The sequence below is a fragment of the Ctenocephalides felis genome, unplaced genomic scaffold (assembly GCF_003426905.1).
Source record: "Ctenocephalides felis isolate EL2017-DRISC unplaced genomic scaffold, ASM342690v1 CF-g0.4_SCAFFOLD_01886, whole genome shotgun sequence".
NCBI lineage: Eukaryota > Metazoa > Arthropoda > Insecta > Siphonaptera > Pulicidae > Ctenocephalides > Ctenocephalides felis.
Genome location: NW_020538040.1, coordinates 136599553 through 136743731, shown reverse-complemented (window position 1 = coordinate 136743731; position 144179 = coordinate 136599553). Strand labels below are relative to the sequence as shown.

At 29.3% G+C, this 144179-nt stretch overlaps 1 protein-coding gene and 3 non-coding genes across 8 annotated transcripts; 2 read left to right on the top strand and 2 right to left on the bottom strand.

The window, feature by feature from the left end:
* Window positions 1-25649: 25649 nt before the first annotated feature.
* Window positions 25650-25721, top strand: Trnaa-cgc. Its single transcript has one exon. It is a non-coding gene; the product is annotated as a tRNA-Ala (tRNA).
* A 6323-nt stretch (window positions 25722-32044) lies between these two features.
* Window positions 32045-142514, top strand: LOC113378752 (hepatocyte nuclear factor 4-gamma-like). 5 transcript variants are annotated; one of them, XM_026619336.1, is made up of 9 exons: window positions 32045-32440; window positions 120121-120421; window positions 122280-122374; window positions 127546-127661; window positions 132705-132857; window positions 134709-134829; window positions 136442-136579; window positions 140444-140680; window positions 141995-142514. In XM_026619336.1, the coding sequence occupies exons 1-9, from the start codon at window positions 32275-32277 to the stop codon at window positions 142303-142305; spliced, it is 1638 nt and encodes a 545-aa protein (XP_026475121.1). In that variant the 5' UTR covers window positions 32045-32274; the 3' UTR covers window positions 142306-142514. The 5 variants fall into 5 exon arrangements, with proteins under 5 accessions (XP_026475121.1, XP_026475120.1, XP_026475119.1 ...); XM_026619335.1 differs by having other exon boundaries at window positions 127546-127679; window positions 136460-136579; XM_026619334.1 differs by having other exon boundaries at window positions 127546-127679; window positions 141998-142514.
* On the bottom strand, window positions 62904-62975 carry Trnaa-cgc. The gene has a single exon. It is a non-coding gene; the product is annotated as a tRNA-Ala (tRNA).
* Window positions 114575-114646, bottom strand: Trnaa-cgc. The gene has a single exon. It is a non-coding gene; the product is annotated as a tRNA-Ala (tRNA).
* Window positions 142515-144179: the final 1665 nt, after the last annotated feature.

The following is a 144179-nucleotide window of genomic DNA, read 5'->3' as shown; positions in this document are numbered from 1 at the left end:
CTTGGTTTATAAGAAAAATATAATAATAATTAAAATGGTACTTTTGTAGCATTTAATACTCTTCAGTTACTGTTATTATAACAATTACTGCGCACCTAGTACTTAAAAATAAAAGGATATTTTAGAAAGTTACAAAAATCACCCCTGAAACGCCCTAAACCACGCCCCAAACATGCGATTGGCTTAGCACGTCATTTCAACCCCTGCTTTTGCAGGAAATATATAATATACACACACATATATATATATATATATATATATATATGCCTGGTTTCGAAAGCATCCTATGAGTCTGCTTCTGGTTGTCTAAAAAGTGTGTTGTGTTTGACAAGATTACAATAATATTCTTTATTAAAAATGTTACTTAAAAATTATCATTAAATATTAAAGTTATCATTATACAAATAGTTTATAGTTAAAACGGTGACGTTCTGAAATTTTTGGAATAATTAGTTTTGCAGTTTTATGTGAGTGTATTTACATATTTACATGCTTTATTTATTTTTATTAGTGTGATTAGATTATTTTTTTATTATCGATATGGAAGTATATCAAGTTCCAGTAGGAAGTTACGGAGTGCAAAATATAGTTTGTTTAAATTTGCACACCCAATATTCCGCTTTTTTCAGACATAATTTCTTATATATCAGATTATAAGTCTATTTACTTTATAACAAATAATGTGGAATGTGATTTTACATGCCATTTATATATTTACCAACTTTCCGAAGGTAAAGTTTATTTTTTCCAAAAAGTCCGATTTGCTAATTTTATGTTTTTTGACGTTTTAAGTTATTTTGTATCGTTTAGTACCTAATTGCAAACATTCAAATTTGACATTGACTATTACTAAAAAACGGCTGCACATAAATCGCGATTCTATTTACACATAATGTGAACTTTACACAATTTGCCTTTGGGAAAATTTATTTACTTTTTTCTCATGGTTCAACAAATATAAATAGCAAAATTAGTAAATTTATTTGAAATTGTTTAAATTGATTTGAAAACCAAAACATTATTTTATCATTATTAAAACAACTTGTTTCATTATTATAATTTTTTGCATTGCTTCTTAAACTTTTGTCATTTGCGACCCCATTTATGATTGCGAGTCTCTTGACGACCCCACACAAATATAAAAGAAAAATAAATGAATATTTTTAGATGTTTAACCAAGTAGGTAATAGTATACACATGCCAAATTAGTTGTAAATCATACAAAAATCTAGACGAGAAATTATAGATAGATTTGACGTTAAAATATCTCGCGACCCCAGAATTTTTCTACCTGACCCCATTTGTCGTCGCGACCCATAGTTTAAGAAGCCCTGCTTTAAACTATTGCCAAGTGTTAATATTATGAACCTACCGTAAAATCTAAAATGAAATTCTTGTATATCTTTACGTTTTAAAGGTTTCTGAACATTTTGGCATGCCTTATAATTATCAAAATAGATGTGTGTGTATGTCCATGTATGTTTGGATACAATTATTTGTCCACGATTTCGGGCGCATGTACCAACCGATTTGAACCGATTTCTGTTGTTGGGAAGACATGCTGATTTGTTTTGGCAAAGGCAGGTCGAGCCGTTTCGAAGATACGGGGCAAAAATGTCAATTTTTTTGTTTTTAAGATTTTGCAGCAGATAATTCGAATGATTCGAAGAACATTTTACTTGTATTGACGGAATCAAAAATTGATTACAAATTAGGTAAGGTAGGCCCAGCGGTTTCGCAGATACAGCGGCAAAAGTTAAAAAAAAGATATTTGATGCGTTGCAGCCTCACGGATAAACATTAGTACGGAACCTATAGAAATAAACCTATGTAAACAAAATTTGTACTTAATAATAAAATCTCTATAAAATATCTAATTACTTGATGGGCATATGTCTAATGATCATTTTTTGTTCACCAAATTTTTTTTTTTTATTTATTTTATTGAATTTCCAAAACCATTAAACCTGCCTACCCAAAAATTTAATCAGTTCTTCATTTTGTTAATACAAATAAAATGTTTTTTGAATCATTCAAATAAGACGCCGTGTTATGTCAAAAGCTGAGTTACCGTTTTTTCGAAACAGCTGGACCTGCCTTTGCCAAAAACTAATTAGCACGTTTTCCCATTAATACGAATCGAATGTTTTTTTGAATTATTCAAATCGGTAAATCCGCGTTTACGAGAACACACACACACACGCGCTTGTTAAAAATATTTCCTTTTTATTATTCACGAGATAATGAAATTTTTAACGTTATTAAAAACTGTTTCCTTTTTATTAATCACGGTTTATATTAACTATGAATAAAATTTATTAAACTACTACTAAATCTGGCGCTCATACGAAATGATAGCTATTCTAGATATAAATTGTTTTTAAAATAATTTGTGCAAAACTGTTTGCTTGCACACAAATTTTCTTAGAGCCTCAGATATATTAATCTTTTTGCAATATTTTTTATTATGTTGTGTATCCCCTGTATTCGCAAGTTTCAATAGACATTATTATTTTTCTAAAAATGTATTTTTACAATTTTCGTGAAAGTAATAAATTGCTTATCGGGTCTGTTGAATTTTTTTCGTTTACCAATAGTACATGTGTTTTTACTGTTTTGCATTCAATAGAGATAAGAACTGACAACATGTCTAAGCAGACTCATCTTTAAATAAATATTCCTGTTTATCTGAAAAGATAAAAATTTGCCACATGTCGTAGTCAAAACTAAATTATGACTTCCTAAAAATCGGCAAATATTTACTAAATTCTATTGGTATTCACTAATTATACGGGTTATAATGTACATGAATTATAAATATCAGTATAAGTAGAAAACAATATAATAAATAAAACTTTAATAAAAACTAGTGGGGTGCATGGCATCGTGTCTTAAGGCAAATTGCTGGAACTTTTCGTACCGTTACAAAATGTTCGAGGAATATTAAATGTTTTCAAATAGATTTTTATAAATATTGTAACCTTATCTAATATTTATAAGAATTATATTAACTGAATTGCAAAGTTGAAATTATTTGTTTGAAGTATATTAGAACTTTAGTTTGAATTAAAATTAAAATCTGAATTATTTTCAATCTACAAAAACAGAATTTTTTTTTGAAAAAAAAAAAATTTGGAAAAAAAATTTTGAAACAAAATTTTGAAACAAAATTTTTTTTAAAAGCAATTATTTTGTTGAAACAAGCAGAAAGTTCTTTGAATAACTCAAATCGGACGCTTAGTTTTCTCAAAAACTGCCATTTCTTGTACATTTAGCTCTGTATCTTGGAAATGGCTGAACCTGCCTTTGCCAAAAACTAATCACCTCTTCTCCCAATCATTACAAGTTGAATATTTTTTAAATCATTCAAATAAGATACTGCCTTCGAACCGAACCGAATTTGATAGAAACCTTCAAATCTTCGAGAAATGTAAAAATGTTTATTTTCGATTTTCGGTCCATTACTATAACTACCCTACGGGAAGTTAATAAACAACTAGGTATAAGTTTTATTTTACCTTAAAACAAGTTGCTAAAACTATCCGATATATTTAAATAATCAGAATAATCAGAATTGAAGACTCAATCAGAATTGAAATTGCAACTCCTTGTCTCTAGAAAAATTAAAATTTTTAAGGCCGTCTGTTTTTCCATACTTTTATGAAGTTTTGTAATTTAACCACTATTTGTAGGCCTATAATATTTTAGGACAATCGTTAAAACTATGAACTCTATGCCTACGTTTTCTCAAAAATGGCTGAGACGATTTCAAAAATTTAACAGCCATTCGATGTAACTCAATAAGGACTTGCTCTGGTTAGTTTTATAAGACGATCGGCTCAGCTGTTTCTTTATAAATAGCAGAAAATTCTTTGCTCTTGCAAAAAATTCTGAACTGATGTTGAAAATATAAAATAAAAATTGATCGAGAGGTATCATTTGGGAATAGTGCACATTAGTTTTTAGACATTCTAAAAGTGGCTTAATCATAAAAAAAATAATTAAAAATGAGCCGCTCTTTTGGTACATGTAAGCGGCTTTTCGTATTATTATTAACTTCCCGCAATAATCACAAAGAAATCGAAAATGACAATTTTTATATATCTATACGTTTTAGAGGTTTCTGAACATTTTGGCATACCTTAGCAAAAATGGATGTATGTGTGTGTGCGGATACAAATTTTTGTCGACGATTTTGGGAACACGGATCAACCGATTTGAATAATTTAAAATGACATTCGATTCGTATTCATAAGGAGACGTGTTGGTTAGTTTTTGGCCTATGCAGGTTTAGCCGTTTCGAAGATAGGCGCAAAAAGAGCCAAAAAAGTTTATTGAGTTTTCGAGAGAACGAAGCCTACGATTTAAAAAACATTTTGCTTGTATTGACGAAATAAACAAATGGTAATTTTTGTGAAGGCAGGTTCAGCGTCTCTGAAGATCCAATAAAAAAGGAAAAAATAATGCCATTAGGCGGTGAACATTAGACATATGTACATTGATATTTTATAAAGACTCTAATAATAAGTACAAATTTTGTGTACATTTATATGTTCCGTACCAATGTTTACACGCTAGACGCCTACGCGGCGCTTACGCGCTTTGATATTTTGACTCCAAATCAACTATGCAGCGCAATTACAGACAAAAATGTCAAAAACTTACAAAAAAATCAAAATATAAAAAAAAGACAAAAAAGTGAATTTTTTTCAAAAATTTCAAAGTTTCTCAAAAATCTCTTTTTTTCAAAGTTTTGCAAAGTTTTTTTTAATAATTTTTTAGCAATTTGCTTTAAGGTACGATGCCATATACATATACCACTAGTTAAATAATAATTGGAAATCGTACTGATTAGTTTCTAGTGAAAGCGAATATTTTGTGTGTATTCATTTTTGCAAACTTTTATGAAGTTCGGATCCTTGTAGTTGCAAGGCTGAGACTCTATCACTGTGCCACATCTCCCACATTTCATTTTTAGAAAAAGTTCACGAAAATGCGAGAAAAACCTTTTATATATTCTTTGTTGCCCGAAATAAACAATTGTTACCAAGTATTCCATTGTTTTTCTTCGACAGAAAATTTAGTTATTGATGTTATCGATTACTAGAAATCATATTAATGACTAACGACAAGTAAATAAACAATCCAGCTGCCTCGATTTTATTGATCGTAAATATTTTCATCTAGTACGTTCAATAATTAATGTTTATTCGATTATTGCTGTTGAATCATATTGTAATTTAGCAATTGCAACGTCTCAGAATTTGTTTAGATTTTGTGTTTGGCTCCATTATTTTCTAAAGATCGATACAATGGATTTAAGATTTGTTTCTAAGTAACCAGACATTGTGTTTTTCTTGTTTTTAATAAAGGCAAAACAATAAATATTTCTTTAAAATTTCCGTAAACAGAATTATTAAGACTGTAAAAACTTACACGTAAATTGGAATATGTACTCCTAATTCTTTCATGATAATGATAGTTTACAATAGCACTACTAAACTATTTCTTGTCAGTTTAACTTGAACTTAGTGTAAAGAGCAACATGCTGCAAAGTCGATATCCAATGCGACAGTTGTTGCGACAACATTGTTTATAAAATTGACAGTAAGAATTGTGAGGCTACATATGTCGGCGAAACATTTAAAAAAACGCCTTAAACAACGTTTTATAAACATTTGGTTAGGTTTTCACAATATAATTGCTCAAAGCCAAATTACACTTTTGTGCCCCTATACATGTATATACTCGTATATAGAACTCCCAGCTAATTCATCATTGTAGAAATATGTTTTTCTACACCATAGGCGGGGTAAAATGGGACAACCATGTATTCAATATTCAATAAATGAAAAATATAAATTTCATTGGCATATATTTGACAAAGATAACACTGTATATAACCTTTATCTGGTATTTAATCATAAATGCTCATCTCTAGAGTTGGAATAGCTATTATTTTAATTTGTTTCTTATAAAATGGCTTTTTTAACTGAATTTTCGTTCTTGTTCACTATCCTTTCTTGTTTACGCATTTGCCAGGGTCTACGGTTCAATTGGCCTTTTTTACCCCACCCACATGTAAGCTATTATAGAGATTATATAAAATCATCTGTTGAATCTAACTTAAAATTAATACTACATCTTAAAGAACATTTAATTAACGTACACTTAAAAATTACTCTAAGGGCTCGTAAACTAAACAACAGTGCAAACAAATGAAAAAGCTAATTACGAAAGAAAATACTTTTGATACAGATTTTCAAACATGGTTGTTTATTTCCTAAATATTCAACGCGATTGCTGATCACACATCTTTTCTTCTTTTATTTTTTTCCAAGATTGTTAAAAAATTTTTGTTGAGATATTGTTGGTGGATCTTTTTATACGCGGACCTTTAATCCCCGCTCTACCTTGTTTGATTTTTTTTTATTTATTATTACATGTCTCCTAAATTTATCCGGTCTTCAGTATATTTTGTACTGTAGCAAACTGACTTAGGACTCCTCTGTGGATTAATTGTTAGAGTTATGGTATTTTAGTCAGAGATCCCAGGTTCGATACTCGCTACTTGATGCCAAGCAGTAGCAACATCGGAATTTACTTGGGTGTATAGAAAAAATATGTTTCCAATTGACAATAGGTCTTAGTGACGTAATTAGTCAAGTCACATCATCCAAAGAGCTTATAAGACTCTTAAGTTCTGATCGCCATTCAAATAAAACACGAAGAAAGCTGTCTCTTCTGTATTTCTTTCAAATCAAAATGATTTTACGTTGTTTAATGAGCATATCTGTGTATCTATATTATTGGAATTGAGATTAAACAAAATCGTCATCACATAATATATGGCAAGTGGGTGTCTACAGCTTCCTGTCTAAATGATCCGATGTTTAGATTTGAAGCGCCACACAGACACACATTTATACAAATATTATAATCAACAGCAATAAAAATATTTGCAATAATAAAACCTTTGAATTAATTTTAACAGGAGCTAAATAATTTTGCTCCTGAAAACAAGTAAGTGATGTGCAACAAGTTTATAATGCACGAAACTTTGTAGACATATTTTATTTGTATCAGTGTGTGTGTGGAAATAATTTTAGTGTTAAGTGACTGCAATGATTTCAATGACAAAAATAAATAGCGTCGGATTTGAAAAATATTTTAGAGCTATTCTATATTCTTTCTCACATAGGTGATATTATTCAAATAATTAATATTAATTATTATTAATTTGAAAAATAATCAATTATATTTTAACCTAAATCAGTGGCGTAGCTAGACCATCAGGGGCTGTGGAAAACTTTTTGATCGGGCCGTATCAATAACAATCGTCAAGTGATACTCAAATTTTATTTAATTTAAATTATTGTAATAAACGCGAGATTTTTCACTTTGGTGAAATTATGAGCATTTTTTTGATGTTCTGGTTGTTAATTTTTATTAATATTGTTCATTTAAAGCTTGGAAGCGTAACCCTGAGATACATTTCTAGGACCACAGTAAAAAATAATACCATATTTGCCCCAAACTTTTTGAAGAATATAGACTTTTTGTTGAAGCATAAATTTAAAATTTTTAGGGGCCCTCCTGTAAAAAAATGTACTAAAGTGTGTTGGCAAGTTTCATCAAAAGTTGGCGCATTTAATCATGATTTCAAAATGGTAAAATACTTTATAATTTTATTATTGAAAAATTTTGAGTGAAAAAAGAAAAACCAAAAAACGAAAATTGGTGCCATAATCGCTGACGCACTCAAATCATTTTGTTCCACATAAACTCTTGGTAAATTGCTAATATTACTTTAATATGATGAGAAATGGATAATGGTAAGGTGAACAAACGTGCCGGTTCGGGTTTTTCTAAAAGCAATCTTTTGTTCCGGGTTTTTCTAAAAGCAATAGTTGTCCCGGATTTAGATCTTTTGTCCTGAATGACTCGGTTTTTCAAAAATTAAAGCTAATGTTTTCAAATTAATTATAAAGAAAATTGAATAAACAGAGATAAATAGATATAAAAGTATTATATATAATGGAATAATAAAGTTCTTACTAAAAGTTTGCAATTCCGATTAAAAAAATATGATTCATATAAAAGAATGATTTTTGCAAAACTAAAAATCGCTGTTCCGGTTTTCGCTTAAAAAAAAATTGTTACCTTAATAATGGACATATTTTTTATGACTAAGCGAAGCAGATACTGACACCACTTTTACCAAACTTAGTACAAATAGGTAAAATTAATGAATAAATGTATAATCTTGACCTAGTGTAGTTTTGATTTATCGCAATAAAAGTCATATAGAAAAATACTAATTTTATAATAATAAATGTTCAAATTATTTTCCATCTGCATCAATACATCCCTATATATAGGGATGTATTGATGCAGATGGAAAATAATTAGATTAAATATTTCCTTAATAAGGATCTGTTTATTAGCGAGTCTTATACTAGAGAATTGATCCTTTCAGCTCTTCGTATAAATATTTATATAATATTTTATATAGTTTATATATTATATAGTTTATATATTATATAATGCTTCCATATAATCGTTTACAGTAAATTATTACTTTTACAACAATGAATGAATGAATGTCTACTTCTGTCATCATGCTAAAAAGTAACACGTAAAGCCATTCAATTAGGCTAAATCGCAATTTGTATGAATTCACTCAAATTTGGCCATTTTATCATATTATTTACAAATTAATAAAAGCAAATTAAGACTTAATTAGCAAATCAGTTTAAAAGTAGATAGTAAGAGTAGGGTGGGGAACAAAGATCTAATTTGACTTTGAGCAATTATATTGTAAAAACCAAGCCAATTACATCACATAAAATAACACATATCAAACAAACAACTATCTGACTATGCGCAGTAAAACTCGCAGTTAATGTAAAAATGTGTTTTTAAAAAAAAAACTTTTTTTGCTGTTTCAAGAATTTGTTACCTGGTTCTATTTACCCCATACGCGGAGTAAACTGCGATGGCCAGGGGGCACTAAGTCCAATGTCTTATTTTTACTTTTATAAGTATTTTACGAAATAATAGTTACAATATTCAACCAATACAAAATATAAATTTTATGGGTACTTTGTAGTGAGATAACTCTCTATATAACTTTTATCTGGTATTTTGTCATAAATATTCATCAGCAGAGTTGGAATAACTACTAATTTTGTTTTTCTCTTTTAAAACTTGTCTTTTTTAATTTAATTTACTTTTAATTTAATATTTTTTATTGTTTACGCCTTTGCCAGGGTAACTGTTTAGTTGGACGTTTTTACCCCATCAACGTGTAAGCTTTTATAAAGGTTATATAACAAAATCTGTTGAATGTAACTTGAAAATAACAATACATCTACGAAAACAAATAAATACGGTAAACTAGAATATTAGTTGAAAAATTCTTACTCGATTTTGAGATATTAATAGTGGACATTTTACCCGCGAACCTTTAAACCATACTTACAAATATTGTTGTTGAAAAATTCTCACTCGATTTTGAGATATTGGAATAATAGTGGACCTTTTTACCCGTGAACCTTTAAACCATACTTTTGTGGTCGTTTGCGCATTTTATTTGTATTTCTAATAAGCAAAAAATACGTACCACAAGACATTCTTTACAATTATAAGAGCATTCCAATATTCTTTTCAGATATAACTACATCATGTACCCCCTTGGTGACTGGACCGTTTCCTCCAGTCGGGAACGAAATTGCTTCAGCAATGGGAGCAGCACCAGCAGCAGGGGAAGCAATTGTGAAGGAGAAATGCGCGATTCTAATATCACCAGTGACACGACTGAGAATCATCAACAGTATTTGAGAGATTCGCTTTCTGAAGATGATGAAATCATGTCGGATGATTCGGGACAGGTGGACAGTGATGAAGATGATAGTGGGAATCGATACCGCAAATCCAATTTGCACGAGAAAACAGTAAGTCTGTTAAGATTGGTAACATTTTATATTGGCTGTAACTGGAGTTGTTGGGCAACTATTTATTTATATTATTATATCCAAGTTCGGTCCTTTATCATGTTCAATTGTAACAACGACTAGGTTTAACGACTAAGTTTATTTCTGTCCTATTCTCTGTGATATTTTTTGCAAATCCTATTAACACCAGGCAGTAGGTCTGGATATCATTTATGGAAGAGTGAGTTTTAATAAATGTCGCAGCGGTTATAAAGAGTTGAGCGACGATTGATATATTTTATACCAAAGTTATAAACAACAGTATTATTAAGTGTTAATTGTTTAAATGTTTTTATTCGAATAAAATTTTACAACATTTTTACAACATTTTACAAAATTGAAAATGTTCTAATTGTAAGTTTAAACAAAATCGTAATGAATTCAATTAATCATTATACATTTATAATTAAAAGTTCAAATACTTGCTGAAAAGAGATACGAACATTACAAAATATTTAAGTCCACGAAAAGTATTCATTATAATAATTCATTAAAGTGTGAAATTGGTACCTTAGTATGCACCGGAGAACACGAAGTTGAATAGAAAATGTGTTAAATTAATTAAATTAAATTATTACAATTACATGTACTATTTAAATTCATTTAGAAGATATCAAGTAGTTAGTTTGAGATATCAATTGAAAATTGCATTTATTAGCTTTAGGTAGAAAGCACATATTTTATTTTCAAAATTAGTAGTTAAAACCTTACCTAAGTATCTAAATCTCAATTTTTATTGATTCGGATATTATTTCCACATTTCGGGAGGTTCATACAACTTGCCTTAAGGTAAAATGTCACAAAATATTCCAAACATCTCAAAATTTGATAATATATTAACTTCCCAAAGGAGAAGTTTATGTTTAAATAAAAAATCCGATTCGTTAATTTTATGCTTTCTCGACGTTTCAAGCCATTCTGAATCGAATGAGACTAAATTTGGAAAAGGTATGTGTGCGTATGTAAACAGATTTTTTGCCGTAAATCGACTTTTTCTCAAAAACATTCGATGTATCTCGATGAGGACTAGTGTTTATCAATTTTGCGCGACGATCAGCCAAACCGTTTCTTTGTAGTTTGGAAAAAAGTGTTAAACTTTTTGTCCATATTTAAGCTCATACTACCGAATCTACTTTAAAAAATCAAAAACTGTTCGAAAGATATTGGCTAAGAATGATACTGATTAGTTTTAGGTGAAAATCTATCGAGCCGTTTTTCTGTAATTAACTGTTGAAAAAAAAAATTAAGTCAATTTTTATGGAACTTTTTTTGGCGATATATATCATGGTCTTATAGAACTTACTGAAATATTACGGCCTTACGACAAATAGTTTGATTTGAAAAATTCATCGAAGTTTGAGAAAATGAGTAGTTTAATTGACGTTTGTTAAAATGAAAATTAGACGATTTACTTGGTATAACGATAGAGTACTTGGTCTTAATGAACATACTAAACCATTAAAGTCCTACGAAAACTGGTTCAATTATAAAAATCATTGATTTTTAAAAAAATGCTTTTACAAAATACTCCGAGTTAACGTGTTTGTTCGTTTTCAATTATATATAATAAATCCACTCGGAATACTTTTAATCACTCATAAATCGATTATTTACACATATCGGGAAGTTCATGTAACTTGCCTCAAAGCAAAATACCAATATCAACTAGTTTAATTTATCTCAAAAATTGCAATTTAAGTAGCCAATAATCATTTATATGCATGATGAATATACTTTTTCATGACGAGTATACTCGTCCATCACAATCATTTAATTAAAATATCAGCATAAGAATCTGATGGATGATGGATAGTTGGTATTGGTACTGATTCCGATACTCTTGAGCAATATTTGTCAACATAGACACTTTTTGGTACTACATGCTTTAGATTAAATCAAGTTTGAATATAAGGAGAATGATATATGTTCCATATTCATATATTTTTTTTAGTTATAGTTTTTGCAGATTTTTCACAAATTGGTGCTACACGTTGAAACGTTTGGAAAAATTTTGCCTCTTCTCATTCCTTCAAAACGAATAACTTTAACGAGAAAAAAGCACAAGTTTTTTGACTTACAAAAATGTTTACCGCAAATAACTATTATTATTCTTGACCAGATTCTATATTCCTATTTAGATTTCTACAAATGAAAGAGATATGATGCCTGCTCGAATTGTGGTCAACAAAATGTTCACGAATAGCAGAGAACGATGGCGGCAGCATAACGTGTCTGGTGCTTTTGCAGAATTGAGGAAACTTGTGCCAACGCATCCACCTAATAAGAAACTGTCCAAAAATGAAATTCTACGTATGGCCATAAGGTGAGGAAAATAGTTGAGTTTTTATCATTCGATATAAGAAACAGTTACGTTACAAGTAATGTCGTTAATTAACAGGTACATTAAACTTCTGAGCAATATCTTAGAGTGGCAAAAGCAGAACGAACATCTAATATTGAACAGCAAAAAAGAAGTATACTCCAACAAAGACAACAACTGCAATTCCGCGCAAACACCATGTGAGATCTCAATTTCATCCTCGCAAAATAATACGAACGATAGAATCAAATCTCATCCTAAATTCAGACGCCATCATCATCAAACCAGTTTACCAATTATAAGCGATGGAAATGGAAATTTGTTAATGGTGGCCCCCAGAGCGAGATATCAAGATGCAAAGATTACAAACTTCAGTTGTAGATCTGGAAGTAAAAACAAATCCCCAGTAAAAGGCGAACGAGATGCACCAGAATCTATCAGTAAAGATAATGAAGTGAGTTCTTCCCTGGTGCTTGCGGCGCATCTGCATAGAAGTCTACATGGATTGCCTGTGAAACTGAAAATTGAGAATCCAAGTCCAAAGTCGCCATAAGTAAGAAGGTAAATTTTTGGAAATATTTAGATAATAATCTTGACCTTACTGATAAATGCGCATTACTTCAAAACTATAAATATTTGGAGTTGCTTTCCCGATCTTCAGTTGGGATAATGGGATAAGTTATAGTAACGTTATTTAAAAAAAAAAAGGATTTTTGTTTTAAAGTTCTTTTCAAATATGTATTTGATACCTAACATGTATCAAGTAAATTATACCAATTTTTATAAAATTGTGCACCGTGTTAGGATTTATTTTAACTAGAAGTCTAGCCAATAGACAAACATTAAAATTTAGAATGTATGTAACAAACGAGTTTGGTTTATTTTTTGTTCAGCACTTGATTATTGGGCAAAATACCAATTGGGTTTTCTACCAATAATATGTTTAATATTATTATAATTAATTAGTTAATATTTTCTAACAATAAGTATAAGTAACAAGTTTCTTCGTTTTGCCCTTGAAATAGTCATTTTATTGCACATTGCTTTCATGTATCTATTACTAATCAAATCCTTCGATATGATAATTAACTTCCCGTAGGATAAGTTATTGTAATGGGCCGAAAATCGAAATTGAAAATTTTTACATTTCTCGACGTTTTGAAGGTTTCTGAACGCTTTGGCATACTTCAGAAAAAATGGATGTGTGTATGTATGTGTGTGTGTGTATGTATGTATGGATACAAATTTCCAGTCACGTTTTCGGGCGCACGGATCAACCGATTTGAATGGTTCAAAACACATTCGATTTCTATTGATAAGGAGAAGAGCTGATTAGTTTTTGGCAAAGGCAGGTCCAGCCGTTACGGAGATACGGAGCAAAGAGTGCAGGAAATAGAAATCGAGTTTTTGAGTGAACGGAGAACGGGAACATCCGATTTGAATGATCTAAAAAACATTCAATTAGTCATGATTGGGAGAAGTGATTATTAGTTTTTGGCAATGGCAGACCCAGCCATTTCGAAGATACAGAGCTAAATATGCAACAAATGGCAGTTTTTGAGAGAACTAAGCGTCCAGTTTAAATGATTCAAAGAACTTTCAGCTTTTTTTAACAAAATAATAGATTTCGGAAAAAAAAATGTATCACTTTTTTTTATATCGAAAATAATTCAGATTTTATTTTTAATTCTGACTATAGTTCTAATAAATATTAGACAATGTTACAATATTAATAATAATCTATTTGAAAATATTCAGTATTCATCGAATATTTTGTTACAGTACGGGAAGTTCCAGCAATTTGCCTTATGGCACGATGCCATACACCCCACTAGTTTTGTTTTTGTTTTTGAACAGCAATCAAAATTTAAGAGTACTATGAGATATTTATATACTACTTCTGAACTAGGTGGCCTTTTTCTATTTGATATATTTTTATTATTAGCATTTTTCCAATTCTCTTGAAGGTAGGTTATTTTTGCTTGTAAACATATTTTAGATATTTTGATGTGAAAGCGGATATTACTACTCCTTCATTTCGAATAGTCTGATGTTTGAGAAAAATATCCAATATGGAACTTTAAGTTCCAAAACCTTACCACGGAGGGCCACAACCACAAAGGAGCCCTCATAATTCTGATGCGCATATGAACATTTAGATATTCTATCGAAAGATAACCCCAAACTTCCTAGTATAACCAAGCCTTATCGAAAATTACTCACTAACACTGCTATTTGCCTTATGCGGTTTACTCTACAAACCCAGACGCCTAGGATATTAGGAAGAATTCTCCTTAAAATTTGGTATTTTGATTTATATATTATCTAGTAAAATTTTATAGAATTGGCGCCCATATAACACGCAACAATTAAAACAAGTTTTTTTATTATAAACACTTCAAGGCAAACTGGTGAAGTAACAACCTGATCCGGTAACCTCCTCGAACTGGAACGTCTTCTTGTTGGATATATCAGGGGATTGAAACTGGATAATACGCATTAATAGCAATAATAACCTATTTGTTTGTCATATATTATTTTTTGATTGTGATAAAATCTTTTAAATGTCTAAAAACTTGTAATAAATTGATGAATTAAATCCATTATTCATTCATCATCATTGCTTTATAAGATGATAACTTCAGTTTATTTATTTTTTTATTAATTTTTAACTTCCCTTGGGATAATTAACTTTCCGTAGTTATTGTAATAGTTCGAAAATTGAAATGGTAATTTTTTGCATTTTTTCATGTTTTTAAAGTTTTGGAACATTTTGGCATACCTCAGAAAAAAATGGATGCGTGTGTGTTTATGTATGCATGGATACAATTTTCGTCCACGTTTTCTTGGGCACGGATCAACCGATTTGAATGGTTCAAAAAATATTCGATTCCTATTGATAGGGAGATTGCTGATTAGTTTTTGGCAAAAGCAGGTCCAGCCGTTTCGGAGATACGGAATAAAGAATGCAGAAAATAGAAATCGAGTTTTTGAGAGATCGGAGCATCGGATTTGAATCATCTAAAAAAACATTAAATTTGTAATGATTGGGAGAAGTGATGATTAGTTTTTGGCAAAGGCAGGTTCAGCCGTTTGGGAGATACAAAGCTGAATGTACAAAAAATGGCAGTTTTGGAGAGAAATAAGCACCCGATTCGAATGATTCAAAATGATGACGAAACGATTGCTTTTGGGAATATTTTTTTTAATTTTTTTTTTAGTTTTCAAAAAATATATTTTTTTGAATATCGTAAATAATTCGAATTGTAATTTTAATTCTAGCTCTAAAGTTCTAAAACTCGCTTATATACTTCAAATAAATAATTTTAACTTTGCACTACAGTTTATATAATTCTTATAAATATTATACAATGTCCTTCATCTTAAATTCGATTGATTCGGTTAATTTTAGTTTATTTACTTTTCTGTCAACATATATAAGTTACAGTATTTATGATAATCTATTTGAATACATTTAATAATCCTCGAATATTTCGGGAAAGTTCCAGCAATTTGCCTTTAGGCACGATGCCATACACCACAAGATTGGTAATGAAAGAGCCTACCTAGCAAAGAGCATATTCTGGGATATATTTCATCGTTAAACGATAAGTTTATATTTTTAAATCATTTAACTCTATTTTATTTATTTTATCAATAAGAAATACAGATTTTTTTGAGCTAAATTGTCAATGTTTATATTTGTATAATATTGTGAAATAAGTATTTCTAATATTAGAGCATTTTAAATCAATAATTTTTCTAAATACGTCGCAGTTGCATAAAGATTGCAAGCTGCTTGACCTGTTTTTGTTTACTTGATAAATACATTTTTTATTTTTTACTAATATCAGACTTTTGTTTCAGATGGTGCAACGAAGCCAATTGTAAATATTGAAATCTTTTGTCACACTGGAAACTTTTAAAATAAAGGGACAGGAAAAGATCCCGAAGGTGATTAAATATACTTGTAAATGGATACATTTATATATATATATATATATATATATATATATATATATATAGGGTAAGGCCGTGCGCAAACGTGCAATTTGACTTTGAACAATTATATTGTGAAAACCAAACCAATAATATCACAACAAATAACACATATCAAACATAAACTATCTGACTATGTTCAGTAGAACTAAATAATTTATTATTGTAGAAATTTGTCTTTTTTTGCTGCTTTTCAAACATTTGTTACCTGGTTCTTTTTACCCCATAGGCGGCTTAAAATGGGACAAGGAGGGTGAAACATAATTTATCATTTTTTTTATTTTAGAGAGATTTTACTAAATAATGGCTATATTATTCAGCCAATGCAAAATATAAATATCATGAGAACATTATTTACAGAGATTACACCGTATATCGTATATCCTTGATCTGGTATTCCGTCAAAAATATTCATCAGCATTGTTGGAATAACTATTTATTTAATTTGTTTATTGTAAAATTGTTTTTTAACTTAATTTACTTCTATATTTGCGATTTTTTATCATTTATACCTTTTCCAGGGTAAAGGTGCAGTTGGTCCTTTTGACCCCATCTATGTGAAAGTTTTTATAGAAGTTGTATTAAAAACTGTTGAATCTAACTTAAAATTGATAATAAATCTTATAAAACAATTAGATACAAATTATATTAAGGTATCTTGAACTGAATAACAGTGCTCACAACCAAGAAAACTAATAACGAAAAAAAAACTTTTTATCTCTCGATACCAATGTCGAAAGAATCAAGGTGATAACTGGTTATATATATTTTTTCCTCTACTTTCAAATATTGTTGTTAAAAATCCGTAGCATTAGTTGTTTTTGAGATATCGGAGGTGTATCTTCTTACCCGCGAATCTTGAAGTCCCGCTTTATATATATATATATATATATATATGTGTGTGTGTGCGTGTGCGTGTGTGCGTGTGTGTGTGGAATGCTCTTTAACATATTTTTACAAAACATAACTTTCACATTGGAGCGCTCAATAAATTAATTTGTTTTCATTATAAAAATTTTTTTTTCACAAACTTATTTTTAATGTAAAATTTTGCATCGATCACGAGAATTCTACTTAAAATTTTATTGCGAAATAAAAAAAATGTATTTTAATATTTTAATTTTAATTGTTAATAATAATTAATTGTTATTATTAAAAGTTTGATATGAATGTACTATGAATGTTTGTTAAATTTATTATTTGAACAACATAATGGAAATAAATGAGATCCAAATAGTTCTTTTATGAATGTTTTAAAATGGGTAAATGAAACTTTTACCCAAAATGAATGAATATGTTCATTCGAATCATAAAACAAAAAAAAATGATCTAAGAGTTAATGTTTATATCAGAAAGGTATTGGGTTTGTACAAGAACATTCCAAATCCTATATTATGTGATTATTTATCGTAATACGTGATTGTGCATAACATTATCAACTATGTGAAGTATAATTATATATATATAATGCGACATTAAATTAATTGTACATAAATATAAAAATATATATGATTAGTACCATAAATCTAATATACCTATATGTGATGATAAAATTGGAAGTGGTTTTTATTTTATGTGATTTAAAATTTATTGCTTATTTAATGAATTATTGCAGTTTGTCAGGTTTTATTGAATTTTGTTCAGATAATATAATTTTTGGATGATTTTTTACTAAACATATATTTTTTTTGAATAAGCACATTTGAAAATAACTTAGCTTTCCAAAGCATGTCCAAATAGGAGTACGTTGGTATTTGGTATTTTTTGCACCTATTTTACTTTGATGAACTGTGTGTTTTCAGTTTCGAAACTGGAAACAAGCTATAGAGGAGCTAGAGGATTGTTATAACAGTTTTTGAAGTAAAACTTCTTTAGGCGCGACTAGGGTGTAAATCCGTACAAATACAACGGAAGTGCGTTACAGCAGAGTCGAGTGCCAATGATTCGTCATTCGCTCTCGATGAAATCATTTCTATACGGGTCGATTATGAGTAGACGTCGTGTATGTGAATAGAGATCTGTCGTTGTATGCGTACCGATATCAACAAGGAAATCGGCATAGATAAATAAACATTTTAAAGTTACATCGTAGTACAAATCTTGATTTAATGAAAAATGCCTGAATCAGAAGGATAATTTTAATATTTGATCTTTGAAAATAATAAAACAAATTAAACATTTGTTCTGTGAATTAAATGTAAGTTTATTGATTAGAAATTATTTCTATATTATTTGTAGTTTCTATAAATCTTTGAAGTTATTAAAATGGAAAATATTTTTTAGGCAAGACAGATATTACAGCTGTCCAAAGAATGAGATTATATCGCCAGTGAAAAAGTAAAAATAATACAAACAGTCAATGAATGTAAGATAATTTTAATTACATGAAGTTCTTCAAACACAATTACATGATGAGTAAAGTTGCAAAAACAATATTTGTTTAGGCATTGTTTAACATAATCCACTGTGTGACCGAATATTATAGAATTACTTAAATGCCATCTTGTACAGTAGCTTCTTTTTCCTAATTAATATATCTTGAGATCCACTGAATATATCTTTACGAAATAAAGATGAATAGTTGCTGTAATTATTCCTCTACCGAATCAAGTAAAAAATAAATCTACCATTGTTGTTTATTATTTCACATCTAATCATTTTCAAGAAAAAGTGTGATTATACAACTTCACAGCTAATGAATTTTTAGAAAAAGTGTGGTGTTACAACTTACCCCTTGTTTGGAGCTAATTGTAACATATACCGTAGCAAGTTGTAACAACAAAAAAAACGAAAACCTTTGATAATTAATTATTTACTCATTTTTTGAGAAAACTGACTTGTTCCTAAGTAATTCTTTCCACAAATAGAAGCAAACTATAATTTTTGCAAATAAAATATTAGGTTGTCAAATATCTCCCTTCCGCTTTTTTGCTCTTGGTTTATAATACAAAAAGGCGGAAGGGAGATATTTGACAACCTTATATATGATGTCTCGTAGTAATATAAATTTTTATCACAATAAAACCTAATCTACAATTAATATCATAATACAAATAACGGATATAGTGTCTTCTGTAACACAATTTACATGTGTCCACAAATTCCATACTAATCATTGTATTCAATTTTTTCCCTTGAATTTCTACATAATTTTTGTATGTTACAACTAGCCCCAAGGGTTTATTTCAACCAACCCTCGGGTGCGATTTTTTATATTAATCAAGATAACTAATTTATACAATTTACAAGATATATAAAATCGATTATTATTAACATCTCGTAGGGTAAGTTATTGTAATCGTTCAAAAATCGAAATTGAAAATTTTTACATTTCTTCACGTTTTGGCATACCTCAGAAAACATCGATGTGTGTGTATGTATGTATGGATACAATTTTTCGTCCACGTTTTAGGGCGAACGGATCAACCGATTTGAATGGTTTAAAAACATTCGATTCCTATTGATAGGGAGATGTGCTGATTAGTTTTTGGCAAAGGCAAGGCCAGTCGTATCGAAAATACGGAGCAAAGAATGCAGAAAATAGAAATCGAGTTTTTGAGCGATCGATGCATCCGGTTTGAATGATCCAAAAAACATTCAATTCGTAACGACGAGGAGAAGTGGCAATTAGTTTTTGGCAAAAGCAGGTCCAGCGGTTTTGGAGATACAGAGCTAAATGTGCAAAAAATGGCAGTTTTTGAGAGAGAACTAAGCGTCCGATTTAAACGATTCAAAGAATTTTCTGTTTGTTTTAACAAAATAATTGATTTTAGACAAAAAAATTATACATCGAAAATAATTCAGATTTTAATTATAATTCTGACTTAGTTCTAATATAATTTAATATTTTCAACTTTGTAATTCAGTTCATATAATTCTTATAAATATTAGACAATGTTACAATATTTATAATAATCTATTTGAAAACATTTAATATTTTTCGAACATTTCGTTACGGTACGGAAACTTCCAGCAATTTGCCTTAAGGCACGATGCCATTCTAGTTATCGATTTAATCGATAATAATAATGCAAACCGAAATTTTATGATAGATCAATTTTATGTTACCTGTCCAAAATGACGGGCCTGCACAGTTATGTTTACTGAGATGGCTTGCTATGACAATATTATGCAGGACGTTTACTGTTTTTAACATTGTTAAAAATCTGGTTGAAAAACGCCTATCACTAGTTACACCTGTTACAAATAGCCTCGAACTCCTCTACCTATGGCGTTAAACAATCATTTATTTAAATTTTTGATACTCTCATCTGTCAAACCTAACCTCTAAATGGCACAAATGTCAAAATGGCATTAATTCGACTTAAGGCTTTTGTATTAATAAGTACAAAACATCAACTTATTCAGCAAAGTAAGATTAAACATTTTTATACCAACTTTTTCTTGAACAGCTAAAAGCTATTTTTAATGATACTTATTTTTGTTTCTTATTTAAAACGATCTATTAGAACTCCATTTTGATGTTTTATTCTTACTTGGAAACTTATTGTTAATCTATATTTATAAGTGAAAACGTATTTGATTCTACAATAAACATATTGGGGTAGGTAATTAGTAGATGTTTTGTTTACATAAAAATTGATTATGAACCTTCTTAATACGTTGACTGCAGGTGTCGACATCCCCTCCTTCTTTATAGTAGCAGTACCACATTTGTTTTGATTTTATACCCACAAAATTGGCTTAGTCGAAGCAACTAGTTCGTGATTTCTACCCATAGAAGAAGGATCCAAAGAACCGCTACAGATTTTACTCAAAAGGTAATTTGCACATTCTTATTAATACTTTTATGCATTGTAACTCATATATTATACACATATTTGCAATATAAGTGAAATTATTTTTGCCTAGTTTGTTTTATTGGTCGCCTAAATAAAATAAAGGCAGATTGACCACCAGGCATAAGACGATCCTTCTTGTCAAACACCAATATTACCAAGAATTAATCATATAAATTTTTTGCTAGTATAAATGGCAATTGTTTCTTTCAACCTCACAAATTATTGCAATATTTTACACTCTTATAATAAATAAAAATAGGGATTGGCAACTCTCACCACGAAGGGATCACCTCTTCTGATACGGCTGTCGACAATGTGTCGACAGCTTCTATTTTTCCAGAGAATATTACAAAGTCGGTAAAATACTTCATAATACAATCGAATTAAGGGATTGCTTTAAATAAAAAGTTTCAGCATATAAAATCAATGTAGGTCCAAAAAAACTGCAGTCAGCGCGTTAAAGGCCTTACAGACAAATTGAACAAAACCATTTTTTTATATACATATAAATTACAGTCTGTGCATAGATAAACATTGAGTTATTAAATTGATAATTACCGATTTTAAAAGGAAAACCCAATGGTTATCCTTTTATTTGTGTACCATACATCTGATGTATGATGTTGATGTTTTGTTATTACAAAGACAGCTAAAACTAGTGGTGAACAGCATAGTGCCTTAAGGCAAATCGCTGGAACTCCCGCACCGAAAACTAAATTATTTAAAAAAAAACTTTGCAAAACTTTGAAAAATTAGATTTTTGAAAAATTTTGAAATTTTTGAAAAGAAAATGACTTTTGAAAAATTTTATTTTCTTATATTTTGATTTTTTTTTGAAAATTTTGAATATTTTTTTAAAGCAATCGCGCTGCATGGCTGGTTTGGAGTCGAAATATCAGAGCCCGTGAGCTCCGCGTAGTCGTCTAACGTGTAAACATTAGTACGGAACCCATATAAATGTACACAAAATTTGTACCTATTATTATAATCTTTATAAAATATCTGATATATGATGTACATATATCGAATGTTTATTTTTGACTGCCAAATCGCATTATTTTTTACTTTTTTTTATTGAATCTCCGGAGACACTGGACCTGCCCTTAAAAAAATTCACCACTTGTTCATTTTGACTCGCCCGTAGGTAAGCGGTTAAGAGCGACGGGACTTGTTTCAGAGGTCCCGGGTTCGATACCCCCTTCGAGCAGCCTGTTGTCAGGCAGCAGTGACAACGATTTTCACTTGGAAATATAGATAGCAATATGTTTCCAAGTGAAAATAGCCCTTACCCGGCATTGCTGCACCAATAAAAAAAAGTCAGCCCTATTAGATTAATTCTAATAACAAAAATCATCAAATATGGATGGATTAACCATTGGGTTACCATCTAAAAATAGGAAGTAAGGAGAAGTTTTAGCCCAACAGCTCATAGGATGTAAGGTTCTGATTGCTGTTAAAAAATATAAAAAAAAACTTGTTCATTTTGTGAATACAAGTAAAATGTTGTTTGAACTATTGACTAAATCGGACGCTCCGTTATCTCAAAAACTAAAATACCATTTTTGGCACCTTTTGCCCTGTATCCCCGAAAGCGCTAGATCTGACCTGTAGGCAAAAACTAATCAGCACGTCTCCTTATCAGTAAGAATCGAATGTTTTTTGAATTATTCAAATCGGTTAATCCGTGTTCGCAAATTCGTCGATGAAACCTCTGAAACGTAGAGATATATTAAAATTTTTATTTTCGATTTGCGAACACAAGTAACTACACATGCGTTACATACATATACACATGCCATTTGTAGTATGGTAAAAAATAAACAATAATAATATATTATATAATCGACTAATGCAGTGATTCTATTAAACGACTTCTCTTCGGTGTTATATTATTAGTATTTTATAGATTTGCTATAAGTACATTTTAATGTTGGTTAACTTTGTCTTTGCAGCTAAGGGCACCATTTATTTTCTGCTCTGATTGTGAGAGTATTCGTCTCCTGATCAATTAATCATGCCTGGACATACCTTTGCACAAGAACCAAGAATCCTTAATTTTTTACTTATGTCTAAATTTTAGAGCACTATACATTTTATTTTTGGAGAAGGACCGCACTGACAGTGGTCAGACATTGCATCGTAAGAAATTCTTAAAAAGTATACAAAGGTTCTACCATAATAAGAAATGAGCAAAATACATAAAAATTACATGTTTAAAACGCATGTTTTTAAATAATTTAGTTAAATAGATATTTGTCACAAAGAATGAACTTCCATCGCTCTTTGGCATTCTTGACAGATATTTTTGGAAATTTTGTTTTAATCATTTAAATTTTGTAAAATTTTCCAAAGTCTGTGTAAACAAGACTAATTAGAACAACTTGGAGGAAGTACGCAAACAAATCTCATTGCAGTTCTCAAACTGTTTATGTAACCCTATACATGCATATATACGCATGCATGTTCATATATATTAACTAGTGGTGCAAGTCATCGTGCCTTAAGGCAAATTGCTGGAACTTCCCGTACCAAAAAATACATTTTTTCAAAAGTATTCAATTTTCTTTGAAAACTTAAAATTTTCGGTAAAAATTGACCTTCTTAGAAAATTAGATTCTTTTATATTTTGAATTATTTTGCAAACTTTTTTCGAAGCAATCGCGATACGTTAGCTGCGTCGAAACGAAATATCAAAGCGCGTGGGCGCCGCGTTGCAGTATAACGGTTTAACATTGGTACGGAACCCATAGAAATGTGAAAATTTGTTCTTATTATTAAAATATCTATAAAAATTAGTGATAATTTGATGTGCCTATATCTGATGATCAATGTCCCCCAAATGACTTTTTTTATTGGATCTTCGAAATCGTTAGATCCACCTTTCCAAAAATTTCATCAGTTCTTCATTTCGTCAATACAAATAAAATGTTTTTTGAATCATACAAATTGTACCCTTCGTTCTCTTAAAAAATCAATTACCATTTTTTATCTTCGAAAAGGGGGCGCGACTTGCCTTTATCAACAACTAATCAGCACGTCTCCTTAACGATCGTCTTCTTAACTAATCTAATGTTTTTTGAATTAAGCAAATCGGTTGACCCTTGTTTGCGAAATCGTCGACGAAAATTTGTATCCGCGCGCGCGCACACACACATAAAGAATGCCAAAATATTCAGAAGACCTTAAAACGTGAACATATGCAAAAAAAATGTTTTCGGTTTTTTTGCAATTACTATAACTTACCCTACGGGGACATTCAAAATACTGCCTTTTAAGAACAAATTGAAAAAAGTATTTAAAAAACAAAAGCAACAATAAATCTCATTTTATAGTTACATACAAAAATTAAGGCAGAACTAATACAGATAAAACAAATAATTCAAACTATTCAGATAATTAAAAAAAAAAATTAAATAACTGTTGTCGTAAGTCGTCTTTCTCTACTTTGACCTAACGTTTTTAAACAATCAACGCAAAATGAATTTTTTGAAGCGATTGATATTTGTAGCTACCGCATGAGGCACGTTAAAACTCCTTCTTCAGTCAGGACGTTTTTTTTTATTTTACAATTTCTTGCAAAATTTCAAAATTCTCAAAAATTTATTTTTTTCAACGTTTTCAATAATTTTTAAATTACGATACGGAAAGTCCCAGTAATTTGCCTTAAGGCACGATACCATGCAGCACTAGTTACAATTTTTGTTTGCCTGTCAGTTTGTTCCAGCAAATCTTTCAAATGGCTAAATTTTTTTTTTCTAAATGAATATTTTAAAGTTTACAATAAAAAATGTATTTATTGTAATTTTAGGCAGTGTTATTACAGTTAATTTATTTAGGTTATAAGTTAAAAATATTTGATGTCACCGGTTATGGGATTTCTGCTTATTCTCGTGAATCCTTCTATTCTCTTTCGAACCGGTGAGGCCTCTTTTTGTTCAGTTTCGCCATCCTCGATTTCAGCTTTCTTCTGGCATTCTGTTTTTCTGGCGCTTTTGTCCGTTTCGGCGCTCTTTGGTGCCTGCGTGAGGCCTAAAAGTGCGGCCATCTGATTCGAATTGTATTGACTGCATGCTGAATCCTGCATTGCTTTCGGTTTAGGTTGAACAGGTTCGGTTTCGGGTTCGCAAAAAATGTCCGATAATTGAGATATTACATACGGCAGTGCTGATTCTACGTTAGAAGGGCGTCCATTAGTGCCTGACATATTTTTTTCTTTTTTTCTTTATTTTCTACTTTAAAGGTAATGACAAGAGCCTGAAATAATATCTATTATTATTGATTACGGCTTGCTTATGAATAAATAAATAAATAAATAAATAAATATTAACTTATTGGTAGCAAAATTAAAAGTAGCTTTTTTTAACTAAAAATTTTTTAGACCAGGATTTTTTTTTAATTTTTATGTTTTCATGTCGGATGACTTTTAAAACAAAATCATGTACATGCTAAAATATTAATATCGATATAGCATTGCATTCATTTTTTTGACACATTTTTGAAAATTTAAATGCGAAAATTGTATTTTGTTTCGGAGGGGGTGTAACTCAGGGGTAGAGTGTCCGCTTCGCATGCGGGAAGTCCTGGGTTCAAATCCCAGTACCTCCAATTATTTTATACGCACTTAAATATTTTGAAAATTACAGATATATAAATAAACTATATATTTTACAATTTGAACGTTCATATATTAACATATAGCAACAAACATCGAAATTGATTGTAATCTTTTAATATCATAAATAATTTTAGGATTTTTTAGAATTTTAATGCAAAAAAAATATAAGTGGTGCATGGCCTGTGTGCCCTTTTAAAACAAATTGCTGGAACTTCCCATACCGTAATTAACTATTCAAGAAATAAATATAATCTTATATTATCAATAATCAATAAAACATATTTAATAATTATTAAATATTTCCACGTTATTACAAATACTGTAAATTCCACAAACGATATGTACGTATACATTGACTTACAAGAAATGTAATCCTAATCGAGCCGAGAGAAATGAAACAATCCGGGACCTTATCTCATAAAATAAATCACGATAAAAACTTATTTTGAGAGTACATACCTGTTTTTTTTAATTTTCTGAATATTTTAAAAAAATGATCTTTAAATATTTTGATTTTAAAAATTTTAATTTCTTTAAATAATTTGATTTTTTTAAAAAAAGTAAAAATTAGGACTAAATCAACGACTCACCTTCAAAAAAAAACAACGTAAAACGAAAAGATGCAAAGCGGAGGATATATTTATTATGTAAAGTTAACTTCGTCAAGACTAATAAGTTCTAGGAGTTAGGGGTAGTTGGAATTTTTGAAAAATCGCTTTTTATTTTTTTGCATTTTTATTAAGTATATTATCTTGAAAATGTTCTTTGAAAATTTCAAGTTGATCCGATGATTAGTTTTTGAGTTATTAGACTATTACCAGCGCGCTGACGCAAGTGAGAGCTCGCTATTGATACTCAAGATTATTCTCCCTCACCTCCTGATGTTTTAAAAGCTTTTAAACCGATTTACGACGATCTCAGCAATGATAATTTACTTTCAAGATGTGTAGTTCAAGATTGAATCCATAATCAGAAAAAATTAAAAGCTTCAACCAACTAGTGTAAAAAATATGCCTAAAAACCGTGAATACTAGTTCTACTATCGTACAAATTGCTGAATACAATATACATGATCATTATTATTGATTATGGATACCCTAGGACTAGTGATGTGCCAAGTCGAATCAAGTGATTCGAATCATTCGAATCAAGCCTTTAACGACTTGATTCGAATCAGATTTTACTTGATTCGAATCAACTCGCATCAAGCCGCGAAATATTTACTGTGATAAAATATGTATTAACACAAATTTTTCATAAATATAAAATTTTTCATAAATATAAAATTTTTCATAAATATAAATATAAAAAAAATGTTTTAATTTAATTCAATATTATAATAATATAAACAATAAATATCACAAATATAAAAAATAAATAATGAATTAAATCATGCGAACCACCCGACTTTAATATGCTTAAATGTATCCAATCGTCTTTATATGACTTTAACCGCATTCATCGACTAACTATATCATCCGACTTCATATGAGTCAAACCGAATCAAGCGGCAATATGAGTTATCCGACTTCATATGAGTCAAACCGAATCAAGCGGCGATATGAGTTGTTCCGACTTCATGAGCCAAACCGAATCAAGCGGCGTTCTGAGTTGTTCCGACTTCATATGAGTCAAACCGAATCAAGCGGCGTTATGAGTTGTTCCGACTTCAATTCTGATTCGAATCATCCCGACTTCAAGCCGTTCGAGCGATATGAGTTCAAGCGATATGAGTTAACCGTATGGACGATATCAAGCGACTTTGAAACAAATACAATGCGTCGTCGTTCTTGCGTGTTTATTTTTTTTACGGAGCGCTGAGAGCGATTTTGTTCGTGAAATATCAATACACAATTTTGATAATAATTAAGTCTTTTAGATTTTAAATGTTATCAGAATAAACCACTCGAAATTATGAAACGAGTTTCGGGAATCTTTCAATATAATTCTCTTTTGAAACAATTACTTAACACCAGAAAGTCAGTAAATAATATCTTAACTTCTGATTATGTAAGTAATGACAAATTCACATTAATGAAATTAACTTTCAGCTCTCAGTTTAGATGCGATCCTTTACTGATTACATAGTAAAATAAACAATCGACCCATGATTCCAAATATTATTTTATATGCTTTAGTGATACACAATTGTTTGGTAATCTATTATTGTAAATTAATTTGAAGATATGTTTCAGCCGTCCTCAAAATTATATCATTTTTAATAATTTTCAGAATATACTTTTTGATAGTAATTTATGTTTACAATTTCTACTTTGTCGGTTATATTGGTTAAACTGACAATTTTGATTATAAATTTGGATCACTTTTACTAAATTAATACATCCATGATTTTTTTCGTCCATATATATATATACATGATTCGAGTTGATTCGAATCATGATTCGAATCAGGTTTTTTTCTGATTCGAATCATTCGAATCGGGAATTTTTCGAGTCGGCACATCACTACCTAGGACCTAATTGTGGGTATAATTCCCATTGGTATGCTGAAAAATTGGATGCTGCACGTGTGAAAGTGGCATATCAGCGCGTCAACGAGAACACTCGGGAGGCCAAAATGCTTCGTAGGCAACAGCAAATGGAAATTTTGGAAACTCGCACAATGACTGATAATCTATTATATGGCCCAGATATAGATGACTCGGTTTAAGTAATTCAATAATTCGAATTTCTGTACGTAAATGTAATGTGAAACTTTAAACGCGTTTTTCTCAAAACTATGTTTTTTGAACCGGTGACCACTGTAACTCAAAAACCGCTTAGTAAATTTTAATGAAGTTATACAGCTTTTAGAATACATAATAAATTCGGGCCTGATCGAAGGATTTTTATTTTTTCAAAAATTTCAATTTTTTAAGACCAATTAACTGTTGATTTTTTACCCAAAAATCTAGAAATTTTTTTTCTGATGCTGCCATTTTGTTAATTTTTGCAAAAAAAAAGAAAACCTTCGATCCGGCCCAGGATTATCTATTTATAAAACTATTTTTTTATTTGATTGATTTTAGATGAATCTCTAAGGAGTTATGATGGTCACCGCCAGGACCGTTTTTTGAAACAGGGTCAACAAAAACAGCTATAACTTTGAGAATATTTAATTTTTTTTTCTGAAATTTTTGTTACTTCAAGTCAAAACAATGTATAATAATACCTAATAATAATAAATGTAAACAAAATTTATACGTACTATTAAAATCTCCATAAAAAATCTGATAATTTGATGTGTCTATGTCTAATGATCATTTTTGACCGCCAAATGCCATTTTTTTACTTTTTTTACTAGATCTCCAAAACCGCTACATCTGTCTTCCCAAAACATTAATCAGTTCTTTTACTTGCCGATAAAAGTAAAATATTTTTTTAATTATTCAAACCTCAAAAACTGAATTAATACTTTTTGTACCTTTTGCCCCGTATCTTCGAAACGGCTAGACCTGCCTATGCCAAAAACTAATCAGCACGTCTCCTTATCAATATAAATCGAATGTTTTTTAAATTATTCAAATCGTTTGATCCGTGTTTCCAAAATCGTCGACGAAAATGTGTACACATTACACATACACATTAATCTATTTTTTCTAAGGTAGGCCAAAATGTTCAGAAAACTCAGAAACGTAAAAATATATAAAAAATTTCATTTTCGTTTTTTTGTGATTACTGTAACTTACCCAACGGGAAGTTAAAAATGTGTGTATGAATTTACTATATGTGTATATGTGTATGTATGTATGTTTTTATACAGGCATATATCCAATTATTGAAAATCGAGGAACCTATTATATATATTACCTAGTATAAGTCATATTGTATTTATAAAATTGAATTTAATAATTTTTTTTTTTTGAAAAAATAAACTTAAATTCAATACAAAAAACAACATTGCAGTAATAAAATGTAATAAATAAAAACGATTATTTAAAAATTTTATTTATTGATTTTTGTTATATATTATATATTTAATCATAAGAAATACTTTTATATATGTATATAATATTATATATATGTTAAAATCTATCATATATGTATGTTGAAGATTTTTTTGTTCGACGTTAAAACATATTATTTGATTAAGTTAAATAATTATTAAAATTTAATCTTTTAAAAGCAAATAAACTGATAAATAACTACACACACGTACAAACACACACACATACTAATATATATATATATATATATATATATATATATATATATATATATATATATATATATATAAACATTAAAGTTTTTTGTATAACAATTGTTATTTATAATTTTATTTTCCAGAACTACGTCTTATTTTTTTTCTTAAAAATGTAATTTTTTCTTATTTATTTGATGTCTGTTATAAATAATTTTTATTCTTCGGTGATATTGTTTTTAGTTTTCCTATAGACTCATACCAGTAACCATATATAGTTCGAAGTATTTTCAATTATATTTGTTACTAAAGGTACAATTTCATTTTAGCAAGAGTTTATTAAAAACAATGTTTAAACATTTCTGAAGAATAATTTGTTTCAAAATTTTTGAAGGAAGGGCGAGGCACAAAGGTCCAATTTGATTTTGAGTAATTATATTGTCAAAACTAAACCAATTGTGTGTGTGTATGTGTGTGTGTATGTGCGTGTATGTGTGTGTGTGCGGATACACATTTTAGTCGCCGATTTCGGGAACACGGATGAAGCGATTTGAATAATTCAAAAAACATTCGATTTGTATTAATAAGGAGACGTGCTGATTAGCTTTTGGTAAAGGCAGGTCTAGCCGTTTCCAAGATACGGGGAAAAAAATGCCAAAAACGGTAACTCAGATTTTAAAAGAACGGAGCATCCGATTTTAATCATTCAGAAAACATTTTACTTGTATTGACAAGATGAAGAACTGATTAAATTGTTGGCAAAGCAGATCTAGCGGTTTTGGAGATATAGTGAAAAAAGTAAAAAAAAGAAAAGCCAATTGGCAGTCAAAAATGATCATTAGACATATGCACATCAAATAATTAGATATTTTATAGAGATTTTAACAATAAGTATAAATTTTGTTTACATTCCTATGAGCTCCGTACCAATGTTTATCCGTTAGACGGCGACGCGGCGCTTACGCGCTTCTATATTTCATCTCTATGCAGTTAAAGCAGTACGATTGCTTTAAAAAAAAGTTCAAAATTTCCAACATATTTCAAAATATTTTTTTTTTCAAAAATTTCTCAAAAATATAATTCTTTCAGAGTGAATTTTTTAAAAAATGTTAATCTTTTAAAAAAAATAATTTTTGGTACGGGAAGTTCCAGCAATTTGCCTTAAGGCAGGATGCCATGCGCCCCACTAGTTTTAATTATAAAAATCACGTATATGGTGCAAACAAATGTCCTCGACATTTTCGATTGGAATAAACGATTTGAATAATTTAAAAAACATTCAATTCGTATTGATAAGGATTCGTGATGATTAGTTTTTGGCAAAGGCAGGTCTAGCCGTTTCGAAGATACGGGGCAAAAAGTGCCAAAAACGGTAATCCATTGTTTGAGAGAGCGCCTGATTTTAATAATTTGAGACTATTTCGAGAATTTCAAAAAAAAATCGAATATTTTCAAAAACTTTCAAGTTCTCAAAATATTTAGAAAAAACGGTTTTTTAAATTCCAAAAAATTTCAAACTTCTAAAAAAATTTCAAAATTTTGAAGAAATTTCTAAATTATCAAAAAATTTCTAAATTATTAAAAAAATAATTAATAAAAAAATAAAAAAAAGACTCTTGTAAACGTACACATAAGTTTATAAAAAAATTATAAATAATTTATAAAAATATATAAATTTATAAATTTATAAAAAGCACTTATAAGTTTACAGTATGTATTATAAATAATGTATTTGGAAATTATTCAAAACAATTATTGATTATTTGCATTCCTCGAATATTTAATTACTGGGTACGGAAAGTTCCAGCAATTTACCTTAAGGCACGATGCCATGCACCAAAAGTAATTTCTTTACATGTATATATATATATAGTCGTTGGTGTGTACGTATTAGTATGTGTGTTTATATAACACTAACCGTCGATTGCTTGAAATGCAAGAGACAAAAATAATAAAGAAAAGACAAGTGCACGTACGCTTATCTACATTATCTGTTACATTACATTAGCAGCGTGTTTATAAATTTAAAGAGCGTGCACATCGTCGACCCCCACCAGCGAACCAGGACGGCCGGCGGAGAACGCCGACAGTAGCAATAGAATAGACCAAGTATTAAGTATTGCACCGTCGCCGGCATCGTTGATCGTTATTCTAGCCATTTGTTGTCTGACACGATGGCGGTTTAACATTTCAGGAAACCAATAATCAGTTATAAATCGACACCCTTACAGTAACAACCAACAGGGTTAAATTTTAATTTTCACCCAAATTTCTTTGTTTGTGAAGAATCTTAAACTCTATGTGTTGTTTATCATGACGATTGTTTTTCTATTGTCCGTCGTTAACTAAAACTGGTACTTTACAAAAGTGTTGGATATTTAATTTATGTGTATCAATTAAGTGATGTTATTATTGCAATCGGCAAAGATGCGAAGTGATTTGTTAGTGACCACTGCCGGGCAACATGTAAACACATCCATCGGAAACAATGAAATCGCCGAAGTCGAAGGAACCGATTATCTACTTTCCTCGACGATGCGGATGGATGAAACTTTTCTGCAAATACTCGGTGAGTAAATTAATATGGTAGGACTAAGTCAAATAAAGCAAATTTTCAAATTTAAAAAAAAGGATAGGACTACAGTAGAACTCCAATTATCCGAATTAATGGGGACCGGGACCCATTCGGATAATCAAATATTCGGATAACCGGAGTTTTTTTTAAAAAAATTGCCATTGGGGAGAAAAAAAGTTACGTTTTGATATTGCACTATTTTTTTATTGAATTAAATGAAAGAACATGATATTTTCACATATTTCAAATATTAGGTTGTCAAATATCTCCCTTCCGCTTTTTTGCTCTTGGTTTATAATACAAAAAGGCGGAAGGGAGATATTTGACAACCTATTATAAATAAAATGCACTTTTGTACAAGTTTAGAAATAAAAATCATTGTTTTTTAAACATCTCCGTCAATGTAAGCTGTTTTAACTGTAACTTAGACTTTTTTTGGACAATTTTTTTTCTGAAAGTGATTCGGATAGTCGGAGTTCGGATAATTGGAGTTCTACTGTATTTTCGATACAACTTGTTTTTTTTATTAACTTAACTCCATAGGGTAAGTTATAGTAATCCAAAAATCGGAAATAAAACTTTTTCTATATTTTTACGTTTCAGAGGATTCTAAATATTTTGGTATATCTTGCCAAAAAATGGATGAGTGTGTGTGTGTATGTATACAATTTTTGACCACAATTTCGGATCAACCGATTTAAATAATTCAAAAAACATTCGATTTGTATTAATTTGGAGACGTGCTGATTAGTTTTTGGCAAAGCCAGGTCTAGCCATTTCGGAGTTACCCGGCAAAAAATGCAAATAAATGCAGTTTTTGAGAGAACGAAGCATTCAATAGGGTAGGGCGGGGCTAGTTGAGCAAATTTTTACTTAAACGGATGTAGCTCCTCAATGAAAAGTCTCAATAAATTGTTATACGGCTTAATGGATTTGTTGTTTATCGCTTAACAAAAGTATTAATACTAGTTTTTTGTAATAAGTAAAATTTAAAAGCTACAGCTGTTTAAATGCAAAAAGTCAAGTATGCTCAATGTACCCCATAGGTGGGGCAAGTTAAGCACTAAGAATGTAAAATGAAATTATAGGTTCAATGTCGATTAGTGATGAAATAAAATAAGTTTTTAATAACCAGTTTTATATTTATAGTCTTTATGGACAGAAAAAACAAAACTTATAGTAATTTGCTTTGAATAATTAACGATTAATTAACCTAGGAATTATTTTACCATTATAATCAGTATTTTTATTTAAAATCATTATTTCTTTATATCATTACTCATAGACTTAGCTTAAATCCTAAAAATAATAATTAATTTCTGGAAGTTGACGGTAATTGTCTTAGTGACAGAACAAGTATAGCAACTATGCTCAACTAGCCCCAACTCGAAATCTCAAAATAAAAATGAGTTTATAAAAAAACCGTGAGATTTATACTCAGAATCTCTGTGCATATTAAAAGTACTATAATTATATGAAAGAATAAAATTTACCTGGTTAAAAATAAATAACATTTGACTAAACTAGACGAAAACTCGTGATGAATGACTTTTTTACTTTTTGGTCTCAAAATAAACAAAACGCCCGGGAGCCTCACTCATTTGTCCAGCGGCCACTAGCGATCGCGGGATGTTTATTTCTTCCAAATCTCTATCTTTCCGCCATATAATGCCTAAACGGACGGTGAATAGTTTTCGAGATATTTCGATTGCTCAACTTGCCCCTATGCTCAACTAGCCCCGCCCTACCCTACGAATGATTCAAAAAACCTTTTGCTTGTGTTGACAGTTGACAGGATGGCCAAAATTTTTTTTAAATATATCGATAATGATTCGGATTTTATTAACTTCCCGTAGGGTAGTTATAGTAGTTATAGTAATGGGCCGAAAATCTTAAATGAATTTTTTTGCATTTCTCGACGTTTTGTAGGTTTCTGAACATTTTGGCATACCTAAAAATACCTAAAAAATGTATATGTGTGCGTGTTCTGTATGTCCGCATTTTTTCGTCCACGTTTTCGGGCGCACGGATCAACCGATTTGAAGCATTCGATTACTATTGATAGGGTGATGTGCTGATTAGCATTTGGCAAAGGCAGTCCTAGCGAAGACTTTTGAAGATACAGAGCTAAATGTGCAAAAAATGGCAGTTTTTGAGAGAACTGAGCGTCCGATTTGACTGATTCAAAAAAACTTTCTACTTGTTTTAGCAAAATAATTGCTTTTGGAAAAAAATTTTTGTTTAAAATTTCTTTTTTCAAAATTTTTTTTTCAAAAAAAATTTTTTTTTTTGTATACCGAAAATAATTCAGATTTTATTTTTAATTCTGACTAAAGTTTTAATATACTTTAAACAAATAATTTCAACTTTGCAATTCAGTTTACATAATTCTTATAAATATTAGACAATGTTACAATATTTATAATAATCTATTAGAAAACATTTATTATTCCTCGAACATTTCGTTACGGTACCGGAAGTTCCAGAAATTTGCCTTAAGGCACGATGCCATATACCCCACGAGTTTTATTTTTAGCTTACTTATATACTTGAAATAAATAAATTTCACTCCGCAATTTAATTTATATAATTTTTAGAAGTATGAAATAAGGTCCTTGATCAAGTTTCATTTATTTAAGTTTCGTGTAAACATACATAAACATTATCGTCCAATTTATAATATTTTGTCTATAAAATATGAATACTAAAAGTTACAGTATCTATAATTCCTCTCGTCGTCTCCTTGTCAATAGGAATTGAATGGTTTTTGAACTATTCAAACCGGTTGATCCATGTTTTCGAAATCGTCGACCAAAAATTGTTTTCGCACATACATACACGCACGCGTACATCCATTTTTTCTGGGGTATGAAGGTTCAGAAACCTTCAAAACGTGAATATCTGAAAAAATTTCCAATTTCGATTTTTGGATGATTACAATAACTTACGCTACGACAAATTAAATGGTGGAAAATAAAATTGTTAATGAGAGTTGTGTAACAATTTAGTATTTTTCATGATTATGAATGAAACAGTCGTTATTTTCAAATCATACAACATGATAATTAGAGAGATAACATTCATGAATATCGTTTTTAAATATTTTGTTTTTTATATTTATATCATTGCAGGAAATGGTAATTATTTATATATCATTAGTAATGGTAATTGAAGGGAGATTTAAATGGTAAATGTGGTTTTCTAAATCGTTTAGCGGGTTTGCTTGACTTTAAATAAAAAAATGCTTTTTAAAATTATTTCAAATTTAAATACAGTTGTAAAAATATACTCAAGTAACTCAATCGCTATTCTTAACTATTTTTTAAACCAGTAAATAAAAAACTATATTACTATGGAGAACACATCTTAATTATATTACATTGTGCTTAAAGGTAATTAATGGGATATAATTTTTATAATAATTAAAATATTAATTTGTCCATTTACATTCAAATAGTACAGTTTAATTGAGATATATTTGCAAGTGGTTCAAATAATTTCATCCTTCTGTAGTTATTACTTTGAAATATAAATTATCGATAAATACTAAAATTTAATATTAATAAGAAGATTAAAAATTTATTGACATTGATTATAAATAATATTTGCAAATAATTTACATGTTTAATAACTTGTGGAAAACCAGGCTATCAAATGGAAACCAATGCATAAATACTATTTATACATTGTATTTATACGTATCCACTTATTAAATAGATAACTAAAATTAATTTTAATAGCTATCTAATATTTATTCTTTAGAATTTTATTCTGTCCACAAACCTAAGAATAGTTCATAGAAGTTTTAAAAAACTTTCAGATCTTACTATTCCAGACTAATTTTTATTAATAAAATACTTTCACTAGGAACCCAATTCTCCGATAAAATAAAAATGTTATGGTATGGGTCTATTTTCAAATTGCTATGTATTTGCTGTGCAATCAGTGATTTTACACATAAAACCTAACTTCACGTATGTGTTATCAACGAGATATCAGAAAGATGCACTTATGATAGAATTGTTATTTAACTTTTGTGCGGTTTGTAGGTAAGGTTCTATGTGTGAAACGCTTGATAGCACTAATACATAGCTTTTTGACACTTCTTTACTACCAATTCATACGAAGATATACCCGTAACAACGCGTTATAACATTTATATGTTATCGAAAAATTGGCTCTGGTATTTAATAGCATTGGATTTTAAATCTTTCTCTAAATATGTATTTGGTCGTTTTCTCTAGCAAATCTTTCAATATTTTATTATTAGTTTATGAAAAATGATTGAGTTTAAATTTTTTTTAACCGCAATCAAGCCTCTTGGGGGGCTTTTTTTTAATGATTTTTGGACCCCCTTTTAATGATTTTTTGGTGATACGTCGTGATATTTAAAATTATACCCCCTCGCCCACCAAACATTACGTGTATTTTTAGTTACATCAAATTTTTTGAACGAATTTTTGGAATTTACGAAAAAATCGTATTTTTTTTTTTAAATTTTATTTTTGAGGATTTTGTACATTAATAAAAGGTTAAAATTCTATGTTATTTGTCAAACTAATCACTCAATGTCTTTCTATTTAGACAGATTGTAATTTATAAGAAAAAAAATGAAGATTCAGGTAAAAAATAATTGTTGAGAAAAATGTTTTAATATGGGGCCATGTCAGCCATATGTGCGACATAAAAAATAGTATTTTTTTCAGGAATAATGCTAAAAAAATTGTTTTTTATTGTACATTAAGTTTTCTTGATACATTTTTAACTAAATTATCTAATAAAGTTACCATGGCCCATGTGATAATTCTTCTGATATTATCGTGTTAAATAAATAATAAATTTATCAATCATAAATCTGATTCTGATCTTTATTATCGAATATCTTAAAATTATTTATTACCAGATGCCAAGATAATACATTAATAATAAAAAAAAATATTTATACGTTTCAAAACTTTGGCTGATTGAACAAAATCAATGTTTTGACACTCTTCAATGAGTTAACGGAAAAATTCATATTTTTACGGGACCTTAAGAGTTATTATAGCAATAAAATTAACATCATGAATCTTGTATATATTGTGATAAACATATTGTTATGTCGTTTGAGATATTTAAACGTAAATATGCAAATCAATGCAGTTTATTATTACGTGCTCTTTATTTATTTTATGTCAAACGTTTTTGCGCCTAAAAAACCATGGTCAACCACTATTTTTTACTTTACACTCGAAGCATGCTGCTTTTATTAGAATATTTGAATTAGTAAATATAGTAAATGGGAAAGATTTAGTATAAAGATTTAATTAAATTAAATGCACAGGCAAGTGGTCCGATTCTATTTTTTTATAATGGCGTAAAATATTTACAAATTTTCTTTTTAACTTTTATAACTTATTTGTTTTTTTTTGTGATGTTTAAGTGGTTTTGAAGTGAGTTTACCGTAAGACATCAACAATGAAGGAAGAAAATCGTCAACTTGAATTATTTTGTAATAATAAATAAGAGGTAAATCGGTCTATACTTATTGTAAAAATGTCTTTCAATAAAAGTCTATTAGAAATGAGTCTTATTATGTAATGTCTTATATAGGAGATCAAACAAATACAAAACAAAAAAACTTTGGGTGAAAGCACTATAAGCATTAAAAACTTTGTTGATAAAGCACCTAAAAGCGACCTAATATGTATATTTTTTTTGCCTTATCTTATATATAAAAATCGAGCTCAGTATTATGTTAGATATTAAAAAGCTCTAAAACAGCTGAACGGATTTGGCCAGTCTTAGTCTTGAAAAATTCGTGCTAATCCAGAGATTGTGCAAAGGGTGAGCAATTATTTCAAAACCGCATAGAAAGTTTTTAATTTAAAATTCTTTGTAGGAGCTCAAATCGATTGCGCCTCATACGTCAAATGTCAAATGGTTTTGACAAAGTATGTTCAATTAAATTTAATAGGGCGTTTGAGATGAATATTATTTATTCGTTGTAAGTAATTTCATTTGCAGTTTTATTTATACACGCAAACATTATTAAACGAGGCGGAAGTGTTATTAGAAATTCAAAATATCAACTTTTTTGAAATGTTAATATGAAAATACACTTTGGCACTCTTTTTTTGCAAATCATATTTCTTTCACCATCTGTGCTCTTAGAGAAGTCCTTTGTATTTATAAAACATTTTCTAGATTATATTATTTCTTTATCCATGGTATCTAAATTTGGAATCGATCAAAGGAGACATTTTGTCGAATAACTTATTCCAAGTTATAACAGATAGCAATTTAAATAAGAAGATTCGGTTGACAATAAATAACTTTGGAACACCTGTAAAAAATGTCAATGCACAAATTTACAAGGCTGGCACTTGCAATGCTTATTAATTAGCCCAAGTTGCATTTATATGTGGCTTGGGTTGCAGTGGGTAAACCATTCATATAATTTGTGTAAAAGAGACAACTTTCATCACACACTTCTGCATTCATAATCAATTAGTTATTTCTCATACTAAAGATTTTTTATATTTTTTTATGGCTAAACAACATTTGCCGGGCCAGCTAGTAATTTATAATTGTCCTAAGTAGTCCAGTCGGAATTCGAGATACCCAGCTGTAAGTCTGTAAATACTGTATATTGACACCCTAAAAGTTGTCTCAAAACCTACATATAGTAAGGTGTAGGCAACATATGTAGGTTTTGAGACAACTTTAGGGAGTCATCATACAAGTGTTTACAGACTTACAGCTGGGTATCTCGAATTCCGAGGTGAACTTACTATAATAACTGGACTAAAGTGTGCAAATAGCAAATATTGTAAAAAAGTTGCAATCAGCAAAAGTTACCATTATTATATATAAAATAAAAAACACAACTGCGAAGGAGTAAAAATAAGTCTCTACGTAAAAATTATAAATATGAATTTAAAGTGTGAAGAAATTAAATTTCTTCTACGTAGCAGAATTTTAAAGGGTGTTTTTTCATTTTTTTTAAATTTTAGTTACATATGGAAGATTAACATATTATTTATAGTATACAAGGTTTCAGTACAACGATGCGACATAAAAAATGTAAAAAAAATTATCTGTTGTAATTTTCAATAACGCATGCAAGTGCCAGATTTTTATTTTTTTCGTCAACAGAACAGACAGATAAAATATCTGGATAATATTTTATTGTAATTTAAATATTATGTGATAAGAGTTGATTTGACTGTGAGAGTATGAAGTATTTTATTTATTAAATATTAATATTTTTTATTCACAGTATAATATTCACAACTATCCAGAAAGAATTCAGTTTGACAATTATGACAATTAATTAAAATATCTACAAAAATATATAGTGCAAAAAACGCACGGTAGAGTTTTTTTTTATAGGGAATTATGTTAGACCACATAAAGAATTATATCACTAAATGTTTTTAGTTTTCGGACTGTGTTCTGACTGGTTGAAAATATTATTAATTGTGACGCAGGTCAAACCATTTGAAAATTTAGTGTGATAATATAGTTTTTGCTTGAAAATTTGCCCCCGGTGGGCGATAAGAGGCCTATAACTATTTTTTTTACATGTTTTATTTGCTCTCACTGGTAAAATTTTCTAATTTAGAATGTAAGGTTACATCAACTTATATATCACATTATAACTATATTATTAAAATTGAAGATTAGAGTTTTTTTTAGAGATTATATAAGTATAAAAAATTTGGTAGGGGGCCGCTACAAAAATTTTTATCTTCAAAGGGGGCGTTGCAAGAAATAAGTTTAAGAAACGCTGGTTTAAACCATTGATTCCGAAAGTGACCCCCCAGGGGTCAACGAAAAAGAACTATGGAGATCCACGACAGTGGATCACAACACACCTCGTTAATATCTATTTTATTATTATTATGAAGCCAATTAATTAATATTTAAACTTGGATTAGAATCTTTACTTCGAATGTTCAATACTGTGGCGATATCAAGCAGGCTGGTTTTGATTTGTAAAAAACAATCGGACATGTCATGTATATTTTTGATATCGTAATATTTTTATAGTCAATAAAATTTGATATATTTTTTTATGTTGGGAGTTTCTAATTTAATATATTATCATAATCATTACTACTCCCACATTGGTGACTCACGACGATGGAGATGAAGATAAAGGAGTTTTATTTTTCGAAGATTTAAGAAAAATTGATTTTGACGCAGCACCATAATCACTGGTCTTCAGTGACGACCTATAAGGTATGTCCAGTCCAATCCATCATAGTTAACGCACTTACTATCTGGATCAGACTTCCGAGGTTACTCATTTGGTATACCCAGACCTCAGTGTTTATTGCTGACAGAAAAAATAATTTGGAGCCTGAACTTTTCATTGGAATGCAATTCAACCTCTCTTTCTCTGTTAACTCAACAAATCGTCTTATAATGCTACCTCCCATTATCGGTGACAACGACGAATCAAAACAAAATTTGACATAATTTATTGGATTCCACAATTCTGGACTCTTATGTCAAAGAAACCAATGATCCTGATTTGGATAAAGAGCCAACTTCTTTCTCTGATCGGAACTCATCAGATACGAATGCAACGCTTGCAGAAATGGAAACTGTACCCATAAATTATGCATTCTAAACATTGAGTTATTCTGATATAACTAATACCTATTAGATCGAGAACATTATGCAGAATATGGAGTTGATGGCAGGTCAAATCACCACATACGGTGGATCTGCTGACGAAACATGGAAATTTGTAATTGACCAGTATTACAACACTGGTCTGCTATAATCTGCTTTCCCACCACATTTTTATAACGTGTTTCCCTGTTTTTTTTTTTAAACTGTGAGATCAACACTGGGCAGGGAGTGTGTGGCGATATCAAGCAGGCTGGTTTTGATTTGTAAAAAAACAATCGGACATGTCATGTATATTTTTGATATCGTAATATTTTTATAGTCAATAAAATTTGATATATTTTTTTATGTTGGGAGTTTCTAATTTAATATATTATCATAATCATTACTACTCCCACAATACTAAACAAATTTATAAAAAAAAAAACGATATCGCCATGGTAAAGTCTATGTGGTCCAAGACCCAAACAAGTTTGGGAACTTATGGTTTAAACATTAATCTATTTGAAGTGTTAACATTTTTTTCAAAATGTATAGATGTATTTATTGTTAATTATGGAATGCAAACAGTAAATCAACATTGAATATAAATATTGCATAATTTGTTTTTTTATTATTAGTTACAATGTTTTATTAATACTGTTTGCTTTAGCCTTTATTGATGTTTGGAAATTCAGAATAAACTAATGAATACTTGCAATGTTATATAATGAATACTTGCATATATATATATATATATATATATATATATATATATATATAAATATTTAAAAATAAAACATAGTCTTCTAGAAAATTATTATAATAGATGTTATAATAGCAAATGAAATCAATCGTAGAAATATTTTGCTAATTATTATAAATTTTATTGCAGATGAACACGAATTACTAGAAAGTTGGAATTTAGGTAACTGTCGATTTTGTATTTTGATTAAAAATTAGAATAGAAATTTGAATAGAATTTGAATTTGAATTTTGAGATAATATTTGCTTATGGGATGTACCACGCATTTATTAATTTTTTGTAATAAAAATACATTTCTTTTGGGGGGTTATACTGGTCTATAAATTGAAAAAAAATCCATTTTTTGTAGTTTCTAAGTTAACTATTCAAGAAAATTTGTACAATAGCATTTTTAAAAATTTAAATTATTCTCGGAGCTCGGACTAAGATAATCCTTCTGTTTCCTTTCTCAACAAAATTTTGAAAGCATTTTTCTCGAAATTGTTTTTTTTCGATACGATACTCACGATTTCTCAACTTCTAGTGCACCGATTTACTTCAATTTGTAAAGTCCTTTTTTATAGACTTCTCTTCAGTATGAACTACGTCCAACCCCAAACTTTGATTTCAACTATTTTTAAAAAAAATTTAGAATATCAAAAAAAGTTTTGATTTTTTTTTTCAAATAGTCGCTATTTTGTGGAAAACCATTTTTTAACTTGTCGGAATTTTATACCACTGCAACATCATTTTTTATTAATAATATATATTATATTATACATATTTATGCAGATTATTTGGAGGCCTGAAATTATGAATATGGCCATGGCCAATTTTTTGAGACCCTCACTTCATTACATAGATTCTATTAAGATTTATATTTTAATTCTATTAAAATTATATTACAACCAAAAAACTAGCAACCAAAGAAAATACTTTTGTATTTAAAACTTTTTGACTACTTTTAAATTTTATTTTTATTTTGAATTCTCAAAACATTAATTAATACCTTATTTACAGTTTTTCAAAAATCGCATAAAATCCATGCTTTTAGACCAGAGTATTCCCTTGAATTAAAAATGTGATTTAAAAAAATTATATTTAGTGATTTTAAAAAAAAGTAATATTTTAAATATAATTTTTTAGATCATATAAATGTAGTTTTATCAGGGCAGAACAAGTAGTTTTTTTGAAAAAAAAAAGATTATTGCATTTAAAAATTAAAACAAAGTTTGGCGGAGCAAAAAAATGTTTGTTTCAGAGTAGAAAAATGTTTTGTGTTTGTTTTTAGAGTATCAAGATTTAGATTTTGTAGATTGAAATTTATTTTGTTTTAATGTTGTTTGTGAGAAATTAGAACTAAAATGATTAGTTTGTCTGTATCATATTTCATGTTTTCTGTTTTGCTTATATGTGGTAGGGTAGGGCGGGGCACAAAGGTCCAATTTGACTTTGAGAAATTATATTGTGAAAACCCAACCAATTATATCTCAACAAATGACACAAATCAAACAACCAACTATCTGACCATGTTCAGTAAAAATCCCAGCTAATTGTAAAAATGTGCTTTTTTACTGTTTTAATCCCCATAGGTGGGGTAAATTGGGACGACCATTGGGCAAACAGGTCTAATGACTTATTTTAATTTTGAAAGGATTTTACAAAATAAAAGCTTCATTATTTAACCAACGCAAAAAATAAATTTTATGGGTGTATTTTCACAGAGATAACAGTGTAAATAACCTTGATCTGGTTTTCCGTCAAAAATATTTATCAGCAGATTGGAATAACTATTTATTAAATTTAACTTTTGTAAATTGTGTTTTTTTAACTTAATTTAATTTTTTATCTACTTCTTTTTATTTTTTATACCTTTGCCAGCGTGAAGGTTCAGTTGATCCTTTTTACCCCACCCCGGTGTTACAGAGCTTTTATAGAGATTATATAAATTTAACTTAATGAATCTAACTTAAAATTAACAATACATCTTATAAAACAATTAAATAAAGTACTCTTGAAAATTGTATTAAGATCTCGTGAACTAAATAAGAGTGCTCATAACCAAAAAACCTAACAACCAAAGAAAATACTTTTGGTATGAATTCTCAAACGTCATAAGAATCTCAGAAGTAGTCTCTGGTTATACATATTTTTCCCTCTACTTTCAAATATTGTTGTTAGAAAATTCTTAACATTACTGGTTCTTGAGATATCGGTGTAGGAGCTTTTTTACCTGTGGACCTTTTAGCCCCGCTCTACCCTATAGTCTTTTGACTCATCGAATTTCCGATATGTTTCGAATTTATTAATAACTTTAAACGCGATTGTTTATAATAAAAATATATTTCCATCGATTTTAAATATTCTTCCTTGCATACACTGAATGACACATTTGCGGCGCAGGTGGCTCTTTCGACAATTGTGAACTTCGCCTTTGTATTTTAATTTGTGAATTAATAAATGGTTTAATTTTAATTCAGCAACTCGGATTTACATTATAAATGGTAGTAAGGGCTACTCACATAAAAATATCGAATAAACTCGAATGCATTGTTATTGGAAATAATCGAGTGTTGGTATAATACAACCTTGATTTTATTCCTATTGCTGAAAGTAAACAAATTCGAAACATCATATTTCTAGCTATAAATTAATGACTAATGCTGTACTATGTGAATTAACAATAAATAAAAACAAGTATATTATAAGTATTTATTATAAGCAGATTGTTGTTTGATAGTGTTGAAACTTTTGTTTGTTATGCTTCTGATACCCAATACCCAATTTATTATTGGCTGTTGTCTTGTTCTGGATTTTTGTTTTATGGCATTTTTTTTAACGTTTATTGATTTAGTTTTGGTATACTTTTCTATTTAAGCTTTTACTAGCGCAACTTGCTTTTGTCTAAAAAAATATAATTTACATTTAATATTTGTATTATAATCAGCATTTGTTTTTGCATATTTTCCAAAGTTACATTAACTTACTTAAGAAGATGTTTATATTATTGCCAAAAATCTGATTTGCTATGCTTGTTTTCTTGACGTGTCAAGTCATTCTGAATCGTTTGACACCAAAATCGAAAAAAGTGTGTATGTGTGTGAACCAAAAATTATCTTTTCTTGAATGTTTTCTCAAAAAGTAGCTGCACCGATTTTCAAAATTTAAAAGCCATTTGATAAAACTCGATAAAAACACTTGACTTGAGTAGTTTTTTGCGACGATCAGCCAAGCCGTTTCTATGTAGTTAAAAGATGAGTACAAAATCTTCAACTTTCCGCCAATAATCCTGAACCGATTTTGTAAATTCAAATATGAGCCGGGTTAATTGTTTCTTCGTCTGTTTAAAAACTTTCTTTCAGTGTAAGTTATAGTAAGTTATAGTAAAATAAAAAAAAAAAATTTTGCATCATTTCAAGTTTCAGGGGTTTCTGAACATTTTGGCATATCTTAGTACGTATGTATATGCGGACAAAATTTTTTGTCTACGATTTCGTGAGCGCGGATCTGATTTGAATAATTTAAAAAACATTCGATTCCTATTGTTGGGGGCACATGCTGATTAGTTTTTGGCAACGGTAGGTCAAAGGTTGGCCGTTTTAAATATGCGGTATAAAAAGTTCCAAAAATGGCAATTCAGTTTAACAGAGGATCAGATTCAAATGATTCAAAAAACATTTTACTTGTATTACAGAATGAAAAGTAATTTAAATATTTGGGAAGGCAGGTCTAGCGGTTTCGGAGATCCAGTAAAAAAAAATTAAAAAAGCCATGATCATCTGACACTTTAAATTATCAGATATTCTAAAGAGATTTTATTAATAAATACATATTTTGTTTACATTTCTATAGGTTTCGTGCCAAGATTTATGTTCAACCCTTAAAAACTGTGACGCGGCGATTACGCGCTTCTATATTTTGTTTCTGAAACAGCTATGCAACGTGATTGCTTTGAAAAAAATTCAAAATTTCATAATTTTCCAAAAATTCTCAAAACAAGAAATGGTTTCATCAAAATTTTCAAAAAAATTTAAATTGCGGTACAGAAAGTTCTAGCAATTTATTTAGTTATTTAGTTTATTTTTTAATTTTAAATTTAAGTAATGGGCCATGCTCTTAGGGTGTACACCGTTTATATTTTGTTCTGTGTTTTGTACTGATCACCGTTGACGTGTACACTTAAATAAAATACATTTTTGAACATTGAGCAAAATTAAATGTTTTAAAGAAATTGAACGTTATTTATGTAATGGATATTATGAGTTTGTATAATAGATATCAATTGCAAATCGCTTTTGTAGAAAATTTTCGCAGTAAACTGAAATAAAATCAAAATTTTATCCTTACAATTTAAAACTTGCTAAATTTCAATTCTTATTTATTAAGTCAATTATTTACAAGTAACAGAAAGTTCATGACACTTTCCTTAAGGCAAAATTCCACTTACATCTAGTTAATTTTGTTCTATATTGCGATTTTATTTTAAAAATTATAACTTTTTGTAATTTACTACTTGTTCCAAAATAAGTTATTTCCTAAAAATGTATATTTCCTATTCCCTGGTGGTTAGAATTATGTCCTTCCAACTAAAAATTGCAGGTTCTATACTCTCCTTGAACAGCCTGATGTCAAGCAGTAGTTACAATGGTTTTCAATTGAACTTTTTCAACTAAATGTTGTAAGTAAAAATAACTGCATCAAAAAAGTCATCACATAAAGTTTCATTAAATGGAGATATAGACTATCTTTGAGTTGGCTTTTGAGAAAGCCACGTGGTCAGAAAAATCGTCACAACAGATTATGGAACAAAAAAACGAAAAAAGTCATCATTTTATCTATATTATTATTTTCATGATAATATATCTGTTTTTCTAATCCAGTTTATTTTCGACAATACTTACAGATTGTATCGAAAGCTGATAAAAGTTATTACGTATTGCGTATTTTTTAATCAAATAACAATAATTAATAGATAAGATTATACAATATTTCTAACACTTACTATGATTTATTGAATACACAAAATCAGATATATTGAGTATTATAATATGTTCAACTTTTTTGTTTGGAGTTGAAAAATTCTTAATAAATATGTGAAGAATGTCGATACTTTTCGACAGTTATTTTTAGATATTTTTAACTTCCCGTAGGACAAGTTATAGTAATCGCAAAAAAATTGAAAATGAAATTTTTTATAAATCTTTACGTTTCAAAGGGTTCTGAACATTTTGGCATAACTTAGAAAAAATGGATGTATGTGTGTTTGTGTGTGTGTTGGATACAAATTTTCGTCGACGATTTTGGGAACACGGTTTAACCGATTTCAATTATTCAACTAGTGGCATGGCATCGTGCCTTAAGGCAAATAGCTGGAACTTCCCGTACAAAAATGATTATTTTTTAAAAAACGATTGACATTTTTGAAAAAAATGTACTTCGAAAAAATTAGATTTTTGAGAAACTATAAATTTTACAAAAAATTACCTTTTTTTGAAAAAAAATTCTTTATTTTGCCATATTTTGGAAATTCTGAACTTTTTTCAAGCAATCAAAGCAGTACTGCTTTAACTGCAGAGACGAAATGTCATAGCGCGTAAGCGCCGCGTCGCCGTCTAACGGATAAACATTGGTACGGAACCCATAGGAATGTAAACAAAATTTATACCTATTGTTAAAATCTCTATAAAATATCTGATAAATTGATGTGCATATGTCTAATGATAATTTTTGACCACAAATGGCTTTTTTTACATTTTTTCGTTAGATCTCCGAAACCGCTAGACCTGCCTTCATGAAAATTTGATCAATTCTTCATCTTGTCAATACAAGTAAAATGTCGTGCTGATTGGTTTTTGGCATAGCCAGGTCTAGCCGTTTCGAAGATACGGGCCAAAAAGTGCCAAAAACGTAACTCAGTTTTTAAGAGAACGGAGTTTCGATTTTAATAATTCAAAAAACATTTTACTTGTAATTGACAAGATGAACAACTGATTAAATTTTTGGCGGTTGTGGCCATTTCAATAAAAATAAAGTAAAAAGGCCATTTGTAGGTTCAAAATGAATCATTAGAAAGATATGCACGAGTTTTAAAAAATTTTGGTACGAGTAGTTTCCAGCAATTGCCTCAAATCATTATGCCTTTGCACCCCACTAGCTTTATTTGTACCCATATGTATAAAACATTACAAATATTAATATGTTGCCAGGTAACTTCAAAATACATTCAAAATCATTGACAATTAAATGTAATCTTTATCAAATACACGTGCTTGATTTTATATTATTATTGCACTCATATACTTTTTTATAATCTTAAGTATATTAATGATACACACCTCCTGCATTTCTAGTTATTTATTAAAACTTAATTGTTTTAGACCATAATCACCTAGTAGTTCAAATAAAAGTAAAAATGTGACGATACTTTGTGCAAATTAGATGGTGAGAGATATCTTATAAAAAATATTAAACACAGTGTTTGTTGTAAAATTGGTTTATTGATTAAACCCATATTTATCTGTCGTATTTTAATTTCATTATCTTTGTCATCTACAATAAAGTAAAATCGAAAGTGCGAATCGATTTTTTTGCTATTGATTTTGTACAAACATGTTTGTTTAAAAAATTATAATATCATTTTATCTACTTTGCACTTTCAATTGTTAACACATTTATTTCAGTATTTGTTCTTGTAATCGAAAAAATATTGCAAATTGAAAGTCGGAACGTGAACTAAGATTTCGATTTCTGAAATGCTTTTTGAGATTGAAATTTTGTTTGCGAATAGATATTTTTCAATTGTTTTTACTGCTAAAATATCTTCTCCTATTAATTATTAATAAATTTATTTTAATAATTCGAACGTTTCTATCACAAAAGTATCATACAATTTAAATGTTCGAGGAATATTAAATATTTTCAAATAGATTATTATAAATACTGTAGCATTGTCTAATATTATTAAGAATTATATAAACTGAATTGCAAAGTTAAAATTATTTATTTAAAGTATAAAAGTGAGCTTTAGATTTTCAACCAGAATTAAATTTGAATTCTGAATTATTTTCGATATATGAAAAAAATATTTTTTATTTTCGGCCCATTACTATAACTCACCCTACGGGAGTAGGGTGGTAAAAAATAATTAATCAAATGTACTCATTACAAGTTTACTGTAGGTATGTACCTATTAATTTTTTTTTTGAGTCAGTTTCGCGTAATCCATCAACACAATTTAAATTACTTTGTGATAAAAAGTTTTACGATCAAGATCTTTCTCCACAGAGTCCTCACAATTAAAATAATCCTATTTCGAGACTTAATGTGAGCTAGATTTAGAAGACAAATAGAACATTACAAAAAAGTACCTTGGAATAGAGTTCTTGTGTCTAAATAGGGGAAAGTGAGTACTTGGTTCCAGTGGTAGAGCCACCATCGTTGTTTTCATCGAATGTTAATAAATTATTTGTTTAGCTTACCTTCATAAAAAAATTGCACACGTTGGCACTTTCGATCACCAAGAGTTTTGTTCTTTTTGTGGGGAGAGGTCAGTCGTCGGAAAGATGGAGATAAAGTTGAAGCTTCATGCCTGAAGCTGGAAGTTATTACAACGAAACAGACAATTAGCGAGGGTAGCTCAACCTGCTATCATGCAGTAGTGATATCCATTTTATTTAAGTTAGATCATAAATATGTATCCAAGTGAAAATAGCTCCAGCATTGCTGCTAATAGTTAAAATATCTACACAAATAGAAAAAGACAACTGTGCCTTTTAATTGCCCTTTCTAAAAATAATCATCACAATGGTTTATATATTTTTAGAAAAAATGGATGTATGTGTATGTGTATGTGTGTGCGGACACAAATTTTTCATACCGATCAGCCGATTTGAATAATTCCGAGACGTTTGGAGACGTTCTGATTAGTTTTTGTCAAAGGCAGGTCTAACCGTTTACGAAGGTACGGGGCAAAAAGTACCAAAAACGGTAATTCAGTTTTTGAAATTTTTGCTTTGGAAAAAAAACATCAAAATTTTCAAAATTCTTCAAAATAAAAAAAAACATTTCTTTTCAAGTTTTGTTTTTTCAAAAATGACATTTTTTTCATAAATGTAAAATTTCTCAAAAATCTAATTTTTTTCAAATATTTGAAAATTTGAATCGTAAGTTCCAGCAATTTGTCTTATCATTATTATTATTGAACAGCGATCAGATAAAAAGTTTTCTGTGAATTGTTGTGATGAAATACTAAACAAACTAAGTCGGTAGAGTGCAACCCAAACAGTTGTCCCATCTCTATGTGATGAATTTTGTCATTACAACTTCTGTAATACTGTTGAAAATTTATTGATGTAGCAATGACGTTAAGTGCAATTTTCAGTTGGAACCATATTGCTATCATGTTGCTATTTCCAAATGAAAACTGATGTCATTACTGCTTAACACGAGGCAGCATGTATCGAACCTGGGACTTCTGATTCCAATCCTATCGTACTAACCACTTACCTACGGTTGAGCCCACAAACTGGATGGTATAAGATACCAAAATTGTAATTGCCATTCTAAAAGGGAGAAAAAATGAATGCAAGTAGTCAGTGGCATACAAAGTAGCAGACTCAATTTTCTCTTCCAAGGAACTTTTCAAGTTGCAGCAATGATATACATTCTATCAAAAATGATTATTACAATGTGAGAAGCAATGGAGAACTTCTCTTTTAGTGAACTTCCATACTTCCTTAGGAGCCTTTCGAGTTGATGGCGTTCCATTTAAGGAAGCCACTATCGATTTCTGATTTTTTTCTCGATATGATGTTAATTGCCGTGTTTTTATTTGCCAAATGAGAATCCCCCAAGGTCAATTACATGTGATAACACACAATGCGTATTATGACTTGCGATTTCGTACGCTGCTCATTAAGTTGAAAATATATTGAAGGTTGAATTTATTCATAAATTTCATGTATTACTTATACGTACTTTTATCTTTGGCTTATAGTACTTTCATAGCATTTCTACTGACTTTTAGCTACAACAACATACTTTACTTTATATAATTATTTATTATTATTGCACTAATATATGTTTTATTTATTTATTTTATTAACATACCGTAGGGTAAGTTAATGTAATACTCCAATAATCGAAATTGAAAAGTTTTGCATATCTTCACGTTTTGAAGGTTTCTGAGCATTTTGGCATACCTTGGAAAAAATGGATGTGTGTGTTTTGTGTGTCCGCAATTTTTCGTCCACGTTTTCGGGAGCACGGATCAACCGTGAGAAGTTTGAGTTTTTGAGAGAACCAAGCATCCGATTTGAATGATTTAAATAACTTTCTGCTTGTGTTGACGAAGCGATTGCTTTTGGGGAAAGATTTTTTGCTCATGAATAATGAAAGTTACAGTATTTATAATAATCTATTTGAAAACATTTAATATTCCTCGAATATTTGCGGTATGAGAAGTTCCAGCAATTTGCTTTAAGACATACATTACTAGTTAGCTGTTGATGATATTTTTAGCTGCTTGTTTTTCTTTGTAATAGATTTTTATCTATTTTTATAGAATATATATATATATATATATATATATATATATATATATATTTAATTTGATGCAGTAATGCCTGGGAGGGATTATTTTCAATTGAAACATTTTTCCATCTGCATTATCAAATAAGAATCTTGTATATTTCGTTTATCAGTTATGTTTGTATCACTTATAATTGTGTAAAACATTTAAAAACTGATGAAACTAAATTCTAACTAGACTGATTAAAATAATCATAGAAAACTGTTATCACAATATTGATAATAGAATTATTTCGTTTTTATATTTTCAAGTTACTCTCTTGCTGATATGATGACACATATCAAGTGTCGAAAACCACAAATAATTTTTTTTTTATTTTCTTATAAATTACAATCTGTCTAAATAGAAAGGCATTGAGTAATTAATTTGACAAATAACATAGAATTTTAAAAGAAAAACCCAGTGGTCAACCTTTTATTAATGTACTAAATTATATCTTAATTAAATTTTGGTATTAACAAATAAATATTTGTCTATTTTTTTTTTCAATTCAATATAAATATATTCAACCTATTTAACGAAATGTATTTATCTAATTTTTAAATTCCGTTGACTGTATTTTTCATACCAGCATTAATAATTTTCTTTATACTATGCAATCTCTTTTTATAAGAGTTTTTTGGATTATCGAAGACAATGTATTAAAAATATGACAATATCTTTCATTTAAGGCACATTATTGAATTTTGTAAAAAAAACTCTAGTTAGATTCAATTTTTTTACTATACTCAAAACTAAAGAGTAGTCAAATGAGCTGTTCTGATGAAACTTATTCTTACGTGGCTTTTTAGAAGGCAACTCGATGACCAATGTTTATTTGACCAATGACTATTTTGCAATTGACCTATCTCTATTTGAAATATATTATTTATTGTTGATATATTTAAATTTTTATTTGATGCAGAAACTGCTATTTTTGCTAGTAAGGGGGCGTTCATTAATCACGTGAGGTTTTTAGGGGGAGGGAGAGGGTTGACAAAAAATCACGAATTATCACTTAGGGTAGGGGTATAGTAAGATATCACGTGTATTCATTTTTGACTAATTTTTTTAAAAAAAGATCAAACTTTTTTTTACGTAACTAAAAATACACGTGATATTTGGTAGAGGAGGGGGGGGGTAATTTTGAATATTATGAAATATCACCAAGGGGGAGGGGGGTCCAAAAATCTTTAAAAACTCGCTCACGTGATTAATGGATGCCCTCTAAACATATTTTAAATTTATTTTATAACATGGGATCACTACTGCTTGATATTCGACAGGGTGTCGAATTTGGAACATTGAGTTACAAGTTCAAAGCTTTTACCTTGTGCCACGGAGTAGCTCACCAATTTTGAGGCAACACTTTACTTTTGAATTTTTAGCAAACTTTCATTGGTAGTCATACATCATATTTATTTATTATTGCTGTATTTAGTTCTCCATTTATTTTATACTGTGTTTATATATTATGATGATAGGTAATAAAGTTTCTTATTTTATTATTGTTTGGTTAGTTGAGTTTGAGTTTTCCGTTTAAATTAACTTCTAAGAAATGGAGAATTTTGTGTTATTTAAGTGCAAAATTCAGTTTTTAGAAATGCGTATAGATCTGGTATCTGTTTTATTTAATTAATTATGTGGTCACATAACAAGTGTCCAACCTAGTTTGGCTATAGTTGAAATAATAGTACTGGTTGGGTGTTGATTTTGATAAAGATCCTGATGTGAAATTGCGCCTAGTTTAATGACTCGAGAACAATAGAATAGAAAGATATGTTGACTTTGCTTTTGAGCAGTTCGTAATATCACAGATAATGATATGTATTCTCGTATGTTCATTGTAGTTGACAACATATTAATCAGGGATCTTTACAATCGAACACTAATCGAAGCCTAAATTAATTGAAAAGCGTGTGTGTATGTATATCTATGCATGTTTTTGACTATTTTGAAACAGAAATCTCAATTTGATTTCTTATAAACTGTTGTGATGATTATTTTTACAAATGATCATTAGAAGGCAACCCAATGGTTGCTCTATTATTAATATAATTTTATTGAAAAGTTATCTAATGGTTATCTGCTCTCAAAATTTCTGTTGTTATTACCACATATTTACTTTTAAACATATTTAGCAACTGTACCTTTAAGTGAGAATGGAATTCATTACTGCTCGATAGCAGGTTCTACGCCAGACGGGATTTGAACACGAAAACTTGTTGTTTCAAGACCGAAGTCTTGCGATCGCGCCACGTGCTTTCCAAACCTATTCAGAACAATAATATTAAGTGGTATTTTTCGAAAGTCTGTGATCTTCTTTGCTCAAATTCTACTTTTGAAACTTTTCTTTTATGCTACGTTTAGGAGACGTTTATTTATCACGTGAGGTTTTTAGGGGGATAGGGGGATTGACAAAAAATCACGAAATATCACGTGGGGAGTGAGGGGTGTAGTAAGATCTCACGTGTATTTATATTTTAACTGAATAAAAAAAAAACTATCAAAAAGTTCAAAATTTTACCAATTTTTCTCGTAACCAGAAATAAATGTGATGTTTGTAGGGGGGAGGGGTTAATTTTAAATATTACCACGTATCACCAAAGGAGAGAGAGGGTCTAAAAATCCTTAAAAGATTGATCACGTGATTAATGGACGTCTTTTTAATAGGTATTTATTTTTCTCTATTTTGCCTTCTGCGCTGAGTCGTCAATCATCTGCATTCTTCTTCATCGTAACTTGTTCTGTTCCAAACTTTTTCCTAATGAAGTTATTACTTTTACAACATTTTGGTGGGTCTCCTTTTTAACTTCCCGTAGGGTAAGTTATAGTAATCGCAAAAAAATCGAAAATGAAAATTTTTATATATCTTTACGTTTCAGAGGTTTCTGAACATTTTGGCATACCTTAGAAAAAATGGATGTATGTGTGTGTGGGTGTGTGTGTGTGTGTGTGTATGTATGTGCGGATACAAATTTTCGTCGACGATTTCGGGAACACGGGTCAACCGATTTGAATAATTCAAAAAATATTCGATTCGTATTGATAAGGAGACGTGCTGATTAGTTTTTGGCGAAGGCAGGTCTAGCCGTTCCGAAGATACGGGGCAAAAAGTGCCGAAAACGGTAACTCAGTTTTTGAGAGAACGGAGCGTCCGATTTGAATTATTCAAAAAACATTTCACTTGTATTGACAAGGTTAATAATCGATAAAATTTTCATGAAGGTAGCTCTAGCGGTTTCGGAGATATGGAGGAAAAAGTAAAAAAATAAGCCATTTGGCGGTCAAAAATGATCATTAGACATATGCTCATCAAATTATCAGATATTTTATAGAGATTTTAACAATAAGTATACATTTTATTAACATTCCTATGGGTTCCGTACCAATGCTTATGCGTTAGACAGCGACGCGGCGCTTACGCGCTTTATATTTTTGCCCCTATGCAGTTAAAGCAGTACGATTGCTTTGAAAAGAAAGTTCAGATCTTCCACAATATGTCAAAATAAAAAAAAAATTTTTTTCAAAAAAAAAAAAACAAAAAAAAAATTAAAAAAAAATTTTTTTTAAAAAAAAATTTTTTTCAAAAAAAAGAAATTTTTGTGCAATTTATAGTTTCTTAAAAATCGTATTTTTTCGAAGTAACTTTTTTTAAAAAATGTCAATCGTTTTTAAAAAAAAATAATAATTTTGGTACGGGAAGTTCCAGCAATTTGCCTTAAGGCACGATGCCTTAATTGCCTTAAGACAGAATTCCACTTACAGCTAGTTTGGGATTTTATTTGATCAGCGCTTAGTAGTACATGACTATTATAAACTTGTGACGAATTGACTTAAATACGTACAAGGCAACCCAATGGTTGGCGGCCTATTCTTATTTGATGATTTTATTATTACAATTTGTGTAATACGGTTTGACCAGGACAGTCCAATTTTTTTTAAAAGCAATATTTGTTCCTATTCGTCGACAATTAATAGATAATCTAACAAAATTTATGAATAACGAAGCTGTGCTAAATTTTTGAAATTAATTATGAAGAAAACTGATCAGAATTTTATACAAGGCTTAAAATATATGATATAAATATAATATAAATATATATATAAATATAATATACTGCTATAGATAAAAAATAGAGGCATATAATCGAATAATAAAGTTCTTACTAAAAATACATAATTCTGATTTAAAAAAACTTGTTCATAGAAAAAAAAACTGTTTTATTGTATCTTTAAAAAGCATTTGTTTTATCAAAACATCCCATGACGTTATTTTGTGTATGACAGAAAACCTTATGATGGAACATAGCAGTTTTGAAACATCGGAAATGAATACTTCGTTTAAATAAATTTTTATTTATATTTGGATTTTACAACTTATAAAACTTTGGACTTTAACTTATAAAAAAATCATATATATTTATACAACTACATCAATTACAGTTACAGCAATAGAAATTATGTATACAAATTGAGCGCTAGACACTTTCTGTTTTTATTTCATCAAAATGCATTTAGTCGTGTGTAAAGATAGCGTATTTTGCAAACTAATACAAAATTAAATATAATTTACGTTTCAAATGTAGCGTTAAAAAATAAAAACTATTCTCAAAAATTAGTAACATGTAATCAAAATATCGTCTAAAGCAAGTCTGGATGTTTCAGACAAAAAATAAACTTATTAAAAAAAATTGTCCTAATTAGAGCATTTCTATTAGTTAAATATACAATGTCTACACCATTTCGACTCCGTGATATTTATGGAAAAGATCTAATTAATATTTACTCATCTAGTGCATGGAGAAATGATTCACAATTTTCGACCTTGACTAATGCAGCCGATTATCTAAAATTTTATCATAATATAAATATTTTGGATGATTAATATTGCTGTGCAAACATTAGGTTAAGGGTAGACGTATAATACAGGGCCGAATTAGGGTCAGATTAGAACAGATTAAGCTCAGGTAGAAATGCACGTCATGATGTTTAGGATTGATGCCAAGATTTACAGAAATAAAATTTTTAAAATAAGATACTTTAGTCTGACTTTTATATAATTTATGTGACTATTTCTAAAATATTGTAGACACCAAGAATTTAATTTAATACAACAAACGAACATACACACACACTTATATATATTTTATTTTGTATATATATATATATATATATATATACAAAATTTATTTTTTATTGTCAACGTTTTGGAACTATGTACGTTCCATCTCTAGCAAGAACATGACCTTGTCTAGAAGTTAAACAAACTAAATTAATGTTATATATAGTAAAGATTATATGGAAATTAGTGGATTGTAATATAATAAAATTATAAAAGAGTGAAATATATAATATAATAAAAATCATTATTTATATTCCACTCTTATATAATTTGAATGTATGTGATGCAGACGAGCAGCTTTCATTTTCAAAATAAAGTCACATCTCTACAAAATAGTCACAACTTTTCTTTGAGCTTATTAGAAAATAAACTATTTTTTGTTAAATTTTTTGTAAAAAAATTAGGAATTTTGAAAAAAAAACATGATTTCAATTTTTAAAATAATGAAAAACTTTGAAAATTTGATTTTTTTAAAAACTACGAAATTGTTTGAAAAAGTTTTATTTCATACCGTCCACACAAGCAAAATGTTTTTCGAATTATTCTAATGGGATGATCCGTTCTCTCAAAAACTGCATCACCATTTTTACACCCTTTACACTCCATACCTCCGAAGCAGCTAGACGTGCCTTTTGCAGAAACACCTCGCGGTCGAGTTCGAACCGAATGTTTTTTCAATCATTCAAATCGGTTATTCGTACTGTAGAAAATATCGAGAAATCTTGGTACGGAACCCAAATAAAATTTTACAAAATGTATACGAAATTGAAATTGGCACTTTTTTAAATTATTTTTATTGAGAGTCCATAACCGCTGGATCTGCCTTCGCAAAAATTTTATTAGTTCATTTTGTCAATACAAGTAAAATGTTTTTTGAATTATAAAAATCGGACGCTCCGTTCTCTTAAAAACTGAGTTACTGTTTTGGCACTTTTTGTCCCAAATTTTTGGAACGGCTAGACCTATCTTTGCCAAAGACTAATCAGAACGTCTCCTTATTAATAAGAATCGAATGTTTCTTGAATTATTCAAATCGGTTGATCGGTGTTCCCAAAAACGTCGACAAAAATTTGTATCCGCACACATACACACATATACATGAATTTTTTCTAAGGTATGCCAAAATATTCAGAAACTTCTGAAACGTAAAGATATACAAAAATTTTCATTTTCGATTTTTTTGCGATTACTATACCTTGCCCTACGGGAAGTTAATAATAAATGTAATAATTATAAAATATTTTTAGAAGTTCAAAGTCATGCTTGCTTCAGTTTCAAGGAGTAGAGAAAAAATACCTTTTTTTAAAAAGGTTGCAAAGCTCTGCTTCAATCTGGCGTTTGCTAACATTACTCACCGTATGACTAGTACAACACTTGGTCAACACTAATTCTAATTTATCATAAACATAAACGTCATACAAACCAAACAGGCTTAATATTTATTATTGCAATATGTAAATAAAAACATGTGCAGGTTACACATCTCTCAGCCTTTTTATCTTATTGATAGATACCCTTTGAGAGTTTGTTTATTTAGGACTAACACATTCGACAAGATTCAATTTGCTGATTCTAAATTTTGCACATTTCAAATTCCAACAAATAAAACTTTTTTTAAGAAACATGGTAATAATGATGCATATCTTTACACCATGAGTGTTGAAAATATTATTAATTTTCAAGATAAAAAATTTCGATCTGTAGATAAATAGATAGACGGATTTATAAGTGATGTAATATTTTGAGCTTTGGAATATAAAAATCTGATATGCATAAATATAGAGACAAATATAGAAGTCAGAGACAAACTTTAGTAATCAAAAATTCTAGTATTTAGGTTGAAAAAATATTGCCACTTGATCGGTTGATAAGTCAACATTGTTTCTTAATGAGAACAAAATTTACATCTTATTTTTATTAATTAAGTGATTTCATTCACTGTAATCATTAAAATATCATTATAAAGTATCTATCGAATGGATAATCAGCCATTGATTTGTTTTTCCAACATGTCATTATTTTATTGCAATGTATTTTCTACAACTATTGAATAAACTACTATATTGAATAATTTGCATCATTGTCGCGAAAGGCTATTTGTTAACAAAATCATACTTAGATCATTATTTTTAAGTAAAAGTAATATTACTACTGCTTGATGTTAGGTTGTCTAAGACGGGAATTGAACCTGACATGTTGAGGTTGCAAGGCATAAGCTTTTTTCATACATTGTTACAATTATATGCGCTAGTACTCAATATATTTATTAGCTTTCATCATTCTTACCGATAGAATCACATTTTTAAATAAAAATGTTTTTTTTTTTTTAAAGGACTTACAATCTGCCTGTTTCTTGAAGAAATTCAGCAATTGCGTTTTATAAGTTTTACAGATAAATATTCGAACCAATGGTTTTCATTTCTATTTGGTATTTTATTTTTTACTTTTCGTAGGGTAAGCTATAGTAGGTTTCTGAACATTTGGGCGTACCTTATTGTTAGAAAAAATGTGGTTACAATGTTTGGTCCACGATTTTGGGCGCACGGATCAACCGATTTGAAATATTCGATTCCTACTAACGGGGAGACGATCAGTTTTTTTTTTTTGCAAAGATAGGTCGAGCCGTTTTGGAGATACCCAGCTATAAAAATGTAAAAATGGCAGTTTTTGAAAGAATGAGTTACCGATTTGTATGATTAGAAAACATTCGGCTTGTGTTGACGGTGTGAAAAAACAATTAGTTTTTGGCAAAGACAAAAAAAGTTTTGGTTTGAAAAGAAAAAATCTTAATTTCCTAATTTTCTTTAAACATCGAAAATGATTCGGATTTTAATTTTAAATCTAGCTAAAAGTCTAAAGCTTACTTATATACTTGAAATAAATAATTCTAACTTTGCTATTCAGTTTAATTCTAGGCTATCTTACACAAATTATATGGGTGGTTAAGTACATTGTTAACCCACTGCAACACATGCCACATATAAATGTTTCTGGGGCATATTGATAGCCATTGCAAGTACCAGCTTAATCTGAAAAAGTTTTTAAGTTGAATCAGCAAATTTGCGTATTAAAATTTTTATGTATTATTAACGAGCTTTTTATCATTTTGTCAATTTTTTAATTACGAAGCAAGATGAAAAATTATTCGATTACTAAAATGACTATTACGAAATAGAGGTTTGTGGTAGGAGCCTGAGAATTTAGTTCTTCTTTAGATACGAACTATAAAAAGTTAAACCTAATAAAAAAAATTGGTCCAAAAATAAAAAATCTTAAGGGCGGCCAACTCTTTCCCACTTTGTGGTACAAAAAATAGATGTTGATCGATTTTGAGTCATAGTGAACGTGGTCAAGAAATTTCATAAAAAATTATATGTATATACTAGATAGCCCGACAGGCGTTGTCCTGTACCCACGCCTACAATTCAAAAGTTCCATTTTTTTAATATCCTATCCTATACTTTTTGATATCCTATTTGATGTCTTGCCTTTGCGATTCATTTATGGTCTTAACATAAGCATTATAAGAAATTCAGAAAAATAATATAGTATCTGCGGTAAGAGAACAATATCAGACTTGATTTTACCACACAACATAATTCCTTCAATAATTTAGTCTATAATTTTTAATATTCTCGTATGATATATTAGTTGCTTTTTTGCATTTATAATTTTTAAAGTACATGTTTCTTACTAATAATTTAATGAACATTATTGTTTATGTTTAAATCTTAGGTGAATTAATTTGTAAAATCTAGTTTATATGAGTACTCTTCAATCAACTTGCAACTTGCTAAATATTCCATATCCAATGCCAAATTTTTGACACATGACACAAAATTCTAAATCATTATTTTAATAAGTGAAAATATTTCTTTGTATTGTTTAATAATTTAGTAAAGTAAACCAAAATGCGACATGCATAAGTTTAACAAATAACGTATATGCAATTTTGAACTTATTGCGTTATTTATTAAAATAAATTATTTAATTTCATCTGCCAAATATATACTGTTGACTGTATCTTATATTGTTTCAATTTCTGGCATATCTCATCTGCTTTTCGGCAATAATAGTGTAGACATTACATTTTTCTTGAATATTATATTCTAATATTATCTAAGCTCATAATTTTACCTAAATTCAAATTTCAAGTGAATTTTTCAAATTGTTCAAATGTTTTCAATATCAAACAATGATAAGTGGTTTTTTGTAATTTTTGTCATTTATTTCTACAATATTACTATAGTTTTATCGCTCATTAAATCTTAAAAATTCTCTTCGACAAACTCTAAAAAGAATTATCAAAATGCAAATAACCGTTTAGGAGAAGTATCAAATCGTACACCCGTTCAGAAGAATTTATATATATATATATATATATATATATATATATATATATATATGTTTAATTTATGTGTCTGTATATATATTTGTATAAGATTTGACCATATTTTCGAATTCTAAACACGAAAGTCGAATTTAGAGGCTATTATTTCCGTTGTTATCGCAGACAAACAATTTGGATTCGGTGATAATTGCTTCGGCAAACTGTGAAAGTTAAAATACTTGGTTACCAATTTCTAGCTGACAAATAACGAAATAACATTAAAACGCCATTGTATTTTTATTTTTAACCAGCAGCCGTTGGGTAATTGGATAAATATTATTCTTCGTTGCGTATTTTATTCGAGAAAATATAGAAATTTTTGACATTGTGATTTGTTCTCGTGGGTATGCATTTCTTTCACCTGTGAAACCTGATCATGAACAGCTTTTCACTTGTATTGTAAATTTAATGAAATGTGAAATAATAAATTCAAATTTTATGTTCCTTTGATGTAAAAAGTTTTGTTATATTTGATTAATTATAATGCCCTACAATAAATTGTAGGGGTCTGCAGGTTACTTTTTGGTTCATTTTGTAGAATTCATACGCTAAATCGTAAGATCTAGTAATGTAGGTTATGTTCATTGTACTTATTTTACACAAATATTTAGAAACAATTTAATTAAAAATAATTTCAATGTTTTAGCAACAATATTCATTTATTTGTCTAATAGTAAGAGATTTTAGAAATTATTTTATATTCAATATCTTTTGTGCCTTATAACTTACATGGTATGGGGTAGGCTACAAGTACTATGCATTTAGAGCAGCATTTAGTTAAACTCTTACCTTGATTTTAGACTTAGCTTTTAATTGTGCGAAGTCTCATTTGCCCTTTCTCTTTTCATAGAACGCAGATCAATTAGCACATTTCTCGCAAATGTGTCTGTGGTGTTTTGAAGTAATTGTTCGTCTCAATATCTATTTAACATTGTCCTGTAGAGCACTAAATCGCGGGCATACGAAGAACATGTGCTCAGCATCTTCGATTTCGCCCAAACAATATGGGAAATCCAGCGAGATATCGTGCTTGAAGCGATGTAGTTAGGCTCGAAAACAGCCGTGCCCAAACAGCATTTGCGTAGTGTAATATTTCACTTCTCCATACTTTCGATTTAGCCAGACTCTGATGTTTGGAATGAAACGTTGCGTCCATCTGCCCTTCATGAAGAATTGACTAAATTTTTGGAAAGGTAGTTCCAGCGGTTTCGGAGATACAAAGAAAAAAAGTGAAAGCATTATATTTGGCGCTCAAAAATGATCATTAGTCATATGTTAATAAAATTATCAGATATTTTATAGTTGTAAAAAATGAGTACTAATTTTGTTACAATTTTCTTCGTTTCATACCAAGATTTTTAATTTTCAAAGTTTACTTGTGTGGTTCAAACAAATATTTTTAAAAAAATTTAAAATTTTTAAATATTTCATTTTTAAAGAACGATTTTTTTAAATATTCAGAAAATTTAGGTAGTCTCAAAATGGTCGACTTTTTTATAAAAACATATCGATAAAATAAGTTTTTATCGTGATATTTTATGAGATAAGGTCCCGGATGGCTTCATTTCTCTCGGCTCGATTAGGATTACATCTACTAAGTATACGTATACAAATAACTTATAGTTAGTTACAAGAAAACATTCTTACACGCTATAAGTATATACATAGGTTGTTCGTAGAATAAATTCTACTAATTCTACTAATTATAAATTTACAGTATTTATAATAATCCATGTGAAACTATTTGAAACAATTATTAATATTTTTTATTGATTGTTGATAATATTTATTTCTTAAATGGTTAATTACGGTACGGGAAGTTCCAGCAATTAGCTTTAAGAAGGCACACAGGCATTCTGAATTGTTTTTGTACATTCTGAAAAATCCCACAATTATTTATGATATTAAAATTACAATCAATTTCAATGTTTGTTGCTATATGTTATTATATAAACGTTCAAATTGTAAAATATATATTTTATTTATATATCTATAATTTTTAAAATATTCAATTGCGTATAAAATAATTGGAGGTACTGGGATTTGAACCCAGGACTTCCCGCATGCGAAGCGGACACTCTACCCCTGAGTTACACCCCCTTTAGAATAAAATACTATTTTCGCATTTAAATTTCCAAAATGTGTCAAAAAAATGAATGCAATGCTGTATCGATATCAATATTTAAGCATATGCATGATTTTGTTTTTGAAATAAGTCATCCGACATAAAAACACAACAAAAAAAATCATAAAAAATTTGCTATCAACAAACTAAAATTTACCGGTATCAGTTCTCGAACGCACAGTCTTATCGAAAAGTTTCCTACTTCTGATTGTTAAAATTAAGAAGAAAGAAAAAAAAATGACAGGCAAAAACGGGCGCCCTTCAAGCGAAGAATCGGCACCTCCATCTGCAATATCTAATATACGAGTATTTGGCGAACCTCAGACGGAATCGGCACGCAGTTCACATGACGGCCAGTGCGAGATTGGCCGTCGATATAATTCAAGTCAAGTGGCCGCACTTTTAGGCGGTTTCGGCAGTTTCAGTCTCACGCAGGCACCAAAGAGCGCCGAAACGGACAAAAGCGCCAGAAAAACAGAATGCCAGAAGAAAGCTGAAATCGAGGATGGCGAAACTGAACAAAAAGAGGCCTCACCGGTTCGAAAGAGAATAGAAGGACTTTCGAGAATAAGTAGAAATCCCATAACCGGTGACATTAAATATTTTTAACTTATAACCTAAATAAATTAACTGCAATAAAGACTGCTTGAAATTACAAAAAATGCATTTATTATTGTAAACTTTAAAATATTCATTTAAAATAATTCATCAAAACTCAAGTTCCTTCAAAATCGGTTCAGCCATTTGAAAGATTTGTCGGAACAAACAGACAGGCAAACAAAAATTGTAACAAAAGTGATGCATGGTATTGTGCCTTAAGACTAATTGCTCGGACTTCCCGTACCGCAATTTAAATTTTTTTGAAAACGTTGAAAAAAAATGGATTTTTCAAAATTTTGAAATTTTTGGAAGATATTGACCTTTTATTAATTTGTTTTTTAACTTTCCGTAGGGCAAGTTATAGTAATCGCAAAAAAATCGAAAATAATTTTTTTTATATTTCTTTACGTTTTAGATGTTTCTGAACATTTTGGCATACCTTAGAAAAAATTGATGTATGTATGTGTGTATGTGCGGATACAAATTCTCGTCGACGATTTCGGGAACACGGGTTAACCGATTTGAATAATTCAAAAAACATTCGATTCGTTATCGAGATCGTTAAGGAGACGTGCTAATTAGTTTTTGACGAAGGCAGGTCGAGTCGTTTTGAAGATACGGGGCAAAAAGTGACAAAAATGGTAATTGATTTTTTGAGAGAACGAAGCCTCCGGTTTGTATGATTCAAAAAACATTTTATTTGTATTGACGAATTGAAGAACTGATGAAATTTTTGGGAGTGAGATGTAGTGGTTTCGAAGATCAAATAAAAAAGTGAAAAAATCATTTGGCAAACAAAAATGATCATTAGACATAAGCACAGAGAATTATCACATATTTTATTGATATTTTAATAATAAATTTTGTTTACATATTTATGGGTTCTATACCAAGTTTATCCGTTATACTGCAATGTGGCGCCCACGCGCTTCGATATTTTGTTTCTACGCAGCTAACGTATCGCGATTGCTTTGAAAAATAATTTCCAAAATAATTAAAATAGTAAATTTTTTGAAAAAAATTTAAAAATCTCAAAAATATTTTTTTTCAGAGTTTTGAACGAAAATTGAATCTTTTTTTAAAAAAATAATTTTTGGTACGGCAAGTTCCTGCAAATCACTAGTTTTTATTAAAATATGAAACTTCTAAAATAAAGTGTTGTCAATCCGCATGTTGCATTCTGTAGACTTCAACTTCTGTAGACTTCATAAATTACAACTGTCTGCATCAAGTTAGTTTTTTATTTTATTTCTGAGAGCGATATGTTAAAACTTAATTCTGTTCTAGTATTGTTTTTTATTTGATATATTAGTGCTTGAAATTTGGGGCACAAATATCTCTTAATTAATTTGGTTGGATCTGAATTGATCTTTTGGAAAACCGCCACATAGTTGCAACATGCAATTTGGCTGCCACTTGTCTGCACATTGTGTCGATGAAATATTCTAATCACAATCTGCATTATTTACAATGGTTATAAAAAAACTTGTCTATTAAAGGTTACATTAATTAGCTAGATATAAACTTACATAGATTTAGGTCTATGTAAACCATTTTATGAATGGCTACATGAAAATTTATGGAATGAAGTTTATACAAAATTAGTACTTAAAATATTGCTGTCAAATAAAAATTGTTTTAGTGTTAATATTATAAAAACTTTTGGAGCTCTAAATTAGATGAAGGCTTTAGAAATTTGTGATACTTGTGAGAATTTATGGTGCTATTTTATTCGCAAATAAATAATAATCAATCGCAAATAAAATTCAAACTGGTGGTGTATGGCATCGTGCCTTGCAAATTGCGGAAATTCCCGTACAGTAATTCGGCAAATACTAAAGATTTTCAAATAGATTATTATAAATATTGCAACTTATATATGTTTACAGAAAAGTAAATAAACAATAAAACTTAATCAATCGAATTTAAAATGAAGGACATTGTCTAATGTTTATAAGAATTATTTAAACTGAATAGCAAAGTTAAAATTATTCATTTGAAGTATATTAGTGGGCTTTAGAACTTTAGCTGAAATTAAAATTAAAATCCGAATTATTTTGATATCTAAAAAAAATATTTTTTGGAAATTAAAAAAAATAGTTCCAAAAGCAATTGTTTTACCAACACAAGCAGAAAGTTTTTTGAATCATTCAAATCGGATGCTTAGTTCTCTTAAAAACTGCCATTTTTGCATATTTTTAACTTCCCGTAGGGTAAGTTATAGTAATCGCAAAAAAATCGAAAATGAAAATTTTTATATATCTTTACGTTTCAGAGGTTTCTGAACATTTTGGCATACCTTAAAAAAATGGATGTATGTGTGTGTGTATGTGTGTGTGTATGTGTGTGTGTATGTGTGTGTGTATGTATGTACGTGTGTGTATGTATGTGCGGATACAAATTTTCGTCGACGATTTCGGGAACACGGATCAACCGATTTGAATAATTCAAAAAACATTTGATTCGTATTGATAAGGAGACGTGCTGATTAGTTTTTGGCGAAGGCAGGTCTAGCCGTTCCGGAGATACGGGGCAAAAAGTGCCGAAAACGGTAACTCAGTTTCTCAGATTTTAATAATTCAAAAAACATTTTACTTGTATTGACAAGATAAAGAATTGATCAAATTTTCATAAAGGCAGGTCTAGCGGTTTCGGAGATCTAAGGAAAAAAGTAAAAAAAAATGCCATTTGGCGGTCAAAAATGATCATTAGACATATGCACATCGAATTTTCAGATATTTTATAGAGATTTTAACAATAAGTATAAATTTTGTTTATTTTTCTATGGGTTCCGTATCAATGTTTACCCGCTAGACAGCGACGCCGCGCTTACGCGCTTTATATTTTGTATCTATGCAGTTAAAGCAGTACGATTGCTTTGAAAAACAAGTTCAGATTTTCCAAAATATGTCAAAATGAAGAAAACATTTTTTTTTTCAAAAAAAAATTTTTAAAAAATTTTTTCTAAAAAAAATTTTTTTAAAAAAAATTTTTTTCAAAAAAAAGTAATTTTTTGTCCAATTTATAGTTTCTCAAAAATCTTATTTTTTCGAAGTAAATTTTTTTCAAAAATGTTAATCGTTTTTACAAAAAATAATAATTTTTGGTACGGGAAGTTCCAGCAATTTGCCTTAAGGCACGATGCCCTAATTGCCTTAAGACAGAATTCCACTTACAGCTAGTTTTGCTCTATATCTCCGAAACGACTTTACCAAAAACTATTCAGCATATCTCCCTATCAAAGGGGGCACAAAGGTCCATTTTAACGAAACCAAACTAATTTTATCATAAAAAATAACATATCTGTTAATAAAGTTAGGATTTTTTATTTTTTTGAATATCGAAAATAATTCAGATATTAATTTAATTCTTGCTAAAGTTCTAAAGCTCACGTATATATTTTAAATCTATAATATTAACTTTGCAATTCAGTTTAGATAATTCTTATCTGTTTCAAAATATTTAATATTCCCCGAACATTTCGTTACGGTACGGGAAGTTCTAGCAATTTGTCTTAAGGCACGCCATACACTAGTTTTTTCATAAAGATCGCACTGGATACAATATTCGTATGGACCTTTGTCAGAAGAATTAATTATCAGAGCTGGGATAACTATTAATTTAATTTATCTTATAATTATCTTATTATACATTATTTCACAAATTTATTGTTTAATTGCTTTTTTAACTTATTTTACTTTTTTAACTTCCCGTAGGGCAAGTTATAGTAATCGCAAAAAAATCGAAAATGAAAATTTTTATATATCTTTACGTTTCAGAGGTTTCTGAACATTTTGGCATACCTTAGAAAAAATGGATGATGTGTGTGTGTGTGTGTGTGTGTGTGTATGTATGTATGTATGTGTGTGTATGTATGTGCGGATACAAATTTTCGTCGACGATTTCGGGAACACGGGTCAACCGATTTGAATAATTCAAAAAACATTCGATTCGTATTGATAAGGAGACGTGCTGATTAGTTTTTGGCGAAGGCAGGTCTAGCCGTTCCAAAGATACGGGGCAAAAAGTGCCGAAAACGGTAGCTCAGTTTTTGAGAGAACGGAGCGTCCGATTTGAATAATTCAAAAACATTTCACTTGTATTGACAAGATGAAGAATCGATAAAATTTTCATGAAGGTAGGTCTAGCGGATTCGGAGATATGGAGGAAAAAGTAAAAAAATGAGCCATTTGGCGGTCAAAATGATCATTAGACATATGCTCATGAAATTATCAGATTTTATAGAGATTTTAACAATAAGTATACAATTTGTTAACATTCCTATGGGTTCCGTACCAATGCTTATGCTTTAGACAGCGACGCGGCGCTTACGCGCTTTATATTTTGTCCCTATGCAGTTAAAGCAGTACGATTGATTGCTTTGAAAAGAAAGTTCAAATCTTCCACAATATGTCAAAATAAAAAAAAAATTTTCAAAAAAAAAAAAATTAAAAAAAAAATTTTTTTTTTTAAAAAAAAATTTCTAAAAAAAGTAATTTTTTGTCCAATTTATAGTTTCTCAAAAATCTTATTTTTTCAAAGTAATTTTTTTTTCAAAAATGTTAATCGTTTTTAAAAAAATAATAATTTTTGGTACGGGAAGTTCCAGCAATTTGCCTTAAGGCACGATGCCTTAATTGCCTTAAGACAGAATTCCACTTACAGCTAGTTATTTTTTTATTGTTTACACCTTGCCAGTGTGAATGTTTAGGTGGTCCTTTTTACCTGGTTACACATCCTTTGTCTTCTACTTTCAAATATTGTTTTTGAGATAACGGTGGTGGACATTTTTACCTGAAGACCTTCAAGCTCCACTCTTTCTTATATGGGGGTAATATTTAAAATATTTAAATCGAAGTATGTTATATATTTTGTATATATCAAGATGTCTTGATAAAACATCTATTATTGTAAATCTATTATTGTTTTTGTATCGAATCAATTCTAAAATATTTGCTTCAATCCCAGTACGGGTGGAAGCTGCATCGAGATCAATTTAATGTTAGCCTTTAGTAATTGGTACGGAACCTTCGGCTAACTTACGAAACCATAAACATGCATCCCAACTTGTCGTTAGTGATAAAATTAAAATTTATCTCTAATCGGTTGAAATATATCATATTTTTGATAAAAATGACACTTTTATATAATCATTCATATTAGACGATGAAATGCACGTACTTAATTTTACGATATCTTATCTACAGAATTTTCTATCTCTCTGTACTGATTAAATTTTATTTTTCAAACAATAAGTGACTGGGCGATTTGTGATATTACGAGATTCAATCGTTTTTATCTGGATTTACAGTAGAAGCAATAATTTGATAAGGACTGTGTAGCCGGAATGTTTTTTTTCTTTATTTTTCTGATAGCCTTATTGTTAGTTAAACATGTGGACTATTTTATAATATTGATTTTGAAATGACTAATTTGTCGTTTAATTTGAATAATATGGTTAAGTGCTTTGCAATCCTTAGGTTTCAGGTTCAATTTTCAATTTGACTACACCTGATGTGGTAGCATTAGTATGGTATCTGTTTTTACTTGAAAACTTTCATCTGCAATGTTTAAATTTTTAAATTATTTAAAATTAGCTTTTTGGGACATTGATGCAAAAATAATGAAGTTAAAAATACGAAATAAGTCTAAAACATAAAAATTAAAAAGTAAAAATTTATCACCACCAATAATACTGCTGAGTTATATTTTAAAAGCCATCTGTTAAATTAATAGAACTGTATGTTTTTATGTATTAATAAACAATTTGCAATTCAAATATAAACAAAAAGAAAATCTTGCATCCTTAGCTAACCACGTAGAGATCTACTCTATAATATTGGTTTTGACATAGTTAAGTCTTCGTTTAATTTGATGTAAATGTTCCAGGTTCAACGCCCGACTCGGACAAGTTGCTATCAGGCAGTAATGATATCAGTTTTCACTTGAATAGATAAATTTATGATTTTAAGAGAAAATAGCCTTTTGGGGCATTGCTGCAATATAATTAACATCACTGTTAAAAATATCTACTAATAATATCATCGCACAGAGATAAGACAACCAATAGGTTGTCTTTTAATACTTCTGGGTTTTAAGGAATTACATTGTAACAGCTTATAGAATTATAAAAACGGTTTTGAAACGCAGGAACTTTGATTCTTGCAACTCATGGTTTTATGGTAGATATCCACCTCGGATAGCCTGATATCAAACAGTAGTGATATCGACTTTTACTTAAAATTATAAGAGAGAATATGTTTCTTAAGTGAAAAAATCCTTGAGAATTGAAATTATACCATCAATTATAAAATACAACAAATTGAGATGGGCAATCGGCGCATTATCCTCTAAAAACAGATCTTTGGTTTGATTATGGGTGTTTAATGATAAACATATCTAACAATACCAAAAGCTGCGCATTTTTTTCTTCCTAATAAACTATGTTTTTTCTGTACAAAATCTTAACATTCCATTTATCATTATTGATTAATTTTATGAGTGATGCAAGATCAAGCCAGACTTACCATTATATTTATTTTATAGATCAATTATAATTACTTATGGAAGAAAACTTATATAGAAATTAGAGATAATGTATATATGATACGAAACCAATAATACCAATAATAGTTTGAGCCAAAACATATGTCGATTTTATATTTAGCACTTGATCTCTATTTAAGAATATACGTAATCGCATTAGACTTATTTGTTGTCATACAATTTTTAAATTGTAATAAATTTTAAACAAGTTTGTTTCATACTTGATAAACGATTTAACTTTTTTTAATATTATATATTAATTTTTACACCTGTCCTGTAATGGACAACAAGTAAAACTGTAGGAAGAAAAAAAAAAGTGCGCGTAAGGATCACACGCGATTGAAGTAAAACTTATTTGCTACTGTACAAAGTAGCAATTTTAATTTAAGTAACTTATAAGTTATTTATAAGTTAACTAATAAATTATATATTTATAATAGCATTAAAAATATGTATAATATTTAAAAACAATCATGTAATTAAAGTCATACTTCAAATATGACATGATCGGTTTGTCATTGTAATTAGCATTTAGAAATGAAGCTTCATTAGAGAAATGAAGTAATTGCTGATTAATAAAATCTATAATATTCGGTCACACAGTGGATTATGTTAAACAACGCCTAAACAAATATTGTTGTCGCAACTTCACTCATGATGTAATTGTGTTTGAAGAACGTCATGTAATTAAAATTAATATACATTCATTGACTGCTTGTATCTTTTTTCCTTTTTAGCTAGCGATATAATCTCATTCTTTAACAGCTGCAATATCTGCCTTGCCTAAAAAATATTTTCCGTTTTAATAACTTCAAAGATTCATAGAAATTACGAATAATATAGAAATAATTTCTAATCAATAAACTTATGATTAGTACACGGCCCAATTGCTTAATTTGTTTTATTATTTTCAAGGAACAGGATAGAATATTCTTCTGATTCAGACTTGTCTCATTAAATCAAGATTTGTACTACGATGTAACTTTAAAATGTTTATTTATCAATGCCCATTTCCTTGTTGATATCGGTACGCATACAACGTTGATGTCGGTACGCATACGGCAGATCTCTATTCACATATACGACGACTAATCACAATCGACCTGTATAGAAATGATATCATCGAGAGCGAATGACGAATCATTGGCACTCGACACTGCCGTAACGCACTTCCGTAGCATTTGTACGGATTTACACCATAGTCGCGCCTAAAGAAGTTTTGCTTAAAAATAAACTTTAAAAATACAAAAAGTTTTGACCTTGGTCAAAGATATTGAAAATTGACATATTTTAATGTAACATGAATTTATTTTCATCGATCCAACAATCGAACACAAAATGCAAACTTTCTGCACTGACAATGAGATTAATTTTTTATTTCCAATTAAATAAATGAATACTTACAGTAAATAAGTAAGTAATGAATTAAAATATACCACAGGATACCGCGATGTTCTAAATTATATTTTAAAACCTTAAAAAGTATATATTTTGAGGCAACCAAAAATAAATTTGTATCATATTTTTGTTATTTCATATTTGTAACTTGGCAATCCATGGTAAAGGTAAAAGTATTATTTTAAGTAAGGCCAGAAGGTTAAGATACAATAAAAAAAAAACATAAAAATTACTTTATAGATGATAAATTGTTATTATTATATCTGTATAATTCTTTGAAAGTTTTAGAAAAATTGGTCAAATAAACAAGAAGTTGCATTAAATACAGATATTTATTTTAAGATTTTTCGACCGACGAATGATACTATAAGAATAGATCAGAAACTTCTACTATGGTTACTAAAAACTATATCTATTTCTATATTTAAACCTTGTTACCATTATATCATTTTGTTTTTCCCAACCCTATCAAATTTATCTGCATACCAACAAAAATAGAAAAATGTATTTTAGTGAGCCGGCGTCTGCCAAATATAAAAACACATAAATAGATGTCTCTTCTATTAAGTCTGCTGTTACGCAAACGTAAATATGTTTTTTATACATACATGCAACTTGTTTATAAAATTAGGCCACATGTTTGAATGCACAATATAAAAGATGACATACGTAAGAAATAGTTAATGTAATACAATGTTTATAAAGCAGCAGCCTTAGAAGATTCTTTTTGTAGATATTTTCTTGATTGATTACGTTATTAATTTTCCGAAGGAGTAGTTTGTTTTCATCAAAAAATCCGATTCGCTAATTTTATGTTTTCTCGACGTTTCAAGTCATTCTGAATTGAATGAGACCAACATTTGGAAAAAGTATGTGTGTGTGTGCGTGTATGTGAACAGATTTTTGGACTGATTTCCAAAATTAAAAGCCATTCGATGTATCTCGATGAGGATTATCGTTTGTCAGTTTTGCGCTACGATCGGCCGAACCATTTCTTTGTAAATCGCAGAAAAGTGAAAAAATTTTTGTTGACGTTTTTGCCCGCAATTCTGAATCGATTTGAAAAATTTTTTTGACGATTTTTGATTTTTTTTTGACGGTAGATACCATAGACTTATATATAGATTATACTAAAATATTACGACCCTACGATGAGTCGTTTAATTTTAAAAATTCTTCAAAATTTGCAAAAATTAGTATCGTTTTTTTTGGAGTTGTCAAAATTAGACATTTTATCGACGTTTGCTCAAAAACGCCTGAACCGATTTCAAAAATTTAAAAGCCATTCGATGTATCTCAAGGAGGACTAACGTTTATCTGTTTTGTGCTACGATCTCCCAAGCCGTTTCTTTGTAATTTGGAAAAAAGTGTTAAATTTTCGTCGACATTTAAGCTCATCCTACCGAACCGATTTTAAAAAATCAAAAACTGTTCGAAAGATATTAGTTGGGAATGATACTGATTAATTTTAGGTGAAAATCTACCGAGCCGTTGTTCTTAAATTTAACTGTTGAAAAAAAAATTAAGCCGATTTTTATGAAACTTTTTTTGCAAAATATATCATGGTCTTATAGAACTTACTGAAATATTACGTCCTTACAACAAGTAGTTTTATTTTAAAAATTCATCAAAATGTGAGAAAATGAGTAGTTTTTTTGACGTTTAAAATTAAAATTAGACGATTTACTTGGTATAACGATAGAGTACTTGGTGTTATTTCAAAACCATTAATTAAATATTTTAAGTATTAGCCGCAATTCCGGGAAGGGGCAGTTTTATTTGGAGCCATATTTAACAATGATAATAATTGAAAACAATATTTTCCAGTAAATAAATTACTTCAATACTGTTTGATATCAGGTTGTTCAATACACGTTTATATAATATAAATATGAATAAAATCGAAATAAAGTTAAATATGGTATATTAAAGCTAATCAAAATCAAGTTGGGTGAGAGACAAATAAACAACGTAAATATAATATATTGGGACGTGTTTATTTTGCACATCAAAAAGACAATGAGTATTTTGACTTGGTCATGTGACTTTTAATTATTTCTTTTTTATTTTTGAACTGTAAATAAATCTTGAGTCCTCTCACCTATTGTGTTGATACTCTTTTAACTACGTGGCTCTCTTAGCTACTCAATGGTTAATCTATCTATGATGATATATTTTAATTATTTTAATTTTTTTAATACTAATGATATATTATTGAATTAATGCAGCAATACAAAAAATAGCTATTTTTACTTCTGAACATATTTTGAATCTCTATTTTAAAACCATATTACTACAGTTTCATAGTAGTTAAGGTAGATATCGAAACTATAAACCTGGCTTACCTTGCAATATGATTATTAATATTATCTCTCCACCATAATAAAGTAACTAAATATTATTCTAAATTTAATGTATTTTAAAGTATTCACAAAATTAGCATTTAAAATATTTATAGTAGATGGAGTGGTAGATTTTCTAGTTTCCGTATTAAAAACCGATTTTTGTGTAACCTGATATCAAGCAGTTTTAGTATTCATTTTCACTTGAAAATTTAGATCAAAATATATTTTCAAGAGAAAATAACTCTTTCAGACTTTCAGAAAAATATCTAATTTATTGAAGTTTGTATAATACAATCAATGTAAAGGACAACTGATGGGTGTTAGTTTTCTAAAAGTCAGGTAGGGAGAAGCAGTACATTGCAACAACAAGAATACCTATAATACTTGTGATTAGTTTTTGTTCACGATTATTAACAAAAAAAAGTTTTTTAGGACTATGGTCTCATCTATTAAAATTTGTTTAGTGATTTGCTATGATTGTGAGTTAGCATACATTCTCTCAATTATTAATTTATTATCTTTATTTACTAATAGTACGGATATATATATAACATATATATATATATATATATATATATATATATATATATATATATATATATATATATATATGTTATTTGCAACCTTTAAGTGTTATTGCTACACTTTTTATACGTGTTAACGGTTTACAATTTTTTTAAACAAAGAAAATTAGGAGAAGTTGATTTATGTTATTTTTTAGGGAAACTGATTTTTCTATAAAGGAGTTCAATCCTGATTGGTTAACACATAGACTTTTCTTATTTTTAATGGTGATAAAAAATATCTTATCACAGTTCTTTTTATCATTTGTTTAATCATTTCTCTACATAAGAAATAATCGTGGAAAAAAACTAGTGGGGTGCATGGCATTGTGCCTTAAGGCAAATTGCTGGAATTTTCCGTACCGTAATTAAGAATCTCGGTACGGAACCCAAAAAAATTTACACGAAATGTGTACCGGTTATTAAAATTTCTATAAAATATCTGATAATTTGATGTACATATGTCCAATAAACATTTTTGACCGCCAAATGACATTTTTTTTCTTATTTTTATTGACAGTCCATAACCGCTTGACCTGCCTTCCCAAAAACTAATCACCACGCTTCCTCATCAATACGAATCGAATGTTTTTTTGAATTATTCAAATCGGTTGATCGGTGTTCCCGAAATCGTCGACGAAAATTTGTATCCGCACACACACATCCATTTTTTCTAAGGTATGCCAAAATGTTCAAAAACTTTTGAAACGTAAAGATATATAAAAATTTTCATTTTTGATTTTTTTGCGATTACTATAACTTACCCTATGGGAAGTTAATAAATGTTAGAACTACTAGTGATGCAACTTTGTACAGTCATGATAGTACAAAAAGGAGGAAAAGACAAAAAAAGATACATTGGATATTTATTTATTAGTAGACTTAATCAACCAGTAGAATTCAAAATAATCTATTTTGAATTTAATATAATAATTTCTTTGCTAGGTCTTGCTTATTTTCATGCTATTGACTTGGCCTGAGTACCTACCTAATTTCTGATGGACATCATCCACTACTAATAGTAATTATTTACTTCTTACAAATTATCAGCTGCTTGAAATCAGATAAATGTAAAGTTAATATGTCCAGTAAATTTTGATACTAGGAAAATTAACACATTTCTTTAAATTCTGGTTACAAGTTACAAATAAAATTGTCATAAAATCAGTTGTTGCACATGCTCTGATATAATTATTAATTTATCGCTATCTTTGTTTACTAATATATATACGAATATATTTGCACATAATTGATACACTTCTGAAAAAGTCTGTGATTTGCTGGATTTTTTTTACCGAGTTAAAAAAAATGACAAATGGATTTTCCTTATTTTTAAGAGAAACTGATTTTTTGATTCTGATCTGTATGATTCTTTCATTGTAAAATAAATTTTCTTATTTTCATCGATGATAGAGCAGAATGTCTTATGTCACATTTGAAATTATTTCGATGGCCCCACTCTCTCCACCTAGACAGTATTAATGTAAATATTCGAAATATTTTTAAATTCTTGCATGACATTGGTGTTAAACTTCAATGTCATCGGTGAGCTTGCACAGACGCTGGCATTGTCTAAATTTGACATGTCCGATTTTAATTTTTGGTTTATTTATTTAACTTCATCATTAACACAAATGATCTTTTATTTTAAATGACAATATTTTATTGTGCGTTAACTTGTTCTTTCGTAATAAACGAACTCGTCAGATACCACAAGTCTAGTCTAAATATCACATTTGATGCTTATCAATGCTTTAATATTAATTAATGAATTATTTATTTATTCAAGGCCTAATTTATAATAGCAAACATTATTTGAGGCTGCCCAATAATTTAGACAATTTATTTGCTAGCAAATTTCACCAATTTCTGTACAAAAAACTAGCGCAAAAATGTAAGTCTTAAATGGAAGTCTTAAGGCAGAAATCTTTAGAACCTTATTGAACTTACACTTTTTTTTAATAGATTCTGGTAGTTTATTTTTACTTTTTTGTTGTTTATTTTTATTTTATTTTTATTTTTTCCAAACTTGTTATTAAGAATATGAACTTTTATTATTCTCTGATTGATTTGTTCTATCAAACTTCTTCAAGTATACGTGTATAAGTATACAAGTATACATACAAGTATACTTCTTCAAGTATACATATACAAGTATAATATACATCGTATATTAAATATGACCAAAGACTTCCCAAAGAGATACTTTAAGTTTTCGATTTATTAGTGTTAGATTTTTGATGTTTTAAGTCATTCTGAATCGTTTGAGATTAAAATTTGAAGAAGTATGTGCTTCTATTTGATCTAACGACAAAGTGTCTTAAAAAACGGCTGCGCTGATTTTAGCTACGTATTAATGCCCAGATCAGCCAAGCCGGTTTTTTATAATTTGCAGAAATGTGAAAAGTTTTTCATCAACGCTTTCGTTGACATGAACCGATTTTGACCGTTTGCAAGATTTCAATAAAAAATCGTGCTGATTAGTTTCTGGAAGAGTTCAGCCGAATCGTTTCTTCAATTGTTAAAAATATTTGTCATTTTTAATGAATCTTTGTAATAAAGTTTATGGCCTGAACCCTAACCGAACATTCTAAAATGTTATTAAAGTGCACCGAGTAGAATCTGTTCTGTGTTTTGTACCTATAATTTATTTGATGTGTTAAATAAGTTAAATCTAATTAACATAAATTCAGATATAAATTTGTTTCAAAGTATCAATTAGAAATTGCATTAATTAGTTTTTGGTGAAACCCAAATGAACGATTGAATCGATCATTTGCACATGTCGGGAAGTTTGCGCAAAATGCGACTTATATTTAGTTTACTATTTATTATTTGATATTTCTGAGAATTGTTTTCGAATATAATTTTTTATTTTAATTTCTTATAATGGAATTTTTTGAGCTCAAACATGGAGTCTACCTCTACAAATCGATTTTTTTTTAATCTGCTTGACGTGTTTTTTATTACTTATTTGCCACGGGTGTCGTCTATAGGCGACATTCGCTTGTCACCCTGTGTGTACGAGTGTCGCCTATAGACGGCATTCAATGTGTTGAATTTTGCTTCAAGATCACTCTGCGTTAAATTATAGAGAATTCAATTTTTTTATAGTTATTTGGTTCTTTAGCAGTCTTAAATTTTAATTATATTTTTATTGATAGTGATTGAAAAATGTTAAAATATGTTGTGTAAAAAATATTTGGACAGTTTGCTGTCTCCGATATAAGTGTTCTCGTATACTAATATTTTTCTCTGTTCTCGAATACGGATACTTCGATTTTTAAAGAACTTAGGCAAATAGTTATCTTTTTATATTTGAACGAATTTAAGTAATTCATATCTGTACAATATGCATATGTGTTTATTCGACTATGCGCAGTAAATGCACAAGATGAAGTTTAGTTGGGTTTCCAATTTTTATAGTTTCCGCCGAAAGTTGTGGTTCAAAAACCTAAATTGGCCTAACGATATTGAATTTTATTTAAAAATTTTAATTATTAACCTTTAGTGCACTAGTTCGCCTCGTCCATAATTGGTATTTTTCTCAACAATGCCCGTCAGATGGATGTTCGAGTAGCATTATAAAAACAATGCAAGTGCGTGTCCCAATGACAAATAAATTAAAATGATGTCGTAGAATTGATTCAGATGGAAGAGACGTTGCATTCTTTGAATAAATATATTATTTTATAACATTTTATAACATTTTTTGCAGAACTAAGGCACTGTTAAATGTTTATTACTATAATATATATAGTCAATTTATTTATCATACAAACTGCCAGAATGAAAACTAGGTTGGTAATTTCAAAATTTAATTAAACTTGCAACTGTTTTGATATATATTTAATCGAAAAAGCGAAATATAATCGTTTATTACGCTATGTCACGCTTTTTTCTTGATACCTGCTGTCCGATCAGGCGTTCTACGTCTAAAATCTAACTCCATATATGTGTTATAAATGCACATCAAAAAGATGCTGTTATAATAATATTTATTTTTTGGCGTTTGTGCGTTTTCTAGGTTAGGTTTTATATCTAAAACAGCTGACTGCACAGCAAATACATAGCATTTTGGCAATTTTTACTACCAAGAAAGGAGCGTAACATAGCGCTGTTATGGCTCTATTTTACCGCATGATATATACTCTATATAACCACATGATCTTAAAAATTTTATTAATGAAGGTTTTGAATATGCTTTCTTAATTTGAATTGGTTTACATTTTTTTTCAAAAAAATTCTACAAAACAATGCATGCGATAATGAAAAAAGCTTTTGAATTATCAAGTATTTGATGTTTTTTTTTTTGGTAGAACATTATTTTTAATTTTTAATTATAAGATTTATTACTAACCTGCGCAATACATTTTCAAATATTATTGAATCATATTCAGTGCGAATATATGCAAATATTCTAAAAATAAAAACACAAGTAAATGTGTGTAAGCAACATATTTTTATAAAAAAAATTCAAGCATAATTCTTAAGAATATATATCGACGATCTTTTTTTTAAAAAAAACCTTTATTTGTAATGCATATCAATCAGAGATATTTTTCTGGATTGCTTTTTTTGACGATTTTGCAACAAAATTTCCTGAAGAGATTACAGAGAAAATAGGTTTCTCTCTTTATTTAAATTATGATTAAAAAAATGAAATCCATTTCATGGTTCAGTTTATCTGAATTTTTGGAGAAATATTATGTTTGTTAAATTTATACTTATAATAAGTGATGAATGATGATGATAATGGGTGTTCCATAGTGTAACGGTTAAGAGACTGCCTTGTATGGACAGATAACTTGATATCATGCAGTAGTGGTATCAATATTTACTTGAAAATATAGATCAAAAATATGTTTCCAATTGAAAGTAGCACATTTCGGGCACTGCGGTGTAAAATGACAATAGGAAACTTCGCACACTATTATAAACAAATATTATAGAAATTATTAATGGTAATAAATTAATTCGAAATTGGTATAATTTGGGTAGATCATGGTGCCGTAACTATTCTTCCCTGAGTTGAGTTAGAGTTTAACTCAGCTCACGGACTTGCCCTAAGACAGTACTACCCATTATTATTATTATTTATAATAAGTGATAATCGGCAGGTATGATCGAAAGGTTAAATTTCGTCTCATATATAAGAGGTACTCTGATAGGAGTAAGGAAGCTAGGGGCTGGTTGTAACAGTTTTTTAAAATAATTTATTTTGAAATCCACTTTTTATATTTCTACTAAATAAATATGTATAGTTGCAGTAACCATTTCTCTACCAAATCGAGCCTAAATTATTCCAGAACTGTTGTCAGAATTAAATATTTTCTCGAAAATGTACGATGTTTCAACTTACCTCGTGTTTGGATCTAGTTGTATCGTCTACCAAGGCAAGTAGTGATGACAAAAATACGGCTGATAATTTATTCTTAATTTATTTTTAAGAAAATTGACTTGTGTCTAAGTAATTCTTCATAAATCAACTCAAACTTTAATTAATACAAATAAAATATATAATGTTTTCTATAATATAAATTTTTATCATAAATCATCGTAAACTACAATTATCATCATAAAACAAACAAAAGATATAGTGTCTTCTGTAACACTATTTATGTTTGCCCACATCTTACAAACTATAAATTCTACCCAATTTTTTCCACTTGAATCTGTATATAATTTTTGTATGCAACGACTGGCCCCAAGGTTCTGTTTCAACTAACCCCAGGTGTGATTTTTTTACATTAAACAAGATAAATATTTAAACAATTCAGCTATCTCAAAAATTCTTACACATTCTCAAAGATTGATAAATTTGAAATAAAATAAGATATATAAAATTTCGAGTTAGTTTATAATAATAATGCAAACCGAAATTTTGCGATAGTAGTACAATTTCAAATTACCTGTCCAAAATGACGCACCTGCACAGTTCTGTTTTATATGCAAACAATATTATGCAGGACGATTTACATGTCCAATCAAGATAAAAAAAAAATTTTTTTTTTCAAATCCTATTGAAAAATGCCTGTTACTATAGTAACCCCCGTTACAAATAGTCCCTAGCATCTCTACTGTCTACAAATTTGAAAATTGAACAAAAAAAGAATAAAAAATTTAAATGCTTATAGACATATGAAAATTAATATGTAATATTATAACATATGATATTAATATTTATATAAAATTAAAATCAGAATACTATGTAAAAAGCATGTTGTATGAGTATATGGTATAAAAAAATGTTGTAAATGGCTAATAAAAATAATAAGTTTTACTAATAAAAAATAAGTTTTTTCTCTACAAATACACTGCTAAATAAAAATCCTCATTTAATAAAATTGACGTAGTGTATTGAATGACTGTTAGAAATTATCATGATGCGGCATATTTCATCAGGCATCTATTATTACATGTAGTCGTTGATTTGCATATATGTTTATGAGAATAATGTTTTCCATGCATTTATTTTAATATTTCTGTATCGGCAAATCTTTAAACGATACTCCATCGGCATCTTGCAAGAATTGTGTAATTAGTATAATTTAATATTATCATGTTGAATTTATAAATATTGGACAAATTGCGTAAATGTGCAGTAACATTTTACAGAAATTATCGATAAAACATTTTTAAAATTTTTTAAACTAAGGCTAAACATTTCTTTGGGATAATTACAGGTTTTTTAATTAGTGTAGGAGGGCGTCCATTAATAACGTGATCGGTTTTTTATGAATTTTTGGACCTCCCCTTCACTTGGTGATTCTTTGTGATATGCAAAATATTACTTACGTAAAATTTTTCGAATGTACGAAGAAATCGTATTTTTTTTTTAATTTAGGTCAAAAATAAATACACGTGTTATCTACTACACCCGTCCCCCACGTAATTTTTTATCGACACCACCTTTCCTTAAAAGCCCCACGTGATTAATGGTCACCCCCTAAAGTGTATTATATTGTACTCAAAGACAAACTTCTGGAATTTTATTTTATAAACAAATACTACAGAAATTATTATTAGTGGTAAAAAAATTATTTCGTAATTGGTATAATTTGGGTTGATCATGGTGCCGTGGTCTTGCACCAAAAGATCTAGGTTCATAATTAGCATGCGATCTGATATCAAGCGGTAGTGATATCCATTTTTATTTGTAAATATAAATCAAAAATATGTTTCCAAGTGAAAATAGACATTCTAAACATTGCTGCAAAAAATAATTTGAAAGTACTAATTTGACAAACACAACTAGAATGGTTAACTATAGGGTTGCCTTCTCATAACCACCTGTAAGAAAAATGTACCGAAATAATTACTAAATGTAATTTATAAAATGCATATTATTGTTAATAATTATATTTTGCTATTCATTTGAATTTGAAAATTTTATTAAACTTAATACAATTTAACAATATTTTTTCTTACTGTTAGTTATTATTACGGCACGCAAACTTCTCACAAATAATACCATTTTGAAAGTTCTTTTCTTAGTATAATCAATAGTTACTATAATTCTTCTTATAAGAAAATAGTTATAATTACTTATTCACAAATGTTATTATAATAGTATACATGATTTGTATTTTGTACGTTTCGACGCTAAATGTGTTTCACCATTGCACCAACAAATTCATAAAACAAAGAAAAAAAATTATAAAAAGGGAAGAAAAAAATTAATAAAAAGAAGAAAAAAATACGTTGTGGTTCTTCTTTATGCTCAACGAAATGGCTACTAATATTTTTTCCAGAACTGTTTTAAACTGAAAATAACAGAGAATCTTGAATAAAACATATATATTATATATATAAGGTGGGGCGGGACAAAAAAATGCAATTTTATTTTCGACAATTATATTGTGAAAACAAAATCAATTATATCGCAACAAATAATACATATGAATCAAACAATTATCTGACTGTGTTGAGTAAAACTCCCAGTTAATCCATCATTGTAGTGATATTTCGCTGTTTTTCAAAAATTTGTCACCTGGTCCTTTCTACACCGTAGGCGGGGTAAAATGGAATAGCCAGGGAAACAAAGGGCTAAAATGAATCAAAGAGGTACTATGTCTTATTTTTGATCTTAAAAAAAATTTACTAAATAATAGCTACATAATTCACCCAATGCAAACTATAAATTTCATTGATACAGTTTTTTACAGAGATCATACTGTAAACAACCTTGATCTGGTATTTCGTCAGAAACAGTCGTCATCAGGGTTGGAATAACTATTTATTTAACTTATCAGTTGTAAAACTACTTTTTTAACTGAATTTACTTTATATTTTCAAATTTTTACTGTTCACGTCTTTGCCAGACCAAATGCTTAGGAAGTCCTTTTTACCCCACCCAAATGGAAGCTCTTTTCGAGGTTATAAAAAAATTGTTGAATCTAACTCAAGAATAACTATACATCATATAAAACATTCGACTTAAAATTTATATTAAGGTTTCGTGAATTAAACAACAGCGCTCACAATAAAAAACTAACAATAAGAACGAAAGAAATAACTTTTTTGTTTACAAACATTTACAGCGACTTCGTAAGAATCAAGGTGATATCTGGTTATTCATGTTTTTTTCTCTACTTACAAATATGAAGAATAGTGTGAGAGATTTTCTATTGCCATTTCACATCGCAGTGCCCGAAACGATTGGGTTATTTTCAATTGGAAACATATTTTTAATCTATATTTTCAAGTGAAAATATATATATGAGGTATTTAATGTTTATTTGTGTGTTTGTGTTTGTGTTCTAAACGCGCATTAAATAATAATTTCTTATCGCCGATAACGAAACATTATCTACAATGACATGTTGAAATTATAATTAAATCAAAAAGCAAATATCTATATTTCTCGTGTAAGCAATTGTTAATCTCTACTTTATCAAATCCCAAATACTCGATTATCGACTCGAAATCTCCAAACGTGTGGATTTCAAATGACGACGTCACAAGATGCTATTAAAAGATTTATAAATATAAAGAAGCATAGATAAATGCTTTTAGTGAAACCGAAACTCGAATATTTTCTACAGTTATTGTGAAAACATCGTTTATAATCTAAGTTCTAATTTTGGCCTCGGGCGATTTCTTCGACACTTAACATTCTCAGAGCCGACTCTTATTATATTATATTCATTCATATGATTTTGTTCAAATAAAATTTGAATTTGTTTTGTAGTAGTTTGTTACTCTATTTTGATTATTTTTCTTGTGCTATTAAATATATTTTTATAAATAAAGCAAGTGATACATGGCATCGTGCTTTAAGGCAACTTGATGAAACTTCTCGCACCAAAAGTTAAAATTTATAAAATCTTTAAAAAATTTTGAACTTTGAAAATATTAGATTTTTTTGAATTTTAAAATATAAAAATCTGAAATTTTATTTTTTATTTTGAATTTTTTGAAAATTTTGAACTTTTTGTCGAAGCAATCGCGCTGCGTAGCTTTTTTTAAATTAAGCGCTGCGTCGCAGTCTAATAGATAAACATCAGTATAGAACTAATAGCAATGTAAACAAAATTTGTGCTTATTAAAATCTTTATGAAATATTTAATAATTTAATGTGCATATGGCTAATGATTATTTTTGATTGCCATATGCATTTTTTTTTTAAACTTTTCTAATCAATCTCCGAAACCGCTGGACTTGCCTTTCCAAAAATTTAATCAGTTCTTTATTTTGTCAATACAAACAAAATGTTTTTTGAATCATTCAAATCGGACGCTCCGTTATCTCAAAAACTGAATCACAATTTGTGCCACTTTTTGTCCCGTATCTTGGAAACGACTGGATCTGCCAATGCCAAAAAGTAATCAGCATATCTCCCCATCAATACGAATCGAATGTTTGATCGTTTGATCCGTGTTCCCACACACATACATCCATTATTTCTAACGTATGCCAAAATGTTAAGAAACCTCTGAAACGTAAAGATATATATAAAATTTTATATTCGTTTTTTTTTGCAATTACTATAACTTATCCCGGTGTAAGGATTAAATATTTTCAAAAAAATCAATATATAACTAAACAAAAATTTCAAACTCTTCAAAAAAAAATTTTTCAGATTTCTCAAAAATCTATTTTTTCAGATTTTCAAAAATTGTAAAGCTTTTCTAAAACATTTTAATAATTGGTACGGGAAGTTTCCAGTAACCATGCCATGCACTACTAGTTTGCAGTTTTTTTTTTAATTATTATATTCGTTTTAAAATGGTATACAAATTGTTGCTAAGGAAATTTAATGCATACTCGTTGCACACATTTTTTAAAAATAAAATAGAAAATTTTTGCTGAGGTAGTTTAATGCATAATTGGTTTCAGTAGATGATCATTAAGTCTTACTATATAACGTGAAAATAAATTCAAATTTTACCAATATTTACGTTTTTATTTTTAACTTTTTTTATTATTTTTATTTTAATTATATTTGAGTAATATTTGTTTTATTTATTAATATATGCTAACATTATCATTTACTCGTAGTTTACAGTAATAGTTTTGCTATGGGTTTTTGGGCAAAGTTATGAAATGTTACTAATTTGAATTTCAGTTTTTGTAATACAAAGTTTAATAAAGTAGCCATATTTTTAAGAGTTAAAGAAATTTAGAAAACCATTTGTTTACTGTGAATTTTGATTTCTTTCGTTACTTCAACTTCGATTTGAGAAAATTTACTACTTTATTTCTAAAATTAACAATTTTCCGGATGAATTTTCAAAAGCTGCGTGAATTATTGAAAATTTTATTCTATTAGTTAATTATGTTAGTAAATTTACTTTTTAACTGAACAATCAAGTCAAAAACCATTAATTCCAAGACCAACAAAGTTTACAAAAACTTCTCTTAATCATTAATACATAATACTTAATCATATCTACAATTATCTGTTACTAATAAATTCTTCGTTCTGTGCGTATTAGAAAAAAGTGTACAAATTCAAGGTGAAAACCTTGAATGAATTTTTAACTTATGCGCGAAATCACCAATATATACTGATGAGTTTTTAATTAATACGCCAACTGTGAAAAATTTCACTAATTTAAGGTAAAATATTGCTGATTCATTGAGAAATTTTTGAAAACTGAATAACTAAAGCAGTAGTAAACTGACTAATTTTTTTATTAGTAGTAGAGGAGACTGGGTACGATTGAGCCACTTTGTTTTTGATCAGGTATAATTTTGTCAATTTACTAGTTAGCTGGGTTGAAGGGAAATTAATTGGTAATTTGAACATTTGTCTACGTAGAAATAGTAATTGCTGACCTTAAATACAATGGATTTAAGGACATTATTTAGTATATTATTATGTTAATTAATTTATGGATTAGTCATAAAATCAAATCATACAAGAAAGGAGCGAGTCAATACAAGTTAAAAATCGATAGTTATAAACACCAAAATAATTTATAACGACTTTTATTGTCTGAAATATCCAACACAGAGCAACATAATCATTTAAGCAAAGCTTATGAATATAATATAGCAATATATAACAAAACATATTTTTTTTTACAAAAATAACAAGAAATCTTCGTTAAATCTTTTCCTTTTGTATTGAATTTTTTTCCCTTTCTCTTTCGTATTTTGTCTAATTTAATTTAATTTCTTTATTTGTTTAATCATCATTAAAAGCGACGCGGTCTACGGATCATGTTAATGTAGGGTGCTGATTCAATGCAATAATGGAAACTTGTTCGAACAAACATACTTCATCTTTCTCTTTTTGGACCTTATCCTAAAATCAGTATAGTTTAGCTATTATGATGACTGTCACTACCGTACCCTGACACAGTCGTACTCTTATTAACTTTCCGTAGGGTAAATCGAAAATGAAAATTTTGGCATATCTTCACGTTTCAGAGGTTTCTGAACATTTTTGCATACCTCAGAAAAAATGGATGTGTGTGTGCGTGTTTTGTATGTCCGAATTTTTTCGTCGCACGGATCAACTGATTTGAATGATTCAAAAAACATTCGATTCCTAATGATAAGGAGATGTGCTGATTAGTTTTTGGCAGGCAGCTCCAGCCGTTACGGAGATACGGAGCAAAGAGTGCAGAAAATAGAAATCGAGTTTTTGAGAGAACGGAGCATCCGATTTGAATGATCTAAAAAACATTCAATTTGTAATGAAGAGGAGAAAAGGTGATTAGTTTTTGACCGAGGCAGGTCCTGCCGATACATAGCTAAATGTACAAAAAATGGCAGTTTTTGAGAGAACTAAGCATCCGATTTGAATGATTCAAAAAACTTTCTGCTTCTGTTAGCAAAACAATTGCCTTTGAAAACAAATATTTAAATATATATATATATATATATATATATATATATATCGAAAATAATTCAGATTTTAATTTTAATTCTGGCTGAAGTTCTAAAGCTCACTTATATTCTTTAAATAAATAATTTTAACTTTGTAATTCAGTTTTATATAATTCTTATGAATATTAGACAATGTTACAGTATTTATAATAATCTATTCGAAAACATTTAATATTCCTCGAACATTTCGTTACGGTACGGTAAGTTTCAGCAATTTGCCTTAAGGCACGATGCCATATACCACTAGTTATTTTTGAAATAGCAAATAAACTAGAAAATTACATAGAATAGAATTTTATTCTTTAGACAATTATTATAAATTTTATTTATTTTTTATTATGAGTTATAACCCCGACCGTATATTTTATTTTATTATTTCACCGCTAATTAAATTAAATTAATTTCTAAATGTTCTTATGCGGCTCTGGAAGTTTCACGTAAATTTGTGTGTTTTCTATGAGTCAAATATCTCGAAATTTACACGACTCTCATTAAACCGGATTTTATGCAGGAATTTAATTAATACATTTATTGATAGTGCATATTGATATATTAAGTTCGATTTGAATTACTGACCAAACATATCATAAATCAGAAATGTTGACAAATCAAAAATATAAATATATGTAAAGTGTAAAATTATAAAAGGAATTATTTTTTAAAGATTGACGTTTTCATTTCTACATATTCATAAAAATATTTTTGCGTTGTTTGCCTTTTTTATAAACCTGTATGTGCTGATCATGATATTAGTAAATCAAATATAAGCGAAATATATATGTAACTAGATCACTTTGTCACACATCAAAATTGATTATTGAGAAAGATGTCAGTCACATTCATTCATTCATATATTTATTTGTTCATAAGCAAACTATAATCAATATCAATAAATATTATTTTATACTCTCTCAAGCTATTTTTCAATAATAAGCAATTAAAGTTTCATACTAAAACAAGTATTTTAGTAGCTGACGGCAGACAATTCTATTTTGCAATAATTAAGGAAAAAATATATAATAAAATACATAATTAAATATAAATTTCAATGTTTTTTTTTTCATTGTAAAGTTCAATCAATTTTTTATGCAAAATAGTAATCAAATTACTAATCTAAATTTAGAAAATAAAAATAATGTTTGTTAATGAGTAATAATGTTGTCTATGATTTTGAACTAAATGCATTTATGAAAAGTAACATATTACAGTATTTTGTAGAAAAAAATAAAAATTTTAAACTAGTGGTTTATGACATCTTGGTTTAAGGCAAATTGCTGGAACTTCCCGTACATTAATGAAATATTCAAAGAATATTAAATGTTTCCTGATATATTATTATAAGCATTGATACTTTTATAGGCAAAATATAAGAGCTAACAGATATTATCTTATATTTTAATGACAAAATATAAGAGCTATAAGAGCTATAACTTTTATTGGTATTTTTTAGACAAAATATAAGACCTTATAAATTACAGGACGACGTTTATTTAACTTAATTAATCGTCTTTAAAATGAAGGACATTGTCTAATATTTATAAGAATTATATAAACTGAATTGTATAGTTAAAATTAATTATTTGAAGTATATAAGTGATGCTTAGAATATAAATATATTTTTTTGGAAATAAAATAATAAAAAAAAAATTTTCTACAAAAGCAATCGTTTCGTCAATACAAGCACAAAGTTTATTAAATCATTGAAATCGGATGCTTGGTTTTAAAAAAAAAACTGCCATTTTTTGCACATTTAGCTCCGTATCTCCGAAACAGCGGGACCTGCCTTTGCCAAAATCTATTTATCACTTCTTCTCATCATTACAAATTGATTGTTTTTCAGATCATTCAAATCGGATGCTCCGTTCTCTCATAAACTCGATTTCCATTTTCTGCCCTCTTTGTTTTGTATCTCCGAAACGGCTTGACCAATTTTTGCGTATCAATAGGAATCGATTATATTTGAATCACTCAAATCGGTTATTTCGTACGCCCGGAATCGTCGACGGAAAATTGTATCCACACTTACACACACATTCATTTTTCTGAAGTATACCAAAATGTTCAGAAACCTCTGAAACGTAAAGATTTTCAATTTCGATTTTAGAACGGTTACAATAACTTACCTTACAGAAAGTTAATAAGCTTTCGCAGGTTTTCCAGTAAATAGTAAAAAGTTTTTTGTTATTGCAAATGAAAAAACAATTGGGATCGAAAAGGTCAAACATTGATTTAATCTATATTTTAAACTGGAAGATGTTTCAAAACTTGTACTATTGACTACTATTTTTAACTTCCCGTTTTAACACTATGCTTTAAATACAACTCTTTGTAATAAGGTAGAATTATGTTCATAAATGTAGAGAAAAATTCTTCTAATGATGTTTTTAAATTTTTGATCTTATGTAGTTCTTATATAAAAATCATACATATTTTGGAATTCTCGGCCTAATTAGATACACTTTCTTCAAACTTCATAAATTGTAATCGAAAATACTGTGGCATATATACAGTAGATAATATAATGATAATAATAATAATAATAATAATACTAATATTAAATAGTAGTTTTTCCAAAGGCAGGTCCATGGTGTGAGAGCGCAACAAGTTAATTATTCTCTTTTCCTTCTTTATTTATTATTTCTATTACCATTAATTTTACATTACAATTACTTTTTTCCGCACTTATGAATTTTCCTTTACATACTTCTTCTTCACTTCCTGATCCTGTTGCTTCGACTTTCAGTTCCCTGTATTCTTTTATCTCATCAATCATGTACATTCTTCTTCTCTCAGCCTTTTAGTCCTTCTATTTTACCTTCTTCGACGTCGGGTAGAAACCACTTTTTTGTAGAATGGTTTCGATCCAGTTGCCTTTTCTTTTAATGATCGTGCCCAATATAATAATATACACTAATAATGATAATAATTCAATTTAAAAAATTGAAATTTCTAGGAGTTTAAAATATTTCACGAGTTTTAATACATTTCCATACATTTTGATTATTTACTCTTTATTATGTACCTTTATTTTTATTATTATTAAATAATGTTTATTTATAAAATAAAATGTTATAAAAAAAATGAATAAAAATTCATTAGTACAAAATTCTATTCAAGACAAATATAATTTTATTAAAAAAACATTTAGAAAAAAATAATTGACAATGAGTAAAGAAACTATGCAAACCATCAAAATTATACTCGTATATGGCATAGGAATGAGAATTGAATACAATCAAAGAAAATTGTAACTTGTTACAAAATTCTGTCTCATTGCGTTGTTTATTTTATGTAGTTGATTTTATCAAAAACAAATTCCATTTCTGATGCAATTATTAATAATACATCATTTTGTTTTGGCATGTTGATCATTTTCTGTTTGATGTATATCGATGCAATTTCATAATCGTCTGATGATAATGACATAAGGTTAAACGACCAACTCGTCTGGAATTTGTTTCGTTAATTAGATTCATTTAATTGATCTATGAAAATCGAGAATTAATATTCAAGCATAAATAATTTTCACATAAAAATTATTCCTTTAGTTGCTATCTAAAAACTTTCTATTTCTGTCTATTTAACACGTTAAGGTATAAATAGCGAATGTTATTCTCAACATCAAAAAGAAAAAAAAGAAATTATTTTAATCTTAAATTAAATTGAATATTTTTTGGAAATATTTTTTTTATTTGAAAGTACAATTTTCTCTGAATATAACATTTTTGTTGAAGTTTTCAGAATTATCCGGGCATGAAATTCTCTATATTTTGGATTATCTTGCTTTCTCAGTAGACATAATCAGCTTTTTTTTTATTATCAGCTTTCCGAAGGAAAAATTTATATTTACATGGAAAAATCCGACTTGCTAAAATTGTTTTCTCGATGTTTTAAGTCATTCTGAAACGTTTGAGACCAATTTCGGAAAAGTGTATGTGTTTGTTGGAGCCGATTTTTGACTTTTCGCCGATGTTTTCTAAAAAACGACTGAACCAATTTCAAAAATTTGATAGTTGGCTATGTACATCTAATTTGAATAATGATAATTTTTATTTTCTGTATACATTTATTTTGATGCAAATATGAAGCTTGTTTTTTAACTTCCCGTAGGGTAAGTTATTGTAATGGGCCGAAAATCGGAATTGAAAATTTTTACATTTCTCGACGTTTTGAAGGTTTCTGAACGTTTTGGCATACCTCAGAAAAAATGGATGTGTGTGTGTGTGTGTGTGTATGTGTGTGTGTGTATGTATGTATGGATACAAATTTCCAGTCACGTTTTAGGGCGAACGGATCAACCGATTTGAATGGTTCAAAAAACATTCGATTCCTATTGATAGGGAAAAGAGCTGATTAGTTTTTGGCAAAGGCAGGTCCAGCCGTTTCGGAGATACGGAGCAAAAAGTGCAGAAAATAAAAATCGAATTTTTGAGAGAACGGAGTATCCGATTTGAATGATCTAAAAAACATTCAATTAGTAATGATTGGGAGAAGTGTTTATTAGTTTTTGGCAAAGGCAGGCCCAACCATTCCGAAGATACGGAGCTAAATATGTAAAAAATGGCAGTTTTTGAGAGAACTAAGCGTCCGATTTAAATGATTCAAAGAACTTTCTGCTTTTGTTAACAAAGCAGAAAGTTAACAAAATAATTGATTTTGGGAAAAAAAATTTTGTTCCAACTTTTTTTTTTTTTTTTGTATATCGAAAATATTTCAGATTTTATTTTTAATTCTGACTATAGTTCTAATATACTATACAAATAAATTCAACTCTGCAATTCAGTTTATATAATTCTTGTAAATATTAGGCAATGTTACAATATTTATAATAATCTATTTGAAAACATTCAGTATTCCTCGAACATTTCGTTACGGTACGGGAAGTTCCAGCAATTTGCCTTATGGCACGATGCCATAATTGCCTCAAGACAGAATTCCACTTACAGCTAGTTTTGCATTTTATTGTCTTCTGATATGGTATCATTTTGCCACCATTATATATATATATATATATATATATATATATATATATATATATATATACATGATTATATTTATATCACATATACAGCCTTGACTTAATTATTTCGATATGCAATTCTTTGATTCTGGGACGTTCTTAGTTAGTGTAGAAAGCTGTAAATATTTTTTTTAATTCCAATATGATCATTTCCAATTAGTAATTTGATGCTAATGACCAGCACATATCTTAATTATTCTGATGCAAAATTATTGATGTATTGTTTAAACTGGCGAATTATATAGAGATAGCATTTCATTTTTTAGAGAATTATTTGTAGGTTCTGATCTTGATAATACATATTTTATATAAATATTTAGTCACAAAATTCATGATGACACCAAACCAGACCCAAAATTGACAACTTTTAGTATCGAAACGAAACACTGAGATTTATTAGATATCCGAATTAATTTCTTGGATTAAAATGATTTTGGCGTTAGTAACATGTTTTTTTTCTAATTGTTACGGTGTGAAATTATTGATATACTATTACATAAGGATTTTCTTCCTCTTCTGGTGATTTTTTCTTGATTTGCTCATTTGTGATATGTGTAGACTAAATATAAAGTCAAGTGCATAGTTCAAATCGGTTAGAAAATCAAAATATAAACATAAAAAGAGTGCGCGTAAGGTTCACACGCGATTGAAGTAAAACTTATTTGCTACTGTACAAGATGGCATATGGTAAAAATAAATGCATTATATAACAATTTTGAATAATGTTTATTAGTAATATGGTAACACTCGTGATGCACACATTTATTAGTGTCAACCATTATACACATTAATATAATGATAAATTATAAATTATATATTTATAATAGCATTAAAAATATATATAATATTTAAAAACAATAATGTAATTAAAATCATACTTCAAATATGACATGATCGGTTTGTCATTGTAATTAGCATTTAGAAATGAACATTCATTAGAAAAATGAAGTAATTGTTGATTAATAAATTCTATAATATTTGTTCACACAGTGGATTATGTTGAATAACACGACTGTATTCACATACACGACGACTAATCACAATCGATCGGTATAGAAATGATATCATCGAGAGCGAATGACGAATCATTGGCACTCGACTCGGCAGTAACGCACTTCCGTTGCATTTGTACGGATTTACGACCAAGTCGCGCCTAAAGAAGTTTTACTTCAAAAACATAGTCAGTATTAGATTAATTCACTTAAGTATTATAAAAATATAAATCAAAACTAAAAATTTATGATAAATTCTAATAAAAAAATCATAGGAAATTCTAATAATAGAGTAAAGATGTTAAAGGAATAAAATATTTACAAAGAGCCGCAAGGCCGCTAAACTGACAGACATGGGCAAAATTAAAACAATGAACTTTATGGTTGAGTAGTCCAGGGAGGTGAATTGCCTTGGTCTAAGCCTGGACAGGAAACTCAGCTTCACCAAACATGCAATCTTCAAAATTGAACAGACGTTGATGAATTTGATGAGACATCTCTTGAACCATAAAGCCCGCTGAGCATTAAAAAACAAATGGACAAAATATTTAACACTAATTCGACCGATATCGTTGTACGCTGCTCCCGAAAGCGACTACAAGGACGAATTCACGGAGAATACAGACTATACAGAACAAGGCACCTTGACTAGTACTAAACTAACCGAGACACCCCCTGACGAGACACTATTATTCAACAAAATACATGCACGAACAGACGGACGTACTGAGAGCATATGACTATATAAAGAAGCTAACTGATTGTGAGAATTTTTACCTCAAATGTAGGGATCACGACAATTTAACATCCAAGCACCAACTTACAAGAATAATATTTTGGTATGGCTAGCACGTCATGTCGATCAACCCATGACGACAATTCGAACATATGAAAGGACTTGACATAATGTTTTATAATTCTTCTTAGGGGAGCGTCCATTAATCACGTGAGCCAAGTTTTCAAGTATTTTTTGACCACCCCCCCCTTTCCCCTGGTGATACATGACGATATACAAAATTAGCCCCTCCACCTAGCATCACGTTATTTTTAATTGCTAAAAACTTATTTTTTTTATTTTTTTCTGAAAATGTTTCAATTTAAAGAAAAAATCAGTTAAAAAATAAATACGCGTGATATCTTACCATATCCCCTACGTGATATTTTGTGATATACACCTAAGTCTGTTTTTTACACGGTCTTTTTGTACACGGTTTTGATATAACACGGTTTGAAAATTGAATATTTTTAATTTTTTTACACGATTTTATTCCATTTAGCACGATTTGAAATTTCATGTACTTAAATTTTTTTGTCAAATTTAATTTTTGCGATGTATGTTCATATCACAAAAAAGTATATATATAACCATCGATAGTATCGATAGTTTGCGAACACTAGCATAAATATTTAAGTGAATTCCCCTTTAGCGCGTACAAACAATTTTTACTGGTCAAAGCAAATGTGAATAGCACTAATTTAGGGGAATTATTATTAAAATAAACATGAATTCTTGTTCTTGAAAATTCTTGTTTTTCACTAATTTTAATAGGTTTTAGAGAGTAGGACAAATCACCCATTTTTGTATAAGATCAATGTCTTTTTTTACACGTTTTTTTTTACACGGCTTCTTCTGGAACCAATCTTCGTGTAAAAACAGACTTAGGTGTATTGTCAACCTCCCCCCCCCTCCCTCTAAAATCGTCACGTGATTAATGGACGCCTCCTTATCAAGAGAATTATTATAATATTCAATAATTAAAATAATCATTGATTACGATATTTAAAAAAAAATCAACATTTTTTTTCGGAGTCTTGGTAACTGCTTTTCTTTCTTGATCACTTTCAAGAAAAAGAAATGTACTCTTATATCTATATAAGATTATAAGAGTATAATATCTTTGAGTAAAAAACTTATATATTACCCACAAATTGTAATTTACCATATACAATGTAATTAAAATACATGTAATTAAAACATGTAATTAAAATGAATTGAACAAAATTCAGTACATATATATTTCGTTTTCGAGATCAAGGTTGTCCATTTTGGGTGTCCCGGGTTTGTCCTAGCACGATAACATTATTTTCTAATTTTTATTACATCCATAAATTTTCTAAAGACAAATCGATGGTATAAAATAAACACGTTGCTATTTATCATTTGATAAATTTTCTGACTGTATTCTCACAGTTTTTGTTGATATAGAGTAAGAATGATTTTAGTATTTCTTATCTGTTGATCCGGGTCAGACGTTGATAACTCCTGGGCGTCTCTGTCCGATTAACGAACACTGGCTAACAACTTGCACGGAATATTCCAAATAATTATTTCATGCCTGGGACATTTTTGTGCTTCCTATTTTTTATCGTTATTTCTAGTCTGATAATTAATTGTTTTAATGAGACTTATCTCGATTCATGTAAACAAACATAATGTTTACATTTTTAAATTTGACTTCGAACAAAAATTATTTGAATGCAGAAAACTTTAAAATTAACATTTATTGTAACAAAGTTTAATATACTTATTTATTTAAACTGTAGGACTACTTAGTTGTATTCACCTTTAAAGTTTGTCTTCTAACAATGTTAGACATCAGCAACTAGTAGACAAATAGTCCAGTCATTTAAGCTCTAATTAAATAAGAATCTCGGAATTTGAGATACCCAGCTGTAAGTCTGTAAATACTTGTATATTGATACCCTAAAAGTTGTCCTAAAACCTACATATGGTAATTACACCCTATCATATGTAGGTTTTGAGACAACTTTTAGGGTGTCAATATACAAGTATTTACAGACTTACAGCTGGGAATTTTGAATTCCGAGGTGAACTTACTATAATGACTGGACTAAAATGCATTTTAGCAGTTTACATTTTTTTGTATTGTCAACGATAATTATTTGTTTTGGAGTTCAACATATTCAGACAAGTTTAAAAATTTTAGATTATGTTGATAGTATTTTTTATGCATTTCTTTTTGGCGATATACCAAATTTTATTTTTGTTGTTGTACAACTACTTTATAGTTTTGGCAATTGCATAACCAACTAGCTGTAAGTGGAATTCTGTCTTAAGGCAATTAAGGCATCGTGCCTTAAGGCAAATTGCTGGAACTTCCCGTACCAAAAATTATTATTTTTTTAAAAACGATTAACATTTTTGAAAAAAAAAATACTTTGAAAAAATAAGATTTTTGAGAAACTATAAATTGGACAAAAAATTACTTTTTTTTTGAAAATTTTTTTTAAAAAAAAAAATTTTTTTTTAATTTTTTTTTTTTTTGAAAAAATTTTTTTTTTATTTGACATATTGTGGAAGATCTGAACTTTCTTTTCAAAGCAATCAATCGTACTGCTTTAACTGCATAGGGACAAAATATAAAGCGCGTAAGCGCCGCGTCGCTGTCTAAAGCATAAGCATTGGTACGGAACCCATAGGAATGTTAACAAATTGTATACTTATTGTTAAAATCTCTATGAAATATCTGATAATTTTATGAGCATATGTCTAATGATCATTTTTGACCGCCAAATGGCTCATTTTTTTACTTTTTCCTCCATATCTCCGAATCCGCTAGACCTACCTTCATGAAAATTTTATCGATTCTTCACCTTGTCAATACAAGTGAAATGTTTTTTGAATTATTCAAATCGGACGCTCCGTTCTCTCAAAAACTGAGCTACCGTTTTCGGCACTTTTTGCCCCGTATCTTTGGAACGGCTAGACCTGTCTTTGCCAAAAACTAATCAGCACGTCTCCTTATCAATACGAATCGAATGTTTTTTGAATTATTCAAATCGGTTGACCCGTGTTCCCGAAATCGTCGACGAAAATTTGTATCCGCACATACATACACACACATACATACATACATACACACACACATACACACACACACACACACACATACATCCATTTTTTCTAAGGTATGCCAAAATGTTCAGAAACCTCTGAAACGTAAAGATATATAAAAATTTTCATTTTCGATTTTTTTGCGATTACTATAACTTGCCCTACGGGAAGTTAATAAAGTTGACCCAAACTTTGCTTTATTTGCAGTTTTGTTTCTGCACAAATGTATATCCAGATATTAGTATTTTTGCCTGGACTGGGTATTCGCTTATGATACATCACACATAATCTGACAATAAAAGATATCAATATACATATCTTTTTGGTGATTTTGTGATCTATAACTTTTTGAAGTGATAAATTGATTGATTACACTGCGCGACCTGAGATGTTATGATGATTTTTAAGTAATTCGACGACGATGATTCCACAAACATTAACAGAAATTTGCTCTAGTTTTTGAGATATGCCAATGAGCCAGTTTTACCTCAAATTACAATAAAATATACAAAATATTTTATTGTATGCCTTCTAAAGTCTTTTTATATGATTTTCGAGCGTAGACAAAGCCTGATTGATTTTGTCCTAAGCTCCAACAATTACCAGTCATCATGTGAAAGTCCCACCTCCCTTGATATCGCACTTTCAAAGTCCTGATGTCTTGGTGGATGGATACTCTCGCCCTGCTCTTCGCTAATATCTCCAAGAATTTTCACAAACCGTTTTGAATGAGAGTACGGGTAATGAATTCAAATCAATTACATCAAACATATCAGTTTCTAATTTCTCCTGTCTTTTTTTTAACGTTGGTTTCTACATCCATTACATGGTAGGCAGGAGATGTTGATATTCTAGGTTGTTCATAATTAGCATGGATAGATGTCGTGTAGCAGTTGTGGTTTATAATCATTTGCTTTTATTGCCTGAATTTGTTCTATTAATATTTACCACGCAGAAGAAACAATCGTCGTGGTGATTCTGAGGTTTTTTCTAAATGACCGAGGTATTAAAATTATAGCATTTCTTTTTACTTCTGGATAATAACGTAAACATACTACGCAATTTTTTCACATAGTACGAATTCGTTCACATAGTACGAATGAACGAAGAACCAATGTTTTATATTGATAGCGCAATTCAGTTTGAAAGTACTTGTGCGATGTCTTTACGCAGTTCGACATATGTTTCTGGTATTTGTCGAAAACATATTAACTTCAGATGTAACAAATACTATCTGGATTATGCACACAAGGTCTGACAGTCGAAATAATACCGAAAACAGCAAATAAAACTCTTATTTATTGACACTGAAACGGCTAATTGGGAACGGAAAATAGAAGGTACATTTGGAATCATCGTGCAATTCTAAGTGGATTTAAAAAATAAGTTCGAGGAAGAAAGTGCAATTTTTGTCGCACAGTGTTATCCAATCTGAATAGGATAGGATTATTTAAATTTAAAGGCTTGGACTCTTTTCAATATTTTGTGGATAGGACTTTATCATTTTTAGGACACATTTGTAGAAAAGTAATAATAAAGCGTACCTTAGTATTCCCTAATACGTAGTCATTTTCTTTTTAATTTTTACTGTGTAAGTTTTATTTCTATTATTAGATTTTAATAACAGGTTATGATTGTTATGCCTATTAGCCTATTATATGGGATAAATAAAGATACGGTAGAGCGGGTAAAAAAGTCCATCACTATTATCTCAAAAACAAGTAAAGTATTTTTGGGTGTAAGAGATTTTTAACAATACTATTTTGAAATAGAGGGCAAAAGATAGGTATCTAGCCATTGTCTTAAATCGAGCGAAGAAATAGCGTGTTTTTTATTTCTTTTTAATCCGACTATGGGGAGCTTTTCCTACCCCATGTACCTGGGCAGCTTTATCTGCAATTAAATTCTTAGGCATAGTTAGGAGTATAGAAACAGTCTAATTGAATATCTAAATAGCCTAATAAGGAAGTTGATAGATCGATTTATAACAGAAGAATTATAAAAAATAACTACGTATTTTAAATCTACTATTTGGTAAAAATCCATTTTATCTTTTTCTGTTCTTCTTTGTACTATCGTCACTGTAAAGGGCTGTACTGGACAATGGATTTAATGTCTCATTTAGGTATATCAACCTTTCAGCATGGATTGGTCAACTTCAAGTATTCTCACTAAACTATTCAAATATGTACTGCACTATTCTTCTTTTATCAAATGTAGTGTTCCTAAAATGCTTGTTAATTATTCTCTATAAAATATATTCGTCATCAGCGATATGAGCGGAAGTGTGTTAGCATTTTTAGCAAGTCATCATGTTTACAAGACTCATCACGTTCAAGAAATTTTATCTCATAATACAATTTAAAACAAATATAGTAGACCAACGGTAATCTGACAAATTTATTATATGTACGAATCATTCAAACACCAAGGTTTCCGTCCAAATACTTCTTCTAATTTCACTTATAGAGCTGTCTGTGATAAAAACTTAGTCTAGCATCTACTGCTTCCGTGTTCGATACCCATATCGGCTTGCTTGATATCAAGTAGTAGTCATCACATGATTACTCTAGATTATAGATCTAAATTATGATGAGAGAGAGAAAAAAGGTTTGGTCAAAAGTACTAAATTAGTATATTAAAATTATATCACTATTAGAAATGACTACCTAGTTGCCTATTTTAAATTAACAAAACAATTACTGGATATCTTAATATAATTATACTAATTCAAATAATAAACATTTCATTTATGAAAGTCATCATTCAATTAAATGGCCTTGATCTTTTCATTAATAAAAACATATTTTTTTTATTCTCAAACAAAATAAACTTTTAACTAGTACAAACTAGAAAATCATTGATTTTAATATTTTTCTATAATAAAGTAATTCAAGGTTGTAACACAAATCTGGTGGGTCTTATGAGGTTTTCTTAATAATTTTACAGTCAAATTTAGTAAAAAATTGTTTTTAATTATTTGTTCTAGATTTCATCCGGTGTACTGTTTCCTCTGCCAAATTAAAAAATATTTCAACCCATATATTTATATCAGTTAAATTCAATGCAGAAAATATTAATAAAAATGTGTACCTTTTAAGAAACTTTTGAGCCCAATTTTTTAATGTGCAAAATATATTTAGTAATAAGAAAATCAATTATCAGTGAATATTTAAAACGCGTGTCCTGATTGATGGAACCAAAGAATAGACAAAAAATGCATATTTATAAACCGTATTTTACTATTCATGTTAATTATATGATAGATTTTTTACTTTGCGTATCGTGTGTACCTACTTATTTCTAATCTCGTGAATATTTGCCTCTGCATGGAAATAAAATGTACAGATCATTATTTCAGATGGCATTTAATTTGCATAGTTACTTATTACACAACCTGATCTACAATTTTCTTATTATTTTGTTAGTCGCATGAGGAGCAGCGGTTTGCAACCTGAGGGGAATAATTATTTTAAGTAATATAACCACAAATTATTTAGATATTACAAATTGGAATATCATATATATGAACAAATTATAGAAGTATTTACTAAAACTGCCAACACGCAAGTAATTTGTTAAAAACATCCCAAACAACCATAACAGGTGGAACATATTGCCTTAATTCACTCCGATGTAATATATTTGTTGGAAATATTTAGTAATTTTTTAGTCTGGATATCACTTACGTCCAATATACAAAAATTATAGCTAATATATAGAGGTTTCCGTACGTTATTACAAAATAGTTCAGACATGCATCTTTTAAATATATTGTTTTATTATAGAAATTGACACTAGAGTTAGACATTAACAATTAAAATATTTAAATTTTGCTAATTGTATTATGTTAATGATTTTAAAGGTAGAAAAAATAAAAGTAATAAATAGAAGAATTTTTTATCAATTTATCAATTATTCATTAATAATTTAGCCTGTACTTTAAGTAGTAAATATAGTACTACAAATAGCAGCCTAATATGAAATAATTTTTAAAAGTGAGGGTACGTTTGTTTATGCAGGTTAATTGTGATCTTATATGTGGAAGGAAATTGATATGAGGTCATATATAAATTATCATGTTTCAAATAGAGTTTTTATTTGTTTTTAAATGTTTTATGGGAAGTTAGCGAGCTTTTACCACAATGTTTCAAATTCAAATGTCGCGTTGCATGCAACCTAATATCAAGCAGTATGTTTTTCATTTTTACTTGAAAAGTAAATAAATACGTTTCCAAATGAAAATAACATTGCTGAGCGTGCTCCAGGAGGTTAAAATCTTACAAAAATATATTAAAATTAGAATGTCTTCACAAAATAACAATAACCATTAAAACAAATTATAGAAAGCTAAATTTCACTTCTTGTTTAAAAAAAAATCATTTATAATTTATATACATTTCAATTATAATTATTTACATATTTAACTTCCCGTAGGGTAAGTTATAGTAATCGCAAAAAATTTGGCTCAGAAAAAATCGATGTATGGATGTGTGTAGATAAAAATTTTTGTCGACGATTTTGAGAACACGGATTAACCGATTTGGGTATTTCAAAAAACATTCCGTTTGTATTGATAAGGAGACGTGTTGATTAGTATTTGGCTGAATCAGGCTCAGCCTTTTCGAAGATACGACACAAAAAGGACCAAAAATGATAATTCCGGAGATAACGGAGCGTCCGATTTGAATTATTCAAAAAAACATTTTATTTGAATTGACAAAATGAAGAACTGGTTATATTTTTATGAGTTTTATGTGTTTCTATAGTTATATAGAAGGTTAGATTTTTTGCTTTTTGTATTTTGTTATTGAAATATTCCTTGGAATTGAGTTTTTCATCTAACAAGTTACTACCCTCATTTTGCCTAACAAGTTAATAGTGTCATATTAACGTAGTACTGCTTTGAATTTATATTACAGTTTAAAATATTATTTACAACCATTAATATTTCGTATCGATGCCACAGGTTGGAAACCTCTGCTTTAGAATGTGGTTATTCGGAATGAGTCGTATTCGTGTGCAAAAACTTATTTATCATTCAATAATTAAAATAAATTATAGTTTAATAATGTTGATCTTGTTTTTCTTGTCATATTCATTGTTCGCATAAAGTGTTATCAAGATAAATCGATTGCTTGGTACTTAACTTGAAAATATACTCTTGTATGTTAAGTTAACCAGTTTATCTGATATTTATTCTAAAGAAAAATGGTTCGAAGTATTTCAAGAGTTCTATGATTCAAATTAATGATATTTTCAGTTCTAGTTATGTTTATTAAAATAAGTTTAATATAACTGTTTAAACTTCGATTACAGCACTTTCAATGATGAGTGAGATTTTTTCAAACTTGTAATTTCACTCATAAAGCATTATAATGAATCTTACTGTACTGTTCCAAACTTTTCAAATGTTCCAAATTATAAGTAATCTGTAAAAAAATCCTCGAGTTGTGGTGCAAGTGGTAAAACTTTGACCTTGTAAGCACAAAGTTTTGAGTTCAATTCCCGCGTTTTATGCAAATGTTGAGAAGCAATAGTGATAATTATTTATAAATAAATAATTATATTATATAATAAATATTATATGAATCATAATTATGTTTTCTAGTGATTATCAAATCAATACTGGAATAAGTTAAAATATCATAGAGTAGAGCGGAGCACAAAGGTCCAATTTGACTTTTGGCAATTATACTGTGAAAACCAAACCAATTTCCTCAAAACAAATAACACATATGAAACAAACAATTATTTAACTATATTCAGTAAAATTCCCAGCTAATTCATCATTCTAGAACTATGTTTTTTTTGCTGTTTTTCAAAAATTTGTAACCTGGTCTTTTTTTGGACAATGGCAGGGTAAAATTGGAATGTCAGGGTGCAAACAGATCCAATTTCTTACTTTTAATTTTGAAGGGAATTTGAGAAATAATTGCTACATTATTCAACCAATGCAAATTATGAGCATTTTTACAGAGCTAACACTGCAGAGAACCTTAATCTGGTTTTCGTCAGAAATATTCATTAGCTGAGTTGGAATAACTATTAATTTAATTTATCTCTTGTGAAATTTATTTTTTAACTTAATTTACTTTTTTAATTACTATTTTTGTATTATTCACACCTTCGCCAGGGTCCCTTTTACCCTCCTAACCACATGTAAGTAAGCTTTTATAAAGGTTATATAAAACATAAAAATCATGAACTTAAAAATAACAATAAATCTTATGAAACATTTAAATAACGTATACTTAAAAATATATTAAGTTCTCGTAAACTAAACAACAGTGCTCATAACCAACACAAAAACTAACAACATCTAACAAAAACTAACACAAGAAATTACTTTTGTTTTAGAGTTTCGAACATGGTCATTTAACTCCTGATAACGGGTTAAATTGATTTAACTACACAAATTTTGCCCTTTACTTTGAAATATTGTTGTTATAAATTTTCTAACTTTGATGGTTCTTGAGATAATGGTGGTGGATCTTTTTACCCGCGGACCTTCAACTTAACTTCACTTGCTCTACCTAAATTAAAATTAGAAAAAAAATTAGAATAGAGTGGTCTTCTAATAACCAAAATCATAAAATAATTATTACAAACAATAATTATCACAGTAGCTTGTAGAATGACACATTCTGATTGCTGTTCAAAAAAAGATAACTCTTGGTCGTTAACATTATATTACAATAGAATCTCATTGTCGGAATTATTTAAACATAGGTCCAGTCAATAAATCAGAAACGGGTTTACAAATGTTAAATGTTTCTAATTGACAAACATTTATTGTGATTATGTGTAAAGAGACTAACGTCATTGAACAAGTCACAAAAATTTTTGATTGAAGTCTTTGTATTTTAATTTTACCATTTCATCATTATGCTACTCTATAGATGCGGGTATTTTTTCACTTTGAAAGACATATGTTTGTCATTCTTTCCCATAATATTTACCATGACAAATATGGTGTTTTTTATATTAGATAATATTTTAGATTATTCACTTAAAGACATTTTTATTCTTTCGAAAATAAAAATTGAAAATGAATTTTTTTGCATATCTTTACATTACAAAGCCTTTTGAAGATTTGGGCAAACCTTACAAAAATTGGATGTATGTGCGAGCGTTTGTGTGTGTGTGCGGATACCAGAGCACGGATCAACCGATTTGAATGATTAAAAAAACATCCGATTCCTATTAATGGGGAGGCGTGCTGATTCGATTTTGGCAAAGGCAGGTCTAGCCGTTTCGAAGATACGGCACAAAAAGTGCCAAAATTGGTGATTCAGTTTTTAAGAGAACGGAGCGTCCTATTTCAATTATTCAATAAACATTTCACTTGTATTGACAGAATGAAGAATTGATTGAATTTTTTGGAAGGCAGGTCCAGCGGTTTTGGAGATCCAGAAAAAAAGTTAAAAAATATACCATTTGGTGGTAAAAATGGTCATTAGACAGCTGCATATCTAATTGTCCGATATTTTATAGAGGTTATAATAATAATCTGATTTCTTCGACTTGAAGGAGTTTCAAAATTAAAATTACGCACGAGAAGTTTCAGCAATTTGCTTTAAGGCACGATGCAATGCACTACTAATTTTATATATAAATCTAGAGTTTTGTACTAATATTATACAAGGATTTTAAAATATTAGCCAATGAAATGATTTCGGAAAGATTATCAACTCTGATTATATAGCCATATAATAATAATATTCAAAAATATGCCGTTATAGTAGCTATATCCGGATTTTCGTCTAACCTTGTTCGTTCCGGTTTGAAGATCCGTGTCTAAAATGATGGATGGATTTCAAAAGTCGTTTAGTTTATCAATATTTGTTTATGAAGCGAGAAGCCCAGGTAGTTGATATTACCTTTAGGTACAATGCCAAGCACCGCATACGATTTCACTGTGCGTAGTAAAGGCGAATATTATAAAATAGTCGATAATTATAATTCGAATGTGAAATGAATTTTTTAACTTCCCCTTGGGTAAGTTCTAGTAATCGCAAAAAATCGTAAATGAAAATTTTTGCATATCTTTCCGTTTCAATATTGGCATACCTTAGGAAAAATTTATGTATGTGTGTGTGGATGCAATTTTTCGTCGACGATTTCCAGAACATGGATCGACCGATTTGAATGATTAAAAAAATATTCGATTTCTATTGATCGGGAGATGAGCTGATTATTTTTTGGACAAGGCTGATCAGCCGATTCAAAGAGACGGGGCAAAGTGTGCCTAAAATGGTGTTTTAGTTTTTGAGACAATGGAGTGTTTGATTTAAATAATTCAAAAAACATATTACTTATATTGACAAAATGAAGAACAGAATAATTTTTTGGGAAAGCAGGTCTAGCGGTTTCGAAGATCAAGTAAAAAAATGTAAAAACCTAGTGGTGCATGACATCGTGCCTTGTCAAATTGCTGGACCTTCCCGTACCGAATATAAAAATTTAAAAAAAACTTAATTTAAAAACAAAAAATGAGATTTTCGATATCTTTGAAAAAAATGACTTTTTTATAAATTTTGAAGTAATTCATATTTTGAAATTTTTTGAAAATCTTTATAAATTTTGAAGTTTTATTTTATATTTTGAAATTTTTTGAAAATCTTCTTTATAAATTTTGAAGTTTTATTTTATATTTTGAATTTTTTTTTAAAACTTCTTAAAAGCAATCGTGCTGCGTGACTGTTTTAGAGAAGAAATATAAAGTCTTACGGATAAACATAGGTACGGAACTCATAGAAATGTAAATAAAATTTATATTTATTATTAAAATTACTCGAATACAAATTTCCGTCGACGATTTCGGGAACACGGATTAATTGATTCGAATAATTAAAAAAAACATTCGATTTCTATTGATAAGGAGACGTGCTGATTAGTTTTTCAAAAATGATCCTTTGTCATATCCGACTCAAATTATCAGATATTTTATAAAGATTTTAATAATAACTGCAATTTTATTTGCATTTCTATGGGTTATATTATTAACTTCTCGTAGAGTAAGTTATAGTAATCGCAAATAAATGGAAAATGAAAATTTTTTATATATCTTTACGTTTTAAAGGTTTTTGAACATTTTACCTTAGAAGAAATTGATGTATGTGTGTATGTGTGTATGACTGTACGTGTGTGTGTGTGTGCGCGGATACAAATTTTTGTCGACGATTTCGGGAACACCGATCAACCGATCTGAATAATTCTGATTCGTATTGATAAGGAGACGTGCTGATTAGTTTTTGGCGAAGGCAAAAAGTGCCAAAAATGGTAACTCGGTTTTTAGGAGAACGGAGCGTCCGATTTTAATAATTCAATTTTACTTGTATTGACAAGTTGAAAAACTGATTAAATTTTTCGGAAGGCAGGTCCAGCGGTCATGGACTCTCAATAAAAATAAGTCAAAAAAATGTCATTTTGCGACCAAAAATGTTTATTGAACATATGTACATCAAATTATCAGATATTTTATAGATTTTATAGATTTTAATAATGTGTACACATTTTGTGTAATTTTTTTGGGTTCCTTACCAAGATTTAATTATGGTACGGGAAGTTCCAGCAATTTACCTTAAGGCACGATGCCATGAACCACTAGTTTTATTATATTTCGTCTAAAACGGCTATGCAGCGCGATTGCTTTGAAAAAAAATGTAAAAAATCCAATTTTTTGAAAAAGTCCAACTTTTTCAAAAACTTCAAAATTCTCAAAAATCAAAGTTTTGAAAAATCTTAATTTTCAATACGCAAACTTCCAGCAATTTGCCTCGAGGCACGATGCCATGCACCACTAGTTGTGATTTTGTCGATCCGATCCGAACCAATCCGACCAGTTGGTTCTTATTGTGGTTGGATGTAGCGATGTAGGTTACGCCATCGTGTGTCGTCTGGTCGAGTATTCGATTAGCGCGAGAGTGTGTGATTGTGTTTGTGATTGTGAATGTGTGCAATCTATTACGCGTTGACGTCGGATCGAGAATCGGCGGGGAATTCCGTCCATAGTATGCGATAGAATAGTCCGATGCCGATGCGCTGCCTGGCGTGCGGTTAGTCGTGATTTCGAGAGCCGCTCGGTTTGCTTTGTCGTCGTCGTGCATTCGTGTATTTGCTTTTCGTCCGTAATTTAACACGTGCTTCACAGTCAAAACAACTGTTCAACATTGCCACGACACTGTACGACTGTATGGCTGTTAGATAGTAGTGCAACATCAGTTCTTATTTAGCTAAGCAATTTATTTCGACGTCGGTCACGTTAATGAGTCCTCTGCTCGTCGTAACAGCGTTTGGTTCGCTCGCTCTACGATCGTAACCGACCGACTGACGTTTATCAACAAACGGCTTTAGAGTTATCTGGAAAATAGTGTATACAACGCTTAGTTCGGTGTCTATGGTTTAATTTTTTTTTGTTTTTCCCCTGTTAATTCGGTTAGTGATGTGTGAAATCGATTGTGTCTCAAGTTTAATGATACTCTGTGTACGATTTGTTTGTGCTACATTCGCTACATTAGCCTGATTGCGTAAATGACATCTGTCAATTGCGGGCACGTGTAGCAGCTAGCTGACCCTGACTCAGCACTGACCTATCTCTAAGGTGAGTGTTTATGCGTAATAGCGACTTCACGGAAATATTTAATGTGTTTATTGAAAATATTCACTGTTGTTAGAAATGCGTCACATAAGCTAATGAAATGACTTGCACATTATCTTCGCGATGATGCAACGATTCGAACGAAATTATAAACCATTATGAGCTATTTTCTACTCTTTACAAATTCAATTGATGATGCTGACCTAGCAAGTTTGTACTAAAATTATACCGTCAAAATAACTCTGTTTATCTATCGGCATTCAGTGATTTTGAATGATTTTACTGAAATATATTTGAAATTTATGTTCGTTAGAGATGTAACGGATATCCGTTTATTATCCCACTTCCGGTCTATACGGCTTGATCTGATTATCCGACAGAACAGTTCTGGTTACCGGCGTATTTGTTTACTCGTAATTTGAATGCAAAGAAATATTAGCGTTTGTAAAGATTTTGATATATAGAAGATATGTATTTTAATTTAACAGTTAATCTAGTCGTTTTTATATGCATTTTTAACTTCCCGTAGAGCAAGTTATTGTAATCGTCTAAATATCGAAATTGAAAATTTTTACATTTTATCGTTTTAAAGGTTTCTGAACATTTTGGCATACTTCAGAAAAAAATGATATGTGTGTGTATGTATGTATGTATGTATGTATACAATTTTTCGTCCACGTTCTCGGGCGCACGGATCAACCGATTTGAATGGTTTAAAAAACATTCGATTCCTATTGATAGGGAGATGTGCTGATAGGTTTTTGGCAAAAGTCGGTCCAGCTGTTTCGGAAATACGAAGCAAAGAGTGCGGAAAATAGAAATCGAGTTTTTGAGAGTACTGAGCATCGAATTTTATTCTTTTAGCTTAATCTCTAAAGCTCACTAATATACTTCAAATAATTAATTTTATGTTTGCAATTCAGTTTATATCATTCTCATAAATCTTAGACAACATCCTTATTTTAAAGTCGATTGGTTAAGTTTTGTTTTCTGTAAACATATATTTTAAGTTACAGAATTTATAATAATCCATTTGAAAATATTTAAAATTCCTCGAATATCTCATTACGGTACGGGAAGTTCCAGCAAATTGTTTTAAGGCACGATGCCATTCACCACTAGTTTTAATTTTCATTCATCAATTTTAAAGCTTTACAAAATCTTACAAAACGGTACTCGAAGTTCCAGCAATCTGCTTCAAAATAAATAAAAATTCATACACTTTATACTCCACTTATCGAAATTTTATTGGCAGTTGCTGATCCAAGACCCTTTTTGATAACGACTATATAAAATATTTATCATTTTATACTACGACTTACAAGAAGATAGAATCGATACACAGATATTTGATGGTAAAAATGTAGTAGATTATTTGCTTTTGTACAATTTATGTTAATCGGATAATTTAAAGTTGTAGAGATAACGAACAATTATGGGATTAATGTTTTGAAAAGCATAACAATTTTTATTTTTTATATCAGTATCAGAATTATGATATATTTTTCTGATATTTTACTGTCTGGAAAAATGGTAAAATTTAATATATATATATATATATATATATATATATATAACATTTTGAGTAATTACATTTTTACAATCGCACTGTTTATTTGTAGTGAAACAGTAGTTGCTTAATTTAGTGTATATTACCCTAGGCCCACTCGTGCTGAAATTCGTGCGGTGTGGAAATCCATATACAATTATTGATGAAATATAATTGGAAAAACAACTATAATAGTTCTCTATAGTTGTAATTAAATATATAAAATCATTATTTCAATCGTGAATTGCCATGATACTTATAAAATTGCTGTTAGAATTAATTGCAATGCTTTAATTACCGATGCAAACATATTTATAGTATTAGAACTGTTGGCTCTACATTTCGCTCCTTTGGTTTTAAACCTTTTGAATCCTATAATAATTTAAAATATATTAAGCAATATGAATTTAAGATTAAGATGGAATATAATAATTCTAATATTTGTTGTGAATTGCTCTTGCGTTGGTCAGGTCAGTTTATCAAATGACCATCTATTAAAATGATCAACATCGACATTGTTATTGCTTTGATCATTTTTTTAAACATTTAAGCTGAGCTTTATTTTTATCGATTATTGTAAAGGAGATTGCGTACGATTGTGCTACTTTTATTTTGATCTGCAATAATTTTCTTAATTTACCTCCAGGACGATTGTGACAGGCATAAACATAGGTTAAAAGAACAATAGCTAAATCGTTTATAACGAATTTATTGTCAGAAATATGTAAAAAAACACACAACGTAATTATTTAAACAAAGCTTATGTAACTTAATATATTATAACAATGTATAACAAAACTAATTTTTTACACAATGTTAATAAGAAATCTTTGTGAATTTTTTTTTTCTGGCATTGATTTTTTTTTCTTTTTTTTTTTGTATTTTGTCTTAGTTAAGTTATAGTTTTATCTGTTTAATCTTTATTCGAGAAGAATAAGAAATACCTGTCACAACTGTACCCACAAAATTTGTCACAACCGTACCCCACACAACATTTTGACAAAAAAAAAATTATCTACGCAAAAACTAATTGCTGGTAATTAATTAATAATGCTCAACTTATAGCAAAATAGCAAAGTAATCTATCTGTATAGAAGTAACAGTTATAATTTAAAAAAACCGAACGAAAAATTCATTTCTTTCGACTCTTTAAAAGCAAGGTGGTTTTCACATCATGTTAACGTAGGACGCTGACTGAAAGCAATAATGAAAACTTGTTCGAACAAGCATACTTCATCTTTCTCTCTTTGGACCCTATCTCAAAATCAGTATAGTTTAGCTGTTATGTTGGCTGTCACTACCGTACCCTGGTACAACCGTACGTAGTCTACCCTACTACTAGAATGAAAACTTTAAAACTTTTAGTCAATAAACCTTTCTCTTAATATTTTTTTATCTATCTACCTAAGGCGTTAAATCCATTGTTCTTAATATACAAAGATAATTAGAAGAATTACGTCAAGTATACTTAACGCACTGCATTAAATGCTGTTTTTTACTGTGGTGATAGTACAAAAAGTAAAACAATGTAAACGATCAAGTGAATTTTCACTTATTAGTAGACTTAAAATAGATTATTACGATTTTTTATATTCTTTTGTTATGAATTTGATCTATCAACTTTCTTATCATAATTGTATATTTAGTCATCTAGTACTTCTGACTCTGATCATGAGTACCTCAATTCTTTTGGAATTTCTCTATAAATGAAATAAAATAAGATTTTATAAGGCAAGAAATAATTAAGAAAAATTCCTAATAATTAGTTCAGGATATTCATATATTCGATAGAATAAATGACTAATTAAATGAGTTTCAAATACCAGTTCATATCCAAATTTGTAAAATGCATGTAAATCTGCATCTGCAATAAGACAAAATCCAATTTTTTTCTCATGTCAACTAACTTTATTAAATGATATAATTGCTAATATTATTAATGAGCTCTTGACAGCGTAAGGGCAACTTGTTTATCCCATTTCAAAAATGATTCATCTTTAGATGCAAACAATTGAACCAGTGTTTGTTTGAGTTTTCCATTTTTGAATGTTTTGCCTGTTTTTTAGAACGAAAACAAATCTGAATTAGAGGTTGTAAGTAATCCATGGATTGTTGAGCTGAATTAATCCTTTCTGCAATCTCCGATGTTGTCAGAAAATGATCTTGCTCCAACATTATCTTAACAACATCGTCGTCGACCAATGATGATCTCCAGACACAGAAAGATCGAAATCACCTGTTTCTAACTTTTGACCCATCTTTTGTATATTTTACCAGAAATTGTACCTTCACCAAACACTTTCAATAAATTTCTACTTTCAAAAAGTAAAGAATATACTTAAAATCATTAACGTTCTGGTTGCCGAAGATAGAGATGAAACTGTTCATGAATAATGGCTATTATTTGTTGCATCCTTTTGGTGTTATTCAAGTTGAGCAAAAACTTTGGAAAATTGTATTTATTAAAAAGAACCTCTTAATCTGGTATGATTTAAGCTGTATGATCTAAGTTTGAAATTGAAACTAATAGCATAAGGTAAACAAATTCTAGCATCAAGTAAAATTGGGAATAATGTTATTGCTATGAAAGGATTTCAGCTGAGTAACAAAAATATTAGTAGAAACTTTATAAAATATTATTTTATTATTTTGTTTCACGAAGCTGATCAGCCTTTCAATTGTAGTGCCAAATAATGCAAATTATAATTATCAGATAAAATATCTTCTGGATTTTGATCATTGATTTATTTAATATTAAATTAAGTGGACAGTAAACCGTGAACTTACTATAATTCATTCACACAATATCAGTTTTCATAAAATCGATACCAATTTGTAAATTTGTTAATTTGTTATATAATTTACAAATAAGCATAACTTCACATGTCAGCTGGAACTGATTTCATTTTATTGTTTGTCGCCTTATCTGGTACTTTTCTCTCGTTATTTGTATTTAAACTCAAGATAACTTTGTACGATTCTGTCAACAACAATCGATATCAAAATTGAATAGAAGAAAAAATATAAATACAATACAATAAAGTATGAATTAAAGTTTGTTGTTGGTTTTTCGTATTTGTTAATGAAGTCATCTATATTTCATTGGACTTGTTGTTAGTACATATATGATTCATTCACCAATTGTTTAAATTGTTATTGCGTCCAAATCTTGCTGACACGGTGAGTTACTTTTGTTAGAATGAATTGTTTTAAAATACACACATTAAGGCAAATTTCTGGAACTTCCCGTACCGTAATCAAAAATCTTGGTACGAAACCCAAAAAAATTTACACAAAATGTGTACATATTATTAAAATCTGTATAAAATATCTGATAACTTGATATACATATGTCCAATAAACATTTTTGACCACCAAATGGCATTTTTTTAACTTATTTTTATTGAGAGTCCATAAACGCTGAACCTGCCTTACCAAAAATTTAATTAGTTCTTCATCTTGTCAATACAAGTAAAATGTTTTTTCAATCATTTCTCTCCGTTCTCTTAAAAACTGAGTTACTGTTTTTGGCACATTTTGCTCCGTATCTTCGGAACGGCTAGACCTGCTTTCGCCAAAAACTAATCAGCACGTCTCCTTATCAATACGAATCGAATGTTTCTTGAATTATTTAAATCGGTTGATCGGTGTTCCCGAAATCGTCGACGAAAATTTGTATCCGCTTACACACACACACATACATCCATTTTTTCTAAGGTATTCCAAAATGTTCAGAAACCACTTAAACGTAAAGATATATAAACATTTTCATTTTCGATTTTTTTGCGATTACTATAACTTACCCTACGGGAAGTTAAAAATGGGTTTTCAAGTGAAAATAATCATTCCGGGTCTTGCTGCATGAAACTATAATATTACAATTAGATAAAGACCACAATTAGTAAAAATAGTGATCGCAAACAATAAACATTACAACATCTTATTTATAGTATATAAACAATTCTTATAGCTGTTTAAATAACAAACAAAAAAAATATGAGTAAATTCAAAAATACATCATCTATTTCTATGAAATAAACAATATCTTTCTGTACATATGGCCTTCGTTGTGTCGTGATTGCAAGTCATTATACAGAAAACATAAGTACATATTCTTTATCATAATTTTTGTTTGTACATTTTGATCGGAAGTGAATAAAATAGGAAATACTAAAAAACTAAATGAAAAGTTTCTCAATAATACAAACGCCGACCCTTCTTCTTCTCTTGTATGCGATGCGATTCGATGACGTACTTCAACGATATCTCTTTATAGACTTCTTAAAATACCACAGATAATTATATATTTTTTGTTTGTCTTGCTTATGTAATCAACCTAGTGATTTCAGAATATCTTACTGTTCATTATTATTATGTTATTAATATAACAATATAATTATTAATTGAACATCATACTTAAAGAATATTTGTTGACTCCGATACACAAAATTTAAAATATAAATATATTGATTTGTGATAGTAGAGTATTTATAGAAATCAGTATCTTGTAAGCTTCTGTACATTCATTCCTCAGTTCTTTTACTTTATTATTATATTTATTATTATTATTAACAGCAATCAGAACCTAATAGTTTTGTAACTTTTAACACGACTTCTTAAACACGTGACTTTATTTACTATCAGCCTATATATTTCATGATGATTTATTTTATTAAAATAAATTTAATAACTATTGACTTTGTTGGATGCAGCAATGCCGAGTTAAGGCAATTTTCACTTGGAAACATATTGCTATCTATATTTTCTAGTGAAAACTCATGTCACTACTGCTTGACATCAGACGGTTCTGGGCGGGTGTCGAACACGGGGCTTCTGATTCGCAGCTCATGGTTCTAACAAACTAATCCACGAAGAAGATCACTCTGATAATCAAGTCTATTTTTGAATTAGGCATGGTATTTTTTTCTTGCTTAAATTTTCTTAGTAATTGTTTGCTTACTTAAGAGAGCAGGAACGAAGTTGAGTTTACATAATGAATCCATTCTTATTGCATTGCGTCTTTTTGTTTTACGTTTTTTTGGAGTTGAGTCGTTAATTTAGTTCTAGTTTTTTATTTTTTCAAAAAATTTAAAAAATTAAAAAAAAAAATTTAAAAATTAAAAAAAAAATCTTTTTTTTTAATGTTTAAAGAACGATTTTTTTAAATATTCCGAAAATTCAAGTTTTCTCAAAATGATCGCCTTTTTAAAAAAAAATATCGATAAAATAAGTTTTTATCATGATATTTTATGAGGCAAGGTGCCCGATAGCTCCATTTTTCTCGGCTCGATTAGGATTACGTTTCTTGTAAGTATACATGTATGTATAACTTATCATTAGTTACCAGAAAACATACTTTCTCAGTATAAGTATGTACATGGGTTATTTGTAGAATAAGTTCGTCTCATAAATAAATAAGCACTTAAAAATTTACAGTATTTATAATAATCCATGTGAAAATATTTCAAACAATTGTTATTAATCATTGAGTATTTTTTTTATTAATTGTTGATAATATTTGTTTCTTCAATAGTTAATTAGGGGTAGTTCCGTTTTCAATTTGCTTTAAGAAGGCCATGCACAACTTAAATTTTTTTGTATTAAAATTCTGAAAAATCACAAAATTATTTATGATATTAAGATTACAATCAATTCCGGTGTTTGTTGCTATATGTTAATATATAAACGTTCAAATTGTAAAATATATAGTTTATTTATATATCTATAATTTTTAAAATATTCAATTGCGTATAAAATAATTGGAGGTACTGGGATTTGAACCCAGGACTTCCCGCATGCGAAGCGGACACTCTACCCCTGAGTTACACCCCCTCTGGAATAAAATACTATTTTTGCATTTAAATTTGCAAAATGTGTCAGAAAAAATGAATGCTATGCTATATCGATATTAATATTTTAGCATATGCATGATTTTTGTTTTTGAAGTAAGTCATCCGACATAAAAAGGCAAAAAAAAAATCCCGGCCTAAAAAATTTATAAATAGTTTGCTATCGACAAATTAAAAATTACCGGTATCAGTTCACAAACGCACAGCCTTATTGAAAAGTTTCCTACTTCTGATTGTAAAAATCAAGAAGAAACAGAAAAAAGTGCTAGGCAAAAACGAACGCCCTTCTAGCGGAGAATCAGCACGTCCATCTGCAATATCTAATATATTTAGAGAACCTGAGACGGAATCTATTCAACCAAAGGATTACCTAAAGCGGAAAAAATACATGGATCTGTTCGGCCATATGTAATATCACAAATATCACAATTATTAAGTGATCCCGGAAAGGAATCTGTTCAACCAACAGGATTATCTAAACCGGAAGAAATACATAAATTTGGAGACAGTTTATATGACGCCGTGATTTGATAAGCCGTCAATACAAATCGAATCAAGTGGCCGCACTTTTAGGCCAAAAAGAACAAAACCAATATGGCGAAAATGGCGAAACTGAACAAGAAGAGGCCTCACCAGTCCGAAAAAAATAGAAAAAAATACGATAATAAGTAGAAATCCAATAACGGGTGATGTTAAGTATTATTAACCAACAACCGAAACAAATTAACTGTTATAAACACTGCTTAAAATTACAATGAATAAAATTTTTATTGTAAACTTTAAAATATTCATTTAGAAAAAATAATTCAACAAAACTCAAGTTCCTTCAAAATCGGTTTAGTCATTTGAAAGACTTGTCGGAACAGACAGGCAAACAAAAATTGTAACTAGTGGTGCATGGTATCGTGGCTTAAGTTGTTCAAAAATGTTGGGCCAGTTTTAGGGAGAGAAAGACGACTTACGACAACTTAATTTTTTTCCTCAAAACTCATCTGAATAGTTTGAATTATTTGTTTTATCTGAATTAGTTCTGTTTTAATTTTTGTATATAGCTATGAAATGAAATTCTATGAAATACTTTGCTCAATTTTGTACTTAATAAGCAATATTTTTAACTTCCCGTAGGGTAAGTATAGTAATCGGAAAAAAATCGAAATTTTTTTTTTTTTGCATATCTTTACGTTTTAAGGTCTTCTGAACATTTTGGTATACCGTGTATGTGTGTGCGCGGATACAAATGTTTGTCGACGATTATGCGAATACTGGTCAACCGATTTGAATAATTAAAAAATCATTCGATTCGTATTGATAAGGAGACGTGCTGACTAGTTTTTGGCGAAAGCAGGTCTAGCCGTTTCGAGGATATGGGGCAAAAAGGGCCAAAAATGGTAATTGATTTTTGAGAGAACGAAGCTTTTGATTTGAATGATTCAAAAAGCATTTTATTTGTATTGAAATGAAGAACTGATGAAATTTTTCGGAAGGCAGGTCTAGCGTTTTCGAAGATCCAATAAAAAAGGGGGAAAAATGTCATTTGGCGGACAAAAATGATCATTAGACATATGCACATCAAATTATCACATATTTTATAGATAATTTAATAATAACAATTTTTTACATTTCTATGGGTTTCGTACCAATGTTTAAACGTTATACTGCAACGCGGCGCCCACGCGCTTTGATATTTTGTTTCTACACAGCTTGAAAAAAGTTTCCAAAATAATTCAATATATAAAAAAAATCTAATTTTACGAAAATTTCAGAAATATCAAAAATTGATTTTTCTCAGAGTTCTAGAAGAAAATTGAATCTTTTTTAAAATTTTTAATTTTTGGAACGGGAAGTTCCTGCAATTTGCTTTAAGGCACGATGCCATGCACCACTAGTTGCAGTTACTTGAAATACATCCAAGTCAGCCCTCAATGTTTTCCATGTTATCTTCAAATTTATTAACGATAACGAATTCTACAAAAATGATTCTATTTTTATCTAACATAATAGGCAGACCCCGTGGCCTAGTGGTTAGAACTATAGGCTTCCAAGTTCAAAGGTTCCAAGTTCCATACCCACGTTGGACTGCCTAATGTAAAGTTGTAGTGACATCGGTTTTTACTAAGAACTATTATATAGATAGCAATGCTTCCGAATTAAATAGCCCCATACCAGGCATTTTTGCATCAATATAAAAATCATCAGTATAGTAGAAGAGTAATACTAAATTATCGCTTACATGATACATGTATTTTATACCGTATTACTGTAACTTAAGATACATTCAGGTTATATCTGAATACTTGTCAAGTTGCCTTCAGGTATGTTCATTATATTTGGTTTCACAGTCAATAAAATTACATTTGTAATTAAATATGTACGTTTTAAGTTCATATTGTCTTTTTCGTCTTAAATTACAAAACTCGTCTGACAATTCGAGTGTAATAAAATTATTTTACTTATCTAATTTTCAAACTTTAATAAAAAATGCTGTGGTATTTGGTTTAACTTCTAAATCTTTTATGAAACTTACGATTGATGTATAGAACATTTTCATCTCAGCACAAGGAATAAATGCAATTATAATATGGTAATATCTTCAAGAATTCCATAATTGTTTTTTACTCTTACCAAGAATAAATATTTTACTAAATGCGATAATATCTATTAGAATCCGAGTTGTTCACTAATGAGTGTGTATAACAATTAGTTACGTAATAAATATATTATTATGAAACACCGGATTTTTATAAAGGTCAGCGGGTAAAATGGTCCATCTTCATTATCTCAAAAAAGTACAATTTTAGGCTAATTACTTGTGGAATGACCCACGGATTTTATTATATAGCAAAATAAAATAAATGGAATTTGATTTTCAAAAAATATCATTTTTATCTACGGGTATCATATGCATAAAAACTGTATAAACTTCGGTCTTGCCACGAACAGTTTTAGTGAAAATAGCCCATCTTCGGCATTCTTGCATCAAATTGAATATATTGTCAGTTTTAGAAATATTCTAATAATAAAAATATATTAAAGACAGATAGACCTTTCGTTGTGTTGTTTTCTAAACCTGGACCTGCAAAGGCAGGTCCAGCCGTTACGGAGATACGAGCAAAGAGTGCAGAAAATAGAAATCAAGTTTTTGAGAGAACGGAGCATCCGATTCGAATAATCCGAAAAACATTCAATTCGTAATGACGGGTAGAAGTGGTGATTAGTTTCTGGCAAAGGCAAGTCAAGCCATTGTGGAGATACCGAGCTAAATGTGCAAAAAATACAGTTTTTGAGAGAACTAAGCATCCTATTTGGATGATTTAAAAAACTTTCTGCTTGTTTTGACAAAATAATTGCTTTTGGAAAAAAAAGTATTTCAAATTTTTTCCCAATTTTGTTTTTCAAAAAACTTTTTATGTATATCGAAAATAGTTAAAATTTTAATTTTAATTCAGGATAAAGTTTTAAAGATCACTTATATACTCTAAATAAAAATTTTTAACTTTACAATTCAGTTTATATAATTTTTATAAATATTAGACAATGTTACAGTATTTATAATAATCTATTTGAAAATATTAAATACTCCTCGAAAATGTCATTACGGTACGGGAAGTTCCAGCAATTTGCCTTAAGGCACGATGCTCCACACCACTAGTTTATATTATACATAGAACGGTAATTTAAGCTTGTTTTTAAACTACACCAATACACACTTTTGAATTAAAAATGCCCAAATTTTCAAAATGGTTTGCGTTTTTCTCTGAATCATCAATCAATCGTAATTGGGCAAAAAGTTTGAAATTATCTATTATCTATCTTTCTTCGTGATTATCAATCTTTTACTAATAATCCGTTTTTGACTTCGTGACCGCCGACTTAGAACTACTTGTCTCTTGCAAGTGCAGGATCCAAGGCCATATGGATGATTAAAATTCTTGAAATCCTACTTGTTTCAATAACCATTTTGAGTGTCATCATAATGTCCAGTTTGCTGACAGATTGTGCACTTATTATAACATGCAATTCAAATAAACAACTGAACAGAACTGCATGTTTCAATGACAAATAGATTATGGAATGATGTCGTAGAATTCTGTAAATAAAGTACATTGATAAGCAGCATAACGCCGATTCATTTTATTTATGAATATATCGCACGTTCTCTCCTTTTATAATTTTATAGATGTTGTTGAATTTGTGCCTTAGATTGACTTATTTCTGGTGACAGTTGTTTTGTGAAGTGGAATTTTTATGTATCTATGATATTTTAGTGGTCAGTACATAGTGATATCATGTTAAAATATTAGCCAAAAGTAGACGTTTTAGATTTGAGATTAAGAAACAGCTTACATAAGTTAAATAAAGACGTCTCGATTAGCTAGTCTCTGGAAAATGGATTTGGTCCGTTTAGTCTTACCTTGTGGTTGGTTATAAATCTTGTGCTTTTTTTATTGCATACATACGAGTATAATCGCGACATAGCCAATATCTAGGTGCATCTATCTTAATGCAATATACCATATGTCCAAATTGGCTTCAATGCATTATATTTATTTATTTATTGGCAAACCGTAGCCAATAATAATTAATATTATTTTAGACTCTTGTTTATCAATCTTAGTCACAAAAAGTCATTGAAGTAGAGTAATTTTATAATATAGTAAAAAAACACGGTTGCACAGGTGATCAAATGGTGATGCTGCATAGATAAAGGATAAGGAAATTATGCAAGAAAATGGTAATTGAAATCAAATTGCGAAAATTATACAATAACGTATTAAGCAAATTCTTTAAAACGGTTGATTAAGAAAGAATAAAATGATTTGTTATCCAAATTTCGGATATTGAGTTGAAGTTTATTCATAAGCAGAATACCTAAACCATCAATTGCACTGAAAGAGCTGGCTAGTTTGTATGTCCTCTCTCTAATAAGGTTCCAAATTGTTTTTGAAAAAAAGTGATAACGCACCAACAGAAAAATACATGGGGGTTAAAATATTATGCTTTTCTAAACTGCTTCTGTAAGAGGCTTTCTCTGACATCAATTATAAGAATAAGTAATTTTAACCGAGGTTGGATTTGAGATTAGCATCTTGTTAATAGTTTATACTTGCAACCAACCAGCCCGTACAGGTTTTCAATGTGAATCTTTCATGTGAGTCTTCTGTCCAATAAGTGATGGAGAAGAAAAGGAACATAATTGGTTTTGTTTTACATAAATGCAGTTATAAAATTGAATACTTGTATGTTTACTTTTTTATTCTTTTCATACTTTATGTCTTTATTGACGAGCAGAGGTATAGAAAACAAATTGTTGCTACTAAATTGTTATATATTTTTATTCTAATCATCGACTTTAAACAATTTTAGCAAGTACTTCAAATAAATCTTTCTGCTATTGCTGAATAAATAAATAAATATTCTTTTTATCAACCGACTTAAGTTAAATTTCTTTTATTCCAGATAACGACATCCACATGTCGATTGCGACCAGTGCCATGTCGGGTTTGCCCAGCCAGCAATTAGGTGGCAGTGGCAGCTCGAGTTCCCTGAATCCTTCGCCGATCAGTTCCCACTCGCCCCCCAGTTCTGTTTCGGGAGCCTCGACGCAGAACATTGGCGGCGGGGTCATCTCGGGGGCGCTGACCCACTGCGCCATATGCGGAGACCGCGCGACTGGTAAACATTACGGAGCTTCCAGCTGTGATGGGTGCAAGGGATTTTTTCGGCGAAGTGTTCGGAAGAATCATGTTTACACTTGCAGGTGTACTGTCTTAATTTTAATAGATATTATAATGTTTAGATATCGTTTATATTTATTATTCTTAAAACGCTCAAAATAGCAGTTACAAAACTATTTTTTATGGGCCGATTCTGCTTCACAACATACCAATGTTATGGCAAGGCCATGTTTTGCTCCTACTTCCATAAATTATGCTACTGTATTATACCGAATACTGTCAAAATGTCATGCAATATCTGTGCATTCAGGCGTTTTACACATAAACTGCTACGTCACTTGTATGTTATGAAGCTGGGTCAGAAAGACCCATTTGTACGGTTTCTAGTTTAGGTTTTCTATCCATTCACCTAAGCAACCACATGGCTTTTATCAATATTTAGTATGGAAAGTTCTTCATAACATAGCCTTGCCATAATTTGGCATGTTATGCAGCAGAATCTGTCCATTAGTTTCGAATTGTGTTTATACAACCAAAGATATTTTAAAACCCAAGGCTAAATATCAAGAAGTAATGATATCAAAATTTTACTCGATGTTATAGGTCTCAAATATAATCGAAAGTGAAAATAGCCTTTCGCGAGTATTCCAGCAACTCAGACAAGTGAAAACTATTTGATATAAATATCTAATGTTTAGTAATAGCATAGAAGGCTGGTTAACCACTGGGTTGTCCTCTCATATAATATACTAGATTAGGAGTTAAGTCAGCAATCACAATTCAAAGTTACATTTGTCATTTTCACATTTTTTTAGTGTTTTTTATACATGGAAAACTGGTATTTTCTTTTTTAAAATGGTTTTCGAATTTCACAATTTTAACCGAAATATAAAAACAACAAACCTTAGTTTTGAAATTCAACACAAAGTAAAATGTTTAGCAGAGCTAATAATTGTGTTGGCAGTTTGGAACTCCAGTAGAAGTTGTTTAGATATTACGGGAGACTGGTTACGGTTGTACCACTTTTTTATCAGCAATAATTTTGTTAATTTATCAGTTGGTTGGGAGAAAAGTAAATTAAATGGTAATTGTAACATTTGTCTACGTGGAAATGCTGAAATATTTTCCATAACCGTCCACACCCCTAGGACAGTTGGCCAGGCATAAAAATAGGTTAAAAACCAAACACCAAAATGGTTTATAATAATTTTTTATATCAAAAATATATAACACAATACAACATAATCATTTGAATGAAGCTTATGAATATAATATAACAATATAAAACAAAACATATGTTTTAGACAAAGTTGACAAGAAATCTTTGTGGAATCTTTTTTTTCTTGTACTGAATTTTCCTTGCTCTTTTACTTTCATATTTTGTTTTAGTTAGGTTAGTTTTTTCTTTATCTGTTTAATCCTCACACGAAAAGAACAAGAAATACATGTGACAACCGTACCGCAAAATTTGTCACAGTCGTACCCAACGCACACTTTTGAAAACAAATAATCATTTTGACTGACCTATATTATTAACTAAAAAAGATATTAAATAAAGTAACTTATTTTTGACTTTTTAAAAGTAATACGGTCTATAGATTAATAATGGAAACTTGTTCGAATAAACACACTTTATCTTTTTTTCCTTTGGAACCTTTCTTAAAATCATTACCGTACCCAGTCTCATCCAAAATGATTTGGATTTGTCTTTTACAGATTTATTTTAATATTCATTATTATGTTTTTTTTTAATATTTATCTTATTTTAAAAACACAATAGCGCATTGTTTTTTACTTGTACGCGTTTAATTGCAAATGCGTTTGTATAATATGTTAATGCCTATAGAATATGTAAATACGATAATAAAACTGCTGATATTCTCTTTAAAATAAAACATTGACGTTGAACGATTGATAAATAATTTATTTTTATATTCGCAGATTTAATCGAGCATGTGTCGTAGACAAAGATAAACGGAACCAGTGTCGGTACTGCCGTTTGAGGAAGTGTTTTAAAGCTGGAATGAAAAAAGAAGGTAAACCAATATTCATTCTGTATTGATTATAATTAATTCATTTTTTTGTATTAACGTTTCTCGTATGATATCCGGATTTGTGCGGAAAATTTAATCGCGAATTAACAACTTGTTTTATTTATTTATATACTAGATCTGTTGTAACTTTTAAATGTTTTATTTGTTATAAACATGTTATTTGGCAAGTTGTTTAAAATTTAAATAATTCATGACGTTTTCTAACGACCATGATATCTTATTGCAAAGTTGTGTAGACGCGCTATTTATAGATTAATTTATAAATAAAGTATAAAAAAGATTAGATCTTATTTTTGTATAGGGTAGAGCGCGGCTTATAGGTCCGCGGATGAAAAGATCTATCATCGATATCTCAAAAACCAGTAAAGTTAAGAATTTTTTAACAAGAATATTTGAAAGCAGAGGAAAAAAGATGTATAGCCATCACTTTGATCCTTACGACGTTGCTATCAGGAGATAAACGGCAATGTTTGAAAATCCATAACAAAAGTATTTTCTTTCGTTGTTAGATTTTTGGTAGTGAGCACTGTTGTTTAGTTTACGAGCCTGTAATATAATTCTTAAGTATACGTTATTCAATTGTTTCTTAAGATGTATTGTTAATTATAAGTTAGATTCATCCGTTTTTTATATAACCTCTATAAAAGCTTACATCTGGGCGGGGTAGAAAGGACCAGCTGAACCTTTACCCTGACAGAGGTCGAATAAAAAATGAATTAAGTTAAAAAAGCTATTTTATAAGAGATGAATTAAATAAATAGTTATTTCAACTCTGCTGATGAATATTTCTGACGAAATGCCAGATCAAGGTTATTTACATTGTTATCTCTTTAAAAAAATGCATCCATGAAATTTGTATTTTGAATTAGTTGAATAATGTAGCTGTAAAAAATTTTTTTAAAGTTTCTTTAAAATTAAAATATTACCTTGGATCTGTTTGCCCCTTGGCCGTCCCAATTTACCCAGTGATAAATTAACTGGGAATTTTACTGGACATAGTCAGAGAGTTGTTTGTTTGATATGTGTAATTTTTGTGATATAATTGGTTTGGTTTTTACAATGTAATTTTAACATATCCTTGAATTTGAAAATATCTTGCAAAAATTAAGTTATGGGTGCGTTACGTACTCCCTGACATCAGAAGGTTGATATTCGTTTTTTATTGAAAATATAGATTAAATTTTTTTTTCTATGTAAAAATACATCTCGATCACAGCTAAACAGAATAGATACTGATAATAAAAATATAATATATTTAAAAAATCATTATAATACAAATTTTTATAAAAAATCAGTCATCTTATAAATGAATTATGTAAGAAGATTCTTGCGGGGTTAATAACTATTTATTTAATTTATTGCTTTTAAAATTACATTTCTATTTACTATTTTCTTATTGCGCCCGCCGGGGTATGGGTACAGTTGGTCCTTTCTGCTCCAACCACATGTGAGCTTTTATGGAGGTTATATAAAAATTGTATAATGTATACTTGTAAAATATTAACCCAACCAGAAAAACTAACAACGAAAGAAAATACTTTCGTTATAGATTTTCAAAATTTCCGTTTATTTGCTTATAGCGACGTTGCTTGATTTATTGCGATGGCTGATTACACGTCTTTTGTCCTCTACTTTTAAATACTATTGTGAAAAAATTGCTAAGTTTACTTATTTGTGAGATATTGGTAGTGGGCCTTTTTACCCGCGGATTTTTGAGCCCTGCTTCCCTCTATACAACAAAAATTTTAAATAATAGATACTATAAAAACTGTTGGGGGAAGTCTCCAAGTGACAGACACCTAAGGTTTATAAATAGATCAAAAAATATTTTACGAAATGTTAATTAAATTATGATTTATGTTAGATAACAAAGTTAGAAATCAAACTAAATTAACAAAACCGCAATCTTTGCTAAAAAATAATTATTACTATCAATCAAACTTTGCTATCAAAAATATGATTTTAAACAGTGGCACCTAGTACCGGACATTTCAAAATAACCGACATTTTCGTTCATTTGATGGCACATACTAAAATTGATTAAAAGATCTAATGATATTCTACCATTTTACGGATAACAATCAAGTACAACTTTTATCTTTGCATACCAGTCAAATGTAAATACATAAATATGCTAGAATTACTTCCATTGATATTTAGGCGACGCCGTGATTTTGCGCCTAAAACAGAAAGGGTTGCTCTCGCCGTGGCCGTGTGCGTTACAGGCGAGGCTTGGCGCGTGATCCTGTACCTGTGTGCTCCCAGTGCCCCTTTCATTTGTATTTTGAAATGAAAAGATTTATACTCGCTTAAATAATACGTATTAAATAGAGTGTTTGGTGCTTGGTGCCGTCCGGCGTTAGGGGACTTCCCCCTATACTATTTACACCTTACTTTAATGTACTTTTTCATTTGATCGTTGTATAATTAAAAATTATATTATTCTGTTTGTTTAATTTAATCAACAAAACATTGTGCATAGGCGGTAAATTTCTTCAGTGTTTGTTTCAAATATGTTCAACTGTTTATGATATTTATATACTTGCAAATTATCAAACAAATATTTTCAATATTACCAATACCCATTAACCTTCGATATTCGGTTCCATAATTATAAGAGTTTCGTATTTCCAATCCTTGTTTTGCAGCATGATTCATAATTATATCGAACATTGTTTATTATTAAGACGTTATGACTACCCGTTTGCAAATGTAACAAATTATTCACTGTTAAGAAATGTATATTTAGAGATAAGAAAAATAAGTTGCCAAATAGTCATTTCAATTTAACATTTTTTGTACCTAATTCATGTTTGAAGACTTGAGCAAAGGAGATGGCTATAGATAAAAACAAATATAATCTATTACGTAGATAAATTTCATTATATTTAAGAGTAAATTTAATAAATGTAGAGTGTTTTAAAGGACATTGTCGGATAAAGCCAATTATCCTTTCAGAATTAATTTCGTGTATCAAGAATCACTTTCTTCGCCCTAAATGTTTCCAGTATGCATTTAATTAGGTTTGATTAATCTAGGTGAATGAGCTAACTTCATTCTTACATACCTGTACAAGAAAGATTTTTTTCTGAGGCTTGCATAAAAAATCTGAGGCTGCACAAAAATGAGGCTGCTTGAATCTAAGGCTGCACAAAAAATTCTTTACTTTTTGTGCTGCCTTAGATCCCATTTTCCATCCCTCACCATCACCCTCATGTGTCCTGATGGACTTTAGTAATGATAATAATAATTGATTGGTCTTAAAAAGTATACGGCATCATTTCTTATCCCTTGTTGTGTTTCACATCCTCTATTTCATATTAGTCATTCCTACATCTTTGTCCTAATTTTGTCACATGTTTTTCCTTCGTTGTCATATGATGTAGTACTTATCTTGGATCATGGATGCAATCCGCTCTTTTCAGAATTTAGCAGTTTTGATCTCTCTAATTTTCCAAAGTACTTTTTTTCATTTGTGACTACATATTTCTGTGTAGATTTGTTACATTTTCTTTAAACTTACGTTTCCAAAACTTTCCAAATTTGGTTACACTGAGAACTTGTCTCTGGTTCAAACAGGGATGTGTCCAAAAAATAAAATAGCAACTAATTATTCGAATTTCAATATTTGAAAGTAACAAATTTACTTAAGCTCAAAATGAATAATTATAATTATTATGTTATCCTATACACATTAAATATTACTGAACTGGCATTAATTATCATTGAACCGTAATTAAACAATTAAAATAATAATACATGCTATGTTTATGGATTGCTTAATTAACTTCCCGTAGGGTAGTTATAGTAATTGCAAAAAAATCGAAAATGAAAATTTTTGTATATTTTTACGTTTCAAAGGTTTCTAAACATTTTGGCATACCTTAGAAAAATAGATGTATCTGTGTTGTGTGTGTGTATGTTTGGATACAATTTTTCGTCCACGATTTCGGGCGCACGGATCAACCAATTTGAGTGTTTCAAAAAACATTCTATTCCTATTGATGGAAGATGTGCTGATTAATTTTTGGCAATGGCAGGTCCAGCCTTTACGGGGATACGGAGCAAAATGTGCCAAAAACGGTAATTCAGTTCTTGAGAGAACGGAGCATCCGATTTGAATTATTTAAAAATCATTTTACTTATATTGACAAAGTAAAGAATTGGTTAAATTTTTGGCAAGCAGGTCCAGCGGTTTTGGAGATACAGAGGAAAATATAGAAAAAAGAGATATTTGGCGGTCTAAAATGATCTTTAGACATATGCACCTAAATGGTCAGATATTTTATAGAGATTTTTAACATGAGTACTAATTTTGTTATAATTTTTTTGGGTTCCGTGCCAAGATTTTTAACTGTTAAATTTAAGAGTTGAGTAAATGTTTAAATATCAGCTTTTGGCGACAATTTTGTAAGGCTTAATCTTACATTTCTCGGCTAGTGAAGTTCAGTCTACATATTTTTAAGGAGATTGATAATAATGCCTCACTTTACATTACCTTGCCTTATAAAATGTGTATATGCCTTTCAATTATAGATATTATAGTATAAGCAAATAGATGTTATCATGTTGTATTGTGATCCACACCCGTGGACCACCACCCTTGTTATGGGCCCCTGGGAGTCTATATAAATAACTTTTGGAATAACTGGTCTAAATTGTTGATTATTTAATTAGTTGACATTGAGTAAATGATGAGAAACATTTAATTAACTGGTATATCTAAGTAATTTGAGAAATTTTGATATAATAAACTAGTGGTGTATGGCATCGTGCGGATAATTCAAATCGGATGCTCCTTCTCTCAATGCCAAAATGTTTAGTAATCTCTTAAACGTAAAGATATTCAAAAAATTTTAATTTCGATTTTTAGACGATTACAATAACTTGCCCTACGGAAAGTTAAAAAGCAGTTTAACTTTTGGCAATTGTTTTACAAATTACTGTAAAGTTACATATTAGCCTAAAAGTTTAACTTTTGGCAATTGTTCATATTAGTTAGCCTAAAAATGCAGTCACTGTTTGTCATCCAATATCTGGATTCTTTTATGGAGATTATAACGTAGTGACATGTTTCATATATTTTAAACTAATATATAAATCTATTTATTATATTAAACTTATTTATATATATTTTTTCTGGTTTTGTGCAGCCGTCCAGAACGAAAGGGATAGGATTAGCTGCAGGCGGCCGAGTTATGAAGAACAATCCCAAGGAAATGGTTTGTCAGTGATGTCTCTGCTGAACGCAGAGATGCTTAGTCGACAGGTTGGGGCTGCTCTTGAGGTGATTTGTATTTTTGTCACGTTGTGCTTATTGCTTTGTTTATTGCCATCATACATGTTTATGAATAATAGCCTACGTATCGCAGATTAAAATCACAAAGTTTGAAATACTCGCATAAATTATATATTTTTTTACCATGTAATTTACAACTGTCTTCAGTAGACATTTAGTAAGTCTAAAGACTATATGAGTTAAATGACATATGATACGTAAATGACAATAATGGAAGTATCCAGTGTTACTTCTGCTTGAAATACAAGAAGGGTTTCCTACAATAAAAAAGAAGTAAAAAGAATAAAAATTGATATATTTTTTTTTTACGTAGCAGGTGTATTCTTTTCAGTCTCCTTTAAATGTTAACAGCCAGAAGTTTTCTTAGTTATTTTGGGATGGGGCATCCACCTTCTTTATATCTGGTTGCAAACCATAGTGTATATTGCAAGAATTAGGAATAATGATGCATTGCTATATATTTTTGCGGTCATCAAGGGAACTTTTCACCATTAATTTAAAATATTACTACACTCAAAGCTCCTATAATGCGGTGAGTGCGTACCCCGTAATACAAAAACCGTCACGCGCTCTATGAAACCGTCTATATAGTGTTGTATAAGAACCGCGCTGTAAAAAAATAGGAATAACCTATTATAACATCATTTGTACCGTTTTATATGGAAAACTAATTAATACAAAAAGCATACATTTTAAATTGTTTTATTTAATTGAAAAATTCGTATAAAGATATGATAAAAAAATCTAAATTATTTTTTACTGAATCGAAGAATTTGTAAAAGGACTAGATGACCCGACAGACGTTGTCCTGTAACCCACGTCTACAATTTAAGTTTGAAATTTTTTAATATCCTATCCTATACTTTTTAATATTCTATTTATTGCCCTTTCATTTATGGTCTTAGCATAAGCTATATACGTATTGGAAACTGCAGTTTTTTTATCAATATAAGAAATTCAGAAAGAATAAATATATTATCTACGGTAAAAAAACAATTTCACCTTTGTTATTTCCAACCATATAATTGCTTCAATAAATCATATAATATATAATAGTCTATAATTTTTATAATCGCGTACTCTATATTAGTTGGTTTTTAGCAATTACAATTTCTAAATTACATTTCTCTTACTAATAATTTAATAAGCATTATTACTTTAGTTAAAATCTAAGGTGAATTAATTTGTAAAATCTAGTTCATATGGCACTGTTTAATCTAAGATTATGAACTTGCTAAATATTTCGTACCCAATGCCAAACAAATGAATTTTTGACACCTGAAACAATATTCAAAATCATTTTTTCAACAATTATAAATATTTTTTTGTATAATTTAGTGAAGTAAAGCAAAATACAACATGCATAAGTTTAAAAAATAAATGTATATCAATTTTGGACGTATTTATTAAACTAAATTATATAATTTCATCTGCCAAACATATGTTGTATTTTATATTGTTTTAATTTCTGGCACATCTCAGCTGGTTTTCGGCAATAATATTGTAGATATTACATTATTCTTATTAATAATCATGAATATGGATATTACATACTAATATTGTCTAGGCTCGCTTAAACTAAATTCAAATTTCAAGTGAATCGATATTTTTGTCGATTGTTGACAGTTCTCATGTATCAAAATGTTTTCAATGTCAAACAATGATGTTATTTCTGGCATTTTTTTCTATTTATTTCTACAATATTACTATTTTTATAATCACATACATCTTAAAAAATTCCCTTAACAAACTTCAGAAAGAATGATCAAAATCCGAATAATCGTTTAGGACAAGGATGAGCAACCCGCGGCCCGCGGGCCGCATGCGGCCCGCTAGAGGTTTTTCTGCGGCCCGCCAAGCATTTCTCAACTACAGATTATTTTTCTAGATGAAGGCGAAAGATTTGGCAAAAAAGTTGACAAAGAATTTTGCACTTCTGTTATATAGAAACGGCTATTCCAATCTCCGCACGAAACTAAATATTGCGAGTTCTTATAGTGTTCATCAATAGGCTTTAAAGCTTTTGAATCGATATAGCAAGTTTTGAGAAACCGTCGATGAGATATAATTTTGGTTCGTACATAGATATAGCTCTAGATATTTTATCAAATACGGCTGTAAAGGCTAATTCTGTTGTCAGTCAAATACTGGTAAAAACTGTTATTCGCCGAAATACAATTTCCTGATAAAATAAATATTAATTTATATAATAGTTTAACAATATTGCAAGAAAAATTGAGAACTTATCATTGAGAACTCATCATTTTTGGATATGCAAAAAACAATTGGAGTTCGTCGTTTTGGTAATAAAGAATAATATCTTTTGCAGTATCTTGTGTATCACATTTCATTTTCAGAAAACGAAAATGTGAACAAATTTTAATTGTGATTCCAAATGTTCAAAGCTAACAAAACAGCTATTCTCATGCAAGTGTTTTCTTCGCCATTTACCATGCAAAATAATTAGATTTTGAAAATGTATTTTTTCAGTTTTTTATAAATCTCATGTCAGCCCTAAGAAATTTTCGCTTTTGAAAAAAAATAAATAAAATTATGATAAATTATATTTTTAGAAGTACATACGTGTGTAAACAATTGCACAGGTCCACAAAAGAAAAGTCGCTGGATAATAATTCATTCATTCAGAAAAAATGCTAAAAAATACCAGTTTTTATATGTGATTCTTGTGCCATTTTTTAATTTTGTTGCAATCACATTATTTCCGAGCTCATTCAACAAATCTTTTGACTTAATTTTAGTTCAGACTTTTGTGTTTATAAAAAAGCTTCAGTTTTATTTAAAAAGAAAAAGCAATTTATTTTTATCATAGGTTTTACGAACGTAATATTTTTTTTAATTTTCTTTATTTTAATTTTCTTAATGCGGAATGAAAAACTACATACAACTCCAAATTTTCATTATTTTATAATAATCATTTTAGTAGTCCAATTATTTTTTATTTAGCTCGGTAATCAATCAATTAACTATTATCGCCTTTTTGTGAACGTTTTTAATAGAAATTTGGTCAAGATTTTTCTGAGCTTATAAAAAAAGATTAAATTTATCCGTTTTATTCGCTGCAATATTTTAAAAATAATTCTTAGATATTGGCAACGAAATGGTTACTTTCGATAAAACTAACTGATTTGCAGGCGTACTACATACTTTCCTACCGTACATATATTTCCCGATGTGCATTAGAAGTACATAGCTTTTGAATGTTTTGCAGAAAGAGCAATACTAGCAAAAAAATTAGAAATTTAAAATTAAAATCTGAAGATAAAACTGTTTTTGAGAGAAAACTTTCAGAGTTATTGAAATCTCACTCGTTTCGCTATGCATAAGCATACCCGAATTCAAACATGTATGTTAGTATTTTGGCGTTGTAATGGATAAATTATCAATGTAATTTGTGTTAGCTGCCCCTTCCATTCATATATCTCATATTTATACATTCAAAATTTGTTAGTCATTTCTAATACTAATGCTTTTCTAAAAATATTTCCTGTGGCTAAACGTTCGCCGGGTCAGCTAGTATATATATATAAATTACGTGCGGCCCGCCATAAAATTTTGAATACCAAATTGGCCCGTGGGTTAAAAAGGTTGCTCGCCCTTGGTTTAGGAGGTGTATATTTACATACATCATTACAGAAGAATTGTATATATAAGATATGATTAAAAAATAAACACAAAAAGACTAATGTTCTGTGAAAGAGAATTGACTCTAATAAAACCGATATCATATAGATTTTTAATTATCTAGTTCCTAGAGTCATTCATAGGTTGCGCTGTAGAACTAAAACCGTGTTATAGGAGCACCGTGTTGTCGCATTTTCAGTTCCGCGTGGTATGGAAACCGCTATTAAAAGGACCGCTTTATTGGAGGTGTTATTGTAAATTAGAAAAATTAGAGAGAATGCTGTGTGGCGTCTTTTATCGCCACATTTTTCATGATGTTTACCAAAATTTTTTTTTTACCCCTACGGAAGAATTCCACGTAGTTCTTTTTGTTTGCTTAAAAGCTGGAAGATTTGTGGTGTTCAATTAATAATAATAAAGGGCCTGTGCAAAATGTTGCCTATAGAAATCATCACCAAGTAAATTTATTTATTCGCTTGACTACATATGATAGATTTTCAGTATCAAATGTAGTATCTAGTAGATACTATCTACTACTATACAAAAATTAACTCATCTTTTTTTTATTATGCTAGAAGACCAAATGACATGACATTAGGTATGATTGGAATTTTAAATCAAAATGTACCAAAGTAAATAATTAGACATTTTTTTCATTTAATGCACCTTACGAACATGTTTTAGGGTTCTAATTTGCAAATGTCTGCGATGTTACTATGTTGTAATTCTATTTTGAGCAAATATTCAACCATGGCAGTAGTGATGAGAATATAGTTTAAACATTAGTATAAACTTTAAGCATTTTCATATTTTGATCTAAATTTCTCTCTGCATTAATGACAAGCATTTGCTTATGTTTTGTGTGGTGTGTCAGCTTTTGCAAATTTAAAAAAGCTTGATATCTACTGGGATAAATATTCCGAAGTGTTCGTGTGATAATAGAAAGGTTTAGCTTATTTTTACATCTATTCATATGCGAAGTCAATATTCAATTTAAAATCATTTTGATAGGTACAAGAATTATCCATATGCTTAATATTGTTCAACTAGTATTATTTTCATTGACTCCATTAGTGATGAGTTTGATTCGCAATTATATGTTTCAAGTCCAGCTAAATCATTTGAATTTATATACTTGATCCATAAAATTTGTATTTGTGATAAAAATTGAACCAAATGTGAATAAACAATGGTAAAACTAAATTCTAGCCTGTGACTTGTGACCCCAGTATAGGACCATACCCTATACAATGTAAATGTATGTATAGTATACATAGTTTACAATCATTTTATTTGAAGCTTTTGTGATCTTGTTCAATTGGATTTTGGTGGTTATTCTATGGATATGAAAATGTAATATTTTTATTTCAGAATGGAAGTACAGCAGTTAACGATTACGATTTATCAAATAAGCAACTAGCAAATATAAACGATGTATGTGATTCTATGAAGCAGCAACTTCTTATTTTGGTGGAATGGGCGAAATACATTCCGGCGTTCACTGAACTGCAACTTGATGATCAGGTATTAAATCTACAAGGTGATTGTTGTGGCAGAATTTTGAATCATTTTGACATCGATTGTGTTGAATTTCGAATCAATCTGAAAATCATTATAAATGAAAAATGAATTTATTACCAACGCTCTGTAAAATGAATATGCTACCAATCATCTTAGTTTCAATAATGTATAGTCACATGAAAACGGTCATTTAACCAGTTCAATTAAGTAATATATTTATATATAAAATTTAAATGTTCCGTAAAATATTTTTTTTTATTATGGCGCTCTCATCCTCACCAGTAGAATCCGCGCGTATCTCGTCTTGGATTTTGATGATATATTGGTAGATTTTATGCCCAAACTAACCGTGCTAAAATATTAGAGTCCTATGAAAAGCGTTTTTTATAAAATTTAATTATTTTGCATTTTAGCAGCGCACTATACACATAGCATGGAGCGTTTCTTCTTATCAGCGGGAGATTGCCCGAATAGTAACGCTGGTAATTTTTGCTTCTATGGTCGAGAGTTCGAATTCCACTCAAGCTTTTTATATTTTTTATTATTGAAGTAAAACTTCTTTAGGCGCGACTAGGGTGTAAATCGGCACAAATGCAACGGAAGTGCGTTACGGCAGATAAGATAAGAGTGGAGTGCTAATGATTCGTCATTCGCTCTCGATGATATGATTTCTATACGGGTTGATTGTGATTAGTCGTCGCGTATGTGAATAGAGATCTGTCGTTTTATGCGTACCGGCATCAACGGCATAGATGAATAAACATTTTAAAGTTACATCCTAGTACAAATCTAGATTTAATGAAAAATGCCTGAATCAGAAGAATATTTTACCTTGTCTCCCGTAAATAATTATAATGAAAATAATAAAACAAATGTAGCATTTGCGCCGTGTATGTAACATAAGTTTATTGAAATAATTTCTATGTTATTCATAGTTTCTATAAATCTTTGAAGTTATTGAAATTGGTCATATTTTTTTGGCAAAACAGATATTACAGCTGTTCAAAGAATGAGATTATATCGCCAGCGAAAAAGTAAAAAATATAACCATCAGTCAATGAATGTGTGTTAATTTTAATTACATGAAGTTCTTCAAACAATATTTGATTAGGCGTTGTTTAACATAATCCACTGTGTGAACGAATATTATAGAAGTTATTAATCAGCAATTACTTCATTTCCTTAATGAAGGTTCATTTCTAAATGCTAATTACAAAGACAAACCGATCTGAAGTATGACTTTAATTACATTATTGTTTTCAATTATTATACATATTTTAATGCTATTATAAATATATAATTTATAATTTATCATTATATAAATGTGTATAATGGTTGACACTAATAAATATGTGCAACACGAGTGTCACCATATTACTAATAAACATTGTACAAAATTGTTATATGATGTATTTATTTTTACTTAAATGCCATCTTGTACAGTAGCAAATAAGTTTTACTACAATCGCGTGTGAACCTCTTTTTTTTTCATTTCATATTTATAACTGCATAAGTAAATGATATTAAAACTAATTTAAATTTTACATTTGTAATGCACTGCTAAAATGCAAACTTTAATTAAATTTTATAATTAAACCGCTTTTCATATGCCTCTAATATTTTGCCACGGTCAGTTTGGACATAAAATCTACCATTATGCCAAGTTTCATCAAAATCCGAGACGAGCTACGGGCGGGTTCTCCTTGTCAGCATTTTGTTCAGAGATTCTGAATATGAAATAAATATGGTACTTCTACTTTACGTAATATTTTTCTGTTTCAACCGATTCAAAATTTTGTTACAATGTTATTTTTAAGAAATTTAACTGACTGATTTAATATCAATCTCCCACAGGTAGCGTTATTGCGTGCCCATGCAGGTGAACATTTATTACTGGGCTTAGCCAGAAGATCGATGCATTTAAAAGACATCCTTTTATTAGGAAACAATTGTATAATAACTAAGCATTGTCAGGGTGAGTGCATTTTTGTCATCTTATGAAGGAATACTGAATTACTTCTATACCTCACTTTGCGTTGTTCTAAAAAATACGACCCAGAAGAACGGCATAAAATGAATTAAGATTTTTTCTAGAAAATCATGTGAAGTTCAAGAAAGGTTACGAAAATATTACTTGAATAGAAATTGAACAAAGTATATATTTAAAACATAAAATTAATATATTCTTTTTATTAGGTACATATAACTATATATATAGGGTGAAGTGGGGCTTAAAGGGCCCGCGTGGAAAAAGGCTCATCATCGTTATCTAAAAAACAAACAAAGCATAGAAGTTTTTAGTGTTATCACCTTAGGAAAAAGGCTCATCATCGTTATCTAAAAAACAAACAAAGCATAGAAGTTTTTAGTGTTATCACCTTAGTTTTTGCAACATCAATGTTCCGACCAAAAGTTTTTTTCCATTGGTAGTTTTTTTTTAATTTTGAGCTCTTGTATTTATGATATCTGAATATAATTTTTAGGTGAACGTTATTTAATTGTTTTGTAAAATTTATTGCTATTTTTCTGTTAGATTCAACCGTTTTTTATATAACCTCTATAAAATCTTACATGAAGGTGGAGTAAAAAAAAACAAATAAACCTTTACGTTGGTAAATAAAATTATTAAAAATAATAAAATAAAAAACAATAAGATACTAAATAAAAAATAAATAAAGTTAACAGAAACAATTGTACAAGATATAAATTAAATAAATAGTTATTCCAACTCTTCTGATGGATTCTGATACACAGTGTTATCTTTGTAAAAAATATCCCTATAAAATTTATATTTCGCATTGGTTGAATAATGCAGGTATTATTTCGTAAAATCCATTTAAGATCTATCGGATCTATTGGCCCTGGCTGTCCCTTTTGACTCAGCCTATGGAATAAAAAGGAACAGATGACAAATTTTAGCAAAACAGTAAAAATGCATATTTTTATAATTAGGAGTTAACTGGGAAATTTACTGAATATAGTTCGATAGTTGTTTCTTTGATGCATGTTATGTGTTGTCATGTAGTTCATTTAGTTTATTACTAAAAGTCAAGCTGGGCCTTTGCTCCGTTCTATCCTATATAAAATTAAACTAAAGGTAATTTAGTTTATTGAAAACAAAATTGAAAAAAACGGTTATTTTTTGGAAAACATAAAAAAATTATCCAGAAATCAGTCTATAGTGACTGTCGTCGTAAGGTAAGTTGGCTTCTTCCACGTTAAAGGCGAAGGTTAAATTTTGTTCTTCAGAAACGCTCACTGTAACGTTTTGTATTAGTAAATTGAAATTTTAGTTACTGTAGTAGATCTTTGTTACAAAAATCTTGGTTCTGCTAGATTAGCAATTAATTTATTAATGTCAGTATTCTCTAATTTCAAAAAAAATTTAAAAGTTCGAAATTGTAACAACGTACAGTGAAAATTAGTACTAATTAAGCGGCGGCGCTACTTCGAAAAAAAACGCAAAGCGAGGTACAGATGTATAATAAATATGATATAGTAGAAATAATTTTTAACACCCTTTTTATTTAACCTTTCAAATTTTGAATGTGGTTGTGGTAAAAACTATTTAGTCATCATGTTGACAGATTCACGCATATCCCCAGACTTGGACATAAGCCGCGTGGGGTGCAGGATCATGGACGAATTAGTCAAACCAATGACGGAGGTGCAGATAGATGACACAGAATTCGCTTGTCTTAAAGCCATAGTATTTTTTGACCCAAGTAAGTGAATAAATCCATAAAATCTGCAAGGTTTAATTGGTTTTAAATTATTTAGTAATTCAATCTATAAGTTAGTTTATGATATTGACTAGAATCAGTTAAATTTGGTTTGAATAGAAACAAGTCACACTAATTTCTAATCGTTTCACTTAAAGCTCATTTATGTGAATTAGCTATTTTGAATTTTATAGATACACAAATAGCTTCGAAATCTCATTAATTTTGAAAGAATTTAAAACAGTTTATAACAAACCTGTGGTTTCAAATTGGAACGAGTTGATATAGGGTAAATCGGGTATTAAAGATCCGCGGGTAAAGTACGGTGTTGTGATCTTTGTAAAAAAAAGTGTTCATGAAATATGTATTTTGAACAAATAGGGTATGTGTTTCCATACAGAATTAGCTCTACCCTGGTATTGAAATGATTTTGATGCCATTTTATAGGTCTCTTGCAAAACGAACTTATATGAGTGTTCTTGTACCGACAGCGCATGTACTAGCTTAAGTTTTTTCAACTTTTCACCACGAAGTTCCACCTACAATTAAATGAATTTTTGAATAACAGAAGAAAAATGTACAGGCTTTCGAGTGATTTTAATTCAAAAATAGTTCAAAGAGCCGCACTGGTAGGAAATGGAAAATGAAAAATTATTTTTACCTTCTCATGCACTAACAAATAATTCTTTCACATTATTTCTTATGAACAACATAGACAAGATCAGTGTATATAGAATGAGGTTAACATTTTTCAATCTTTTATATTTCCGACAAAAAGTGCGTTTGAAAGAAGGGGCCACTTTCACATATTTTCACTGATATCTCGGCCAAATGATGAGATAGGGAATGATGAGTATATAGTATTTTTTCGAAAATACTTATAAAATGGCATCAAAATCATTTAAATACCAGGGTGAGACTGATTCTGTATAGAAACACGCTCACACCTTTTGTATTTAACTTATTTGCAATAATTGTATTTCAATAAAAAATAAGTCTTGTTGTAACAAAATACCTACCTATTTGCAGTTTGCAGTATAATTACTAAAAGTCGTATTTGATATTTGGGCCCCACTCTACTCTACGGATGATTTAGAACGACCCAGTTTTATCTTCAAGTGTTTTGAACACCAAGCAACTCACAATCTATATAAAATTTTGATAGACATATCATTTTAGTCTAAATCGTTTCTCATTTAAAGGTCAACTAGTGGTGTATGGCATCATGCCTTGAAGCAAATTGCAAATTGATCTTCCCGCACCGAAATAAAATTTTGAAAGTCCGAATTATTTTCGATATTCAAAAAAAAATCTTTTTGAAAATTAAAAAAAAAATAAATAAAATAAATCTCTTTTCCTAAAAACAATCGTTTCGTCAACACAAGCAGAAAGTTTTTTGAATCCTTCAAATCTGATGCTTATTTCTCCCAAAAACTTTTTGCACACTCCGTATCTCCGAAACGGCTGGACCTGCCTTTGCTAAAAACTAATTACCACTTGTCCCCATTATTACGAATTGAACGTATTGAATCATTCAAATCGGATGGTCCGTTCTCTCAAAAACTCGATTTCTATTTTCTGCACTCTTTGCTCTGTAACTCAAAAACGGCTGGACCGATTTTTGTCAAAAACTAATCAGCACATCTCCTTATCAATAGGAATCGAATGTTTTTTTAACCATTCGGATCGGTTGATCCGTGAGCTTGACAACGTGAACGAAAAATTATATCCATACATACACACACACAGTAGCGGCGCTAGGCGTCGGCGATGTCGGCGGCCGCCGACGGCCTCGCGCCTGGGGGGGCCTCGCAAGAGGCCCCGAAAAATTTTAATTATTTAAAATTTAGTTAAAATTCATACGGATGTGCGAGTAAAGAAGGTGATTAGTGGTTTACAGGCACTATCATTTTACTCTTTTATCTTTTATGGACATTATCTAATATCGTCTGTCAACAGTATAGATTATTAAATCTAAACAACTTCGCGCAAGCTAATTCTCTGGTTGTTTATATGTGTGTATTTCTTATGTGAGCAAAATGTAAATCATCGTTCTTTTTGGAAATACATACGAGTGGGAATCTTAACGTATCGAAAGAGTAATTAAATATTCGAGGAATAAAAGTAATCAATGATCAATAAAAATTGATCAATGAGAAATAACAATGAGATAATAACAAAAACTGTTGATTTGAAACTAATCATTGTTTCACACCGTCAACACAAGCAATATATTTTTTCAAACATTCGTTTCAACATTCGTTGGGATGATCAGTTCTTTCAAATAAAATTGATAACCTTTTAAACTTTTTTTGTATCTCCGAAACCGTTGAACCTGCCTTTGACAATTTATCAACACGAATCGAATGTTTTTTATATCCTTTAAATCGGTTGATCCGCTCTGATGTCTTAAAGTCTTCCGATTAAAGCGTCTTAAAAAAGGACATTTTGACATTTCTGAACCAATTTTAAAAATTCAAAAACTCATCGAAAGTTTTCAGTTGGCGATCGTGCTGAATTGTTTTTCGTCAAGATCGATCGCACAGTTTCTTTGTAATTTATTGTAAAAATCTTTTTTCAAAAAAAACTTGTTAGTCTCATTTAACATAAATTTTATGGAACTACGATAAATGATTAATTATAAAAACTCATCAAATTTTAGAATAATGGGACGAGCTTTTAGACCATGTGTACCTACTATGTGATGTACTCAAATTAGTATGAACATAGATTTTTTTAAATCTAATTAATCACTTGCAGATTGCAAAATTTTGTCTAATTAGTTATTAAGTCGGTGATTTCCAACCATTTTTTATTCATAATGATCGAAAAAACATAAAATTTGCTACTCAAATGGTTGGGCAAAAGGAAACTTTTTCGCGATAATTATTTAATTTCAGTGCTTTTCTAATAGCTGGAGAACCATTTTTGCCGAAGAGTTTGTTTATTTTAACTTGTGTAATTTTTGTCTATTTCAATTGGTGTATTTATCTGACTAAAAATAAATCTCATATACAGTTATAGTAATCGCAAAAAAATCTAAAACAGAAATTTTTATATATCTTCAAAGATTTCTGAACATTTTGGCAAATTTTTGTCGACGATTTCGCGAAAATGGATCAACCAATTTGAAAAATTCAGAAAACATTTGACATGTATTGAAGGTAAGAAGACGTGCTGATTAGTTTTTGGCAAAGGCAGGAGAAGCCGTTTTGAAGATACGGGGCAAAAAGTGCTAAACTAATTACATTTTTAGGAAGGCAGGTCTAGCGGTTTTGGAAGTCCAGTAAATAAAGCACAACAAATGCCATTTGGCATATGCACATCAAATTATCAGATATTTTATAAAGATTTTAATTAATAGTGAGTTAAGTTAGACTGCAACGCGGTGTTTACGCGCTTCGATATTTCGTCTCTAAGCAGCTAACGCAACGTGATTGCTTTGAAAAAAAGTTCGAAATTTTCAACAAAATATTTCAAATTAAAAAAAGTCAATTTCTTTCACTTTTCAAATTTTTTTAAAGCTTTTCAAAAATTTAAATTACGGCACGACAAGTTTCAGCAATTTGCCTTTAGGCACGATGCCATGTACCACTAGTCAACTTGCAACTGGCAAAAAAAGAAGGGCCTCGCAAACGAATTTCGCCGACGCCCACGAATGGTCTAGCGCCGCCACTGCACACACATATTTATTTTTTCTAAGGTATGCCAAAATGTTCAGAAACCTTCAAAACGCGAATATATGCAAAAAAATTCAATTTCGATTTTTGGACGATTACAATAACGTACCCTACGGAAAGTTGAAAAGAATATAAACTAGGGAGATAATTCAATAGATTTTTTGTTACATTTTCTTTTATGTTACAGATGCAAAAGGACTTAGCGAACCCAATCGCATAAAAGCTCTTAGATACCAAATTCAAATTAACCTAGAGGACTATATTAGTGATCGACAGTACGATTCTAGAGGACGATTTGGTGAAATATTGTTAACGCTACCAGCACTTCAGTCAATCACATGGCAGATGATTGAACAAATTCAATTTGCCAAACTTTTTGGAGTTGCCCACATAGACAGCTTATTGCAAGAAATGTTACTTGGTGGTGAGTATCTTTGCATGGCTTATTAGATTTTTTATATTTAGTTTAATTATGAATACTTAAGTTAAGAACTTGGGTGATTCAAGAAAAGAATTAAATTATGGAAATTTATGTTGGTTTCAAGTACTGGGCGCACCAGTTAACTGTGGTGCGCCCATTACATAGGGCGCACTGTTTTGTGTCGTAAGTATCTAGTCATGACGAGTATATTTGTCAACAACACAGTATGTTGCGCTGGTAAAATATCGGATGAAAAAGATGGGTTTATTTTACAAAATTGAAAATTTTATTACAAAATTTTACTTTCTTGATTAATTTAAACATATATTACGCTTTCTTAGAACATGCATCGCACAAACATATATATCTACTTCTGTGTTTGTACTGATCACTGTTGACGTGCACTCTTACATAATATAAAATACATTTTTAGAATGAAATGTATTAAATAAATTAAATTAAATTAATATTATTATAGATATTATGAGTCCATTTGAAAATATCATCGACAAGTTTTGAAATGAACGGTTAAAATTTTTCTTCTGAATAGCTAAATCTCAATTCCTAACTATCAAGTCGATTTTTTAAGCTATTTACAACTACTATTTGATACCGGCATAGTCTCAAAATATTCCAAATATGCTGAAATTTGAGAATATGTTCTGATGAACTGTGATTGATGAACAAACTTGTCATGTAGAAGTGGCAGAATTTTATATATTGGCATATATTGGCCAGTATATTCATCATGCGTATAAAACGGTGTGACCATTTGCTATTTTTGTGGCTATGACTGTATAAATATAAATATAATAAATAATATAAATTATAAAATAAATAGTTGCTAGTGGCTTTTTAACTTGAAGCAAGTTGCATGATCTTTCCAACATGTTGAAATAATATATTCTAATCAATTAAGAATTAAGATTCAGCTATTTAAATAACATTTTACTGATTATTTAAAATAGTTTTGCTTTTCATCAAATAAACTATAATATATATGTAAGTATATATATGTAAGTAACTACATTTGCATGTATGATATTATATTAAGTTTAACTCGTTTTTAGTTTAATATTTATGTTATAAATGCTAATGGTAACAAATAAATGAAATATAGTAAAAACATCTTTCTACTTTGTGAACCAAACCCAACTTCTTCATTCAATTCTTTGCCAGCGCTGTTCACTCTTTGATTGACGAATATACTCGTCATGAGCTCCATTTGGACGACACTGCTATTTAGTTTGTTTTTTTTATCATGCTAACAAATTTATATGTTGAGGAAATTGAAAGGCTTATTTTAATTTGTTCAAGGAGCTACTCCTGATTCAAACACATCAAATGTATCGCCAGTTCCTATGGTAAACGACTACCAAAGTCCCAGCACTAATTCTCCAGGCAGTCCATCGGGCAGCCATAGCCCAACAGTATCAGATCATCAGATATCCAGCCCAGATCTGGCCCCAATTCATCCTGCTCAAATAATTTGCGATATACCAAGTGTCCGAAGTGGCAGTATGCAGGAATTACAATCAAATAATAATCATTTGCACAATTTGGATGATGTAGCATATAAAATGAATTTCAAACAAGAACCTTCTTTAGAAACTGATTCAACTTTTTGATTGTTTCTTTTACTGGTAATAGGCGAAAATTATCAGTAGTACAAAAGCAATTGAGTTGTGCAAAATTGATTGTACAATTTATCAAGATTGATGTTTGCAATTTTACATCACATTTGTATGAAGAGTTCAATTTAATAATTCATTGAACAAACACTTTAGTTTTATATGTATTTTGTAATAATCAAATGGCTGTCAATAACTGCCAATTATAAACCAGATTTTGAATAGTGTCTTTTCATAAGTGCCTTAACATTTGCTGCACTGAAATATATGTATATGCAATATTTAATAAATATATTGCAAATAAAATTTAAACAATATATGTATGTATATATATATATATATATATATATATTACAACTAAATCTTAAGTGTTAAATGTTTTTTATATGAATTATTCGATTATGTTAGAATAATTACTAAAAGCTGTGTATCAGTGCTCACATCCTAGTGCTCAATATTAGAACATTTATTAATAATAAAAATTTAAGTTAAATTTTTCTTCACGTTATTGTAAACATCACCTGTTTTGAATAACTGGAATTTTTGCATGGAATATTATGGTACCAATCATAATATTATTAATAAGAAATTGCATTCAAAACCTTGTTGAATATTATTTACTGATAATTACTTTTTAGAATCCTGTATGCAATAAGTGAGGCTGAATGTTTCTTTATTGTATTATGCAAATTTAAATATAAAATGCGATTTGTTTTCATAACAACCTCGATTGATGTATATCAATTTACAAGAAAAATTTTGCATATATCATTTACAGCAACAAGTTATTTGTATTTAAAATAGCTGTTTAAAATATCAGCATTACAGGTATGTTCACTAGGAAAATAGCTTTCTACAAATTTTGATGAAAGTTTGAATAACAAAATATCAAATTGTTGACAAATTTTAAACTTTGATATTTTCTTGTTAAATTTCACTATCAATACATAATGTAATTTTAGTTATAATTGTATATTATAATAGATTGAAAAGTTAATGTTACTCGTTTATTATAATATTAGCAAAAACAATATGTATATATATATGTGATTGTATGTTGGATTAGAATGCAGTTTGTGTTTTAGTACGATTTTGGAGGAGAGTTTGGAAGAAATTTATAATACTTGAATAAAGTTTTCATTATTAAGTATGCATATGACACCATATTATTAAGAATATTTGATGATATTGTGTTTTATCTTTTTATTCATTTAATTGATGTTTTATGAAAAGTTTTGGTCATTGCTACTTCTTCATTACAATAATTATAGTACAATAATTTCTGTACTCAAAATCACCAAGTAGAAATATATATGGAATATAAATCTCCTTGATGTGATCGGACAATAGCACCTGTAGAATTTTTAATGTGGGCTTCTGTGCTATATTTCTGTTAATTTTTTGACCAGAACTAATTCAAAATAGTTCAAACATTTTTTTTTGTACCTAATAGTATACTATATTCTTACAGCCCAGGTTACTGAATGTCTCTTGTGGCATATCAACAGCATTCTAGTCCCTCACACACACATATATATATATATATATATATATATATATATATATATATATATATATATATATATATATATATATATTTGTTTATGTTGATGACGACAATCATCTTGAAATTATATTGTCATTATATCATCTAAGTATTATAAAAATGCCTTATTATTGTAGGCCTAAATATTATCAAATGCAAATTGCATGAGAGGTTTCATAACATTTAATACATTGGTCATAGATTTCTTATATTTGAAATCTTAATTTATAAAATGTTATCTATAAAATATTTTAGTTTGTAGTTCAAAAAAGGTTTGTGTTATGATAATAGTAATAATAGAAACTATATATTTCAGATTACATTC

Coding starts and splice junctions, on each gene's coding strand:
- LOC113378752 (XM_026619333.1), top strand. CDS start 32,275: ATGTTATTATTGCAATCGGCAAAGATGCGAAGTGATTTGTTAGTGACC. Junction 122,375..127,545: donor AGCTGGAATGAAAAAAGAAG/GTAAACCAATAT, acceptor GGTTTTGTGCAG/CCGTCCAGAACGAAAGGGAT. Junction 134,830..136,441: donor AATAACTAAGCATTGTCAGG/GTGAGTGCATTT, acceptor TCATGTTGACAG/ATTCACGCATATCCCCAGAC.